Below are 139,581 nucleotides of genomic sequence, written 5' to 3'. Positions count from 1 at the left end.
AAACATCAGCAGCTGCATATCCCCAAATAGAAATCATAACTCGGATTTATCAGCCTGTGCTAATGTTGCAGGAAAAACATTACCTTTAAAGAAGGATTTTGGTCCATTTCGCGGGCTTGCAAACAGTCGCAAATTCCATCAGCAGTCAAGTAGTGATAGTAATTCTGGCTCTTTATAGAGAAGCAGCTTTTTCGACTCGGCTTACTGTGAAGAGCTTTTTCTTTTGAAACACTGTACCCTAAATGAATTTATTTGGAAAATGTTTTATGCTGCTATATTCTAAAAGCCTCAATTGTTTCAAAATACAGTGAACTTGTACCTCATTTAAACTTTCAAATTGTTTTTACTTAGATAACAACAGAGATGGTGCCACTAATATTAACCACAAGTGCTTTCAAATGAGTACAAAAAGAGAGAAAGAGAAGGGAAGCAAGCAAGAGAGAAAGAGAGGAAGACATTGTCAAAGAATGAGGAGACAAAATGAGCATGAGAGCAAGAGAAAGAATGAGAAAGAATGAGAAGGAAAGAAAGCAAAAGGCCAACAAAATAGGGAGATTAAGAAAGAGAAGTGAAAAAAGAAAGAAAAGGAGAGAGAGAAAGAAAGAAATATGAAGGAAAATCAAGGAAGAGCAAGTGAATGAGGGAAAGAAATAGCAAGGATGAGGGAAGAAGAGAAAGAGAAGGAACGATAGAAAGAGGGAGAAAGATGGGAGAGAATGAGAAAATCGAGAAAGACAAAGAGTGAAGAAAAAGAGCAAAATAAAAAGCGATAATGATAGAAAAAGATAAAGTATGAGGGAAAGAGAGTACAGCAGAGTAAAAGAAATAGGGGAAGAGAGATAAGAGAAAGGATGGAGAAAATAGAGTAAGATTGGGAGAGCAAAGAGTACAAATTAAGAAACAAAATGAAGAGGGAAATGGAAATAAAATGGAGGTTTCGAAGGGAGCCAGCTCCCGTCTTTCAGTTAAAAGAGCCGGCTCATATAGCCGTTTTGTTTGCAAACGAACCATCACCATCGTCCTTCTGTCAAGCACGTTTGCATGTATGATGGAGATTAATTCGAAGGTGTTTATAATAACGATAAAAATAAGTATTGATAATAATTCTAGTGAGGATGAGGAGAATACAAGCGATGTAAAGCTCGCATATCCACCACATTCGCCTCTCCCGTGCACGCGCGTTCCAACGTTGCTAGTGCTAACGATGCACTAGCTAGACCGCTAAGGCAGCAACAAAACCCAAACTCTTAACCACTAAAGCACTAGCCAGGAAAGCAAATTACTGTTGATAAAAAAGCTCGTCGTAAAATAGCAGAATAATTTAAAAAATATGCTACCGTGGGGGTTGCATCCAGAAAAAAAAAACACACTGTCAACAAAATGGCGGCGACGTTGAATCAACACAGCGCCCCGAAATGGAAGTCCCGCTTCATTACTTCTCGTATGTTGAAAAAATCCTCGATTTTCACACAAAGTCTCAGCTTGTAATGTTTCCAAAAGGTCCCGATTCGGGTTCTGAGGCCTTCTTATGTCCTTGTTTTGATGGGGTTCGCGCGGACCTCGCTCTTCGCTCGGGCCTCCATGACTGCTCGCTCCCGCTACAGCTCGCTCTCGTGGCAGCAGGCACGCGAGTTAGTGACGTGTCGTTCCTAAACGAAAAGGCTTGAAGAGCCGGCTCTTAGGAGTGAACCACGGGAGCCAGCAGCCTTCGAAACTCTCTCTCTCTCTCTCTCTCTCTCTCTCTCTCTCTCTCTCTCTCTCTCTCTCTGTCCCCCCCCCTCTTTCTCTCTCATTCTCTCCTTTTCTCCCTCTCCCTCTCATTCTCTTTTCCCCCCTCCCTCCTTCTTTCTTTCTTTCTTTCTTTCTTTCTTTCTTTCTTTCTTTCTTTCTTTCTTTCTCTTTCACCAATAATGAGCCGATTCTTTTCTAGCCACTTTTTTGTTATCTTACTTTCATGTTTTATTCAGTTGCCAGAAGTTAATGTTGAAACATTTAAGTCATGTTTATTTATTTGTATAACCCTTAATCACAAAGAGTCTCAAAGGGCTATTTTATCCACGCGTAAGTATATCTCCTGCACCCTCTTATTTTCATGGTTAGGTAGAACTAGTTGGGATTCCAAAACATCCTGTATCCTTTTTCATACATTGTTAAATCCAGTTAGTGTGCCTTCATCATATTTTATGATTTTGTCATCATGGCACTTTTTTTTCTTTGGTCCACATGTGGGAATGGTTCTTGTGTGTTTAACTTTTCATGTTATTTTATGTCAGAGCTGGTTAAAGTAAGAACATTATGGTGTTAAGGTGTTCTAACCACGCGTGCGTATGTTCCCTGCGTCCTCTTATCTTCATGTTTTGTTCAGTTAATGTTGAAACATGATGTCGTTCACACATGATTATGTTCCCTGTGTCCGCTTTATTTGTGTTTTGTTTAGTTAGAGCTAGTTAGTATTATATATTCTGCATTGTTTTATTTTCATGTTTTGTTCAGGTACAGCTAGTTAGTGTTGGAACATTATGTTGTTATTCCATCCACACGTGATTATGTTCCATGCATTCCCTTTCTTTGTATTTTGTTCAGGTAGAACCAGTGAGTATTCCAGTTTCTTCAGAATCGTCCTATTTTCATATTTTGTTCAGCTGGTTGCTTGTTCTGTCCAAGTGTGGGCACGTTCACGTGCTCTGTCCTCTTTTCATGTTTTGTTCCAGTTAAAAACTCTATTTCAACACTCTGTAACGTTTTCTTTCTTGTTTTGTTTAGTTATCACCAGTTAGTGTCCCAACATATCCCAGGTTGTCTCCATGTTTTGTCCAGTAACAGCTGGTTAATGCATGTTCCCTGCGGCTTCTTGACTTTGTGTTTTGTTCAGTTAGAACTAATTATTATTCCAATACATTTTGCATTGTCTTTTTTTCGTGTTTCATTTGTTCAGTTAGAGCTAGTTCATCTCAGAAAATGATGTAGTTCTATTGCGGCCGAACCTCACCCAGACCCAAAGTCCCGCAGCCCCCAAGAAAATCAAGTTTGAGACCCCTGTTCTACGTAGTCTGTCTTGCGTTTGTATACTATAGGACACCAGCTGCTTTCTTACGTTTTTGTCATTTTTCAGTCGTTGATATTACAGGCGTTTTTCAGTGATTTTTCCGTTAAAAAATGTAGCTTTCCACAAATAGTTGTTTGAGAAAGGAGGCTGACATCATCATGTAAACACAATCGTCTTTCTTCTTTTGCATTTTGATTGTTTTTCAGTCGTTTTTTAGTCGTTTTTCAGTGTTTTTTTCTGACCGTTTTTTAGTAGTTTTCAGTGGTTTTTTAGTCTTGTTTTAGGTTGTTTTTCTGTTGTGTTTCAGCTTTTTCAGTCAATTTTCATTTGGGGGGGTTCTTTTTTTGGTCACTTTTTCAGTCGTTTTTCAATCTTTCTTCAGTAGTCCACAAATAGCCCTCTATACTACGAGTTTAAAACCCCTGAAGTAGAGAAAAAAGGTTGACATCTTCACGTAAAAGATCACCTTGCCTTTTGGGAGTTTTTGGTCTTTTTTTGGGCTATTTTTCTGTCACTTTTGGTCGTTTTACAGTTTTTGAAGGTCATTTTCGAGTCATTTTTCAGTCGTTTTTCAGTTTTATTTGGGGTTGTTAGCTGTTGTTTTCAGTCATTTTTCCAGAATGTGTCTGTTGTTTTTCTAATTGGTTTTCAGAACTACGCAAATATCCCTGAAATAGAGAAATGAGGCTGACATCTTCACATAACAAAAATGTCTTCCTTTTTTGCGTTTTTGTCGTTTATGTGTCATAATTCAGACGTATTTCATTGTTATTTTTTATTTTGGTGTCATTTTGTCATGTTTTATACGTTTTTCAATCTTTTTTTGGTTACATGATAGAATACTACTAATCCAATGGTCAAATAATACACACTGTTCCTTTAAAGTAAAAAAAAAAGAAGTCAAGAGGATATGAAGATCACAGTGAATAACTTTAATGGGAACTTCATAGAGGTAAAAACAGCAGCTTGATATTGACAAATACGGGTTAAGTATAGTACGTTAACTCAATCGTCGTCTTCATTTTGCATTTATGATGGAGGCCGAGTCGTCAAGTCCCCACCAATCAAACACTTTGATCCCTGTGTAGCACAGCACCAAGGGTGTCTGGAGTCAGTGCGGCCGACGTGCCCGCCTGCATGCCGGTGTCCTTGCCGTCCAAGCCCTTGCAGCATACCAGACACGTGTTTTGCTATATTGAGCATTGGTGCACTGCATTGAGTGTAAAATGTTAACATGAAGTGTGGCAGACCCTCAAGTTAAACTTTGAAACCAATATTTAAAAGGGATGCGAAAACAGGCAGAGATAAAAGAGACAAACGAAACTCTCCCAAAAGCCAAGACGAGGAAATATAATTAAGCGGGACTATGGACAATGAAAATATCGATGTCTTACTGTGTCTGAAAATTTTGTCAGCGAAGAAAATGGAGCCAAAGAAATTCAGCCGCCATTTAACAACATTACGCCCTAATCACGCTCAGCTGACTGAGTTTTTCAGTTGTTTTAACATGCCAGAGTAATGCCAACATTCGGCAAGGGGAGGTGACACGTCATCATCTTTAGCTTGCTACTTTGAGTCCTGATTTTTCTGAATCAAACCTGTCCTGTTGTTTTTGAGCACCCCTGCCTCCAGTCTTTGCCTCCCCCACATGGGTTTATCATTTCCCTGCAGCAAAACAGAATGACCCAACCAACAAAAACCCAGGGGGCGGGTCCCACATGCCTGTCCAGGCGGTGGTTTTTGGAGCTTAGAGGAGAAATCCCTTTGGCCAAGCCTGGTTATCTGTCTTGGCAGAGTGAAGTAGGGAAGTCTTCTGCGCCTTGTTACCTGTCATGGCGGCAAGGGAGAGACACCTCAGCAGCGCCTGGCTATCTGTAGTGGCGACGAGAAGGCACCTCGGCCGCTCCTGGTTACCTGGCCTGGCTGTGAGGGGAAGGGACATCTTTCGTGCCTGGTTACCTGTCCTTGCAGCAAGGGGAAGGCATCTTGGCCGCGCCTGGTTTCCTTTCTTAGTAGCAAGGCGCAAGGAACCACAGCCATCCTGTTCCCATTGCTGCAGTCTCCGTATTTTTTTTTTTTTAAAGGGGTTGCGGTCCTGTTAGGATCTGACACACCACCTTCTCCAGAAGGCCCCAATTGGCTTTGGAGCGATGCACAGGTGTATCCCATTTCCACACACCTGTGCCTAATCATACAAGCCATTTATATACCGCTGTTTAGACACCTTACTTTGGGTCATTCTCATTTATGCGTTCTTCTGTCGTCCTCCTTGTGTCATTTTATTCCATCACTATACAATTTTTTTGTTAATATGTTCATTGCAATTTCCATTTCCAGTTTCAGTCGTTGTTTCTCGTTTTGTTTTTGTTTCTAAGTTCTTGTCTAGACATTTTGTTAATTACATTGTGGCAACCTCTTTGCTACTTAAATTGAATTGAATGCCTTTATAACATAAATAGGAAAAAGAAAATATGTACAATAAAAAATAAAATAAGGTAAGAAAATTTGTGCAACAAAACCAGTATTGAGCTGCATATTTTAAGTATCTGAAGAGGTGCTAATAAGCCGTCATATGGTAGTGCAAAATGATGAATAATTCCATTCAGTTTTTTGTGCAAAATGGAGTTGAGAATGGTGACAGCTCTTGGGAAAAAGCTGTCTCTGAGTCTATTTGTTTTGGCTGGTATGGCCCTGTAGCGCCTACCAGGGGCAGCAGGTTGAAAAAATGGAAGCCAGGATGTATGTAGCCTGAGCCTCTGATGTTTTTTGCCCTTCCCAGGCACCCGGAGTTGTAGATGGTGGTAGGGGGCAGCCTATGATCCTCTTTGCTGTGTTGGTCACCTTCTGCAGTCTCTTTCTGTCGGCTTCTATACAGCTCGAGTAGGTCAGCAGGCTCTCAAAAGTCACCAGCATGTTGATGTTGAGGTGCTCCTACCTGAGGTTTGGTACCCTTGCTTGAGCACTTCTGCTTGCAGTTCCTGCCACCCTTACACAGGTCCATCATCCACAACCAAACCTTAAAAGACTTTTTTTGTGTGATTTGCCACTAATGCCGGTCTTTGCCTATAATTGCCAACAATAATCCCACACCCCTACTTGAGTTAGCCAGCGAACGTTGTTGGCATCGTGTAATTGAGAAGGAGCTGAGCTTTGCTATATGCTGCTTCAAACCCCGCTCAGAAAAATAGTGTACGTGCTTGTGCTATTGTGACGACCCTCCAATCATGCGCGACACAAGGTTCACAGTCACTCGTTTTATTGCCTGCATTCAGTAAACAAAACAATACAAAAGTCAGGGCATTTGTTCACGACTGCAATTATCTAAAACATTAAAGATACAAAAAACGGGTAATCACTCAACAGGCCGCACCTCGTGGCGTGTTTGCATCAAAACACGTTGCATCATCGTTTCAAGCTGTATTGCTTTACTTCTTATCTAGTGCTTTTTTTAATATACATCATTTAGCACAACTTATATATCTATATACAAAAATAATTTGTGAAAGCAGCTCATATATGTAGCAAAATATGCATTTTTTTATCCAACTGATATTGGGCACATCTTACCTTCAGCGCGATACAAATTAGCTGAAGCTATGGCAAGCGCTTAAGCCCATAAAGTGCCAAACGAAAAAGACAACAATTGAATGAGGTACCGGAATATTAACAGTAACACAACAAACACAGATTTTGTGAGAATTCAAAACAATCAAATTTCAACTCTGTTACACCATTACTCTACATATCATCTTTGATTAAATATAATCTGTACTAAATTTAGAAAGAAGAGTGAGATAAAGGGAGATAAAGAGAGAAAGACAGAATGAGAGATAAATAAAGAGAGCGATCGAAAGAACGAGAAAGAAATAGAAAGAGTGAAAAAAGAGAAAAAGAGTGAGAGAAAGAGCAAGGAAAGAGGAAGAAAAAGAGAACAAATCGGAAAGCAACCAAGCAGGAAAGAAAGAGTGAAAGAAAGAGAAAAGAGGGCGTGAGAAAAGGTTAAGTCATATTTATTTGAATAGTGAGAGAAAGAGCACGAAAAGAAAAAGATCAAGAGAAAGAAAGAGATGGAAAGAAAGAGAGGAGAGGAAAAGAAAAAAAGAGGAGGGGGAGAACTCAAAAGATAGGGAGAAACAGAAAAAGAGGGATAAAAAACAGAGAGAAATAATGCAGTTGCTTTGCGAGTGGTGCCTGTCTTTGACAATATCCGATGGACATATTTAAACCTGTAGCTGATGTTTCTCTCGTGCTGCTCTCAGCATTGTCACGAGGTCTGGATTGAAACCTGTATGGGCCTGATCCTGCCCGCAGGCTGCAGTTCTGACACCTGTGCAGTACTCCTTGGTTTTTTTTTTTGCGGGGAATGTGTTTAAAAATTGTCCCACGATACTCTTTAATTTATGCCAAAGAAAAACCCCAATTTACAAGCTCAAACATTTGTTTAACAAATAAAAGTATTGTAATTTATAAACTTTTTTTTTGTTGTTTTTTTTAAATAACATCTATCCTGTTAAATTATCATTTTAAAATACTCTTGCTGCATGTACTGCACTAAAGGGCGGCAATTATTTTAGAACACTGTTTTTACTTCACATGATACTTTGTCGTGTCGAGTTTATAAAGATATAAACCCATTACTGGCCATTGCAATCAGATAAAAGCATTTAAATAAGTTTTACTACTTCGCGAACGTATTTATTGAAAGGTCACGCATGCGCAGTGACTACAATGGAGTCGCGCATATGTATTACATTACATACAATAGAAAAACATTGAAAACGTATTAAAAACAATGGAATTAGACTGAAAGCATAGATCTTTGAAAATGTGACTATGTGTGTGTGTGTGCTGATTATTTGTATATTAAGAATAGAAAAGCAGGTTAATTTCATAACATAGGAGTCTGAGAAATACACAACTAAAAGTAGCTTACTTTACATTTGCCCCCTGTTGTGAATTTCAAAGAACATCAATAAAAACAATAACAGCGGTTTCAAATTAAAACATCATAAAAAAAAAATCAGATTGGTAATTTCATGGAGAGGCGAAAACCTTCAAAAAGGAAAAAAAATTCTCTCCTCTCAGGAATGTCTTTTTCTGGATAAACGGGAAACATTGGACAACTAAAACGAACAACAACAAAAAAACGCTTATTTTTCAGTGTAGTTCATTCTTCTCAAAAATGAACAATAATCTCTAGTTAAGCAATTGTTAACTATAAGGGTCATTGATGGAGAACGCAAGAATTAAAACAAAAAATAAAAAGAAAAGAACCCCAAAATCCTTTTCGAAACTGTAGCATCGCTAACTAGGCAACAGATTATTCCAGATAGTTCTACCCATTCAGCCCATGACTTTAAGGCCTTCTTAAATAAAAAGATTCAACGCGTACGGGAAGAAATTCCTAAAGACATTGTTAATTCCTCACATATTAAAGGGCTGAAATCTATAGATGGCCGTGTGGAGTCTTGTGGGTCGGGTATTAGTTTGTAATGTTACATATGGGCAACTACATTCTCACACGCCACCATCACCACACCAACTTCCGTGATCTCTTAACAACTCTATAACAACAAGATACTAAAACGGATGAGTTTGTTTGTTGAAGAAGAGTAAAAATAAAAAAGTAGAATCTCGTTCCTGCCATTGCCTAGAAGAGTTTTGGCGTCGTTTCGTTGGCGTCGTAGGTTGAGGAAACTGAAGCAAGCCTCCAGGTTGGAGGTCCGCTTGCTGCCGCCGTTTTGGTTCCGGTCGTTGTTGCCCGTTGTCCAACACCACTTCGGCACCCTCTGCTCGCTCACCTCTTTCCGGGTCGCAATCAGGTGATGAGACCTCGCTACATTCGCTGCGAGGGCCAAGCACGGGCGAGATGAGGCCGAAATTAGACAGGGAGACTGTGGCGGGCAGGTCCAGGCTGCAGGGCCTGCAGAGATGCGAGGACGACGAGGAGCCGCTGGACTGGTTCGGTGACTGACAGGAAGAGGTGAGGGCTGCTGGGTGAAGAACCGAGATGACATCAATTCTTAACACCATCCTGAGACCAGCTGCCAGAGTACAGCCAATCGAGCCATCCCCATTGCACGCCCCCCTCCTGGGCCACAGTGCTCCTGAGGCTCCCCATGGTGGCAAGGGCATCGATGATTGTCTCATTTTCATCCCCCTGCAGTGGCCCTGGTGAATTCAGGCACCCCAACAGCCGTGGGGGGCGACGAGCAGAACCCTGCAAGGGCCGTCCCAGCGTGGACTAGACGAGGCCCCTCGCTCCACCAGCATTAAATCACCAGGGGTCACTGTCTCCTGTGTGGATGAGAGAAACAGAGATAAATAGAGAGAAAAAGAGATAGCGAGATAGATAGAAAGAGATATAGAGAGACCTAAAATTATTTTTAAATTAGGTTACAGTTATCCTAATTAGATATTTATCCCCCCTGTTGAGACATTTCCTTATGGCTCAATTTAACCTGAAAAACAACTAATTCATTTATTTATATATATTCGTATATTTTTTTAAATTGTCTTTATATTTATTATTAGTGAAGGCAAAATTTAAGTTGCAATATCCATTCTGAGCACTATTTCCCAAGACTCCAAATAAAAGATAGACAATTTATTTTTCAAAATTGTTAGCTCTAAATCTCCAATTTGGCTTTTTACTAATTTCAGTCACTGAATTTGTTTAACTGTTATCATCATCAGAATCACTCACCCTGATTTGAGTGACATGGTGTTTTCTTGTTAGTGGATTGGTCATTGTCCAAAAATTCTGTGTGTGTGCCCTTCTTATTTTTATTTTCTTCTCTTGATTTTTATATGCGTTATCTTGCTGTTGGCCATCCCTCTCGAGGTATATGACCAGGATAGATTGTTAAATCATCAACTTAGCCAAGTAAAACGCTTTTTTTACTGTTATGATTCACTCTTTGTTTAGCTTTTTGTAAAAATCATAACCGATACATTATCTTCTCAGTAAGTAAGTTTGTTTGAGATAACAATATTTTACAAAGGAGGCAGGTAATTCACGCTCAAGGTGAATGACTCCACCAAAATGAAAAATGCCACCCAAAAATGTTTTTAATGTGGGCGATACTCTAACGGTGTATGGTCATTCTAATTGATTATTGTTAAGCTGTTTGACAAACATTTGGATTGTTTTATTGTTTTATATTATAACATTCTTTTTGTGTAATATTTTTCTATCCGTCCAAAACTTCATAATTTGAATTTCAAAAAACAGTTTAATGGAGAGCTTATTCAGAATTTTTCATCAATTACGGACAAAACTAGTGTAAGATTTTAACCTTTATTATACTGAAGTCTGACCAAAAACATTTCACGTGTCTCGTTCTGAAGTTAGAATTTACCAGCTTCTTAAAAACTTCCCCCCAACTGAGTTCAAAACTCAGTTCAACTCTTATGAATACAAGTGAAATAAAACAGCGTATATAATTTTGCAGGATAAATTTATCAATTTTCCTCATGTACATATAGACTTTTTATTAACAAGACTCTATGTAACTTCAAGCAGACGTATTCTTGAAGGTTCTTGTGTTCCAGGCCTTGATTTGCGTATTTCACAGTACATTCACCGTTTGAATGTTGCTCTTGGCCCATCAAAAGTACTTTTTCTAAATGTGTCCATCTAAAAAACGAAATGAAATGACTTTATTGTCTTTTGTCAGATTGACTGAGTTCAGGTATCTCCTGTTAGCTGTCCGAAAATCAGCTGGGGTGTGCTCCATCACCCCCGTGACCTCGCAGTTGATAAGCGCAGCTGGGGTGTGCTCCATCACCCCCGTGACCTCGCTGTTGATAAGCGCAGACAATGGATGAATGGATGTCTTTAGTAATTTTTCTCAACTTTGTTCCCCATCACAGCAAACAATATTTTGTTCATCTTCATTCTGATGTGCCCCCTTTTTGACAGTTTGATATGTCCTTTGGAGAGTCCATTGATTTTCAAACGTGTTTTTCTTTTTAGTGGAACTCAGTGGCACTTAGAGTCTTGCTAATTCCATCGTGCCTACGTACTGGGATGTCTTGGTAAATAAGATGGACTATTCAATGGCCTAAATTTTTCCCTAAATTAAATTACCATGTAGACATTATCTTAGTTTAATTAATTTGTATCCATTTATTTCCCGTGCAGTTATAATTTTAGATTATCATGATCTGTCTCGAAATCTATTAATCCGTTGTTTTAAATTCCTATGATCTTTTCCAGGACTGGTCAATCTGTTTCTCATTGTCTTCTAAAAATACTCTTTCCATAGAAACTGTCTCCTTTTAATTTAAACAAACTGTAAGTCAGCATTTGTTACATATTAATTAATCATTTGTTAATCGTAACACGCTCATTCTTAAAAAAAATTAAGTGTGGAATCAGTTGTCCTCCTAGGGGATCTTGTCTTTTGGGCTAAACTCATCAAAATTCCAAACCCTCACACTGCCTAAACATCAAAAATCTCAAAAATGCCAAATGGAACTCAATGTCAAAACTTTGTCATTTCCTCTCTCTATAATCATAATCAATCTTTTCCCATTAATTCAATATAGAACAATGCATACTTGTCACTTACGAATTATCTTGTTGACTTGCATTTATTCTACATTATTATCATAGTCTTTCTCTGTGCAATAGTCTTTGATCTGTGCAGCCCTTCGAGATCCTTTGTGATTAAAGGCTATACAAATAAACATTACTGGGCTGACTATTAATACTTGTGTGTCATTTTTTCTTCTTTTAAAAGGAAAACACATTTCATTCAGTGACTGAAATAGCTTCAGCTACGTTAATGATTTCTAGTCTCAAATTTTCTTTTCTGTGTTAATACGTCATTATTTTCAAACTTATTTCAAAATTTTGATTATTTGAAACGATTCAGATCACCTACTCTTTTGTGTCCAATATTCTATTGAGACTAATCTGTTATTGAATATGGGTAAAAACTAAGGGAATAACATATTTCCGTATTACGCCTCTCTCGAACTGGTCCATTATGGATGTTCCCAGTCGCCGTCTTTGCTTTATTCGTCTTTGCTTTATTCGTCTTTGCTTTATTATTAGGAGTAAAACTACACATCTTAGAGTTTTTACCCTTTCGCTATTCACATGTCAAACGAGAAATGATCAGTCTTGTTATTTACATATTTTTTCTTTTTAAATTATTGCGTATAATTACCTTGTATTATACACTCAGTGTTCTCGTTTGCCCACGTCCCTGCATTCTAGTCACATCTTTTTTTGTTCGGAACGCATAGTCTCAAATCAACGTGTGCCCCCGGGACTTTTTGCCACAAAATTGTCATTATTACCTAATTACTCTTTAACAAAGATTTATTGCACTCCAAACTTTTCATCGTTGTTTTGGTCTCGCGGTTCAAGTTTGTATTTTTCTGCACGCCAATCTTGGCTAACGAGATCTCGTTGCTTCGAGATTACGTCATTGTTGTGGTACTTGTCGTCGAGTGAAGGTTAAGTCAGTCTTTTTTTAGAGAACCGGCTTTTTTTGCTCAATTCATTAAAGGGAACCGGCTCTCAAACGGCTCACTTGCTTTGATGATTGATATTACGAATTATGTTGTACAGAAAGTTTAGGGAAAAAAAGGAAGTATGAAAAGAGAAAATGAAAAAACACAGGCCATCCCCCTGATCGGTACATTACCAATAACAATTCGATGCAGAAAATGAATTAATAATTTGATGATTAAAACGGAATGAATGTATAGATTTCTACTACATATTTGTCACCGATTTACAACCTCAACCTCGATAACACTTAATCTTGGGGGCCCATAGATCTCTGCCGGGACCCACAGACCCGAGCATGCGAGTCCCCTGAGGGGCAAAATGAACACTGTACACTACAATATCTCTATTACTCTATTCTTTTACATCATATATATATATTGAACCTCTCAAGGTAGGAGGCTACCTCTGTACACGGACACTGTTTCAATATATTTCAGAGGTGTGGAGACGAGAGTGTGTCCCGCAACTGTGGAAAGATGCGAATATTGTGACCATCTTTAAGAATAAAGGAGATAAATCCATCTGCTCCAACAGTAGGGGTATCTCTTTGTTGGCCACTGCTGGAAAGGTCCTTGCCAAGGTCATGCTCCGCAGACTCATCTCCAAAATATCGGAACGCGTCATCCCAGAGTCACAGTGTGGTTTTCGAAAGGACAGGGGAACAGTCGACATGATCTTTGTGACACGTCAGCTCCAAGAGAAATGCCGGGAGCAGCACAAGGACTTGTTCATCGCCTTTGTCGATCTTTCAAAGGCATTTGACACAGTGAACAGGGACCTACTGTGGCAAGTCCTGAAGAGATTTGGGTGTCCACCCAAGTTTCTCACCATTCTTGCACAGTTCCATTCAGGGATGACGGCCAGAGTGGTAGTTGGAAGACACAGCTCAGAGCCGTTTGGCGTCGAAACTGGAGTGAGGCAAGGCTGTGTGCTGGCTCCAGTTCTCTTCAACATCTTCCTCGTCTGTGTTACAACACTGCTACGTAGAAGGATGGAGGAGCAGGCTGGAGTTACCATCAACTTCAGGGCTGATGGTAACCTGTTTAACATCAGGAGGCTACAGGCAACTACCAAACTGACTTCAGAGACCATCATTGAGCTACAGTATGCTGATGACTGTGCCCTGGTTGCCCATACACCGGAGGCTCTGCAAAACATTCTCTCGGCAGCTGTAACTGCATACACCAGAATGGGACTGACGATCAACACCCAGAAGACAGAGGTACTCTGTCAGTCCAGTGCTGACCTCTTACCAAACCCAATAACCCTCACAGCAGCAGGGCAACACCTGCTCATGGTGCCCACCTTCAAATATCTGGGGAGCATAGTGTCTGACACCTGCTCATTGGATGATGAGATCCAGAGCCGCCTCAAGCAAGCATCAGCATCTTTCGGTCGACTAAGGATAAGGGTCTTTCAAAACAACAACCTTAGACTCCACACCAAAATGCTGGTCTACAGAGCTGTATGTATCACGACATTACTGTATGGATGTGAGGCATGGACTATCTACAGCCGCCATCTGAAGAGCCTCGAGACCTTCCATGTAAGATGTCTTCAGAAGATCCTTGGCATCACATGGAGGGACAGAGTGCCGCACACAGAGGTGTTGGAGAGGGCAGGCAGCTGCAGCATGGAATCCATTATGGCCCAACGCCAACTTAGGTGGCTGGGGCATGTTGTTCAAATGCCCAGCCACAGACTGCCACGCCGTATCCTCTATGGTCAGTTACATCTAGGCCAACGCAGTGCTGGTGGGCAGAAGAAGCGGTTCAAAGACCAAATGAAGAACATCCTGAAGAGATGTCGGATAAACCCCTCCTCACTGGAGGAATTTGCTTCCTGCCGAGACCTCTGGCGCTCCCACTGCTCACATGGAGTGGATTACATGGAGGAACAGCGCATGCAACACCGTGCAGCAAAGCGTGCAAAGAGACATGCTCGCCAGGCCACCCCTGCTCCCCCCAGCACCCCCTTCACATGCTCTGTCTGTAACCGCATCTGTGGATCCAGGATCGGACTCTTCAAACATCAGCAGACTCACAATTAAAAGAAGATGGTCATCATCGTATCGATGGACAACCCCAAGCATATATATATATATATATATATATATATATATATATATATATATATATATATATATATATATATATATATATATATATATATATATATACATATATATATATATATATATATATATATATATATACATATATATATATATATATATATATATATATATATATATATATATATATATAAATAAAACTTGTTTTGTATAAATGCAAAACAAGTTAACTTACCTATTTGTATTCCACTTGATACATTTTCATTCCCTAATTTTTTTTAGAAGAAAGTATTTATTAACGATTTTTCAATATTTTTGTATAAAAATGCCTTTAAATTACCGTATTTTCCGCACTATAGGGCGCACCGGGTTATAGGGCGCACCCCCAAAAAATACTTTTTATTTTTGTCATTTTTCGTCATTCTTTTGTTACTGTTCTTTTTTTTTTTTTTTTTTTGCAGTCTTCAGTGTTTTTTGGTCATTTATAGTAATTTTTCGGGTCATTTTTAAGTCCTATTGTCAAGAACCAGAACGGAAACAGGACCCACTTGCGTGACGTTTAAAGAGAGAGGAAGGGCTGCGCCACCGATCTGGTGTTCGCTGGGCGCGGGAAGCAAGTCGCTCTCGTACTCGGATTGTGATCCAGATACGGAAGTAGATCTTCCGTAGTGAGCAATGGTGGTGTCAGGGGTGGAAATCTGGTTGATAGCCAGGACTGGGAGAGAAACACATGGTTGGGGTCGGAAACGAATCATAAGCCAGAACGGGAGAGTAGATTTGGTCTGGAACAAAAAGGGGTCATAAGTCGCGACGGGAGAGCAGACGTGGTCGGGATCAAAACGGGTCGTAGCCGGAAACAAACGGGAGAAAAAACAGGACAGGCGGGAGTGAGGGGTCGAAAAAGGCCTTGAAAAACAAAGGTTCGCAGACGGACTGACAACAGGGGATTGACAGGACTGAGTTCAAATAGTGACAGGGAGCCAATCAGAACCCGCGTTGCCAAATGAGCGGGCACAGCTGAGTCACATCAGTAATCATGACAGAACCCCCCCCTCAAGGGACGGCTCCAGAAGTCCCCCCAAAAAAACAAAAAAGTCCAAAACCTCAATATTCCTCAGAACCAACCACTGCCCCATCAACATCTGGGGCGTGGCAGGAGCCGGACCAGGAGGACGCCGAGCGGCGCGTATATACTGGACTGTCTCAGAAAATTAGAATATTGTGATAAAGTTCTTTATTTTCTGTAATGCAATTAAAAAAAACAAAAATGTCATACATTCTGGATTCATTACACATCAACTGAACTATTTCAAGCCTTTTATTATTTGAATATTGCTGATTTTGGCTTACAGCTGAAAAAAACTCCAAAATCCTATCTCAAAATATTAAAATACTTCCTCAGACCAAGTAAAAAAAATAATTTTATAACAGCAAAACTAAATCAAACATTTGAAAATGTCCATTGATGCACTCAGTACTTGGTTGGGAATCCTTTTGCACGGATTACTGCATCAATCCGGCGTGGCATGGAGGCAATCAGCCTGTGGCATTGCTGAGGTGTTATTGATGCCCAGGATGCTTCGATAGCGGCCTTCAGTTCATTTGCATTTGTAGGTCTGGTGTCTTTCATCTTCTTTTTAACTATACCCCACAAATTCTCGATGGGGTTCAGGTCAGGGGAATTAGCAGGCCAATCAAGGACAGTGATGCCATGGTCAGTGCACCAGTTACTGGTGGTTTTGGCACTGTGGGCAGGTGCCAGATCATGCTGGAAAATGAAATCCTCATCTCCATAGAGCTTTTCAGCAGATGGAAGCATGTAGTGCTCTAAAATCTCTTGGTACACAGTTGCATTTACTCTGGACTTGATGAAACACAGTGGACCAACACCAGCAGCTGACATGGCTCCCCAAACCATTGCTGACTGTGGGAACTTCACACTGGATTTCAAGCAACTTGGATTTTGCTCTTCTCCAGCCTTTCTCCAGACTCTGGCGCCTTGACTTCCAAATGAAATGCAAACTTGCTTTCGTCTGAAAAGAGGACTTTGGACCACTCTGCAACTGTCAAGTGCTTCTTTTCCATAGCCCAAGTCAGACGCTTCTTCCGTTGTCTTGAGTTCAGAAGTGGCTTGACCATGGGAATACGGCTATTGTAGCCCATTTCCCGGACACGTCTGTGAACTGTGGCTTTTGATACCTGGACTCCAGCTTCAGCCCACTGTCTTTGAAGCTCCCTCAAATTCTGGAAGTGGCTCTTCTTCACAATTTTGTTAAGGCTGCGGTCATCTCTCTTGGTTGTGCAGCGTTTCCGGCCACATTTTTCCCTTCCAACAGACTTTTGGTGGATATGCTTTGAAACTGCACTCTGTGAACAGCCTGCTCTTTGAGAAATTTCTTTTTGTGTCTTACCCTCATGATGGAGGGTATCAATGATGGTCCTCTGGACAGCAGTCAGATCAGCAGTGATTTAGTTTACTGAACCAAGCTGAGTGTTATTAAGGCTCAGGAAATCCCCCGCAAGGTGTTTCGAGTTAATTAGATGATTCAGGTGATTAGTTGAATAGCCTACTTGTATACTTTTTCATGATATTCTAATATTTTGAGATAGGATTTTTGAGTTTTCTTAAGCTGTAAGCAAAATTCAGCAATATTAAAATAATAAAAGGCTTGAAATAGTTCAGTTGATGTGTAATGAATCCAGAATGTATGACATTTTTGTTTTTTTAATTGCAGTACAGAAAATAAAGAACTTTATCACAATATTCTAATTTTCTGAGACAGTCCAGTATATAAATATATATATATATATATATATATATATATATATATATATATATATATATATATATATATATATATATATATATATATATATATATATGGGACCTCGGTTATCGCCTATCGTGTCTGTCTATAAAAAAATGTATTTTTTTTAAAAACATTTTTTAAAATTATTTTATTCTATTATTTTTTAGATCTGCGAAGCTCTGAACCCACGAACGGGTCTATACATATAATATATATATATATATATATATATGTATATCTCATCTCATCTCATCTCATTAGCCGTACCGCTTATCCTCATTAGGGTCGCGGGGGGGCTGGAGCCCATCCCAGCCATCTCCGGGCAGTGGGCAGGGGACACCCTGAACTGGTTGCCAGCCAATCGCAGGGCACACAGGGACAGACAACTCATTCGCTCATTCACACCTAGGGACAATTTGGACCGGTCAATTCACCTGAAATGCATGTTTTTGGAACATGGGAGGAAACCGGAGTGCCCGGAGGAAACCCACGCAAGCACGGGGAGAACATACAAACTCCGCACAGGATGTCTGGAGCTGGATTTGAACCCACGACAGGTTCCCATGACATGAACTGTGCCGCACAAGCGCTAACCACTGCGCCGCCGTGCTGCCTATATATATATATATATATATATATATATATATATATATATATATATATATATATATATATATATATATATATATATATATATATATATATATATATATATATATATATATATATATATATATATATATATATATATATATATATATATATATATATATATATATATATATAAAAATGCGTTAATTCAAGGAATCAACTCCTTGCCCTGAAGAATTCTCGTGCCGGCGTGATGAAGGGGCCTATCGTGGAAGAAGAGCCGGAGCTAGCTAAGCGGCGTTATAAGTCTTCGGTACCATCCGTAATCATGGTAAATGCGAACTCACAACCAAATAAGATTATCGAGTGCTGGTGGAAAACATCGAAGTGCACAGGGAGCGCAGTTGCTGTGTTTTGCGGAAACGTGGCTCACGTTTAGCATTCCGGACGCTAACGTGTAGCCACCCGGAGCGACCCGGAGCTATCCGGCTTCAACGCCGCTATACAGAGACACGAAAGCCGTGGGGAATCGGAGAGGAGGCGGACTTGCTAACACGAGGTGGTGTATCCCTGGATTTTCATAAAGAAAAGATTTCCATCTGCCGCAGGGATGTCGAAATTTTGGACTAGCGTGACGTCATCCACTCCGCTACAAGCACCCCAAGGGCATCATGTTAATCTGTTAATAAACAACGAGGTAGACTGCTGGAAGTATGAATTTCCCTACGGGGATGAATAAAGTATCCATCCATCCATCTATCTATCTATCTATCTATCTATCTATCTATCTATCTATCTATCTATCTATCTATCTATCTATCTATCTATCTATCTATCTATCTATCTATCTATCTATCTATCTATCTATCTATCTATCTATCTATCTATCTATCTATCTATCTATCTATCTATCTATCTATCTATCTATCTATCTATCGTCCGTCCGTCCGTCCGTCCGTCCGTCCGTCCGTCCGTCCGTCCATCCATCCATCCATCCATCCATCCATATATATATATATATATATATATATATATATATATATATATATATATATATATATATATATATATATATATATATATATATATATATATATATATACAGTATATATCCCAGCCATCTCCCGGCAGTGGGCAGAGGACACCCTGAACTCTTTGCCTTTTTTTTTTTAATTATATTTTTGTTTGTTTTTATTTTAACCATTGTGTGTGTCTGTCTATTGAGGGTTCAGTGTTTGTTGGGTGGGGAAAAGTAGGGGATTTAATTGTCTTATTGTTCACTAAAAAAAATTATAAAGCACTTTGAGTGAGTGAAAAGTGATTTACAAATAAATTCAATTGGATTTACTCTTGTAGGGTACCGCCGATTACAATATCAATGAATTAGAGTATGTTTCATTTCTTTGATAAAATGAAAAAAAAATGCAATAATTTATTAATTTTTGATATAATTTTTATTTTGTGGATTAAAAAAGAAAAAAAACTGGAATGAGCATTGTGCCCTTTATGTGGGCAACAAAAAGAGTGCAATAAAACAGCACCCTTTTGAAAAAGTAAAGGAATTAAAATCAAATTATCATTTTGATTTCTGTGCAAACGTCAAACAAGTCAGCGCATGGGTCAAAAGCAGCAGCCTTCTCTTCTCTCACTCTTTCTCCATCCTTTTTGATACCAAATCGATACAGACTTCCTCAGGCCTTGAGCAACAAACACATAAAATATACTTAAGTGTCATTCCAAATATATACTGAAAAAAAAGAGCTATTTTGTTACCCCAAAAAGTGCCTATGACAGGATTGTATTCTTACCCGTTTTATCTGACATCTGTGTTGGAATTAGTGGTGTAGCGTTACATTGTGACGCTGCCCCTTTAAAAGGGACGGAGTTTGGGAACCGCTCCGCTCAGCTCTACCTCAGGAAACACGGGAGAAAAAGGAAAACATGTAGATATGCGCCAAAGTAGTTCAAATGTTATATTTATTCTACACATTTCTACAGCATTCGAAAATGTGTGTGTCATGTTTACCCTCGTACAGAAACTATAAAAAAATATATTTTCCTCTCTTGATCTTTTTCTATGTGTAAACATTATTTTGGAAAAGCGCCAGGGAGCCACTCCACAGCACTAAAGAGCTGCATGGGTCTCCTGAGCCCCAGGTTGCCCAACCCCCAGCTAGAGGAAGGTTACAGAAGTGCAGTATCACGAGAAAAAGATTCCCATGTTCCCCTGATTAGCAATAGATAGATAAATAGATAGATAGATAGATAGATAGATAGATAGATAGATAGATAGATAGATAGATAGATAGATAGATAGATAGATAGATAGATAGATAGATAGATAGATAGATAGATAGATAGATAGATAGATAGATAGATAGATAGATAGATAGATAGATAGATATAGCCCTTCTTGATGGAACAGAGGCGCAATTAAATTGTCTACAACAGAGTCTTTGAACTCTTCTTGAGAAAGAAATGATGGATTTTGTTATTATACTGCCATTTTATGAGGTTATTATTGATGCTTTCTGTATGTGCTGCAGCTGTAGCTGCAGTAAACGTTTTCATAACTACACGATAATCAGTTGCCTTGCATGTCTGATGCTGCTCTGGATGTGAGAGTGTGTGTAAATGGGCTAATGTTAAGCACATTGTGAAGCGCTTTGGGAGGTCTTCAGTGACTTGAAATGCAGACCATTCATTTACATCTACAATAGTTATTGAAAGTTGGATAAATTCCGATATTGCACTACTGAAGTGTCAGGACCAGAACGGAAACAGGAACCAATTGCGTTACATTTCTCCCAAGTTTATTAAAGGAAAGAGGAAGGACTGCACCCACGATCTGGTGTTCGCTAAGCGCGGGAAGCCGGTCGCTCTGAATGCGGAAGCGGATCTTCCGTGGCGAGCGATGGCGATGTCAGGGACGGAAAACGGGTCAGAAACGGGTCGTAAGCCGGGACGGGAGAGCAGATGTGGTCGGGATCAAAAACGAGTCATAAATCGGGACGGGAGAGCAGACGTGGTTAAAATCAACACGGGTCGTAGCCGGAGTCAGACGGGAGAAAAAAACGGGACAGATGGAAGTCAGTTTCGAAAAGGCTTGCCTTAGTATTCACTGAGGTTCAGACAGACTGACAACAGGTGACAGAAAGGAGTGGGTTCAAATAGGGACAGGGAGCCAATCAGAGTCCGAGGCAGTTGGCCCCAAAGGAGCGGGGACAGGTGATTCACATCAGCAATTATGACACTGAAGACCTAGCTTTGAAATGCACGGTCCGCTACTGTACACTGACCTATGCCTGCCTGGCTACGCCCGTGATGTACAATATAAAAAATGCGCACCTGTCGTCCACAAGTGTGCTTCCGAACAACTACGTTTTTATTTTAGGAAAATGTTGGAGATGCAAAAATCCTGGCTCCCTTTGCGTTCATACTTTGTACAACCTTCTTTTGCTGCGATCAAAGCCACAAATCTTTTTGGGTATGTCTCAAAAAGCAGGGGTGTCAAACTCATTTTAGCTTTGGGGCGACATGATAGAAAAATCTCATGAGGGGCGAACAAGTAGATGAGAGAGAGGAGCAAGAGAGACGGAAACGGAACGGAGAGAGAGAAGAAGAGGAAGGGGCAGAAAGAGGGAGAGAAAAGAGAGAGAGAAAAAGAGACAGTGCTATTGAGAAGAAAAAAGAGAGAGAGAGAGAGGAAAAAAGAAAAAGAGAAAGCAAGGGGGAAAGGAGAGAGAAAGAGACAGTCTGAGTGAGAAAGAGAGAAGAGAGGGAAAGAGAGAGAATAAAGACAATGAATGAAAGAAAGAAAGAAAGAAAGAACAGAAAGCGAGCAAGAGGGACAGAGAGAAGAGAGAGAAAAGAGTGAAAGAGAGGATGAGAGAGGGAGAAAAAAGAGAAGAGAAAAAAAGAGTGAAAAAGATAGAGAAAGCGAGACAGATAGAGAATGAATAGAGAAAAAAGGGGAAAAAGGAAAGGGGGATAGAAAGAGAGACAGGGCCGAATTAAAACCCGGGCGGGATGTTAACACCTGTGCTCTATAGGATGGACACCTTTATATTGTTAGTTTTAAAACATTATAGATTTTGCTTTATGTTTAGGGTCGTCTCCTGTTGGAAGAGGGACCTGTGTCCCATCCTTAGGTCTCTTGGAGACTTCAACAGATTTTCTGCCAGAATGGCCCTGTATTTGATTCCTACCATCTTCGCATCAACTCTGATGATCTTCCCAGTCCCTGCTGAAGAAACTTTTGCGAGGCACTGTCTCTGCCTCTGGTGCTGGGGTAAAACGCTTTAAAAACGCCATAGAAAAAAATTTATTCAAAATTTCATTCATTAGCTACTTTCATGCTCCACAATATACCCACCACTGCAGAAAAGTCCTCTCTGTTCCATTACTTCTTATTGAAATGTTTTCTTTACCGACTTTAGTTTGAAGACATTTAGTTGTGAGTTTGTCAGCCAATGTTTACTTATCTTTGTTCAAATGTGTAACTTTGAAAAAAATACTAAATACCTCTCGCTACTTTGCCCTTTGGTTGTTGCTGGTTCTGAATTAAATCGTCTTTATTGTCATTAATATCAACATATTGTGCAATGTGTCCTGAGCAGACAGCAGACATCAAACCCTATCACAGGGGCAAGTTAACGAGGGCTTTGTTCGCAAGGCGGGCGTGACTATCTCTGTGCTCGACAGTGATAGTCTATTGCAGGGGTGGCGAACACGCGGCCCTCATCATATTTTCTATATACTGTGGCTCTTTGCCTTGTTCCTGTGTAGTTTTTTTTGTGTGTATTGAGGGTGGACACTTTCCTTGAAATCAACACAAGAACAATACTTGTTGTATTGTAAGGAGAGGAGTGTGTTATGGGAAATAATATGTTTTGAATTGTGTGTGTTTGTGTGTGTCTGTCTGTCATGGTAGGTCAGTGCGTGGTGTGGCTCTTTGACTCTCTCAGTTAAAAATTTCGGCTCTTTGTGTCAAACTTGTTAACCACCCCTGGTCTATTTTATGCTATCAGTCAAAAAGCAGGGCTGACGCACTAGTCAATCAGCTATTAGCGGCTCTTTGCTTGAAAAGAAATTCATCAAATTAATCCGACATTGAGGAAAGTCAGAATAGCGCAAAAATGCTGATCACCAGCAGGTGCTCCGTGGATTGTTATTAGGCTAATCTTGGCTAATACTATGTATCTGCTATGTACTGCCTCCGTATGTATCATTTCTTGCCTGTGATTTGACAGTTGCCACATGTGGATGCCTGTGATACCAATGCCTGGAAGATAAACCATTGTGAGAAGTTGCTGCCACCCTGTGGGGGTTTTGTAGAACTATTTTGATTGAATTTTATTGAAATGAAGGGTTATATTCAGGACAGTTGTTCATAAATTATCTCAGAAATGTGGCTCAATTCGAGGTTAACCAATGCTTGCATCTAGCTAGCTAGGCACTCCCTAAATCACTTTCTTGCACTGAAAGGAGACGCCCTCCATTTTTTTTAAACTTTTGAATAATGACAGTAAAGAGCATTCATTCAACTAAAATTCTGTGTTCTGATTAGTAGATCTGTGGTTGTTATTTTGTCACAGACGTATGATCTACTATTGCTACTTCGTGGATTTACACTTTTCACGCGGGGTTCCTGTCCCTATTAACCATGATATCTGAGGGATCACTGTACTGTAAATGTGTGGGTCCTTCACAGCAAGTATCAGACCAATAGTTATTTTTTTTTAGCTTACACTTTTGGTGCAATCTGTACTCAGAAATCCGAAAACAATTTCCTTCTAAAGACAACATAAAAACATTACACACCCTTCAGCTTGAGGCATCGGTTGAATGGAGAGCTTCCTTTCCTTGGGCTGGTACAGGTTCAGGGCCTTGTCCCGGGACTTAGGGACTCGGGCGACCTGGCCCTTGCTGCCGGCTTGGGGCAAAGTCTTGCCGCGGTTTGGGTCCGATTGGGTAGACGGTGGATGTGGAACCTGAGCCGAGCGCTTGTCAAACAGTTGCCGCCATATCTTAGATAAAGTGCCAGTAAATGGAAGGCCCACAGAGGCAAGACCCGACACATGAGGCTTACTTCCATGAAGGGATCTGAATCCGAGTCCAAGTCCGAGTCCTCGCTGGATGAGCTGGTCTCCAAGAGTCTGGAGCAGAACAAAGAGGAGGTTTCCATATAAACTCCAAGCCAATCCCTCAAAATCCTACCTGACTTTGTGGTCCATCTCCTCCAGGAAGTCCGACTTGCACAAGGGACACAAAAAATCCTTGAGAAAAACAAACAATTGTTTATCTCTGATGGTTATTTGCATGGTTTCACGAATAGGGCAGGCGGGCTGGATCAGGGCCACCAAGGGATTAAATCTGTGCCGTGAGTCAATGCAGCACAAGAAAAAAAAATGAATGTGTCAAAAATAAAAGGAATATCAATTTAGATGTTGCAGAAAGTTATTATACTTTCAGTTCACACAGTTTATAGTATTTTTCTACCACGTTTTGTTCACTACTTCTTGGATATTTTCCAACTTTTTGCTACTTTTTAAATGTAGCACATTCAATGTTCGGTCAGGATTCCCTTTTGAAATTTTAGAAAATGATCAAACAATGTCAAAGCATGTGAATACTGTGTTATGATTCATTGATAATGGGTTAATGTCAAGTGCTGGGGCGTTATCTCCCATGTGCACATCAGAGGTCTGTCACGAAACAGGACAGGAAACAGGAATGAGAACCCAATCGCGCAACATTACTAACAATTTATTGGGGAGAAGAGGAATGCGCGCACACTCGATCCAGGATCGATGGTCGCGGTAGTAGATCGAAATCAAACAGATCGGGCCAAAAATAAAACAGGATCGAAACACATGCAAAAACGGAGATTCACAGGACTTGGCATATCACACAGAGTCTAGCAGAAGTTTCGCAGACGCTCTGACACCAGGCAGCTCGCGAGACCGCGTTTAAGTAGTCCGGCAGCAATCTGTCAACGTGTTTCAGCTGGTGTCAGTGGGCGGGGCCAATTGGGCGCTGTGGCAACCGTGACAGAACCTGGCGCCACACAGCGGGACCAATTGGGCGCCATGGCGACCATGACAAGGTCGGCGTGACAACTCTCCCTCATGGGGCCGGCCAGACCGTAGCCAAGAGCCAAGGTGCTGCCACTTCACAAAGTAGTTTGAAAGAAGCCAGCTAGCTGACAGGAGGCCAAAATGAGTACTCTGGAGCCAGCTTAAAAAGCAACCAGAAAACGGAGCTTGGCCAGCACCCACGTCTGATCAAACCAGCGGCTAACTTGGTGGGACAGAGTCAGCGACCTCAAAGAAGCCTCGAACCAACAAGAGCCCACCCCGGATTTAACGAACTGCATCTCATGTTCCTATTCCTGACCGGGCCTCCAGTCCTCCAGTCTCTGCTCTACATTTGAGGACATCAATACTGGGTCGTCACCTTCAAATGGAACCAGAACCACGGTCTTTAAACCACATGTCGTGATGCTAGGTATCGGTATTGCTGTGATGTTAAGGGGGAATTCCATCAAATTGCAATAATGTAAAAATTAAGACGACCATGGCTTTCTATTTAATCAAGCCAGTTAAGGTCTCAACTTCTATATTTCTTTGTTTTATATTTTTTTATTATTGGTTTGTGTTGTGTTCTAGTTCCTTTGTAGATGATTAGTAAAAAAAAACTATTTAAATCCTAGAGTGTGTGTGTCTTGATTAAAGTCGATTGAACTTTACTTTACAATATTTTTGATCATTGATATAATCATATTTAGTATTTAGATTCTATTTAAACCAGGTTACATGTTTACTTTTTTCCATATTTTGCTGACATTCCAGCTCCCACAAAAATATTTTATATAGCTTATCTTATATTTAACAATTATTTTGTTTTCTTCTGTTACAGCCTTAATTGTTTTTCATTTCAGTTTGTATACATACTTTTAAGTATTTTAGCATACTATTTAGTACGTTAGGTGTATTTTAAGACTTTTCAGTACTTTTTCATTTGATGTAATCTTTTTTTTGTGTATTTCAGTACTTTTGAATATATTTTAATACTTTGAGAACCTTTCAGTAATTCGCTTTTTTATGTTTACAGTTTTTATACATACTTTTACCAGCTCGGTGGCCTTGGGGGTAGGGCGCCCGCCCCGAGACTGGGAGGCTGTGGTTCAAGCCTCGGCCGAGTCATACTTAAGACTTAAACATTGGTACCCGTTGCCTTCCTGCTTGGCGTTCACTATTAGGGGTTGGAATTGGGGGGTTTGGTCACCTAATGACTCCCAACACCTCAGTTGGGTTAAGCGAGGGGGCTGGGAATCCCCTCCTCTGAATCAATCTCCCAAAAAGAGTCAGACATGACTCTAGCCACCTCCCACTAGGGCAGGGGTGTCAAACTCATTTTAACTCGGGGGCCACACGATAGAACAAACATTCTGTCAGGGGCCGGACTAGTAGATTAAAGAAAAAGAGAGATAAAGAAAAAAGAGAAAGAGGGAGGGAAAATGAGAGAGGGTGGGACAAAGAAAGAAAAAGAGAGAGAGGGAGAGAACGTGAGAAACAAAAGATAAAAAGTCGTGAGAGAGGGGGAAAAGAAAGGGAGAGGAAGAAAGAAATCCAAAGAGAATGAGAAAGACAGAAGGAGAGAAAAGAGAAAAGAAAGCGCAAAGGGTATGAAGAGAGAAAGAGAAAAGGAAAAAAGGAAGTTAGAGCAAAAGAGGTTAAAGACCCAGAGAGAGAAAGAGACAAAGAGCAACAAAGGATGAGAAAAATAGAGACAGAGAGTGAGAGAGACAGAGTGGGAGAAAGGTGGTGGAAAAAAGAGAGAGAGAGAGAGAGAGAAAGAGAGAGAAATACAAGTACAGTGTCTTTGTTCGAGGCACCTGGCTTTGGCAACATCAAGTTGACATATTTCAACCTGCAGCTCGTTTTTCTCTTGCGCTTCTTTGAGTGTTGTCTCGCGGGCCGGATTGAATCCCTTAGCGGGCCTGATCTGCCCGCGGGCCGCCTGTTTGACACCTGTGCACTAGGGGGATATGGCTGTGATATATATATATATATAACATATAATACACACTTTTGAATACTTTAAAAAAATATATTTATATTTTGAAATTTAGATTTGAATTTTGTATCCTATTTGGTCTAGTTTGTGTATTTCAGTAATTTTTAATATGTTTTAATACTTGAACTTTTTATAGCTTTCAGTTTATTTTTCCCTTTTTTACTATTCAGTTTTTATACATACTTTTCAGTAGTTTTTGAATCCATCTAGTATTTTTCCCTATATTTTCATACTACTGTTGTCATGGTCGCCGTGGCGACCGGTCTGCCCCACCCCCTGGTCAACAGCTGAAGCAGATCAGCTAATTGCGTGGCTGCTATTTAAGGTTGGGTGGTGGGTATTGTGGGTGTTGGCTCATTACACATTGTCTGTTCTGTTATGCCTTGTCCTGTTTAGTTGAGTTGGAAGAAACCTGTGTTTGCACGTTTTTGTTAAAGCCCGTTTGTTCTGTCTTGTCCCTGAGTTTTGGACAACTTTTATTTTGGTAAATAAAAGTTTTGATCGTCACGCAATTGAGTTCTCCCTTCCTGCCTCCGTTCCGGTCACCCCTTCCACTCCGTGACAGAATGAGCCAACCAGAAATGAACTCAGCGAACGATCCCAGCGCGATTTGGGGAGAGCTGGAGGACGCCGTTTGGCAAGCACCCATTGAGGTAACCTTCCCTGCCCGTTCGAACCACAGCCCCGCCCGTCGTGGCCAATGCTGTGCCTCGAATGGGGTCCCGGGAGGATTTGACGCCTGCCAGTCCGACTCCGCGGCCTGCCAGTCCGACTCTGACTCCGCGGCCTGCCAGTCCGACTCCGACTCCGCGGCCTGCCAGTCCGACTCCGCGACCTGCCAGTCCGACTCTGCAGCCTGTTTGTTCTGTCTTGTCCCTGAGTTTTGGACAACTTTTATTTTGGTAAATAAAAGTTTTGATCGTCACGCAATTGAGTTCTCCCTTCCTGCCTCCGTTACGGTCCGGTCACCCCTTCCACTCCGTGACAACTGTACTAAGTACTTGTTGTATATTTTCATACTTTTCATGACTTTTTCATACTATTTAGTACTCTTTGTGTATTTTCATAATTGTTGGTACTTTTTCATACTATTTAGTTGACACTGTTCATTTTAGTATGTCTAGTACGTTTTAATTATTTAAAAACTTTTTTCATGATTTTCAGCTGATTCTTCCCTTTTTTTACACATTTGTTTACTACTTTTCATACTTTCTCATACCTTACAGCACATTTTATCATTTCAAAAATGTCAGTACGTTTTCCATACCATTTAATATTTTATATACGCTCCAGTACTTCTAAATGTATTTTACTTATCAGTACGTTTCAGTTTTTATTTGTACTTTGCAGTAACTCTTTTCATATTATTTCGTTCTTTTGTAGAAATCTATATTATTTAGTATTTTTGAATATGTATTTTTAGAGTTTTTTTTTGGTAATCTTTTATAATTAATCTTTTTAATAGAATTTTGTTTTACTTTCATACTTTTCAGTAGTTTATTCATGCAGTTTGGTCCTTTTTTTCCTTCTATTTAGCTTACTATTAAGTACTTTTTCATCTTAAGTATTTTTTGTAGTTAATCAGTACTTATACTAATACGTTTTTGTCATGATTGCTATATAAAGCTATTTCTATAGCTTTATTCTGAAGCGAGACAAATTGCATTTTTGGTAAACATCGCCACTTCTGATTTCAAACGGCACAATGAGTTTTTTTTTATTTTAATATTCTGGAGACGTAATTGTGCTTCGAGCATAAAATAGAGCGCACGATCAAATCTGCCGCTTTTTAATGTTAAAAAGGTTGAAACGTAAGATTTAAAGAAGATTGGGTAATTAATAGGTCTCTGGAATGCGCGTCTTTAGAACTCCCAAAACAGACTTTTGCGCGTGCGCGTCAGAAAGGCACAGAAAAATAAACGGGATTCAAGTCATCTCACCGGTTGTTTAGGTTGAACCTGTTGCTTGCACAAGTGACAAAAATAACCTCGTTTAATATAAGTGGTCCCACAAGTTTCAGGGGCGCTCTCCGCCATTTTAGGATTTAAGGTGCACCGTGCACTAAACCCGCCCCAATACTAGCAAAAAATCCCCAATGACGAAATAAAAACGCAATAAAAGCAATTGCTGCAGCGATAAAGGGTATGTCCTTGTGACAAGGGATAACAGATAGTTTTGATGTCATTTCTGGCTCATTTTACAGAAGCGGCTCCTTTGATTCGCTTGCAAACTGAATCAGATTGTTTTTCTTTCAAATTAAATCCTGTTAGTTGTAAAGCACATTCCATAATGTCAGAAATAACGAAATTGTGAATATGCTTAATTGCTGTTTAAATTGTCGAGAAAAATTGTTCAAACCTCACATTGTTTATTTGCTGTTAATAGTGTCACATTGTTTATTTGCTGTTAACAGTGTCAATAAAATTGTTCAAACAAAAAAAAAAACATTTCATTTCAATATTTTTTTTCAATGAATTGAATGTTTATTTCAAGGACTTTTTCAATTAAATGTTGGTTTTAAGGACGTTTTTATTAATGCATTTTTCATTTTAGGGACGTTTTTTAGTCGAGGTTGGTCTTGAGAACGTTTTTATTAATTCTTTTTTTTAGGGACATATTTAAATTATTGTTTGTCTTGAGGACGTTTTCATTAATTTCATTTTCATTTTAAGGTCGTTTTTTAACTGAATGTAGGTCTTAAGGACGTTTTTATTAGTTTCGTCTTCATTTTCAAAATCAAAGAAAAGGGGAAAAAAGAGAAAAAGATAAAAAAAGGAGAAAACAAATCAAAGAGAAATATTGACAAGATACGGAAAAAGAATCAAAGTTACAAGCAATTTTTAGTTTTTAAAATCAAATACCTTTCAAATCAAAGACTAGGAACAGAAAAGGAAAAAGCTTCCATATTGGCCAGTCATATTATTGGGGGCTTTATTATGAAAGTAATTTTGTGCATTTGCACAAGTCATATAATCATTGGTCTAAATATAATGGAATCTAGAGCTCTTGTTGGTGATAGGAATGAGTGGAGAGGTCATGTGAAGGGATAGTGGGATTGTGGACGCGTTCTTAAGGATGGGATGGGCACCCGTATGATGCGGCAGGGGTAAACCAGTGACAGCTGTCTGGCCCTGCTGTTGTTGTTGTTGTTGAGTCACTCGAGGCGCCTAAGGATAATCCTTAGTAGCGCTAGACTCGCTTGTGGGAGGCTTCGTAGTACTCCGAAGGAGAATCCCAGCTGGCGGTGGTATTGGGCAGACTGGAGTGCAGGGCACCGTAGCCAGAGATGCTCGCCCGATTCTTCGTCCTCACCGCAGAGACGGCACCGATCGTCTTCGTATTTCCCCGTCAGATGTTGCCATCTTCGGAGGGAGGGGTGATGACCGGACCGGAATCGTATAAGATCGACAAGATCTTTCTTTGAGAGCTGGGATTCTTCCTCCGGGTTGTGGTGGGAAGAGGTAAGAGAAATGAGACGTGGGTGGGTAGATGGGGGTGGGGGGGGGGTGGGGGGGGGATTGCAGCTCCTGCGAATAATGGCGAGCCGAGTTTGTGGGTCTAGCGGGGCGGTAGGCTGAGGGAGGGCCGAGCCTAATTTAGCCTGCTTGTCTGCAAGGTCGTTACCCGGGAGGTTGCAGTGATCCGGGACCCAGATAAGCCGGATGCTCTTGGATGGGGAGAAGGCCACAATTGAGGAGTTAAGGGACAGGAGGGAGGGGTCTGTTATGTTAGGGTTGGAGAGAGCTTGGAGGAGGGACTTGCAATCCGTGATGATGGAGGCTGAGGACCAGTCGTTATTGTGGTCTAGCCAGGCGATTGCAGCGATCATGGCAGACTTTTCGGCCAGAAAAGAACTGCTAAAGGCCCTGGTTGGCGCATGCCAGGAGTGGATTAGTGTGTTGCCTTTAAAGATGACCACTTCGGCTCCTCCATTCTCCGTACCGTTGAGGGTGGAACCATCGGTGAAAATATACAAGTCGGTTGGGCCCAGATCCGCAAGTGTTTCCTCTGCAGTGGCAAGTTGTTGGGCAGGGGATGCGGACTTTGGGACGGGGGTGAAATGGATGGGTGGTGGGGGCGCCAGAGGACACGGAATATTAGGGTCATGTACAGACTCCGAGTCCACTGGCGTGAGGTTGAGAGAGGATAAAATGGGGGTTGTGGAATTACGCCAGTCTTCTCTCTTGAGGCGTTTATGACCGTGCTTTTGGAGGAGTACTCTTCTGTGATCGTTGGGAGGGAGGTGGAACCATTCATCAGCTTTCCTAAGGCTGGTAAGCTGAAGTCGGGAGGAGAGCGGTGGGAGCTGGGCTTCATGGAGGACAGCGTCGATGGGAGTAGATCGAAGTTGGCCCGTAATTGCTCGAGCCGCGTCTGTTTGTGCCCTCTCCAGTTTCTGGTTTTTGGTGTTGGAGGCCCAGGCAGGAGCTGCATATTCAGCGAGCGATCTGACGGTGGCAATGTAGATCGTCCGCATCTCCAAGGGCCACCATCCCCAAGACGTGCCGGTCAGTTGTCGCAGGAGATTGGATCGTTGCTTCATGACTTGGCTCAAGTGCCGGACATGCTCATTGAAGGTCAGTCGGCGATCGTATCGAACCCCCAGGAAAGTAGGAGTAGGATTCATCTTGAGTCTCGAACCCCCTACAGTGATGTTTGGGCACCAAGAGGATTCCGCAGCGTCCATGGAAAAGAAGGCCCTGCTGTTGAACAAAAGAGTGTGTTGTGTCACCCTGACCCGAGTGACATGGTGTCCCAATTCATCTGGAGGGACGAAAGCATGACCAACTTAGGTGCCGAGGTTCCTAACTTGTGTGGGTGTTTGGACAATTGGGTTGGCCATGGTCCAAAAATGTTTGTGTGTGTGTTTTTTTTTCTTGTTATTGTATGTGTTTGTCTTGCTGTCGGTCACCCCTCTTGAGGGATATGACCAAGGTAGATAGACAGATAGAAATAATCATTGCTAATTCGCAGATTAAATCAGGGGTGGCAAGCATGCGGCCCACCGAGGGTTTTGACCGGGCCGGGGGGTCATGCGACTGAAAAGCGAGCAGCAGCTCAAAATATGTCCACATGATGTCGACTGAGACAGGCCCCACTCGCAAAGCAACTGGAGCTAAATTTCTTTCTCTCTTTTTCTTTCACTATACTCTTTTTCACACTCTTGTCTTTTTTTCTGTCACTCTCTTTTTGAGCTCTTTTTCCTCTATCTTCCTTCCTATCTTTTGATTCCTCTTCTATCCCTTTCGTCTTCCCAATTCTTCTTTTTTTTCTCTCCATCTCTTTATTTCTATTTCTGTCACCTTTTTTCCTTCTCTCTCTCTCTCTCTCTCTCTCTCTCTCTCTCTCTACAAATATAGCTTCACTTGACTATTTCTTACTCCCTCACTCTTTCTTTCTTTGGGTCTTTCCTCAACTGTATGCCAAGAGAAGCACAGGAGAAAAATTATATGTGGTTTAAAAAAAGTTCACTTGATGTCATTAATCAGGTGCACTTGCAAAGCAACTGGAGCTGTATTACTTTCTCACTCACATTCTCTCCATCTTTTTTTTCTCAGTATCTTTCTTTTCTCTCCTTCTTACCTTTTCTTTACTCTCTTCTTTATAATAATAATAATAATAATTTCCTTTGTATTGTCAATCTTTGTAACAATCCCATAATACCTGGGGCGGCAGTAGCTCAGGAGGTAGAGCGATCGTTTTAGGATTAAGGGATCCCAGTTCAAATCCCGGCTTGTCCGTGTTACATGCCGAAGTGTCCTTGGGTAAGACACTAAAACCCCAATACCCCCAATAAGCAGGTTAGCGCCTTACATGGCTGCACAGATCACGGCCGCTATTGGGAAATGTGAAGCACAATGTAAAGCGCTTTGGGAAGTCATTGACTTGAAAAGCGCTATATAAATGCAGATCATTTCATTTCATTACCTTTATTTTATCTCTCCCATTTTCCCTCTTATTCTCCTTTCAATTTTTCACACTCTTTCCCTATCTCCCTGTCTCTTTTTCTTCCTTTTCCCTGTTTTTTTCCTTATCCCTTCTTGTCTTTCAATTTATTTTTTATTTTCAATCTTCTTGTCTCATTCTCTTTCTCCATTGTAATCCCTCTTTCTTTCTCTATCCCTACACTCTCTTTCTCTCATGACTCTTCTCGTCCGGTGTTATGCCGAAAAATGCATCTTATGCCGAGAAATGCATCCCCTAGCTACTATAACCACATTTACGTCGTTTGATCTCACTTTTATATCACTTTTCGGGAATGCAATGGCGAACATATAACCAAAACCACTTAGTCCTGCATTTGTTGGGAATGTGATACAACTTGAACCGTAGCCTAGATGGTAGTGTGCTCGCTTTGAGACTGGGAGGTCGCTGGTTCGCGCCTCGGCCGAGTCATACCTAATTGGTATAATGGCGGCGCCCCCTGTTGGCTGCGGCTGCATCGACTCGCTACAACGGGTCAGGTGTATCGACATTTCGTTCTGTGTACATTGTTACAAAGAATGACAATACAAAGGAAATTATTATTATTATTATTTGTATTTGTTGTGAATGTAATTGAAAAGTAATGCACACTGTATACAAATCACTTTTTTCTTCGAGGGCGGCAGTAGCTCAGGAGGTAGAGCGATCGTTTTAGGATTAAGGGATCCCAGTTCGAATCCCGGCTTGTTACTGTTGGAGAAATTGGAGGTTCGATAATCGAGAGAAAAGTCTTCTTATATGTGGATAAGGAAAACAGGAGCCAGCCTCGTGGAGGGAGATACAACTTTATTGATGCGTCAATGAAGATCTCAGAGAGCTGGGAACATGACAATGTATTTAAAGCTGGTAGTGACGATTAGGCTTCGATTGAGTACACCCCAAAAGGCGGTCCTGTATCACGTATCAAGTACAGAGCGTCCCGTCCCTTGCACGCTATCTTCAAGGAAACTTAATGTCTGCCACGAGTATCTTCAAGGATGTCTACCCGACCTTTTCCCACTACTGTAAGCAAGTCTTTCTAAATTTCTACATGTATGCAAATCTATTCTACAAATGCAAGTGTATTTACCACAACATATCCCCCCCTTTTCTTTTTCTTTTTTTTTTCTTTTCTGCTACCTGAACAGAAATTAAAATCAAAAATGAATACAGAGTAGTGGTAAAGTATTACAAATCATAGACATCAATACACGGACAGAGTTTACGCAAATCGAAAATAAAATAAAATTCTGGCGGTCAGCCTGCTGTGATCATTCTAACTTTCATTGTTCATGTCTCATTTACAAAAACCCCCAACACTCCAAACATCTGACCCATGCACTAACCCCCCCTTCATTTATCTTTATCCGTACATACTGGATTATACACGTGGACCGTCGACGGTTGATCGGTACGTGATAAAGGTAAATGAATAATTGAACTGATAAGTGACAACAAATTTTGGTAACAGTCGTCGATACATTTCAAGATGAGTGCATGACTGGATAGCGATACAGTGTACACATTGGCCTTTGGCCTGACCCCCGTGAACAATTTGAAGACCATGCACTGTCGTATTCGTCAACGGGTGTCGTGAAGTCAGATGTTGGAGTGAGTGTTCATCCCAGCAGGCATCACGCTCAGTTTCCATGCAGCCAAAAACCCGGAAGCGACGATGCATCCTGACCATCCCAGACAGCAGCTTGCTCCCCGGCAGTGTGACATACCAACAAAAGAATCACAATCAGAAACCAATATATTTGTTGCTGTTATTCCTAGTGCTATAACCAGCTCAGTAGCCTAGATGGTAAGGCGCCCGCTTTGAGACTGGGAGGTCGGTGGTTCGCGCCCCGGCCGAGTCATTCCTAAGACTTAAAAAGTGGTCGGCGGCGCCCTCTGTTGGCTGCGGCTGCATCGGCTCGCTACAACGGGTCAGGTGCAATCGACATTTCGTTCTGTGTACATTGTTACACAGAATGACAATACAAGGAAATTATTATTATTATTATTATAGTGTGTTGCGTGTTTAACAATAGTGCTAATTGATATTGTTATTAGTGCAGATCATCATTTGTGTCTCTTTCCGCAGACGCTCCATTATTTAATGTAATGTAGACTGACTGTTAATGTTGCCAGATAAAATTCAAGGCGTTGAATTTAGTTGAGTCATCTGTTCTTCCTCACTAAGGAATAGGCTTGGATATTTAATCACTAACTGTGCTCATTGAGCTTCTGCCACCCAAGTATTAGCCACTACTGTCATTTGTTCTCCAAAAGTCTTAAGCATTCCTCTTTTAAGAATAGGTATGGCACAGAAACACAACAAACACATAATTATTACGACAGTTAGTACAAGAATCCCCCCTTTCGCTAACAGACCACCCCAGTACCCAAATGTAGACGAGAACCAATCAAAAGAGATACTGTTCTTTTCAGTATTTACTGTCACTTCATTGCTCAACTCACGAATCTTCGACAGTGCTTTCGTGAAGCTTCCTGCTTCGGCTGTGTTTAAAGGTATATAAGTACAGCATTCCTCCTTTATCATATGACACACGCCTCCTTTACTGGCTAAGAGAAAATCGAGGGCCTGACGATTCTGCCAGGCCATCCTAGATGTCTCATGTAATTGTTCTCCTATTGCACTAAAGGCCTCGATAATGTAATTAATAAACGTTGTTGGTTGTAATAAATGTAATTAATCCATTCTGCGTTCTTATTCGGAGTTATCCAGATAAATATCGATTCTAATCCAGACTTAATTTCATTCCTAGCTTTAAATTCTTCTGGAATTCCTCTCGGTTGTCCGATGGCATCTAGATATACTCGTCCATCCGGAAGATATGCTCTCTTAACTCCGGCCAATTGTCAACAAGAATATTTCATTCAATTACCTTTTCCCCTTTTTACCTTCTTTTCTTTTCTCACTTGTATGTCCCTCTCTTCTCTTTTCCTCAACGCCTACTTTCTTTCCCCCTTTTTACTTTCTTTTACCAACTTTTATCTTTCTGTATTTGTAACTTCCTTACTTGCTCTGCCAACAATTCATCTCCTACATAACTTTCCCTTCTTCTACGCCTTCTAACACTTTAGCCCATGGGAAATTGACATATAACCATCTCACTTATTTATTTATTTTTTATTTATTTTTTATTTTTCTTTCCAAACCAATTCAATCTACTATCTCAGCCTCACCTATTTAATGTGAAAATGACGTGCATTGATCTACAACGATTCTTCTTACTCATTTGTATTCCACTCAATGAATATTTCCTCCATATTCAATGAAAAGAAAGAATTTACTCACGCTATTCCACTACTTTCGTATAACAATGCTTTTCATTCTCAAATTACTCCATTCCAATTCACTCAATTGGATTTTTCCTCGTCTTCACATTCCTTAATTTTCCCAATTTTGAACTGAAAACCGGAATAGGTTAACTTTTTTCTTTTTGTTATTATTCTATCCTTTCCTGGTGTTATTCTGGCATTAACATAATCTAAAGCACCTAAAATAACCAAACATAATTTTTCTAGACTTTTCACCCCTAAATTCATCGTTTTCCAACTGAAAAAACATTTATTTATCTGGGAACTCCATAGGCTCTCGGACGTTATGTTGCACACCCTTAGCGTCAAAACGATTTCTAAAAAAAAACCGAACGATTTCGATTCCTAACGAGACGTGTTATCGGTTCCATCTAAAACAATACATTTTAAACCGTCTTCCTCTTTAAAAACGTTTTTCCCGTCTCAATGAGTACTGTATTGTTCCCTTTTTCCTTTTCCTTCGATATTTTTCTGTTAATCCTTTCAGTTACGTGGGCCGATTAAACGCTGGACAACCATATAGACAAGAAAGATAAGAATACAGGAAAGAATACAAACACTTACAACATTGAACAAACATAAAACATAAAACAAGACAGATGGCCCACAAAAATTTAAGTTAATTAGTCAAATCAAAGTCAGTGCACATTGAGACCTTGCGCCTACACAACTACCGAGTTAGGGTTATGGTTTTCCTCTTCTACACAATTTCCCGAATTTTACGTACTGGCCGTGCACTCATTTTTGGCCGTCGGCGTTGTAACCTCACTCTTCAGTGCTGTCGCCGTGGGTGTAGGTTTCTCTGGACTTTGGTGTGTCGGTACCCTTCTCGCCTGTATCGTCACATTAAGGTTTAGCATATTATCCGTCACTTTAGTCTGTACTGTCGTTAACACATCCGGTTTCTGGTAGTGCATCGGCACTCCGACTGGTTGCACGTCCCTCTTTCGTCTGACCCATCCCATAATACTCGGAATTTCAGTAATTCAAACTTCTCTTCTATCGCAATTGCACTATTCACACACGTCCTTCTACTCAATCAAGGAAGCAAGGTTTAGGGCGCCCTGAGGAGAGGGATGACTGAGTATGGGCGCCAAGAGCGGACTGAGAGTGTGATCGTGGCCACTGTGTTGTGCGGTGCAGAGACGATTCAGTTTTATTAAGACGACAGCAGTGTGCGTGTGTGTGTGTTGTCGTATCGATACTAATAACTAAATGGAGTGGAATGGAACTATGATGACTATAACATGAAACCAAACGAGACGTCACGCTCTATAGAGAATTTATCGACCTATTTCATCATCGCCTACAATCAGCTCAAAAATTTTTTTTTTTTTTTTTTTTTCCCCAACATTCTGCTTCTTAGAAAGAACCTAAAAAGAAATCCGTCATTAAAAGCGCAATTAACCACCAATCCATCCATCGTCCCAAAAACAATGGTTCTAAGTCAAGGGTGGGCAACTTTTGGCGTCACGAGCCTGGGGACACATCCAGTTTTTCTCATTTACAGTTATGATGTTATATTTCATTATATTTATTTCATGTTTATCTATTTTGTGTATATGTATGAACCCCTACTGAACACCAGCATACCTTCAGGGCAATTGCAGTTGATTCAACAAGGTTCGTTTGCTTTCGGAACGGACTAATCCCGTTTCAATCCAACTGATTCAAATTGATAATGTGTTTCGATTTACAATAGTTTCCTCATTCCATATTTACTGCTAGAACCAATTAAACGTATAAGTAGAGGTACAACTGTGTTATTGTAGTTGTGCACGTATGTAGTATTTCTGTCATGTCCAGCATGGTCGCCGAGGCGACCGTCTAATTCGCGTGTGTCCTTCTTAAGGGCTTGCCCGTTCTGAGTAAAAGCCTGTTTTGTGAGAATTCCTAGTCTGAGTTCCTGTTTGCCTGTAAGCCAGTTTCTGTTTTGTTTTGTCCCTAAGCGTTGGACAATTTTGCTAAATAAAAGTAACTGGTCGTTAAGCGATTGAGTGTGGTCTGGTCTGCACTTAACTCAACCATTCCTGCAGTAGTATCTTATAATATTCACAAAATAAGATTCTGTAATATTTTCGAAGTCTGTTGTAGTACACCTGAGGCTATATTTTTGCAGGATTTCTTTAGTAGCGCTAGTATTAATGCTGTTGTAGTTTTGTAGCGGTATTCTAGCAGAATTTCTGTAGTTGGTCTTTTTAGAGTTATAGCAGTACCATATACTATGTCCCGGTTTTCAAGCTCTATATTCCGTTTTCTAGTAATTTCATAGAATTTCTGTAGTAGGATTTACATTATTGTAATACTTTACCAGCCCATTTCTTGTTCTCCTTTGGTTTACTGCACATGAATGGCTGGATTAAACCCTAGAGGTTCAATTCTGACCCAATTGTGGAAAAATGTATTTGATAATGTTACTTCCGGCGCCGTCACGAATGGCAGCCACTCCAGCAGCTCCCGTGTTATTTTCGCTACTTTTGTGATTTATTTATTTGTTTATTTATTTTTGCTTACTTCATCAGTGCCTTGCAACACTTGGATTACTTTCTATCCTATGGATATGGGTTTCAACTCGCAAAAATACGTACATTAAACAACACCACCTACATTGGACATTACCGAATCTTACTGCAATATGTATTCTGTGTAGCACTACTTAGTTACTCTATATAACATGCTAAAGTGGGCATTTGCACGTCACACTGGGTATTTGTATATTGTATTCTTTTGGCTTTATTATTGTATTGTTCTCAGCTCAGGGATGCTGCTGGAAATGTGAATTTCCCTCAGGGGATAAGTAAAGTATCTATCTATCTATCTATCTGATTAATTCGTTCACCCCTGTGCTCAGCATCTTTTTCTATAATAAAATTTTATGTATTGCGTGGTACGTATCTTCTTATTCCAAAGCAAAACAACATGTTATGTCTATGTTTATTTGCCTTCAATTAGATATTGATCCTTTTAATAATTTCCTTTTATTTTTATAGCTTATCTATAAAAATACTGTTATATGTTTTGCACAATGCTGACAACTTTTTTTTTTTGCACTACAATGACTATTTTTCACCAAATGCATATTTACACAAACCTCAACTGTATGTAACATCTTAAATGCACATTCTTGTGTAAATATTGTATTAATTATAACTATAACCTTATCTTTTCCGATCCTTTACCTAACTCTGAAGATGGAGTGTCATGCCAAATTTAATTGTCAGTTACAATATGTGAACCCGTTTTGTAACTATGTCCGTAAAGGTATATTCCATTCCATCATAAATGGTCTGGATTTATATAGTGCTTTTCAAGACCCTGGGGAACTCCAAAAACACTACCTAATGTGTTGTTTTTCATACTTTTGTCTCAAGTTTTTCATACCCAATTTTCAGCAAATTATCCTTATTTAAATAACTTATGTTGTATGTTTGTCTTAGTGTTTCTTTTTCCTTTTCTTTCAGAATTAAAGCAAAACAATATACTAGGTTAACTTGTTTGTGGAATTCAGGGGCACTTAGAGTCTCGTTAAGTTTTATCGTGATTACGTACTGAGATGTTTTAGTGCACAGGTGTCAAACAGGCGGCCCGCGACAACACTCAGTGAAGCGCAAGAGAAAAACAAGCTGCTGGTTGAAATATGTCAACTTGATGTTGGCAAAGCCAGGTGGCTCTCACAAACGCTGTACTTGTATATTCTTTCTCTCTCTTCCTCCCTTTTTCTCTCAACCATTATCTCTCTTTCACTCCCCTCGTCTCTCTTTTTCTCTCAGTCTTTTTACTTTATTTTGCTCTCTCTTCATTTTCTCTTTTTTTTCTCTTTCTCTCTATTTTGCTTTCCTTCTCTCTTTCTATTTTTCTCAGTTTCTTGTTTTCCTTCTCTCTTTCTATTTCTCCATTTCTCCCTCTTTCGTCCCACCCTCTCTCTTTTTCTCGCACTCTCTTTTGCACTTTCTCATTTTCTTTCTCTCTAATGTACTAGTCCGGCCCCCGAGAGAATGTTTGTTCTTTAGTTTGGCCCCCGAGTCAAAATGAGTTTGACACCCCTGTTTTAGTGAATTAGCCAGGTTATTCAATTTCTAAATTTTTCTCTAAAGTTAAGTACTAGTAGACATTATCTTAGTTTAATTAATTTCCATTCATTTCCCATGTCTCGAAATCCATTAACCCGTTATTTTTAATTCCTTTAATCCTTTCCAGGATTGATCAATCTTTTTCTCATTGTCTTCCAAAAAAAAATGCTCTTCTCCATAGACAATGTTTCATTTTAACTTAACCAAACCATAAGTCAGTTATTGTTTCACCCTTATTAATCATTTGTCGAACGTAACACTCACTCTAAAAAATTCAGTGTGGAATCAACTGTCCTAAAAAAAAAACTGCCAACTCGAACTCAATGTCAAAAATTTCTAATTGTCCTTTCATCCCTCTGTAATCATAATCTCTTATTGTTGATTCAATATAAAGCAATACATACTTGTCACTTATGAATTATCTTTTTGACTCGTATTTATTTTATATTATTATCATAATCTTTTATTCCGCCCAACAATCTTTGTTTTTACGCAATTGTCTTAGTTCCCTTTGTTTTTCTTTTTCTTTTCTTTTTAAAAGAAATATTTCATTCAGTGACTGAAATAGCTTCAGCCACGTTATTAATGATTTCTAGTCTCGAATTTTCTTCCCTGTGATAATATGTCGTCATTTTCAAACTTCTTTCAATTTTTGATAATTCGAAATCATTCATACCACTAGTAATCTATTATTGAATATGAGAAAAACTAAGGAAACAATCCTTTTACGTATTACGCCTCTTTTGAATTTGTCCATTTATAACCAACGAAAAGATGGACACTGAAATTATGGACGGTTTCCAGTCGTCTTCTTTGTTTAACTCGCCCTTGCTTTATTAGGAGCATAACTACACGTCTTAAAAATTCTTACCCTTTTGCCATTCGCATATTTAACGAGAGATGATTAGTTTTGTTATTTAAACATTCTTTCTTTTTAAACTATTCTGTATAATTATCTTGTATTATACACTCAGTGTTCTCGTTTCACCATGTTCCTGTGTCCCAGATGCATCATCCATGCTGGGGACGCAACCTTTTCCTTTAAATTGTCATTATCATTTAATTCCTCGTTAACAAAGATTCAACGCATTACATCGTTACTTTGGTTTTGCTGTATGAGTTTTTATTCTTCTGCATGCCGATCTTAGCTAATGAGATCTCGTCGCTTCGAGATTACATCATTGCTGTTGGTAATTGGTTAAGTCAGTCTTTTTCATTGGACAAAACGGCTTTTTTCTCAATTTATTGAAGAGAGCCAGCTCATAAATGCCCTTCTTGCACTTAACTTGGTATTTAGTTCTGTAGTTATTTATTTTTTTATTTATTTTTAATTGATGTAGTGTACTATGTCTTTGTTTTAAAGTACCATATTGAATCGTTAGTTTTGTGATATTGTTTAGTATACCTCTAGGGGCATTTCTCTATTACCGCATTACTGTCGTAGTATTTCTACGGTACTTTCATCCAGCGATTTTAATTTTCACTGTGTGACGTTTTGAGTGTTGAGTGACTTAAAATTCGACTCCCTCCCGCCGTCACTTATGAGTGCTGAGGCTCATTTTGTCTGTCATTTTGTCTCAAATTATTGATTCAAAACCTGATGCAAGCCAAGTTATTTTGTGAAAATGTCAAAAATTCCTACAACTGAAGATACTTACGTATTTACTTTTAGCACAGGCGCTGGGCAATGGAGTAAAAGTGCGCATGTCCTGTTTATAGTTCCTAACACTTACCCAATCAAAACGTTTGAGTTTCTTTGCTACAGCTTCTGGATAAAACGTTCGTTCTCGGTTAAGGTTTTTTCCTGCGAGTTTTTATTAGAAATGTCTTGATAGTGAACCTAAATAGTTTAATTAGCTGTCTTATAAAGTATTTTTAGCAATTTGCATCCAAAACAGGGACTGCTGGTGTGACTACGTGACTGTAAACTAGAGTTACTGGAGTTTTCCATAACATGAGCATCACCTAGAGGCAGTGAAAAATAGTGCTTATGTGGGCACTGTGACTCTTCTATTCATCCTGTTAAGCACTTTTATTTCGGTTGCACTCCACAGTGCAAAGACATCTTGGGGTCAATTTATACACACTGTCCCTTTAAAAGATTTCGAGTGCATGTTTCTTATGAAACCATATTCTAAAAATTATATTTTACACATTTTTGTCATATCTCACATTTTTCTTTTTTCCTGTAATATTTTTGATTTTGGTACTTTCGAGCTTCCATACCTCAGGGCCATTGAGCCCTTCATGAGGTAAAATGTACTTGTACTTTCCAAATCCTCAACCGTTTTGGCATGTTATACAGTAGTGTCACACTTAACCGGGCCGCTGTCTCTAGGATGCGTCATGGTCTGCAACTGCAGCGTCGCTCTTTGGATCTCCGGTTGCACTTTCGGACCCGCAATTTCCATTCGCCGCTGCGATTTCTCGAGCTCTGCTCCTAGTAACAATCATATCAGACAATTTATTATCACACACAGCTTTGTCACCCACATCTTGTTTTCGTAATTTAACGTTACTGCCCTGTTGATCTTGCTTGGTCTCGTTGACGGTGGCAGCGTGAGCCGTGGTACCGTGGTTCAGATGGTACCATGTTGAGCTACCCTCGACCTGGACTGCGGCCGGCGTTGCCCTCACGACGGTGTACGGTCCCTCACGCCTCGGATGGTTCCACTTTCGGTGAAACCTTGATGTAGACGAGATCCCCTGGGACGTCTTTTCAAATGGTTGTTCGACCTTGGGCTCTTGTCTCTTAACCAGCCGGTAGATGACAGCCGTCAATTGTCTCATTCAGTCTCTCAGTTCAGTTTGTAGTTGCTCAAGTGGCGGCCCCTTATAGGGACCTCCCAGATGCGGCGCTGGTCTGCCTGTTAGCATTTCATGCGGTGTTAAATGCGTGATCCAATGAGTTTGCATGCGATAACTCATCAGCGCTAACTGTAGCGCATCCCCTCAGTTGAGCCTAGTACTCACAAAGATCTTGTTTATCTTTGATATTAATATTCCATTTACTCTTTTCCACCATCCCTTGACTTTGTTGATAAACCTCACCGAACCGTTGTTTAATGTGTAGTTTTTGTAAGATGCCCTTCACGACCTTTTGAACAAATGCCGCACCGTTATCCGAGCTCATTTCTGACGGTATGCCAAATCGCGGAATAACTTCTCTAATCAAAAACCTAATTACTGTTTCCGCACCTAGATCTTTTGATGGCACTGCTCCTATTACTCCTTCCTATTATTATTCTCTCCGTCTACCGTGGCCTGTAAATACGGAGACCTACACCCTTATTTCTCCAGCTATTCCACACCCCCCCTTGCATAATATTATTAAATTGTGCACTTGTATCTGATATAAAGTCAAAGGTATTCCCCTGTTACCTATTCTCCTTAATAATCCTCCTGATGCTCCTGCATCTGGAGACACATCACCGTTTTCCTGGAAAGCAGATTCAAAATACAATTTTAGCAGTATTTCTGTGTTAAAAATAAAATAATTCACAATCCAAACGTATCAATATTCCTCAGATTTGTAAACACTACGTCAATCAACAAGATTCTAGCGTGATTCAATGCAGACTCGTGTTGTTCGTTATCACCGCCCCGTCGACGGCCTTGGCCGTCTGGCTCAGTCCATCGTGACGTTCCCTCGTAATCCGCTGTAGGAATGCGCCCATGAGCTTTATCAGTGCCACACTGACCTTGGTGCCCAGTTGTCTACCTCATTCTCCTCGAAACTGGCTGCAATCAGTTCAGATTGCCCCCTGCTCACTGTTTGAGGACAGCCTGGATGTGCTCCAGTGTCCCCACGACCCTGCTGTAGGCAAGCGGCGCAGACAACGGATGAGTGAACGTCTTTGTTTGTTCTTTGCTTGTTTTTCTGTCCATCTTCAGCCCTTTTCAACAGTCCGTCTGACTTTTGAATCCTGTTAAATCGGTCATGTTTACAAACTCGGATGTTTAGTCTAGGTTAAATGACCATGAAGACATCACCTTAGCAATTAAATTCTTAAATTTTCCATGGTCTTCCTCAAGATCGAGTAATCCGCTCCTCATTGTCTTTTGAAAATGCTTGCCAAATTGTTTCCTCAATTTATCCAAACTATACTTATCACGTTTATCGGAACAAGATCTCACAAATCAAAAGGCCACACGCAAACGGAGCACTTGACGAATTAAGTAATCCCTCCACTTTTATTTATTTTCCATACAGTAAAGGAGCGAAAGACGGGGGAAAGACGGGGGTGGGGGGGAGGGTGATCGGGGGGGAATACACACGGTTGAGCTCAACTCACACAGGGAAAGACGGAGAGTGGTGGGGGTAAGCGGTGGGGGCGAGAATAACCCACAAAAAAGCAAGACACTTTAACGCACATACAAGACCGTAAAATGTAGAATAAGCAGTCACTCCATCATTCATCCATGCGTCCTTAACTCCTCTCCCAACGCCAAACAAAACACAAAAAAAACAAAAAACAGTTAAGTATAAATCACCCGCGCACTCTCACTCAGGCGGGCGGGGGAGAAACCGAACCGAACAGAACACACATCCACAGACAGAGAGACACACGCACAATTATCGCCAGCTGGCACACACACCAACATTTCCGAATGAGACATCTCCCAGACTGAAAACATGTCAGCAATTCTCACACATTCTTTGTATCGCTTGTTTCTATGCGAATATATCTTAATAATACAACATCTGATTACTGCTCATTTTTCTAACGTCGGTATAACCTTTCAGATTGTAGAAAATGGCGAGGTTCCATGCACCACACTTTTTCTTAAGTGCAAGGTTACATGTCCGACTACCAATCATCAATCGACTAGGGAAACACATAAAACATGCCCCGTATTAACCATATATAGATCGTCTACTCTCGAACTGTCACTTCAGCAAATGATGACGTCTTATCACAGCTTCACACAGATCTCAAGACAATCATAAATATACAAATACCGACGCCGCTGCACCTCTTATCCAGGTAAAATAGCCTTTTTCCTTTTTCAAGCAGCCTATGTCCCAAAACAGACAGGAATCTCTGAGCTCATAATCCCGTCGGACATAAAAATCTCAACTCAGTCTATATATCTCATCCGTCCGAACTTGGGCCTGACTATAGACGGAAAATCCCACGTGCACGCATTTTCATAATTTAGCTCCGACGCCACAGGCTCCCGTCCTCCCACGAATCTCGACAAGCAAACCGAAATAAGGAGAGAAAAAGCTTTCCTTACCTCACTCGCTCATTTGAGACCGTTCCACTGAGAAGTCTTTTCCCTTTTCTGTTTATTTAAGTGCCAAATCCACGTTGGGCGCCAGTTAAATGTTGGAGAAATTGGAGGTTCGATAATCGAGAGAAAAGTCTTCTCATATGTGGATAAGGAAAACAGGAGCCAGCCTCGTGGAGGGAGATACAACTTTATTGATGCGTCAATGAAGATCTCAGAGAGCTGGGAACATGACAATGTATTTAAAGCTGGTAGTGACGATTAGGCTTCGATTGAGTACACCCCAAAAGGCGGTCCTGTATCACGTATCAAGTACAGAGCGTCCCGTCCCTTGCACGCTATCTTCAAGGAAACTTAATGTCTGCCACGAGTATCTTCAAGGATGTCTACCCGACCTTTTCCCACTACTGTAAGCAAGTCTTTCTAAATTTCTACATGTATGCAAATCTATTCTACAAATGCAAGTGTATTTACCACAACATTACATGTCGAAGTGTCCTTGGGTAAGACACTGAACCCCCAATACCCCCAATAAGCAGGTTAGCGCCTTACATGGCTGCACAGATCACGGCCGCTATTGGGAAATGTGAAGCACAATGTAAAGCGCTTTGGGATGTCATTGACTTGAAAAGCGCTATATAAATGCAGATCATTTCATTTCATTTTGAGCTGGTAATATGTTTATTTTGCCTTTTTCTATTCAAATCGCTCGAAACTGGAACCAGCAAAAACAACACACAAACGTCACATTTGTTTGGTATTTAGTGTGACTTGCGACAACGACAAAATGGCATTTGAAACAGACAATGGAATTTTACACAACCAAAAGAAAAATAAGTATTAATTGCTCCAGAAAGACAAAATCTGACATTACGCGCAAAAGTTTTAGGTCAGAGATGTCAAACATTGCTAGAACACTGATTCAATCAGGGGTGGCAAGCATGCAGAACGCGAGCTGGATCGGGCGTGAGAAGACGGTGATAGAAGCACATGAAAAAAACGAGCTACGGTTAAAAATATGTCCACTTAATGTCGACAGAGCCTGGAAAAGCAACTGGAGCTAGTTTTCTCTTGCTTTTTCTCCTCTCTTCCGAAGTAGTTTTTTTTCTTTCTCTCACACCTCTCTATTTCTCATTTGTCTTTTTTTTCCTGTCTCCTTTCACTCTCTGTCATTCTCTTTGCTCTCATTTGCTCTTTTCCTTCTTCTCTTTGTTAATCAACTATTTCCCTCTTTTCCCCTCTCCTTTTCAATGTCTCATCTTCTTTTTCCATCCATTCATTTCACTCTTTCCCCTTCACTCTCCGTCTCTCGTTCTCACTCTTTTCTTTCCTCCTCTCTTTTTCTATCTCTTCTTTTGACTCTCCTTTTTTGTCTTTGTCACTCCTATTCTCTATCGCTCCGTATTTCTTTCTTTCTTCCATTCTCGCTTTATTTCTTCTTTCTCGCTGTCGAAGTTTATAGAGGTATAAACTCGTTGCTGGCGAAAATATTCGGGTCGAGGCATTTATACAGTTTTAATCTACTCCGCGAATGCAGACAGCGCAGCCCGGTCGCCATCTTGCCTGGCTGCCCGGGCCGAACTGATAACATCCGGTCAGTAGGCGTGGTTTATTGAAAAGTCGCATATGCGCACTGAGTGGATGGAAATACAATACAAATCATAGAAAAACCGTGAATAAAACCGTAGATCTTTGAAATGTGACTGTGTGTGAATGATTACTTCTGTATTAAAAATAGAAAAACAGGTTAAACAAGTTAATTTCATAGCATGGGAGTCTGAGAAATACACAACTAAAAATAACTAACTTGACACTCGCTCTCTCTCGCCTTTTCTTTCTCTTTCTATAAAGTATCTATCTATCTATCTTTTCTTTCTCTCTCTCTTGTCACATTTATTCCTTCTAGTGTGATATTTTTGGCAAAAACACGATATATTTTAAACAGTAATTGTTCTTTTTACACAAGCAAAAAAAAAAAAAAAAAAAGATTTTGCTGTCTTAATAATTTAAGAAAGACATTCCTCCGGGCACTCCGGTTTCCTCCCACGTTCCAAAAACATGCATTTCAGGTGAATTGGCCGGTCCAAATTGTCCCTAGGTGTGAATGAGCGAATGAGTTGTCTGTCCCTGTGTGCCCTGCGATTGGCTGGCAACCAGTTCAGGGTGTCCCCTGCCCACTGCCCGGAGATGGCTGGGATGGGCTCCAGCCCCCCCGCGACCCTGATGAGGATAAGCGGTACGGCTGATGAGATGAAAAATTTGGCATTACACCGGGCCCCGAGAGAACGTCCTCGGGTACCGGGACATCGAGGCCCCAAAAACAAATGCCCCCTTTATTGGTATTGCAACGCAACCTCCGAGTCAGCGGGGGGCGGCGAAGGATTCCCGAGCAGCGTTGGCGGCAGCCTCTCGGACGACCTGATTGGACAAGACGCCGGTGGCAAATTCCGACTGCGCTTTTTGGAAACTGGCGTCCGTTTGTCTGTAGAGGGCGTGCACCTGAACCAGCAAAAACAAAATAGCGTTAAAAATGATCTATGTACTCGTATTCTTTATCTTCTTCTACTTTCGTTCTTGCTTTTGTACAGCGTTGCTGCTAATGTGATCGCACTGCTAATTATCGTACTGGTTTTCGGATGCGCCTTGGCAGACTTTTTGATTGTCAGGCTGCATTTGGGTTAGGGGTTCCCAACTTTTTCAATTTTCCAGTATTTCCATTTTAGTATTTCAGTAGTGTTTTTTTGTATCAGTTCTGTAGTAGTATTTTGTAGTACTATTGTAGCGAGCGGCTGCCTTTTCCAGCAGCTGCCCTGTTATCTTTCACTTTTTGTGATTTATTGTTTTATTGTCTGCTCCTATCTTCCTTGTTTTTCTTCCCGTTTGACAACTACACTTTGGATGACTTTCTATCCTATGGACATGGGTTTTAGTGCACAAAAATGCGTTTATTCGAGCAATCAACTGCCGGCGTGATGAGGGGGCCTATGGTGGAAGAAGAGCCGGAGCTAGCTAAGCGGCTAGCGGCGTTATATGTCTTCGGTACCATCCGTAATCATGGTAAATGTGATCTCACTACCAAATAAGACCAACAAGTGCTGGTGGGAAACATCGAAGCGCACAGGGAGCGCAGTTTCTGTGTTTTGCAGAAACGTGGCTCACGTTTAACATTCCGGACGCTAACGTGTAGCGACCCGGAGCAATCCAGCTTCAGCGCCGCTACACAGAGACACGAAAGCCTGGGGGAATCGGAGAGGTGGTGGACTCGCTAACACGAGGTGGTCTATCCCTGGAGACAGGAAAAGATTTCCATCTGCCGCAGGGATGTCGAACTTTTGGACTAGCGTGTGACGTCATCCACTCCGCAACAAGCACCCCTAGGGCATCATGTTAATAAACAACGGGGTAGACTGCTGGATGTGTGAGTTTCCCTACGGGGATGAATAAAGTATCTAGCCATCTATCTAGTATTATTTATGCAATATTATTTTTGTAGTAGTAGTTTTTTCAAATATGTATCACTTTTGTTGAATACGTTTGAAAAAAATCAAGAGAAATAATAAATCAGGTCTTTGTTGGAGCACTAAATTTGATATTCAGTTTTGTCATACTTTCGTAGTATTTATCTGGTTGTATTTTTGTATAATTTCAGAAGTAGTATTTTTCTATCAATCCTGTAGTTTTTAGTCCTGTAGTATTCTGTAGTACTACTGAAGTATTAATTTTGTTATAGTATTACTGATATAGTATTTTTTAAATATGGTATTATTGTAGTAGTATTTTTGTAGTATGTGTTTTCTTCAAAAATAAAGAAAAACAATAATTTGGGTATTTGTTTTTAAGCACTGAATTTGATATAGTTTTTTCCATAATTTGTAGTATTTCTGAAGTTGAGTTTTTTGTCGTATTTTCATAGTATTTGTCCAGTTGTATTTTTCTATAGTTGTATATATGTAGAATTTCAGCAGTAGTATTTTTGTATCTGTTCTATAGTAGTATTTTTGTAGTTCTATTGTAGTATTATTTCTTTAGAAGTATTTCTTAAGTAGTTTTTTTTTAAAATATAGTATTACTGTCGTAGTATTTTCGTGTTTTTTTTTTTTTTCAAAAATAACAAAAAAGATAATAAATTGGGTCTTTGTTTTAAAGCACTAAATTTAATATTGAGTTTTGTCATATTTTAGTACAGTATTTCTGTAGTTGTATTTTTGTAGAATTTCAGTAGTAGTATTTTGTTGTAGTATTACTGTAGTTGGCCTGGAGAAGAATGGCCGCCAGGCTGTACTTGCCCCGACGACCCAAGTGGTTAAGGGATCCTTGAACCGTGATTACTGTAGTAGCATTTTTGCAGGTTTTCTGTAGTATTTTTTTCCCTCCCAAATTAAAATAAATAAATATAAATGTCTTTCTTTATAAGCACAAAATTTGATATTTAGTTTTGTCACAATTTTGTAGAATTTCCGTGGTATTTCCCTAGTCGTATTTTTGTAAGTTTTCTTTAGTCTGTTTTTTTTAAAGTTAAAAATGAAAAAAGGTCTTTATTTATAATAATTGAATGTGATATTTAGTTTTGTCAATATTTTGTACAATTTCTGTAGTTTTTTGTAGTATTTCCATAGTTACATTTAGTATTTTTGTAGTATTACTCTAGTAGTATTTCTGTAATAATATTTTACTATTTTTGAACCATACTGTTACTGTAGTAGCATTTTTGAAGTATTTATTTTTTCAAATTAAAGCAAAATTATAAATTAGGTCTTGTTTTCACGCACTAAATTTGATTTTTAGTTGTGTAGTATTTTGGCAGTATTTTTATAGTTTAACTGTAGTAGTATTTCTGTAGTACTATTTCTGTATTATTGTGTTAGTGTATTAAGTCAAGTCATTTTTATTTGTATAGCGCTTAGTATGCCTTTTTTAAAAACTAAAGCAAATTGATAAATAAGTTCCAAATTGAATACTTTGTTATGTTTTGTAGTACTCTAGTAGTAGTAATAGTGTGCTACATTTAATCGTGAACACATAATTATAGTTAAGGCCAAAAACACCATATCTCAATTTTGTTTTCAAAACATAAAAGTCGAAATCTCTTTTCAGTCTTTCTTTGTGCAGGCTAGCAAAAATATCCCCCTTCCTAAGCTCCTCAACACTTTTTAGGATTTTTATATATAATTCTACGAGTCACGTTGTTTCTTGGGCCATAAATTAGCGGATAAACTGGAACTGAATGGAAATTGTCCATCTTGAGGTGTTTTTTGTACAGGCCTTTTCTCTTCTCCTTGCAAGCTCAAAAGTCATTGATGTGTATTTTTTTTATTTTGGGGGTTTACTAAACTATACACTTGACAACTCGGTCATTCAAGCCTGATATTGGACATCTTGAGGGTTTGTACAGACCTCTCCTGTTCTCTCATTTTTTTTACCTTCTTAAGCATGAAGATCCCAACAGCAGCCAGAGCGGTGAAGAGGATGGCGTTTATCATGGTGATGACACCCACCGCAATATTTTTTTTCAGAGCCGTCATGCTAACAATCCAGCCGCTGCAAGACACGATATGGCATCACGCGTCAATGTTACTAACAGAGAGGAACCTTTACCTGAAGGCACAAAATGGTGTTGCACGTCCACATAACGAACGGAGAGGAAACCACTACCAGAAGACAAAATGGCATTGTGCGTCCTTGTTACCAACGGAAAGGAACCGTTACTAGAAGACATAAAATGGCGTCACACGTTCACACTTTGAACTGACATGACCTGTTAGCCAAAGACACAAAATGGCGTTGTGCACATTTTTTACAGACAGAGAAGAACTGTTACCCAAAGACACAAAATCGCAACACTGTTGTGTTACCCAAACACAAAAGGCCGTCACGTGTCCATGTTGTAAAAGAGTTACCCGAAGACATAAAATTGAATAGCGCGGCCACATTCCGAACAGAGAGAAACTGTTACCTAAAGTCACAACATATGTTGCACGGGCACGTTTCAGACAGAGAACTGTTACCCTCAGACACGAAACGGCGTCCACATTTTAGTAACATTACTTGACACCAAAGTTTCCAAGTTTCTGAAGTATTATCCGAAGACACAAAATGGTGTCGCACATCCATGTTTCGGGAGCGTTACTCAAAGCCACAAAATGTTGTCGCCATTACCTGAAGCCCCATCCCGGGATTCCGATGGTCATGATGATATAAGCTACTACTTGGGCAAAAAAAATGAAGAAGAAGACGAAAAAGTTGAAGGAACTGTCGCTTCTAAAGGGAACACAAAAAAATCAAGAGTTGGTAAAGGCAGCAAAGACACATTGGGCAGGGCTATGACGTTAGCTATCCGGCCTTATGTAGATATAGAGACAAATATATGGCAGAGAAACAAATACACACACAAATAAATCATCCATATGATATAAATGCAATTTTCTTTATGCATTTATGCCATTTAACATTTATTTCAGTATAGATTTTGCAAATGTATCGCATTATTATAATGTGTTTATTTTGGCTTGTATTTTGGTGCTTAGTTTGACATTTTTGTTGTTTATTTTGTCATTTGTAGTGTATTTGTCTTCTATTTGGTTGCTTATTTTGCTGTATGTCGTTTATTTTGTAGTGTAGTTTTTGTGTATTTTGGTGCTTATTTTGTTGTTTATTTTGCTTTATCTTAATTTATTTGGAGTTAGAGTGGGAATGTGGGAAGGTAACGTCTGTTAGCAGTTATCAAATTAACCAACAGAGGACGCTGGAGGTCCTTTACAATAATTAGGTTTCCGATTAAAATGCTGTATCAAATTCTTGACTAAGTATGTTATGTTATATCAGTTTCTTATGTATTGTCCCAAATAAATATATTTTTCCTGAAAGTATAAACCCAACATATACACTTTCATTTCTGTTTTGTTATCAAATTATCATTTATTTTGACAAGAATTATTCATCCGAAGGGTGTGGTTCTGTCCATCGCGGACATAGTTTAGTTACTAGGTGGGTTGTGTAGTCCAATAATCCGAGAAAAAGGGTGTCTTGGTGGACGAGTGGTGAGTTTTGCGAGGTTGTTTTTTGTAAGCTGAAAAAAGGGGGGGGTATGAATTTGAAGCAAAGGGTATCACCCTACAATTTTGTCATTTGACATGTATTTTGGATTTAATTTTGTTGAGTATTTTGTATTCTGTTTTGTCATTTACTTTCTTTTGTATTTTGTCATTTGTCATGTATTTTGTTGTGTATTTTGTCATTTATTTTGTCATTTCTTTATTTTGCCATTTTTTGGGGTGAAAACATGTAATTTAAATGAGGGAGCTGGTCAAACTGGCTGATTTTTTTACTTATTGGTTAATCGACAGTGCACAGATCAACTGCAATTCCTTTCTTCCCTCAGAATGAGAAAAGCAAGACATCAGTAGCCGATTCGTCCATCACTGATCAACCAATAGGTGAAAAGTCAAGTCAAGTCATGTTTATTTGTATAGCCCTTAATAATAAGGAGTCTCAAAGGACTGCACAGACAGGCACTATCGCAAACTAAGTATTATTATTACACCATCCGTTGATCTAAAACCTACATGAGGCCAAAGAAAAACTAAATACAGTGGGACCTCACTACTTCGCGCTTCGACGTTCGCGCATCCAGAGCTTCGCGGGCCTAAAAAAAAAAAAATTTTAAAAATATATATATTTTTTAATTTATTTTTTTAAGCATTTTTGAAGGGGCGTCGCTACTTCGTGGTTCCATGTTCGCGGGTTAAGAGCTACGCAGGTCTAAAAAATAATAATAATAGAATAAAAAAAAAAAAAAGTTTTTTTTGTAAGCATTTTTGAAGGGGCGTAGCTACTTCGCAGATTTTCACTTTTGGCGGGTGGTTTGTGTCCCCATTAACTGAGTCTAAAAAATAATAATAATAAAAAAAAAATATATATATATATTATTTTTTAAGGTGCGCCGCTATTTCGCGGATTTTCACTTATAGCGGCTGGTTTTGGTCCCCGTTAACCGCGATAACCGAGGTCCCACTGTATATGACAAAATGTGTAAGTGAATTAATAAATTGTATTTAAATCAAAATGTATTTAGGTATTACGTGGCGTATTGATGTGTTGATTTGTTTCTGTATTTGTAGCTATTTATGTATTTCGAAATATTGCAGGATGGCTCCTCCGAAGTCTGTCAACAAAACCTAGTTGGATGATAAGCAGTCATTAAATCATGTCACCTGAAGGCTTTGTAGGCGGGCCGATACCAGCAGACGAATGAGCACGGAGTAAAAAGCAGTGCCCACAAAATGGCAAGCCCAAAGCCGACGCCCACCGAAGCATCCACGCAGAAAACGGCCAATGAGGACGCCACGTTCAACAGCAGCGTCCCGGAGCCCACTAAACACATTGTAGTGGGCGGAGTCAAGCGGAATCAGATTGTCTGGTGAAAAGGCGGGACTTACATAACCAGAAGTAATACATGATAGTGACGATGAACTGGAAACGCTGACTTATTTCCACTTGGATGTCCTGGTAAAAGCAAGGCCCTACTGGGCAGAAGGACGGCAGGGGGGGCCAGTTGTTCTGACGGTCTGAAGGGACGGGGCGGGGTGGGGGTTGTGGGGGGTAACGTTAGCGTCAAATAACGAGCTTGCAACGACAATGAGTTATAGTGTCAAATATTGTCACCAGACAACTTTCCAACGGCGTGAAGCATCTCTACTTAAATATAATTTCTGCAGAAAATCACACTTGCCCAATAGCATTTCTGTCCATAGCGCTAACATACAGAAATAACAGTGTCAACATAAAGTACCAAAGTTTTTCAAGTTTGGAAGCATTTTAGACTGCGCACAGCCAATAAAAAGACGACGGTACTTTCAAAGATTGCAGAGCAGACTTTGCGTATCATGGCAGTATCGCGGTGATGCACCGACATGTAAAGAGAGTTAAACAAAACGGAGTCTACCTCGCCAATATGGTTCCGATGCTATGCATTATACACGTATATTTCACTATAAAAGAGAGCGCTTGAGCATTATGCCAGACTGTGTTCGACAAACATATAAGAAATCAAATGCATGCAATCCGACTAACAAATGTCAGTTGTAAAACGTCAAACGGCAGTTGTTGAAAATGTCAGCCGACAAACACCAGTTGCTGGAATATTGAAAATGACAGCATCAGTTGTTAAAACATTAAAAACGACAAGGAGAAATGAATATAAGTATTTTTCGACTAATCGTTTCAGTAATAGGTAACCAGTTGACTATAATAACAGTTGTTACTTGCAGCCAGTGGTGATTGTGACCCTGCCCCTTTATCCTTCTTACTGGCTGCAGAGCCCAAGCTATGTGCCTGAAGCTGCCGTTCCCTCTTTTCCAGTTCTTGAGCTTTTCTTTCCAGTTCTTCTTGTTTCTTCTTTAGCTCCGCTGTGCTGGCGTTCACCTGAAAGAAAATACAATAAAAATAAAATAATTCACTTTGTTTTACTAGACGAAATTTGTCAATCGTAGTTTTTCTCAACCTTTTCTGTACTTAAGATGGATTTATTGAATTGTCTTTATTGTCATTGAAAGCACCATATTGCAGTGATTCTCAATAATTTCTTTATGTCTTCTTTTATAGGGTCACCTGACGGCCTGCTACACTTCGTGTCTACACTACATACTTAACGTTTACACGCTGTGCTTAATGCACTGTGTGGAGGCTAAATGTACAGTAAACAAAACATATTGCCACTGAGAATGACACTCCCCCAGTGTAGTGGAGGTGCAATTTCAATGTATTCTGGGAAATTTACAAAAGAAAAAGTTTCGCGATATCAAACGCGCCTTGCCAAACCCCCGATCCTCCCCTTGACGGAGCTATCTGCCCACCAGATGGTCCAACTCCAGCATTTGAGAACCACGGCCATAGTGAAAAAAATGCATGCAACGATATTAGACGTGGCACTCCAGGGTAAACACGTAACAACAAACTAACCCTTATGTTGTGTGGGGAGTGGTTCTCAAAAAGTGGGGTGTGCATGAGACCTTAGGGATTTTTAAAAAAATGTCCAAGAATAAAGTGCAATTGTGCCCCCACTACTCTAGGGGGCAGTAGCGCTCTCATTGGACAATGTGCGATCGTGGTGATGAAGTTTTGCTTGCATTAAGAATTAATGCCCTGCACTAAGTGTGAAGTGTTGCCACGAAATGTAGCAGACCCTCAAGTTAAACTTTGAAAACAATATACTGGTATAACAGGGATGAAAAAACAGGTAGACAGAAACGAGGATTAAGAGACAAACGAAAGTCTCCTCTCTAAAGCAAGATGAGGAAATATGATGAAGTGTAACTATGGATAGGGGAAAAGATCGTCGTCTTACGATGTCTAAAATTGTTGGCAGCAAAGAGAATGGAGCGGAATAAATTTGGCCGTCATCTAAAAACATTAGGCCCCAATCACGCTGAGCCGCTCTAGTTTTTTCTTTTTTCTTTTCTACGTAACAAACTAATGCGTAAATAAGGCACAAACAGGGGTGACATGTTCGTGCAGTAGCTCAGGAGGTAGAGTGCTCGTCTTGGGATCAAGGGATCCCAGTTCGAATCCCGGCTCGTCCGTGTTACATGTCGAAGTGTCCTTGGGTAAGACACTGAACCCCTAATACCCCCAATAAGCAGGTTAGCGCCTTAAATGGCTGCAAGGCCGCTATTGGGAAATGTAGAGCACATTGTAAAGCGCTTTGGAAAGTCAGTGACTTGAAAAGCGCTATATAAAATGCAGATAATTTCATTTCATTTCATTATCGAGCTATCATTGTTTTGTCCCCACCAATATTATGCAATCACTTAAAATAAATGATCGGTTAAAGCAGCGCGAAAAGGATTAAAACACGTTCTCTCCTCAAGCACTGACACATAGGACAAATGTATCGGGGGTGCCTTTGCCTTTTTCAAATGAGACTTGTTTTCTTTGTGATTTGGTTTCCACCAATGCCAAAGTCTTTGCCTATGATTGACAACAATCATCTCGAATCTCTACTTTAGTATACCTGAGAACTTTCTTAGCATCATATAATTAAGAAGGAACTTAGATTTGCTATATGCTGCTACAAACCCCACTTCAAAAAGTGGTGTACATACTGAAAAACCTGTTCATTGAAGCCATTAATCCAGAGATTATCTCTGATTAAAAAACAATTTAACCTTATTTATTACATATTTTTGTTTTATAGGTTAACATTTTTATGATTGCGCTCCAGTTAATGTTGGCGATCCGTTGGAATTATTATTCATTGTTTTTATCTCATTTTATGTTTAAGGTTTGACATGGTCAGTCAAAAATGTTTATGGTTTAGGGATTTATATTTCGGGGGGCACAGCGGCTGGGTGGTTAGCGCGCAGCCCAACGGCGTTTCTATGTTCTCTCAGTGCCTGCATGAGTTTTCTCGGTACACTCCAGTTTCCTCCCACATTCCAAAAACATGCATGTCAGCTTAATTGACCAATTCAAGGTGTCCCTAGGTGTGAATGAACGAGTGAGTTTTCCGTCTCTGTGTGCCCTGCGACTGGCTGGCAACCAGCTCAGGGTGTACCCTGCTCACTGCCCAGAGACAGCGGAGACGGGCTCCAGCGACCCTAGTGAGGATAAGCGTACAGAAAATGGATGGATGGATTTGTATTTCATTTTTGAATTTCAGAGGCATTTTAAATCTTTTCTGTTACATTTAATAAAGCTTCTCTGTTGTAAGTTGCTCCATATTTCATTTTTATTTTTTATTTTCTTACATATTAATAATGGTAATGTAATGCAGAGGGGTACCTAAAACAATTTAACAAATTATACTATTTTTAGTCCTGGGGCAGGCTCGGGCTTGGGTGGCACGAAAGGTTGTTATTCCGAGGGGGGCATGACAGAAAATAATTGAAAAGCACTGTGTTAGGGTCTGTTGTGACCGGTTTCAAGGTTAGAAAACGTTATCACTGATGTGTTTCAGGGGCCGTTAAATCAAATTACAATGGGGATACAGTAAGACCTCGGTTATCGCGGTTAATTGGGACCAAAACCACCCGCGATAAGTGAAAATCTGCGAAGTAGCGACGCCCCTTCAAAAAGAAAAAAATAAATAAATCTCATCATCTCATCTCATTATCTGCACCGCTAATCCTTATGATTCGCGAGCGAGCCCCTAACCCGCGGTGCGGGAAGTTTCGGGCGCGATACGCACGACACCGCGACGGCCTGTCGGAAGCGCAGCAGAATGCGCGTTCACGCGAGGGGGGGAGGATTTTGTACGGGAGTCGGATTTGGGCACAACACCGGCGCGCGGTTATGGTGCGGCTTCTGCTTCACCGCCGTAATGCATAATAGTCTTTGAGATCCCGTCAGCAAACATGAGCTTTAACGTGCGCCACGAGCACCATGCTAAGCCGGGAAGGCTCTCGACTTACTCTGGCCGTACTGAGTGTACTGGTAGCCCACGGCTGCCACTGCTGGGTCCACGCGGCTTCTGCTTCACCGCCCCCTAACCCCCACAGGTCCCCCCTACCCCTTTCCCCCCATCGAGGGCCGTGTAGCGCCATGTAGAGCCATCGCGGCCCGAGCGGGAGACGTGACGTTGGTGACTTTTTAATCCGCGTTAACAAACGCATTTTGTAGAATATGAGCGCGCTTTATTGTTTAAATAAACGCATTATATATACTACGATCACCCAATTATTTTAATTAGCTCGCTTTATGGTTTCAATAAGCGTATTATATAGAATACGATCGCTTTTGTCGGAAGCGCAGCAGAATGCGCGTTCACGCGAGGGGGGGAGGATTCTGTACGGGAGTCGGATTTGGGCACGGGAAACGAGAACGGCGCGCCGTGCTAGGGTCGTCGGCCGAGGGGGATTCCCGCAAAAAGTAGCGACGACCCTAAAAAAAAAAAAAAAATTACCGTTACAGACTGCGAAGCTCTGAATCTGCGAACGTCGAACCGAGAAGTAGCGAAGTCCCACTGTATATAATTATGGGCTGATATGTTAGGATGTATTATTAACTACAGTATATTGAGCGATACTCCTTTGGTTTTGGAGGTCAGGACTGAGTTAGACCCCGGGTCCAAATTGACCCGTGAACAACAGTTAGAGGTGCCAATTCCTAACAAAACATGAGATTTAAATGAGAAAAATAAGATATAAGACAATCAGGATAAATAGGCAAACATATTTAAGAGGTAGTGCTCAGTGACTGGCCCTAGTTATAATAATAGTGCAATTAAAAAAATAGTGGATTGTAACAATAGTGCAATAGAAAGTAGCGCACTAACATTTAGCAGCAACAAATATTGAAAATATGCAACTTCTTTGAGACAGTCTTGCATGGTTGTTTAGGGTGGTGATGTCCCTGGGGAAGAAAATGTCTTAGAGAAGGTGGGAGTGGAGGATGCTATAATCTACATGCTACACCGATCCCTCTCTCACCTGGACAGGGCTAAGGGGGCCGTGAGGATTACATTTTTGGACTTCTCCAGTGCCTTCAATACCATACAGCCTCTGCTACTGAGTAGGAAACTGACAGAGATGGGAGTTAGCTCACACCTTGTAGAATGGATTACGGACTACCTGACAGGCAGACCCCAGTATGTGAAACAGGGGGGCTGTACAGCGGACACTGTGGTTAGCAGCACAGGATCTCCACAGGGGGCCGTGCTCTCTCCGTTCCTATTCACTCTGTATACATCGGACTTTCAGTACAACTCTGAGTCCTGCCACGTGCAAAAGTTTGCTGATGACACTGCGATTGTGGGATGTATCAGAAGTGGGCAGGAGGAGGAGTACAGGAAACTGATTCAGGACTTTGTCCAATGGAGCGACGCAAACCACCTGCACCTGAACACCACCAAGACCAGGGAGATGGTGGTGGACTTCAGGAGAACTAAAACTCACCCGGTTCCTGTAACCATCAAAGGAGAAGGTGTAGAATTTGTCCAGACCTACAAATACCTGGGTGTGCAGCTGGACAATGAACTGGACAGGACTGCCAACACAGAAGCTCTATGTAGGAAAGGTCAAAGCCGACTTTACTTCCTCAGAAGGCTGGCGTCCTTCAACATCTGCAAAAAGCTCCTGAAAATATTCTATGAGACAGTTGTGGCAAGCGCCCTCTTCTATGCGGCAGCGTGTTGGGGAGGCAGCGTCAAGAAGAATGATGGCTCTCGTCTTAATAAACTGGCGAGGAAAGCGAGCTCTGTTGTGGGCACAGAGCTTGACAGCCTGACAACAGTAGCTGAGAGACGGGCACTGAAAAAGCTGCGGTCAATCATGGACAATTCATCACATCCACTACACAGCATAATATCCAGACAGAAGAGCAGCTTCAGCGACAGACTGCTGTCACTGTCTTGTACCACGGACAGACTGAAGAGATCTTTTCTTCCTTATGCCATGAGGCTCTTTAACTCCACCCGGCGGAGTAAAGGCCCACATTAAACCACACCCCCTACATTGCATATTATCGTACTTTTATTGCAGTGTGTATTTTATGTAGCACTATTTAAATACTCTATACAACACGCTATAGTGGGTATTAGCACGTCACATTGGGTATTTGTATATTGTATTCCTTTTGCCTTATTATTGTATTGTTCTCAGCGAAGGGATGCTGCTGGAAATGTGAATTTCCCTGCGGGGATGAATAAAGTATCTATCTATCTGTAGCGCTCAGTCCTTTTTAATGTGTTTTAGGCTTTGCAAGCCAGCAATGTCCTCCAGACGGGGGAGAGAGCAGCCAATGATCTTCTGAGCTGTGCTGATTATCCTCTTTATGTTCTTCATGTCTGCTGCTCGGCTCCCAGCATTTATAGTGCGACAATATTCTCCGGGCCTAAGAATAACAATAATAATAACAATAGAACCATTTTTTTCTATAGATTGCACCTAAAACCCCCAATGTGGCTATTGATTTAAAAGTGCACTTTGTAATCTGGTGTGCCTTATACACCACAGAATATGGTGGATACAATTTAGTAATGCACACAGTAATCAAAAGGTATGTGAATACTGCAATATTTGTGGAATGATTGATAGACATCGCTGATCAAATTTGCAAAACATTGTATGCATTGGAAATCAGAACTGAGTGCTTTCACTTCTACTTTACCACCAGGCCACCAGTGGTACAGGTGACATATGGTAAGCAGAGTTCTTCAAATTCAAGCATTTGCAGGGCAATATTTTTAAAATTTCCAGTACATTTATAGGAAGAAATCCAAGTTTTTTGTTGTTGACCTGGATGACTAAAATAAAGCCGCGATCTTGCTGCTAGCACATATTTTGTACTATTTTGAGCTGTTCCCATCTATGATCTACAATCTTTTTGCCATTCTGCTTCAACAATGCACACGGCAGCTTGGCTACGATATGTCGGACAAACAAGGAAAGGTCTCTCTAAACGTTGGGTAATAACGGAGTTCAATACGGAAGACAAAAAAGAAAGTACTCTAATTTTAAAAATCAGAAATACGAGCCAAATTTAAATAGTATTCATGGCTCCAAAGCAGAGTGCATTCAATCTTTTAATCTTAGAGACTGCTGATGTTTTGCTTTTTGTTAAACTTATTTTGATTTATATTTGTTGCGTGTTTTTCAGAGGATCTTGGTGGAAATTGGTTAAAATAGAATTTTAAATAGATAATTTTCTCTTGCATTTGATCAGTTATCTATAGCAAAGAAAGGTTCATAATTTTAATTTGTATTTTATTCTTCTATATTTTCAGGGATTTTGTGTAGTTGTTCGACTGTAAATCTGTTCAGTGTTTTAAAGCTAAGATTGCCTTGTATTTTAAAATTTTTTTGTATATATGTGAATATTCTATTCTAAATTTCATGTGTTTTTAAGGGATCCTTTGCAAAACATGTGAAATGACTAATTATCAAATAATTTGGTGGATAATGTTTGATTAATATTGATAATATATCATTAAAAAAGACAAACATCTGGGGAGGTATTTGGATCCGACTCTTCTCAGTGAGCCGAGCCAAAAGAGACTGTTTCCTAAATAGTGCTGTCCTCATGGGTGCGACCAGTATTGGGTGGAATAAAACGCTTCACATAACAAAGCAATAATGACAAGCTACCAGAGCAGGCATGTTGGCATTATTTTTACGCAATTTTTAGAGATCTTCTAAAGTCAGTGTACGGGAAATTATGATTTAAATGTGCCTTTTAGACTCTTGTATTTTTATATACTCTTATACTTTTGTACTCTTATATCTTTGATTTCATGGTATACTTAAGTGTGTGATTTTACATTTTTCACTTGGTGTTCAGAGGCAAGCGCCTTCAAAGTCAAAAGATGGCCTTGCCTCCCACATTCCTTTCTTCTTACAGAGACGCATTGTGTTTACAACATTTCGTTTTTGGTGCGGGAAGTGTGCTCGAAGGCCTGCCTCCCACATTCCAAGTCATCCTTATAGCTCATTTATTATACTCACATGACATCTAGCTACTAACATTATACATTGCATTTAAATATGTGATTCCTGTCTGAACCAATCATAAAACTCTTGAGTGCACGTGATTTATTTCATCCTCCAATCAGAACCCATGTAACGGAATAAGAAAGGTCACTCTTCAATCCATGGGATTTATTCCAGGGTAATCTAAGAGTGCGGTCGCCTCGTGCGTTGTGCTTGCTTTTCTTAAATAAATACATTTGTTTGTAACTCAAAAAGAGTCTCTTGTTTCATCCTGACATTGCTTTGATCCTGACAGTCAGACTGTCAAGAAACATGGCAATGGCAACAATTTCAAACATTTTCAAGCACTTTAATTAAAATTCAAGCATTTTCCCGACCTTGAAAACACAACATTGAATTCAAGGATTTGAACCACCCCTTCCAAAACCTGGACAAGGCATTTGAGCTTATCCCATTTTCCCACTATTCTTACTCACGGTGCCAAAAACACTCATTTGCATAGTGCATTCTAATAGATTAAACAATCACTAACGAATGTTAGAGAATGGAGAAAACAAAAAGTCTTTCAACAAAAAAAACTATTGAAGTTCTTTACATACGTATATTAAACCGCAACATTATTGACGCACAGGTCATCAATTGATCATTTATCTCTAAGGCATACATTTGTAGATGTTTATTCATAAATGTAAATAAATAATTATGGCAGGATTGGTGCCCTATAATGTCAAGCCTGTAGCAAGTAATCCAAAATACAAGTTCAAGAGATAAACCAGGCAAAAAGTGTGTTGTTGTTGTGTGGTCAACCATCAGTCTTTGTCAAAAGTTTTGATGACAACTATTTTGTTTACAGTTTATTGTGTACAGCAGAATCATAATCTGATTGGTCATAGGCACAGAATTTTGGTCTTGCTGTATATTGTGTGGTCCAAGATCCTGGATTCCAAAATGACAGTTGCACTGCCAGATTGCATCTGTGCCCATCTGGGCAAACCACAATGATTTTAATTAGCTTTAAACCAATCGGTCGCAGGTCGGATTCCCAGCTCCCTAGATAATTGTCAAAGTGTCCTAATGCCCACGATAAGCAGGTAGGCGCCTTGCATGGCTGACGCCGCTATCGGTAAGTGAGTGATTGTGAGTGTGAATGGGCTAGTGTGAAAAACATTGTGAAGGGTTTTCGGAAGCCTTCAGTGATTTTATAAGTGCTGTAGAAATGCAGGATGAAACCTGAAACTGCGTCGGAATCGTCCATAGCAAAAACGCAGGGCTGGACAGAATTAGATGCCGTAGCCCCGATGCTAATGGAAAGCAAGCCAAACAAGAAACACCAGAGCTGTAAGCAGGAAAACCAGGGCATAATCAGAAACATCGTCGGTATCGGCCGTAGCGGCAATGAAGGGGCCAGTCAAAACCAGACGAGATAGCCCCGAAACGTAAACTAACTGAACAAAAATTACTCGGCTGGCCAGCAATCAGGCAAACCGGGGAATATCAGAAGCAATATTGGCTGTGGTGACAACGCGGGGCCATTCAAAATCAGACCCGGTAGCACCGATGCCAACTGAAGGCTATGCAAAATCAAAACAACCGCTGCACGCGGCAAAAACAAAACAAAGGAAAGGCCACGCTAGCCAACCTGAAGAGGTGAAGGCGAGCTAGAAAGCAACCCGCTACAACTGCAGGCATACAAACCATACGCAGCCTTCTAGGAGTGCGAAGAAACATGAAGCTCAGGCGAAAACAGTCACGAGCCTAATAGCAGTAGGGATGGCAAAAACGCCACTTCCTTTAAGCGGAACACAGAGGTATGCACCCGCCACGCGAAAAGATAAAAGGTGGCGTACCTGTGATGAGACTGGAATTTATAGACTTTCCAGACAACACAGATGCGATGGAGTGACTCTTTTTGATATGCATTTCTCGAACAACGCATGCGCTAACGCAACATTCAGTGCTTGAAGCACCACCTCTGGCACTCGGTAGGGACGAAATAGTCAAGTCATGTCACATTTATTTGTACAGCCCTTAATCACAAGATGTCTCAAATGACTGCACAGAATTAAGATTACACCATTCCCTGATCTTACACCAACATGCGGGCAAAGAAAAACTCAAAACCTCAGCACAAAGAAAATAAGAAACCTTAAGAAGGGGCCTCACAAGTGGTAATCCCCCTTCCAGGATGACCAGCGGGAAATAGATTTAGCATTGGGTAACAGTACACAAACATAGTGAACATCAATAAAAGACAACAATAGGTAAAATGTTGAAATTTGTTCAGATAGTTAATGACAGCAACGACGCCTCAAGCCTTTAAAATAGTCCAAAAGAGTCCCTGACAGCAACAACGCTATATATAAGAAAAATAATATGCAGAAAATATATGAAATGTGTTTTTATTTCTGTGCTGCCAGGTACCAGATGATGCATGTCTCGGTACCAGTCCAATCTTTTATCGTACCTGGCTGTTATAGGAGCCATAATTGCGAGGTTCAGTGCGCGTGGTCCCTGTGGGCGGGGCCTGTGCAGGTGCATGTACAGGTGAGGGCGACGTGGCTTCATAAGGAGGTGGAGGCTGCACCAAAAAGATCATATTTACCATTTAAAATCAGCTCCTGAAGTCGATTTGAAGGACGTTGCATCAGAAGATGCAAATAACAATTCATCTTACCTCAACTGTGACCTCAAATGGGTTGTAAAGGTCCAAAGTGGCATAAGCGCCGGTACCGTTTTGTTGGGTCACTGCTAGGTTCTGAAAAAAACAAAACAAAATCACATTGCTGTAAACCAAGGTTCCATGTGCGCTTCCATCTGAGCAACCACAGAGTCTGTGAGTATCGCATGAAACAAGTGTGGCAACCAAATCATTAGCAAACATGTCCAAAACCTGAATCAAGATACACTTGCTGAGTTTCTAGTAATGCTTAATTATTTTTCACATTTAATGAATTGACCAATGTAGCATTTTTTCTGCATTATAATGCAGACCCAATTATATCTTTGGTCATATATTTTCCATACATAAGGCGCACCGAACTATAAGGCACTAGAGTAGGAAGGTCAACAAAACAGTCAGACAGTTCATTTAAACTTTATTAACCCCTTAACGGTGTGACTGTTGAGAAGCAAATACGTGTCGTAGAGACGGTGTCTGTAGGATGTCACCTGGCACTGACATATGTTGTGCCACATATCATTGGAAGGCTTAAACTCTTGGGATTCAAGATATGCTGATCATGTTAAATGTACTCTTTGCAGAAACATCATGATCAATCTGAAAAAAAGATGCCCTAAAAATATAAAGCAGGGGTAGCTCAACAAAGACGTCCTCTTGCAGCCATCCCATTCAATGATAACATGCAACCATGGACCCCTTACATCTGTGAGTCTAGTGAATCCAACCGTGTAAAATGTTTACGTACTACAAAACAGCCAAAATTGCTGACCAAAAAAAAAAAAAAAAAGTCGAAAAGCATCTCTGCATCGATGGATGTTGCTTGCGGTCTTTTTAGCCCTATAAAATAACTTTCTCTCGGCCACTCGGCAATAATCAGGCTTTGTCTTACCCCACTTTAGTCTATACAAGCCTGTAAATGCTACATCATTTTTGCCGTTCCATGTGTTCCGTTACTCCCTAAGCCTGCACAAAATGTAGTCATTTTATTCATATTTAGTTTCTTTTGTCTTTTATTAGCATATTTGGTATTGGAGTAATCTAAAAGTAATTGAAAGTAATCCAGTTAAAGTAACCCTACCCAACCCTGCATATATATATATATACATATATACATATATATATATATATATCAGCATGCACAGTACTTCTTCTACGGGGGAAAATCGAGTCAGTGGCTGTATATGTGTTAAGACCTGATGCGAATCAATATTGATCCATATTTAAAGCCCCGCATTATAAGGTGCATAGTCCCCGGTTAAAAAAATGAAGGCTTTTAAATGCGCCTATCCGTTTTTATTAAAGCCTCTTTTGTCACACAACACTAACATTTTGTGGCTTTATTTAGTTGGTTGCAAAATACAGAATTCTATTTAATCACACTTTTTAGTTGAAGTTCAATGTTAGCATAAAGATTGACTTGATGTAAAATGATTGCAAATTATTTGAATCTAACACAAAAGCAATCAAGACCCCAAAGAATGTGGCTTTTCTCTGATTTTACCCAGTTTTCTTTAATATTGTCTTTGTTTTTTCCCCCCTAGCTTTTCTTTTCTTGTCCATTTTTCTTTTTTTGCTTTATTTTCCCCCTTTTTCTGTCATTTTGTGATTAATGTTAGATGGATAAAAGCAACAGCACGACAGCGCTGTGGTTAGCGCATGTGCGGCACAGTTCTGAGGTCATGAGATTGAGCCTTCCTGTGTGGAGTATGCATGCTCTCACTCTGCTTGCGTGGGTTTTATCCGGGCATTCCGGTTTCCTCCCGCATTCCAAAAACATGCATTTCAGGTTAACTGGCTGGTCCAACTTGACCATAGGTGTGAATGAGCTAGTGAGTTGTCCGTCTCTGTGTGCCCTGAGACTGGCTGGCAACCAGTTTAGGGTGTCCCCTGCCCACTGCCCGGAGATAGCTGGGATGGGCTCCAGCACCCTCCCAACCCTAATGAGGATAAGCGGTGCAGATAATGGATGGATGGATGGAAAACTCATGCAGACTGAAAAGCAATAAAAATAGCACACACACATGAATTTAAATTATTTATTTCATAATTCAAAAGTATTTTTTCCTTTTATTTTATTATGAAAATGTTTACCTGAATTTAGGAACTATGATGTTAAATTTCATGTTTGTTATTAAAACCAAGCTAAAGCTAAAGCACCCAGATGCTATTATTGTGCCTTAAAAGCACACCCGTGACTTTTCTTTCAAGTAAAATAACCTTGAAATTCCCTGAATGTTTTCTGGTGAAATGATTGTCGTCAGCATATACAACTTTGGGGGTGGCTTAGCTTTGGTGACATCTAGTGGACACATATTTCAAACTGCAAGTCATTGTTTCACACTCATTTTTCTCTTGAGTCTCAGCATTGACTCGTGGGCAACATAAAATGCTGTGGCGGGCAACATTTGGCCTGCGTTTTTTTGCTGTCAAAAATTATTATTATAGTCATATTTTTCATCACCAAGACATTAAAATGTAGATACAAGTGTGGTTCACTTTATCGTACATTTCTTACCTACGTATCTACGCGCCTACGTAAATGTTGCCGCAGAAGTTTCTGTCTCTTTATAAAGAAGGGGCTCTTTTGGCTCTGCTCACTACAAATAGCCTGATCCTTCATATTGTTTCTGTTGCTTTTATCCATCCATCCATCCATCTATCCATACACTGCACCACTTATCCTCAGTAGGGCTGCGGGGGTGCTGGATTTTGACTTGTAAGTTTTTTGTTTATTTACCACATCATAAAAATGGTTGTAATAAGAGAATTTACTGTATTGTTTATATACACACACACACACACACAAACATATCTGGCCCAAAACTCTCAACTATGAACAATTAACAGAATTATGCAAATAAATCAATTATTGATCGAACTTTTTTGGGAGGTTCGAGGCACAAAATGGCACCCCTGCAGTGAAAGCGGTTCCACATCAGGACGAAAGAGCACTCCTCCTGGACTCAACTGACTTGAGGAAGACCCTGAGAAGGGTCAACACACGGAAGGCTCCAGGCCCTGACAACATTCCAGGGCGGGTCCTTAGGGAGTGCGCCGATCAGCTGGCTTGTGTCCTAACAGACATTTTCAACACCTCGCTAGACCAAGCTACGGTACCATCATGTTTCAAGATTGCCACCATCATCCCAGTGCCAAAGAATCCCCAAATCTCATCATTGAACGACTACCGGCCCGTTGCACTGACTCCCATCATAATGAAGTGCTTTGAGAGACTGGTTAAAGAGCACATCACCTCCAGTCTCCCCTCCTCACTCGACCCCTTTCAGTTTGCCTACCGGACAAACCGCTCCACCAGGGATGCCATCTCCTCTGCTCTTCACCTGAGCCTGACACACCTAGAGGAGAAGAACACTCATGTGCGGGTGCTGTTCCTGGACTTCAGTTCAGCATTCAACACCATCATCCCACAACACCTGGTAGACAAACTGAGACTCCTGGGCTTCAACACCCCCCTGCGGAACTGGCTGCTGGACTTCCTCACTGACAGACCCAAGTCAGTGCGGCTTGGTCAGAACATCACCGAGGTCATCACCCTCAGCACGGGCTCCCCCCAAGGCTGTGTCCTGAGCCCCCTGCTGTTCACCCTGATGACACACAAATGCGTCCCTAGGTCAGCCACAAACCACATCGTGAAGTTTGCAGACGACACAACAGTGGTGGGCCTCATCATGGACGACAACGATCTGGCCTACAGAGAGGAGGTGGAGCAGTTGGTGGACTGGTGCAGAGTCAACAGCCTGGTCCTGAATGTTGACAAAACTAAAGAGATCATTATTGACTTCAGGAAAAACCAGCCCAACCATGCCCCACTTCTCATCAACAACAAGGCTGTGGAGGTTGTCAGCAGCACCAAGTTCCTAGGGGTGCACATCACAGACAAACTCACCTGGTCCGGGCACAGCAGCGCCTGTACTTCCTGCGGAGGGTGAGGAGAGCCCACCTGCCCCCACCCATTCTACAGGGGCACCATAGAGAGCATCCTGACCAGCTGTATCTCTGTGTGGTGTGGAGGCTGCAGTGCCTCCGACTGGGGTAGTGTGAGGAGGGTGATGAGGACAGTAGAGAAAATCATCGGGACTTCTCTCCCCTCCATTCAGGACATTGGCCAGAAGCGCTGCCTATCCGAGGCTAAGAACATCATTAGGGACCCCTCTCACCCCCATCATGGACTGTTCACTCTGCTAGCCTCTGGGAAAAGGTACTGCAGTGTGCGGTGCAGGACCACCAGGTTCTGCAACAGCTTTGTCCCCCTGGCCATTAGACTGTTAAATGGTCAATCACACACACAGTACGCCTACACAGCTGCTAATCTGTACATCTGTTTGTTTTTTTTGTTTTTGCATAACTGGCAGTTCTCTTATATCTAGCCACTCCTTTGCACATCTGTTCTCCTCTGCACTATCGTACTCCAGTGTTATTGTTATTGAATAATGACTTGTTTACCTGACTGCCCATTTTGCACATCTGGTTAGCTGCTCCTCTTGCACATCTGTTCTCCTCTGCACTATTGTACTCCAGTGTTATTGTTATTGAATAATGACTTGTTTACCTGACTGCCCATTTTGCACATCTGGTTTAGCTGCTCCTCTTGCACTCTTTGCACTACTGTGTAATACTATATATAGCTATAAATTATTTAGCATATTATCAGTACTTCAATACTCAAAGATTGTCGCCTTCTCCTTCCTTCATTCTCTTGTGCAGCAGTTGCCAGCTAACTTGCAGTAGCTGCCTGTTCGGCTGACTTTTCACTTTGCTCCAGCCTCTGATGCTGTCTTCAGTAGATTTTAGGTGAACCAAGGGCCTTTGCCAATTCTGTCTTAACCTTAAAGCGGACTTAGTTGCAGCAAACGTCGGACGACCTAGTTCCTTGTCCCACAGGCTTTGTCGACTCGCCTTTGGACTTGTACATGCGAGCTAAAATGAGAAGCCCTAGGTATGCTCTGTGTTGCTGTGCAGTGATTGTGTTCCAGCGCATTATTGTTCTCTCTTCTTGTAAATTAGTCATTGCGACTATGTGGTCAATCATTTCCTCGATAGAAAATAAACTGAATGCGGTGACAGCGCTACTGATGCGGGCAATGGCATACAAAGTTTGCCTGGGATCCAGCATTGTCGGAGGCACAAAGTGGCCAGCCCCTTCGTGTGATGGAGACCACATGATTCTTTTGTTTTTTGATCACCAAATGTTTTCTTTCACATAATCTTGCATATTCTCATCACCCAGATCTTGATCCATGTCCCCTTCCTCCACATCGTCACCCGGTTCACCGTCGTTAGAAACCTCTTCCGTTTGTCCTACTTCTGCCGAGGTAACAGGTTTAAAATACTCATCTGAACCGTCCAGGTGTCGTAGGAAAAAATAAATACTCCGGTTCAGATTCTCCCTCCTTGATCAAATGCAGTGCTTCATCGGCTGAGTATTTCCTTTCCATCCTGCCCAAGTCAGTGATGATAGGTAATGGCAATGGATTGAGTCTGCCCCCTTTATAAATGTGCCCAAAGAGGTCACAAGCCATCCATCCATCCATCATCTGCACCGCTTATCCTCAGTAGGGTCGTGGGGGTGCTGGAGCCCATCTCAGCTGTCCTCGGGCAGTGGGCAGGGGACCCCCTGAACTGATTGCCAGCCAGTCACAGCACAGGTCACGATCCAATAATAGATGAGAGTAGAACAAATTATTATTTGAATTGTTTACCATTTCCATGGGAATCAATTAGGTGTTTGCCCTTTGAAGCAGGTCACAAGTGCTTTGGCTGTGCCAAGTGGCACACAAGCAAATCAAGTTCATGACACTGTATTTTGCAACAACAAGGTAAAAAGCACAAAATTATTTTGCCCTGCTTTGAAGAGACTTCTGAAAAGCAAGGTAAAATAATTGTCTTGCGCGGGATGCGCCAAGGTGTCCAATACCGGCGTCATTGAGGCTGCAGTCAGTTGTTTGCAAGCAAAATCATTATTAATATATTTGGGCTTTGGCGACACTCAGCATTTTTTTTCTTTGCATACAAGTTACTGGACGGCACTAAAGAAAAACTTTCAAAAATCCCGGGAAATGCAATAAAATACACCAACCAGGTTTATGACAAGTCAAAGATTATGAATTACAATAAATATCTATATGCCCCAATAGTGTGCATATCACACTTTATGTATAATATTAGGGTGGCTCCTAAATGTAATAACAAATAAATCACGGCAAGATGCCATTTTTAAACATCTACATGTTGTGTTTACTTTTCAGAGCTTTCTCTTTGATTGAAAATACAAAAAGAATAAAATGTACATCATTGGTACCTGCACGCCACGAGGGTTAAGGGGAGCAATTGGCTGAGGTAAACAGGTATGGACACTTGAGCTTTTGTCAGTGAAAAAAATGAAAGAGGCGACAAAACACGAGAAAAGAAGCGCATGACGTAGTCACATGATGAGCCGAGCCCAACCAACCGCACGGTAACCCCACCCGATAAAAGGTTGGACGTTTCCTTATTATAAATACACTTTAAAATAAATATTATTCTTTCAGGTCACTCACCTGAAAAGGATTATTGACGTCCACAGGTTCGGCAAAAATGGACGTGGACATGTTGATGACGTCACGACACAGTTACAACAGCTTCCGAGCAAATTAAGGAAGATGTCATTTGCTAACTTTTCATCAGCATTGTACTTTCGGAACAAATACAGGGGAAAAACAGCTTTAAGAGGATGGTTTTTTTTTGTTGTTTTGAGGAGGAGGGCGACTACATCCGTTATTTCTGTGGACCGGAAAACGCCTTGAAAAACAGGAAGTAACGTCTAACAGCGACCAAATTATTCTCCTTCTACGGCGGTTGTGATCCATCACGAGGGCATGGAACCGCCCTCTACCAATCATTATGGAAATCCGTCACTTGTTCAAGTCAGGTTCCATTTACAGTATAGTATTTGTATAGGCCAGTGGTTTCAAACTCAGTTGAGCTCGGGGGCCACATGGTAGAAAAAAAACTCTCTTACGGGGGCCAGACTATTAAATTACAAAGAAAGCGAGATGAGAAAGAGGAGAGAGAAAGCGACAGTAAGAAAGGGGAATATAGATAGAAAGAAATAGAGAGAGAGAGAGAGAAAGTGAGAAAGAGACAAAGACAAAGAAAGACAAATCGAAAGACAGGGAAAGAGCAAGAGAAGGAAAGAGAAACAGGCAGAGAAAGAGACAGATAACGCGACACAGAGAAAAAGAGATATAATGTAGGGGCAATAGAGAAAGGATGAAAGAGAGAGAGAGGGACACACAAAAGAGACAGAGTGAAAGGGGAGATTAGAGAGAGGGAGAGAGAGAGGGAAAGAGAAGGAGAGAGAGGGAAAGAAAAAGAGAGAAAGCGAGACAGAGAAAAGGAGATAGGCTGAACGTAAAATAGAGAGAAAGAGAGACGGAGTGAGAGCAAGAAAAAAAGAGAGAATGATGGGAAAAGAAAGAAAAGAGAGAGGGAGAGAAGGACAGAGAGAGAGAAAGTAAGAAAAGGAAACAGACACCAAAGAGGAGAAAAGGGGAAAGAGATGAGAGAAAGATAATGGGTCTTTTTCAGAATTTCCGTGTAAAGGGTCAGCCTAATAAGGGACGATTGTAGGGTGATTGGACACACCTGTTGCAATTACAAACCGATTAAGCGTCCTCTGGTGGAAGGAGGAACGCAGGACTCTAACACATTTTATATTTTGTTCTTTCCTTTTTGCCATTTCATTTTTATCATTTTCTTTACTTTTTATTTTTAATTTTTTCATTTTTTATATGTTTCTTTTTTTCATCTTTTTGAAAGGTTCTTTTCTTTTTTCCCCTTTTTCCTTTTTCATATTTGTCTTTCTTTTTTGCATTCATTTTTCATTTAGTTTTTTTTCCATTTTTCTGGATTTTTCTTTTTTCTTTTTATTTCTCTTATTTTCCTTGAACATCTTTTATTTTTATATTTTCTTTTTTTCTCCTTTTTCTATTTCTTATTTTTTTCGCTTTTTCCTTTTGTGTTTTTTTTTCTTTCTCGATTTACTTTTTCTTTTCATTTTTTTCATAATTCTTCTCTTTTGTTTGCTCTTTTTCCTTTTTTCTTTTTTCATACTTTTCTTTTGTTTTTCATCCTTTTCCTGCTTTCTCTCTCTCATTTTTTCCTTTTCTTTTTTGCAAAATTTTTCTTTTTTCTTCACTTTTTTTTCCTTTATTTTTTTTTCATTTTCCTGACCCTTCCCCCTTTTACTTTTACTTTTGTTCTTGTATTTCTTTCTTTTATTTCCCTTTTCCTAGTTTTCTTCTTTTTTATTTTTCCCTTATTTTCTGCACTTTTGTCTTTCGCTTTTTTCTTCCTTTTTCTTGTTTTCTCTTTTTCCTAAAAGGTTTTCCTTTTTTCATCTTTTATCTGTTTTTCTTCTTTACTTGCTTTTCCTTTACCATTGTTTCTCTTTCTTCCCTTTGTCTTTTTTTAATTTTCTTACTTTTTATTACATTTTATATTCCTTTTTTCTTTCATTTTTTCTTCTATCTTCTCCTCTTTCATTTTTCCTTCCTTCTTAAAAGGCTTGGGAAATAATCAGAAGCGAAATATTTCTGGTCACTTTGATCTCTGTAGTTTGTATTTTTCCTTGCGCTTCGTAGTAATAGTTTTCGCTTTCTTAACACAATACAGTGACATCTTGTGGTCAAATCATACACACTGTCTCTTTAAGCCGATGTAGCCTTGTCCAAATTGTTCAGGGTGTTAAAATCAAAGGGGCCAAACTGGGTCGCACGGGGCCCCGTTTTCGAGGGCGTCACGTAACTCGGTCATATGGAGCTCATATCCTGTATGTGGTACTTCCTTCAGGAATGTCTTTTCCGTTTTATTGCAATTTCATCTGGAACGAGGACTTTCCTTTCCAGCCATCTGCAAACAATTTGTGCAGAAGATCGGATGACGGCCGTTTCCAGTGCTGGCAGTTTAACCGAGGTGTATTGTGTTTTTCTTTTTCTTTTTGGTGATCGGAGATTCGACGACACAAAAAAATTGAATGAAACCGGACCGCGGTTCTGTACCTCATCGGTTCCGCCCGATGCTGTTTTTACTCTCAGAATTTTAGAGAGACAATGTGTATTATTGGGGGCTTTTTTAGAAGTAAAAAACCTGCCTTCATTCGAACAAAACAGTACTGGAAAAAAGAAGACTTGAACTATAATATTAACAAAGAAAGAGAGTCAAGTTGGAGTGTAAACTGAGGAAAAAAATCTAATCAAACCAAGCAACTTGTCATTATCAATATTACATTATACATACCAGAGCCATGTCCCCCTAGTGGGAGGTGGTTAGTCTTTTTTTGACTCTTTCTGGGAAATCAATACAGAGGAGGGGATTCCCAGCCCCCTCGCCCAACCCATGTGTTGGGAGTCATTAGGTGACCAAACCCCCCAATTCCAACCCCTAATGCCGAGCGCCAATCAGGGAGGCAATGAATACCAATGTTGTAAGTCTTAGGCATGACCCGGCCGAGGCTTAAACCAGCGACCTCCCAGTCTCAGGGCGGGCGCTGTCTTTAAAATTATCATTATTATTATTATTATTATTATTATTATTATTTTTGTGCAAAATTAACAAGCAAGAGCACGTGAGCTACTAAAATGAAGTATTTTTTTGTACCAGCACTACTATCTATCTATCTATCTATCTACCCTGTTCATATCCCTCGGTGGGGGGGGCCAAAAGCTTTTTGAATGACTCACTGGCCCGCGTTCGAACTGCTGCTTTAAGCAAACAGCGTTAGCAGGGTCTTTGTTTTAATTGAACTAGCAGCTCATGAATTCTCATGCTAGCTGTATATCTTTGATGTTGAAAATAAAAGATGGACAACGGTTTTGAAGATAACTTTTTGATATAACAGATTTAGATATACAAAAGCAAGTAATGCACAGAAACAGTGTGGGAATATCTTTGCAGGATGTGCAGAGATTTTGCAAGAAACTTTTAGCGGCTTGAGTTCGTAGAAACCCTAATTCGGAAATGATTTGGAAGACTGGAGAATTGAACGACATTTCCCTTGACTCCCGATATCTTGACGACATCTTGCGGGGCAAAAAGGCCAGCCAAGATGGTGGCCCGACACTTCCTTATTCCCGTTCGTACACTCGTGTGCACACCACGTCCCCTGCGGTCATCGTCTAAAGGAAAAGACAGCAAAAATAATGTTGCCAAAAGAGAGGGGAGGTTATGCTCTTGTTGGCGACACGTTTGTTTACCAGGACTAGCTGCTGGTCTTCGGTCAGTTCTCGTGTCCACGTTGTCTTTGGTCCATTGCCTTTGGCCAAAGTCTGCTGGCAGCTGATTTTGCGCTCTGATTCCCAGGTTGGAAAACTCTTCACAAACACAGGGAATCGCTTTCCATGAGGACATGGAAAAATAAATATAGTACAGCAATCCCTCTGTTATCGCAGCCCCACAGAGACGAGGTCCTGAACCTGGAAGGTTGGTGTGTACATAACAATTTAGCACTAAACATCTCAAAGACAAAGGAACTCATCCTGGACTTCATTGAAAGAGCATCACATTGCTTCACCAGCTGTTAGTTTTCCTTATAACATAGAGAAAAAAAGACAAAGTAAGAAGAGAAAAAGTTAGCAAGCAGTGAAAGGAGAGAGAGAGAAGAGAAAGAAAGAAAATAGAGGAAGAGAAAGACAAAAGAAAAGAAGCGAAAAGTAATCGAGAAAGAGAAAAAAGAGAGATAGAAAAATGAGACCAAAATCGAAGAAAAGGGAGAGAGAAAGAGAGAGAAACACACACAGAGAGAAAAAGAGTGATAAAGAGAGAAAGAGAGAAAAGAAAATGGAGAGAGAGAGAGAGAGAGAGAGAGAGAGAGAGAGAGAGAGAGAGAGAGAGAGAAGAAAGAGGACCTCACCCTGGACTTCCAGAGAAGCAGCTCTACGCTTGCCCCATGTACGTCAAAGGTGAATGGGTGGAGCAAATACCATCATTGAAATTCCTGGGGGTCCAAAACTCTACGGACTTATCCTGGACAACCAACATGACAGTCGTGGTCAAGTAGGCCCAGCAGCGTCTGAGAACAACTGAGCACAAGCCTGCTGGTCAACCTCAACCGCTCCACCATAGAAAGCCTGCTGACCTACGCTGTGTCAGTGTGGCACTCAAGCTGCTCATTAGCAGACAAAAAGAGGAGGCTAGGGTGACTAACACTGCACAAAAGATCGTTGGCAACCCACTGCCTTCCTTGACTGACATTTATATTTACAGACGTCTAAACAGAACAAAAGGCATCATAAAGGACATTACTCACCCCTGCTTCCATTTGTTCATTCTGCTACCCTCTGGCAGACAGATACAGATCAATTTAAGCAAGAACAAACACTAAGAGACAGCTTCTTAACTAAAGCTGTCACGATACTTAACTTAAATCTGCACTGAACTAATATACAGACGCTGCCCTCCTTACGAACGAGATAGGTTCCGGACGATCGTTCGTAAGTTGAATTTGTTCGTAAGTTGCTTCAGTGCTATATTTTGTATGTTTAAGGTTTGTATAAGTATGTTTAAGGCTTTTATAAGTAACCTGTATTGTTTCATACGAAAAAAATAAACATTTCATAAAATAATATGTTCTTTAAAGATGAATAAAGTTGAGTTTAACTTACTTTTGGAAGATGCACTTCAAGAGACCCCCCTCCTTGGTAAAAAGTGGCTGAAAAAAGCGTTCCGACCATTTTCTCAACCGCATCAAGCTCCCATATTCCACTTCCATTTCAAAAGAAACGGCTCGCCTCTTTTTGACACTTTACACCAACCATATTGAATGGATGCATGAGATATTAGACAATAGAAACGCCATGTTCACACGCCGGTAGCAGTGGAAAGAAAAACTACAGTAATGTCCTGTACTTGGAAAAATGTGCACACAATACAAAATCTAACTTACAGCAATGTCGGGATATTTTTCGACATCCCCAAAAAATGTTTGTATCTACCGTTTTACATAAGTCGAATGGTCGTGAGTAGTGAAGTGTCATCTGCACGTTTTAATCATATCAGGTCATCTGTGTTTGCACTGTAAATAACCAATAATCTGTTATTAACTAATATTAATCATTGATAGCTGCTGTCACAGTTGCTGCCTACTGGGTTTTTATATTGTGTCCTGTCTTGTGTTGTGTAAATTTAGATATATTTGTCTTTGTGTATTGGTTATTGCGCTACTTTTGAATGCTATGTTACTGATTCATTCTACGTTACTTTAAAATTCTACGTGTATACTGTATGTGCACTATATGGGGTAGCTATGAATATTATGACACTGCCTTATGACAATAGAGGCTTTCTATTCTATTCTATTCTATTCTATTCTTTTAATAGGGACTAGCATCACACCTTCATAAAAGCCCCAAGGGAAAACGTATCTTGTGAAAAATGAGGGACATGGTCATTTCATACCATGCAGGGACGTCCGTCCACAGTGGTCTCATCGAAAGCTTGTCCCACGGTAAAAAAGATGTGTGTGGTCCGCAAGCTGGTGGAGGTTTTGATGGACAGGTTGTCTTCCTGTTGGCTGATTTCCACACCGGGATTGGAGGCCGCCACCGCCGCCATTTTCCTCACCAGCATGTTCACGCCTGCAGCACATTAAAAGAGTATCACATTGCTTCCCTGCAGTTAGTTTTCCTTACAACTGGGGCCAGAGGCCCCTTCACGACCTCTCTGTTTCCAATTTTTGGTCCTGCAGTGAGATGGAAAGAACATTTGCTCATACCTGATCCTTTTTGAAACACACAAAGAAAAATGGGGGAAAAAAAAGAGTGAGGAAGGAAAAAAGGGGAAGAATAGAAAGAAGACAGAGATTAAAAGGAGAGAGAGCAATTGACAAGAAAGAGAGAGACAGAGAGAGAAAAAATGGAAAGTGAAAGATAGGAAAAAGAAGATTAAAAAGAGAGAGAGACAAACACAAAAAGACAGAGGAAGTGAGAGAAAGTGAGAGTGATTGAGGGAATGACAGAGAGCAAATGAGTGAGAAAGATAAAAAGAGAGAAAGTGAGAGAATGAGAGAGAGAAAGCCAAATAAAATAGAGCAAAAGAGAGAGAGAGAGAAAGAGAGAGAGAGAGAGAGAGACAAAGAAAGCAGAGAAGAGCGCCTAGTTTTGGCGAAGTATGGTGGACATTATTTAAATTGCAGCTCATTTTTCTGTTGCGCTTCTTAGGCCTGATCCAAACTCAAGGGCCGCATGTTTGACACTCTTTGACTAACCTTAAACATGTTTTTTGGAAAACCCTAAACCTATTTCTAACCCCTTGCCCTAAATAATGAATAAAAAAACACAACATGAACTCCTAAAACACTGAATGCAATGAATCAAGTCAGATATGTAACCAAATGGACTTCCAAATTCTGTTCTTACTCACCCAACGCTTTCAAAAGCTCCTCGAAACCTTCTGAAGACTTCATCTTCCATTTGCCAGAGAAATCGGTGATTTTCTTCTCCATTTTTACTAATCTTCTCCGATTGCTCCCTTCTTTCTTTCCTTTTTTCTTTGTGTGTGCTGCAAAAAATCTGCGGTGTGCTTGTGAGTGGCGCTCCTGTCTTCCTCTTTCCTATTGGCTGAGAGTCCAGGGGCCATTTTAGGTTCAGAGCTTTGGGGGTACTGAGCACCCAGAGCAAGGATGTGCAAACTACGGCCTGCCTCACAAAAATGGTCAAGTTAAGTCAAGTCATGTTTATTTGTATAGCCCTTTACCACAAGGGCTGCACAGACCACAGATTATATATATATATATACTGTATATATATATATATATATATATATATATATATATATATATATATATATACATACACAGTTGCTTGCAAAAGTATTTAGCCCCCTTGAACTTTTTACCACATTTCAGACTTCAAACATCAAGGTATAAATTTTCCTAGAACAGTTTTTTTTCGGATGCGAAATTCATGAGTTTGTTAACTCCCATGTCAGAACCCGGACAGACAGTGGACCCATTCACATTACGTTTTCACACAAGCTTTATTTTACGGAAATGCGGAAGTCATGAGTGGGAACACAAACGCCAGCGATTCCGCAATCGCTGGGCAGAGGAAGTGAGACGGAGAAGTCAGGCGCGGGAAAACCGGATACACGAGCAGATACCGGACAGGACGGGACAGAAGGGATCGATACCTGACACTGGACACATGAGCAAGATACCGGACAGGACGAGACAGACGGGATCGATACCGGATACTGGATACTTGAGCAAGATACCGGACAGGACGGGACAAACGGGATCGATACCGGATACTGGATACACCAGCAAGATACCGGACGGGACAGGACAGATGGTATCGATACCGGATACTCGATACACGAGCAATATACTGGACGGAACAGGACAGACGGGGTCAATACCGGATACTGGATAAACAAGCAAGATACCGGACAGAGTCAAAGTAAACGTCTTGCAAGTGCAGAGGTTCGTTGACGGACTGACAAGGGGTGAACGGGAGCACCGAGTTTAAAAAGGAGGGGAGCCAATCAGGCGAAGAGTAGCAGCTGGTGCCAAACAAGCGGGCCCAGGTGAGGGCAATGGGCAATCGTGACATTTCGTCTCGATTACTATAATGCACTACTCGTCGGTCTCCCGAAGGCCAAAAGCAGCTGGTACAAAATGCTGCAGCGAGGCTTTTATCTAAGACAAGATAATTTGATCACGTAACCCCGATTTTAGCTAACTTGCATTGGCTCCCCATTAGCTTTAGATGTGATTGTAAGGTTCGGTTGGTATTATACAAAATAATTCATGGACTTGCTCCCTCATATCTTTCAGATTTACTTCCCCCTATGTTCCGGTCCGGAGCCTTCGCTCTGAAAATGCTGGTCTACGAGTGATCCCAACCAAGAGCCAAGAAGAGATCTGCAGGTTTGAGAGCGCTCTCCATTCGGGCCCCACTGCTGTGTAATGCTCTTTCCCTTGAGATTCGATCTGCAACATCAGTGGAAAGGTTTAAATCTAGGCTTAAAACACACTTCTATTTTATAGCTCATAAATGACTTATATTTCATGTTAACATTGTCTGTGTATTATTTGTTATTGCAACATCCGTTGCAGCCTGGTCATCCTGGTAGGGGGATTACCTCATGTTCGGTCCCTTCTCAAGGTTTCTTCATTTGCCCTCATGTACGTTTTAGATCAGGGGATGGTGTAATAATAGTCTGTAGTTTGCAATAATCTGTGGCCTGTGCAGCCCTTTGAGACTCCTTGTGACAAATGGCTGTACAAATAAACATGACTTGACTATTTATTTCATTTTATATATATATATATATATATATATATATATATATATATATATATATATATATATATATATATATATACTGGACTGTCTCAGAAAATGTGCACATGCGCAGTCCATCCTTCTTTTTCATCTGCTGTCAAACATGAGGGCTAAGAGGGGACTATGTGTATTATTTAGTGCCTCGAGTGTTGGGAAATATTTGAAGCTATTATAGATTTATTGTTACAGATGGCAGGATCAATTCATAGAAGCCTTTGTTGAAATGAAATAGACATGAGAGAAAGAATAACTATAGAAAAGAGACATCAATACACGCTGCAAAACAAGCTAGCTGGCGCGTAGAAGGTAAAAAGATAGATAGATAGATAGATAGATACTTTATTCATCCCCGGAGGGAAATTCACATTTCCAGCAGCATCCCTGAGCTGAGAACAATACAATAATAAAGCAAGAAGAATACAATATACAAATACCCAGTGTGACGTGCAAATACCCACTGTAGCGTGTTATATAGAATAACTAAATAGTGCTGCACAGAATACATATTGCAATAAGATTCGGTAATATGCAATGTAGGTGGTGTGGTTTACTGTGGGCTTTTACTCTGCCGGGTAGAGTTAAAGAGGCTCATGGCATGAGGAAGAAAAGATCTCTTCAGTCTGTCCGTAGTACAAGACAGTGACAGCAGTCTGTCGCTGAAACTGCTCTTCTGTCTGGAGATAATGCTGTGTAGTGGATGCGATGGATTGTCCATGATTGACCGCAGCTTTTTCAGTGCCCGTCTCTCAGCTACTGTTGTTAGGCTGTCCAGCTCTTTGCCCACAACAGAGCTCGCTTTCTTAGCCAGTTTATCGAGACGAGAGGCATCCTTCTTCTTGACGCTGCCTCCCCAACACGCTGCCGCATAGAAGAGGGCGCTTGCCACTACTGTCTCATAGAATATTTTCAGGAGCTTTTTGCAGATTTTGAAGGAGGCCAGCCTTCTGAGGAAGTAAAGTCAGCTTTGCCCTTTCCTACATACAGGACTGTCTCAGAAAATTAGAATATTGTGATAAAGTTCTTTATTTTCTGTAATGCAATTAAAAAAACAAAAATGTCATACATTCTGGATTCATTACACATCAACTGAACTATTTCAAGCCTTTTATTATTTGAATATTGCTGATTTTGGCTTACAGCTGAAAAAAACTCAAAAATCCTATCTCAAAATATTAGAATACTTCCTCAGACCAAGTAAAAAAATAATTTTATAACAGCAAAACTAAATCAAACATTTGAAAATGTCCATTGATGCACTCAGTACTTGGTTGGGAATCCTTTTGCACGGATTACTGCATCAATCCGGCGTGGCATGGAGGCAATCAGCCTGTGGCATTGCTGAGGTGTTATTGATGCCCAGGATGCTTCGATAGCGGCCTTCAGCTCATTTGCATTTGTAGGTCTGGTGTCTTTCATCTTCTTCTTAACTATACCCCACAAATTCTCGATGGGGTTCAGGTCAGGGGAATTAGCAGGCCTATCAAGGACAGTGATGCCATGGTCAGTGCACCAGTTACTGGTGGTTTTGGCACTGTGGGCAGGTGCCAGATCATGCTGGAAAATGAAATCCTCATCTCCATAGAGCTTTTCAGCAGATGGAAGCATGTAGTGCTCTAAAATCTCTTGGTACACAGTTGCATTTACTCTGGACTTGATGAAACACAGTGGACCAACACCAGCAGCTGACATGGCTCCCCAAACCATTGCTGACTGTGGGAACTTCACACTGGATTTCAAGCAACTTGGATTTTGCTCCTCTTCAGCCTTTCTCCAGACTCTGGCGCCTTGACTTCCAAATGAAATTCAAAACTTGCTTTCGTCTGAAAAGAGGACTTTGGACCACTCTGCAACTGTCCAGTGCTTCTTCTCCATAGCCCAAGTCAGACGCTTCTTCCGTTGTCTTGAGTTCAGAAGTGGCTTGACCATGGGAATACGGCTATTGTAGCCCATTTCCCGGACACGTCTGTGAACTGTGGCTTTTAATACCTGGACTCCAGCTTCAGCCCACTGTCTTTGAAGCTCCCCCAAATTCTGGAAGCGGCTCTTCGTCACAATTTTGTTAAGGCTGCGGTCATCTCTCTTGGTTGTGCAGCGTTTCCGGCCACATTTTTCCCTTCCAACAGACTTTTTGTGGATATGCTTTGAAACTGCACTCTGTGAACAGCCTGCTCTTTGAGAATTTTCCTTTTGTGTCTTACCCTCCTGATGGAGGGTATCAATGATGGTCCTCTGGACAGCAGTCTTCCCCATACTTGTGATTTAGTTTACTGAACCAAGCTGAGTGTTTTTAGGCTCAGGAAACCCTCGCAAGGTGTTTCGAGTTAATTAGATGATTCAGGTGATTAGTTGAATAGCCTACTTGTATACTTTTTCATGATATTCTAATATTTTGAGATAGGATTTTTGAGTTTTCTTAAGCTGTAAGCCAAATTCAGCAATATTCAAATAATAAAAGGCTTGAAATAGTTCAGTTGATGTGTAATTAATCCAGAATGTATGACATTTTTGTTTTTTTAATTGCATTACAGAAAATAAAGAACTTTATCACAATATTCTAATTTTCTGAGACAGTCCAGTATATATATATATATACTATATACTATATATACAAGTATGGGGAAGACTGCTGATCTGTCTGCTGTCCAGAGGACCATCATTGATACCCTCCATCAGGAGGGTAAGACACAAAAAGAAATTTCTCAAAGAGCAGGCTGTTCACAGAGTGCAGTTTCAAAGCATATCCACAAAAAGTCTGTTGGAAGGGAAAAATGTGGCCGGAAACGCTGCACAACCAAGAGAGATGACCGCAGCCTTAACAAAATTGTGAAGAAGAGCCGCTTCCAGAATTTGGGGGAGCTTCAAAGACAGTGGGCTGAAGCTGGAGTCCAGGTATCAAAAGCCACAGTTCACAGACGTGTCCGGGAAATGGGCTACAAAAGCCGTATTCCCATGGTCAAGCCACTTCTGAACTCAAGACAACGGAAGAAGCGTCTGACTTGGGCTATGGAGAAGAAGCACTGGACAGTTGCAGAGTGGTCCAAAGTCCTCTTTTCAGACGAAAGCAAGTTTTGCATTTCATTTGGAAGTCAAGGCGCCAGAGTCTGGAGAAAGGCTGGAGAGGAGCAAAATCCAAGTTGCTTGAAATCCAGTGTGAAGTTCCCACAGTCAGCAATGGTTTGGGGAGCCATGTCAGCTGCTGGTGTTGGTCCACTGTGTTTCATCAAGTCCAGAGTAAATGCAACTGTGTACCAAGAGATTTTAGAGCACTACATCTGCTGAAAAGCTCTATGGAGATGAGGATTTCATTTTCCAGCATGATCTGGCACCTGCCCACAGTGCCAAAACCACCAGTAACTGGTGCACTGACCATGGCATCACTGTCCTTGATTGGCCTGCTAATTCCCCTGACCTGAACCCCATTGAGAATTTGTGGGGTATAGTTAAGAAGAAGATGAAAGACACCAGACTTACAAATGCAAATGAGCTGAAGGCCGCTATCGAAGCATCCTGGGCATCAATAACACCTCAGCAATGCCACAGGCTGATTGCCTCCATGCCACGCCGGATTGATGCAGTAATCCGTGCAAAAGGATTCCCAACCAAGTACTGAGTGCATCAATGGACATTTTCAAATGTTTGATTTAGTTTTGCTCTTATAAAATTATTTTTTTACTTGGTCTGAGGAAGTATTCTAATATTTTGAGATCTATTGCATCAGAAATACTACAAAAGATAACTTCAATAATACTAGAAAAATACCACAGATGTACTTCAAAAAATATAATATAAAAATACTCCAAAATACTCCAAAATAAAAGTAAAATAATACTATGAAAATACAATTGAAATACTAACAAAAATACAACTCAAGTAATACTACAAAAATACTACAGACACACTACCAATATTCTATATGTCTATCTATCTATCTATCTATCTATCTATCTATCTATCTATCTATCTATCTATCTATCTATCTATCTATCTATCTATCTGTCTATCTGTCTATCTGTCTGTCTGTCTGTCTGTCTGTCTGTCTGTCTGTCTGTCTGTCTGTCTATCTATCTATCTATCTATCTATCTATCTATCTATCTATCTATCTATCTATCTATCTATCTATCTATCTATCTATCTATCTATCTATCTATCTATCTATCTATCTATCTATCTATCTATCTATCTATCTATCTATCTATCTATCTATCTATCTACCCTGTTCATATCCCTCGAGAGGGGCGACCGACAGCAAGACAAATACAGACAAAAACAAAGAAAATAAAAAAACAAAAAAGAGCAAAATTCACACAAAAAAAATTGGAACATGGTCAACCCAAATGCCCAAACACCCAAACAAGTTAAGCACCTCGGCACTCAAGTTGGTCATGCTTTCGTCCCTCCAGATGAAAAGGGACACAAGAAAGCGGCAATGTCACTCGGGTCAGGGTGACACAACACACCCCTGTCTCACACCAGTCAACACAGGGAACCACTCACTTGTCTCACTCCCTACTCTTACACATGCTCTGCTGTTCACATAAAACATCTTTAATGCTTCCAACAACTTTCCACCCACTCCATACATTACCATCATTTGCAACAACACCTCCCTATCAACTCTGTCATAGGCCTTTTCCAAGTCATGAAAGCCATATAAACATCCTTACCTTTTGTAAAATATTTCTCACACACCTGTCTTACTCCAAACACCTGGTCCACACATCCTTTCCTTTCCTGAAACCACTCTATTCCTCCATCACTATCTCATCTGTTCTTCCTCTCACTCTTTTAATCAAGACTTTACCACACAGCTTACCCGGCACAGACAACAAACTGATACCTCTTGAACTGCTACATTCATACTTATCACCTTTACCGTTATACAATGGCACCACACATGCACGACACCAATCAAGAGTAACCACACCACTCAAAACGTATACATTCAACAAGCGTACTAACCAGTCAATCATAGCCGTGCCACCTTTCTTCAAGCATTCAGCAGTATAACTATCCAACCCAGACGCCTTACCCCCTTTCATATCTTTCAATTGCCTCTTTCACCTCCCATGTTTCCACAGGCTTCACATTTAAATCACCCAACACGGGCATTTTTATTTATTATTGTTTAGCCTATATCAACCATCAACATGATATCTACCGGAAATCATTTTGTCATGCGAAGCTATCGACGTGATACCACCAATCGACTTGACTTCTCTCCCATCCTCCACATTTAGCAACTCCTCAAAATACTCTGCCCATCTCGTCCTGACTGCACTACCGCTAACCAGCAATCTACCGTCCTTATCTTTCACTTTCTCTTCCTTTCCAGACTCGCTCTTTCTTACTCTTTTCACTTCTTTCCAGAATACTTTTCTCCTTTCCTTAAAGTTCACTCCTATCTTCCGACACCATTTTTTTTGGTTTGAACAAATTTATTGACACTAATAACAGCAAACAAACAATCTGAGGTTTGAACAACCCTTCTCGACAATCTTAACAGCAATCAAGCATATTCACAATTTCGTTATATAACATCTTTTTTAGTTTCAATAGATCCGTCCAGTCCAAAATCGATTGTTTTTTTGGTCTGAACAAATCCACCGACACCAACAGCAGCAAACAAACACGACAATCTCAACATCAAACAAGCATATTCACAATTTTGTTATATCTGACAATATGACGTGACAATATGACGTTTTAACATTTTTTCCTGACATTTTCAACATCAATTAAACAATTTCAGAGTTATTATCTTTTAACAGTAGTTAACCAAAGTGTAAAGGGCAATACTATTGTGCAAGGGCATAGCTCTGCCATCCCACCCTCCCTAGCAGCATCCTCCAGTCCTCAGTGTGGGTCCTCTCCCTTCTCACTTCTATTTTCTACAACCAGTCCGTTGCTGCCGGGGCCCCCACAAAGTAGCTCCGGTTCCCCCCTCCGGGTGGGCGCAGACGATTCTTCTTTATCGCTGATTGTATGGTATCTGCAGCCATTTGGAGCACAGCCACGGGGGGGATCTGCCTGCACCTCCATACCAGCAGGTTTCTGGAGGTCCAGATGGCGTCCTTGATGGCGGCGAGAGTGAGCCAGTCCCTGGCAAAGTCGTTCTGTGACCTCCTCGACCGACTCAACCCGTAAAGCACGTACTGTGCGTCAGGGACCTCCCCTGCTGGCAAGTCCAGGAATTTTCCTAGTTGGTCGGCCATTGTCCACAGGTCCTCGGCCGGTCAAGGAGGTGAACATGGATCCCCGTCAGCGTAGTGACCTCGTCTTAATCCATTTTTATTTCTTGACATTTCTTTTCAAGATAATAAAATAAAAATGATGCCATAGCTTGAAATCTTGATCTTCACAGGACTGTGTCTTGAGTTGTTATGATTTCTACAGCCCGGTGTTATCCGAGAAATGCATCCCTGCCGAGATCTGCATCCCCTCGCTACTACAACCACTTTTACCTCGTTTTATCTCACTTTTAGGGAATGTAATGGCGAACATATAACCAAAACCACTTCGTCTTGCATTTGTTGGGAATGTAATACAACTTAAACCATTCCGTCTTTGTTTTTGTTGTGAACGTAATCGAACGGTAAATCCTCCCCCCCTCGCGTGAACACGCATTCTGCTGCGCTTCCAACAAAAACGATCGTATTCTATATAAAACGCTTATTAAAACAATAAAGCGAGCTAATTATAACAATTGGGAGATCTTAGTCTATATAACGCGTTTATTTAAACAATAAAGTGCGATCGTATTCTACAAAATGCGTTTGTTAACACGGATGAAAAAGTCAAAAGCAATCGCAGCAGAATGCGCGTTCACGCGAGGGGGTTGGGGGTGGGGGTGTTGCGTAGGAGTCGGATTTGGGCACAACACCGGCTCGGGAGCTTTTATACCCGTGGTCCACACGAGAAAATGACGCAGAAATGACGCGATGAGGAAGCGAAGCAGTCGCCGGCGTCTGTTTTGCGGGCATACCACCGATTAACAGCGGGTTGGCCAATTTTACGCATTTTCCATCACGAGCAACCACGGGCAAAAAAAACCCCGCAAAATTTTAGCCGTGATTCAGCCGCAAACGGCTGTGTGACCGGCCCCTAAGTTTCTTGTTTTTCCCTGCATTTTTAAAAAAGGTCTGTGTTCGTTTCTTTGTCATCTCCCACCATTGTGCTCGTGAATCTTGAAGGGTCTGCCAGTCTTTGTACAGCTCCCTGTATTGTGCGGCTAGAGCCTCATCCTTACAGCAGGGAGCAGTTTAACTTCCACAAACCCTTCCCAACAGTCATACCTGAAGGGAATGAGAGAGAGCAGGACAGTAGCAAGTGATCCGAAAAAAAAACAGGAATTAAACTTGCATCACTCAGTCCTAAACCCCTTGTAAATATGTAGTCTATTCGAGAGGCTCTGGCATTGTCACTACTGAACCAGGTGAAGCCCTCCTCTCTTGGATGTATGGATTTGAAACAGTCCTCCAGTTTAAATGTTCGGCACGTGTCTTGTAATAAAGTTGATGTTTTATCTACTTTAAACTCCTCATCGGTCCTCTTTCTATCCTTCCTACTTAGAATACAATTAAAATTTCCTCCCAGGATTAGTGGTTGATGGCCTAGCATATGCACTGAATGTCCTCTAAGAGTTCGTACCTGAGTTGTATGTCGGGATGGCCGTATATGTTAATGAGGTTAAAATCGTTCCCTATATAGGAAAGTCTTGCTAAGATTGCGCGTCCGTCTCTCATCACAGTACTCCCCTTTATGATGAGTTGAGGGTTGTTTATTAAAATGGCTACCCCATCGTTACGGTTTTCATTCGAGCCACTCCACAGTGACGGATATGGCCAAATCTCTTCCCACTGTTTATAATTTTTTAGAAAGGGGATGCAGCATTCTTGTAGTAAAAACACATCCGTTCTGATAGTTTTTAAGAACGATAAAACGCTGTGAGCCTTAACCTTTGATCTCACACTTCTCACATTGAGAGTAGAGAATGTAATGTTCATAAGTGTTGTTAAAGTATTTAAACTACTAAGACAAAACCGGGGGATCCGAGTCCATTCTTTGGTGATCATCGAGAGTGTCACCTGTGTCAGACTCACCACTTAAGAGCAGTACCTCATTTGGAGACTCACCGGGGAAAACTCTGGAATCCTCTGACTCTCTGTCTGTGGTTCCAGGTCTTCCCTTTTTTTCTGGGTTAGGGGGTGAGCCAGAGGACCTATCGAGGGGTCTCTTACATCCCTGCCCACAAAGGGTCAGATTTTTTCCCTCCCCGACTTCCTCCGGCTCAACTTCATACAGTTCCCTTGTGGGCTTTTTCATCGGCGATCGGCTTTCTTCTAAATGCCTTCTCTTTGTTTCCGGTGTTTTCACCACCCCCAATTTTGTCTTACTTTTACCCCTCTTTCCAGTGCCCGTATGGGTTTTTGGAGAGTCGTTCGCCTTTTCGATTTGTTTGTCTTTTCCAAATCCCGGTAGTGGCATAGCAAACAATTTTGCTATTTTGGACTCTCTTCCAGGCCCTTCCTGATTAATATGTGTTTTTGGAGTGGCAGTTGCCTTTTCTATTTGTTTGTCTTGTCCAAATTCAGGTATTGTATGAAAAATCAAATTACAATTTCCAGGTCCTTCCTGACTCAAATTTGATTCTTTGGTCTCTCCTCCAGGGGTTTTGGGAGGGACATCTGTATTTTCAATTTGTTTGTCTTGTCCATTTTCTTTGTGCATTTCTTGTTCATCTTCATTGGGTATTTCCATAACTTTATTCATTTCCTGTTCATTCTCAATGGTTATTTCCACAACTTTATTCATTTATTGTTCATTTTCATTTGGTATTTCCATAACTGTATTCATTTCATTGTCTTTGTTATCTTTATTCATTTCATTGTCTTTGTTACATTTATTCATTTCATTATCTATGTTGTCTGACATCATTTTATTGTCTTCCTAGCTTTCAACTTGTTAGCAAACGATTTCGGGCAGTTCCTATGGAGGTGGTTCGTTTCTCCACAGAGATTGCATTTTCTGCTATTGGTACATTCCTCAAAGGAATGTCCAATTGTCCTGCACTTTCCACCAAAAATTCGATCACATACCTCAGCCAGATGCCCATGCTCACCACATTTGCGACAGAGTTTCGGTTGTCCTTGATAGTGGATAAAGCCACGGTTTTCCCCCAGGACTATCATCGACAGGAGGTGTTTCAGTTCCTGAAAGCCCTGAGGATCTTGCCATTGCTGGATGGGTATCCTCCAGGCACAAGTCCAAACGTTTTTCCCATCCCTCACCTTCATAGCCTAGCCTTTTATCGAGCAATATCTACTCATCCAATAACAGATGTCATCAGCATTCACCACTTCATTAAACATTCTGACAATAACTATCTTGCTAGCATTATCAGTCAGCTTCTCCACTGTAAATCCAGAAAGCGATTCCAAAACTCTTGATAAAGAGCCGCCATTACAAAACTTACATCAAAGCCTTTGCCAGAAGGCAACCTTATGACGGAATTTAACTCCTCCGGTTTAAACTTCAGAATTTTTTTAAATAAACTTGTTCATAAAATCAAGTCTTGACATTCCTACATCTTTGAACAAGAATCGTACGCAGTTATGTCTCCGCCCGCCGGCAGGACTCGGCTGCTTTACTTCTAGCTCTGTCAAAATGGTTCGAATTGTAAAATTAATAGTTAACAACACACTCAAAGCCGACGCAAAAGAGAGTATAAACGCAGAGAACGAGCAGTGCTAACCTGATCCTTCCGCCACCATTCATCATTTGCTTTCCTATTCGCTGCTTCCACTACCGCTTTTACCAACCTTTTCTTCACTTTATACCTTTCATACGCATCACCACCCTTATTTTACAGTCACTCCTCAAAGGCAGGTCTCTGTCACAGCTTCATCATTCCACCATTCATTTCTGTCAGAGTTTATAAAGATATAAACTCATTGCAGGCGGAATTATTCAGGTCCAAGCATTTAAGGAAAAAGGGGGGAAAGGAGTGCCTGACCTCCAGCTTTTCCTGGGAAGCAAATATGTCTCTCTCGACTTCCAAAACGCTGTGGGCCCACCCAACAACCCGAAAAGTCAAGCGATGACCTGGTTCTGGATTGGCTCATTTTTGCGGAAGCTAAAGCTTGAACCAAACAATCGTTTGATTCCAGTTTCATCTAACTTGCCACCAACACATCTCTTTATTCGGGATTTTTTTAAAGAAGTTTGATTTAGAAACACAAGAATGTCCCACTTTACAAAACCACAGGGCCCTTATTGCTATTGTGCAAGGGCGAGCAACAGTAAGACCTGTGCGGGGGCTTGCGCGGTATATTGAGAAGTCGCACATAAACAGGAAATGGAGTCACACATCAGTGTCATATTACATTACAATGAAATCAGACTGAAAACGTAGAAATAGACTGATCTTTGTAACGTGACTATGTGTGTGTGTGTGAGATGATTATTTGTATACTAGGAATATAAAGACAGGTTAAACAAGTCAATTTCATAGCATGGGAGTCTGAGAAATACACACTTAAAATAGCTAACTTTACAATTTCTTTTTGTAATACCTCGACCAACTTTTCTCATTCCACACACTTTTTTCGCACTCCTCAACACTGCCTCTTTAACCACTTCCATTCCATTTCCACACTCTCAACTTCTCTTCTACTAATGTGTTTATACTCTTCCCCTATCTTCTCTTTCTGACTTATTCAACTCTGACATTTTCATCTCTTCCCTCAGACTCTTTTTATAACAAGCCCTCCACGATCATCTATTCTCATTTTTCCTTCCACATAAAAATGATCAGATATACCACTCATTTCACCTCTGTCAACATGCACACCCAACAATCTACTTAACATCTCTTTCATAACCACTACATAATCCATCAGTGCTCTGTCCACCATCTCACCACCATCCACTCTGACAAAGGTATACTTATTCACGTCCTTCTTTTTAAACAATGTATTTGCAATCACCAACTCATTTTCCACACACAATGGCGGCGCAGTGGTTAGCGCATGTGCGGCACAGTTCATGTCATGGGAACCTCCTGCGCGGGTTCGAATCCAGCTCCAGACTTCCTGTGCGGAGTTTGTATGTTCTCCCCGTGCTTGCGTGGGTTTCCTCCTGGCACTCCAGTTTCCTCCCACACTCCAAAAACATGCCATTCAGGTGAATTGGTCGGTCCAAATTGTCCCTAGGTGTGAATGTGCGAGTGAGTTGTCTGTCCCCGTGTGCCCTGCGATTGGCTGGCAACCAGTTCAGGGTGTCCCCTGCTCACTGCCCGATGATTGCTGGGATGGGCTCCAGCACCCCCGCGACCCTACTGATGATAAGCGGTGCAGCTGATGAGATGAGATGAGATGAGAACTCAATCAATTTCTTCCCACTCTCATTTCTTCCTGGTATTCCATATCTACCTACCACATTTTCAACCATTCCATCACACACTCTAGCATTTAGGTCACCTAGTATTACCGCTTTCCAACCTTCTTTTGCACTTGCTACACAATCGGAAAAATCCTTCCAGAGCTCCTCTCTCTCTTCAGCACTTCTTTCTGAACCAGTTCCATATGCACATATAAACATCCATACTTCTATACCCCCCTCTAATCGCACCCACATCAATCTCGAAGATATCTCTTTCCACTCTACCAGTTTTTCCTTTGCTTTCTCACTCACAAGCACAGCCACTCCTTCTCGAGCATGTCCACCCGTAACTCCAGACTTTCTACCATACATACCTCCAAGCTGTAATTCACCCTTTCCTTTCATCTTTGTTTCTCTCAAGGCTAACACATCAAATATTCTACTAGAGAAATACTACAAAAAAAACAACTGCAGAAATACTAAGAAAAATATGACAAAAATACAACTAAAATAATAATACAGATATACTACACAGATACTACTGTAGATACACAGTGTTAGGCACTAAATGTACTGAACCATTTCAAGGCAATGGTGTATTTATGGCGCTGGGTTATTAACATTTTGGTTTTGTTTTTCTTTTTTTCATCTAGCGTTTTTAATAATATTTTACACTATCCTGTTCCTTATAAAGGAAAATGGAGTTTTCAAAATGGGGTTTTGGGGTTTTTAAGGGTTATTGATCTATCTCCGTTATTCATTATCCATTATCCGTTATCGGTCAGTTCATAATACGCTACAAAGCCTAGGAGTCGGGACACTTACTCTCAGCCAAAAGGCCAAGCTAAGGTCCTAGCCCTAAAGCCTTGCTGCGATCATTGCGAATGCACCGTTCCCGGAGGTACTGCAATACCGGGCCGATGCATGGAGTGGACAGAGCAAGCTCATATTCCATCTCCGAAATGCAAAAATCAAAGATTGTAACTAAATAAATAGTAGACAATCTCTTTGCTACCACATAGATAGTACACAATTCTAGAACCATAGTTTTCAAAATGGTAAATGTTCTAGGGGTGCTTGGATTGAATTTGGGGATGACCATATGTGAGGCCCCGGTCAATATTAGGGGAAGGCGCGGTTTTAATTGACGGAGCCATGCTCGTCTTAGTGGTCGCCAGCAGATGGCGGTAACGTCTGATCATCATCATTCGGAACTTTCTTAATTAAACAAGTGCGTATGGGCTGGTGTACAAAAGAGAGAGATAGAGAGAGAGAGAGGATGAGAAATATCGAAAGAGCTAGGAAGGGAGAGAGAGAGAGGGAGAAATAAATATAGTGAGAGAAACAGTTAGTGTGTGATAAATATAGAGACAGTGATAGAGGAAGAAAGAAAAAAAAAGAAAGAAAGAAAGACGGATAGAGAGAGAGAGAGAGAGATGGAGAGAGAGAGAAAGAGAAACAGAAAGAAAGAGAGAGAATGAAATACAGCTACAAAGTCTATGTGAGTGACGCCTGCCTTTGGTGACATCAGGTGGACAGATTTAAGACTACAGCTCGCGGGCTGCACGTTGAAATCCCTCGTCTGTTGTTTTCTGTAATGTGTGCAGTACCCGTTCTGCGCTACTTTTGTGACGTTGTTCACATTTGAAGCCGTAATATTACATTTTTTAAATTTCTTTTTTCCTTCTATTTCAAAATTTGAAACAGTATTCAAAGCAACATTTTAGGCAAACAAACCACAGGAAATATTTTGGCCTCCACCACATTCCTTAAAAACATCAACCGATAAGTCGGTCAAGTATTTGTCTTAAGCCGCGCCCATCACGCATGACGTCATGTCGCATGTGACAGACCAGGAAGGGCAGCACAATTTTCTTTCGGGACTCAAGAGGAAAACATTCCCCTTTTGTATTGTTGCGCACCCCAAAAAGCAAGTATTTATCTTAAAAATATAACACTTTTACACTCCTTTATTGTTTTGTGGGACGTAACATTACAACTGTAGCATTTTACATTTTTCATTATTTAAAGTGACAGAAAAAGGTTTAGAAATGCTTGTAGCGCTATTTTGTTTGATTTTTAATTTAAGTTTCCGCCATTTGAAATTATGAATTAAAACCTTGACTCGTTGACTTTGGAAATTCTGAGTTACAACGTTGAATTGTTGGCTTTCTCTTACGTTCTGTTACAATGTCATAGAGCATTGAATCGCGTTTGTTTGTTTCGAGCGTCTTCGTTTAGCTGCTCGCATCCTGCTAACTAGCCACTAAGCTAGCGATGCTGAGATAGCTGAGCACAATAAGTATGACAGAATCTTTTTTTATTCTTTACTCTTTTATGCAATTTGAATGTGTGTGCAGGCCTAAATTAGAATCAAAACGTTCTACAGAGGAGACAAGATGTCGTTCGCCCAAGGAGACGGTTACCGCTCAGTCCTTCGGGACTTTGGCGGCCTCATCCAGACCTGCTCGTCCAATATACAAAAGATTACGCAAAATAGTAAGTTCTAATGATTGCAAATGCGTCTTTCAACGTACCAGGAATTCTGGCACATATTCTAGGTCATCTTTGCACCATCTATATGTTTCTGCAGCATTTTAACGCTTAAAAAAGGTTTTCTTGTGGTAACAAACATTTATTGACAGTTAATGGTTTTTATGAATGGTGTTGTTGTATGGTTTACAAGCATAATGGCTCTAGGAGCCAGTTCCCTTTGGGATAGTGATTTTCGATACTGAACTTAATTGCTCATTGAAGAATTAATGGCGGGAGCCAATTTCCCACCAATCAGCAGCTAGCTCTCATTCGAGATCTGTCTTTCCAGGAACGTAATGGCTCTGTGAGACAGCTTTTTGAAGTGAACATACTAGCCGAGTCCTCTCAATCAGGGCAGGAATGTGTCGATTAAGAACAAAATTGCTCTATAAGCCGACTCCCCACCAATCAGGAAATGGTGATGTGCCGATGGCAAACTTAATGGCTCTATGAGCTGGCCTTTGTTTTATGGTACCAAACTGGGCAGAGAGCAGCCCATGATATTTTTATTCTCTGAGGTAGTGGTCAGGTTGAAATGAGTCAATTATATTGCTGTTGGCTCTGTAAGCCTGCAGTGGCCTTCAGACTGCGCTGAGAGCATCCAATGATGCTTTGCATAGAATAATTTAAAAAGAGGCCTGAATATGAGTTTGGAGTCCCTTAGAATGCGATCCGATCAGACAGAGAGTGCCTTTGTTTTTTTGCAGCCATGTGATGTGACGGTCACATGCTGCCTTTTAAGCCACTCACTCGCAAACCGTCCTAGATTAATCCATTCGCTCCTTTTGCCAAGCTCTTCAGGGAAAAAAGCATTACAAGAGTTTTGCACTTTCTGCAATGACATTTCTGTATTCAAGACTCAATACGATGGCAGTTTCGAATCTTTTCACGTTTGTTTGGATTGACAATAAAGACTACTTATAATTTATGTTTCCGTGGCATGAAAAGGGGTGAATGATGAGTAAATTATTTAATGTTAGTTTAGATTTGTTATCGTTCTGTTTTTACTGTTGGACTCCTGTAAAGGAGATTGCTTAGGATGCCAGGGTTGTTCCTTTTTTGACTATTGTGGCACTGTTTACATGAATGTCATTATTGGCTTATCTTGTTGCGATTCCTTGATGTGTCGCAAAGGAGATTTAATTGATAGAAAGGGCTCTATAGGGCATATGAAGTTATTTTTCTAGAGTCCTTGCAAGCTCAAATAACATTGCTGTCTTCTCGACTTATTTTGAGTTTCAATCAAACTACAAACTTAACAATTGGTCCTTTGAGCCGGATATTGGACATCTTCAGGGTTTTTGTACAGTCCTCCCCTGTCCTCCTTGCAAGCTCAAAATCCATTAATGTATTCTCTACTTATTTTAAATGTCTGTTAAACTATAAGCATAGCATTTTGTCCTTTGAGCAGGATATAGCAAAAAAATGTCCACTACATGTCCAGCTGGTTTTGGATGATGAATATTCCTTCTTTTGTCCTTAAGGATGATTTTGGTTGTAAATGTTCACAGTTGTTGGTTAAAGAAAATAAGGAAGCTCTTAAAATACTTTTTGGGGTTTTGATTTTCTTTCTTTTCCTTGCCTAGCTACTCAAATCAAGAACATGGTGAGCCAGTTGGGGACCAGACAAGACAACAGTGAGCTTCAGGATCGACTGTACGTATCCCATAAACTGTTCGCTCGTCTGGCTCGCATGAAAGGCGCATTATTTTATAAGATGCACCCCCACCCAAAAAAAAAAAAAATCGTCTTTTTTCTATTGTTTTTCATATATAAGGCACACTGGACTTGGTGTTAGAACTACAATAGGAGCTACTGTTTTTATTTGTGTATGGAAAGTGCTATATAGATCTATGATATGATTTAATTGTAAGATGCATTAGAACCCCTTTTGTACTTAAAAAAACAACATACCATATTTTTATGAACATGGGGCACACATAGGGTCTTACATTGTGCATGTGCGACCTGTGTGTGTTGTAAGGAGGACTCAATAGACGACACCATGCAAACGTGAAAGGGTAATGGGTGTTACTTCATGCGCTGGACATCAGTGTGAACTGGCCGTTCAAGGTGGGGCTGCGAGTGGCGTTAAAGCGATGGAGACCACAGTTTAAGTATGAGTGGAAGGCAGCGCAGAGGGGGTTACGCCACTATTTGCAAATGTAGATGCTTGGCCTAACGAAGGGTTATATATATATATGGCTCGGAGATAAGAAACTTGACTACAGCTCTTTTCTCCGTGGCGTTTCAAAGTCATGATCAGGCCGCGGTTAAGATACCTGTATAGGCAAAACTGCACTGAGGTTCAGTCAAGTATAGATAGTGCACATTTTTAACCACAGTTTAGTCAGGGTTTTACACCAACATACCCTGTTTTTGCGAAGAAATCCTTTAAAGGGAAGCTCATTAAACTATGTATGTTGAGATACTTTATGATGAAAACCCACAGAAAAAACTCAAACACTCAACACCAGCAAATCACTCTGACCAAATTGTTTTGGGTGAGCAGAAGAGGTGGGCGTAAAGCATTCTTTGCTCTTTCGCTCAGTGCAATCTGCACCAAATACGACAATATCCTTATTGTTTGCAGTATTTTGTGACATTATTACAAAAGATCTTTGAAGAGCGGGTTTGGTGGTTTTGTTGTTTTTTTTTTTTTTTTTTCTTAAAATATAATGTTGGGCTCTTGCAAAAATTTTAATTCAAAAGTTTTGCTTTTATGGCTCTTTGGGCAGAAAAAGATTGCCGACCCCTGGGCTAACATTGTTGGGTTTGTTACTGTTGTTGGAGCTTTCGCAAAAGCCAACATCATTTCTGAGGAGCTGCGTGGCATGCAAAGTGACTCTGATGGTGAGGAAAGTGAACCTGGCATGTTTAGCAGAAAGTTAGCGCAGAAACAGAGGATGAGAACTTCAATGGGTTTTATTGATAACGAAAATGTTAATAATTTGAAATGAATACTTAGGCCCTCAACGTACTGCAGGCTAACCGGCGGGCCATAAGACTGTTGAGAAGCAAATATGTGTCTTCACGATGTCACCTGTCACATATAATTGGAAAGCTCAAACTCAAGATATGATGACCATTTCAAAATGTCTGGAACAAGGTACCCAAAAACTATAAAGCCTGCATAACTCACCCAAAAAGTTATGAGTATTCCACTCATGAAGCAATTCTTCCCCCCCCCCCCAAAAAACGGCCTAAAAGCATTCCGGCATCGTTTGACGATCCTTGTCGTAATTCATTTGTTTTACCTCATAATTCCCTTAAAAAGTATCAGATTTTTAAAAATGATTTCCAATATGGCCCTTAGCATGTGACCTATCGCTTGACGCTACTCTTTCCCCAAAAAAATAAAAAATAAATAAAATAATTACACTCATCGCATTGACTCTAATTATCAGTCAGTAGTGACAGATTAAAATATTGATTGATACATTGGTTAGCCAACGAAATTCTCAACATAAATTTATGCATATTTACGACGTGTATTCAAATCAGAGACAAAAATAAACGTGCGTATTGGAACTTAGGATCAATTTTTGCTCGCGATTATTACGTGCAAGTGTGCACAATCAGTAAATGACTTCTGGAGTGAGAAGTCAAAGATTTACAACTCTTTCACAACGTTTAAAAATCTGCTTAAGTAAAACACAAGGTTGCAGAGGTTTTAGAGCTGTAAACTGGTCACCTTCAAATGGCCACTTTTGTAAACGCTTTGACATATAGTCTTTCAGATTGTGATCAAATTTGACCCGAACTCGTAAGGGCTCATGCTATTGTCTCAACTCTTTCTCTAAGATGCCTATGCTACACCCATCTGCAGGCATGTGATTGCAAAAATACAAATACAGGCGAGAATACAAACCTCCTATTTCTGTCTGTTCCAAGTTAGATTACTCAATATTAGCAGTGATTATTTCAATATTGAACCAAACTTCAGGGTGAAACCTTTCAAAAGAGACCAAAACGGTCCATAATCTCCAGACTGTTTAATTACAGCATTCAGTTTACTTTGGGTATGTCTTGGATTAGGATTTGACAGGATTGTTAAAAAAACTGTTTTGCTCCCACTGAATTATTAAATACTCACAATTGTCTGTGTTATTGTCAGGCGGACATAGTATATGCGGAGAAAATGAGGCGTAATCGAATGACGTGAGCGGGGCGAGGAGTGTCACAAGAGATTGAAGGGAGTTGAAGTTCAGTGTTGCGTTTTCAATAAATGGGTGCTGACTTTGTCGCTCTCAAGGGTTTTATGTGTAATTTTTTTTAACGAGTATTGATTCCAAATCTCCCCAAAATGACATGTACAGTAGCAGAAGACCCCTGTTATCAATAATCAGGTGCGTCGTATGTATGTGTACAGAAATAGAACCAGCTAGAGACTGTGCCTTATAACACTGTGTGCCCTATGGGCCTGAAAATATGGTGTGTATGGATATAATATACTGTCATACCTCTACCGTTAGTAGGCTTGTAACCTGAAACATTTGTACGTAGAGGCGCCTTTTCAATGTAAATTCGCTAATGCGTTCCAAGAAATGAACAATTATATATTTTTTTTGAATAAATGATAAAAAAAAAAAAGTATCAGAACATGAAACAAGTTACAAAAAAAATTCCAATACCAAACAAAAAACTTAAAACAAGAGGCGCACAATGTAAAAAAAATCAAAGAAAGGAAGTAACAAAAATGTTCTCTTACTTTTTGACTGGCCTCTTTGTTTACTGGTCCTCAGCAGTGTTTTTTTGCATCCTGTAATTTTGGTCATTTATTTTCCATTAATCCACAGAAGTAACAACCTCTCCATCTCATCGTTTTCAGGCGATCTTTTCTTCGAAATGACCGAGAGGCCTTTGGAAGGAGCCGTACATTTTAGCGCTTCCTTCCGTTTAATAATTGTGACGATCGTGGATGTATTACGGCCATATATTTTGCCGACATTACAAATGCGCATCCCCTTTTCATACTGTTCAATTATTTCCTGCTTTGTTGCAATGTCCAGAAAAACTATTTTCCGTTTCTTTTCTCCTTGCTGCTCACTTTTCTGAATGTCGTTCTTGTGGTCCATCGTTGATGTTTCGCATCGCTACCATGTACGGTGGCTTGCGAAACTATTTGCCCCCCTTGAACTTTGTGACCTTTTGCCACATTTCAGACTTCAAACATCAAGATATAAAAAACTGTAATTTATTGTGAAGCATCAACAATAAGTGGGACACAAGCGTGAAGTGGAACACACTTTATTGGATATTTTAGACTTTTTTAACAAATAAAAAACGAAAAAGAGGGTGTGCAAAATTATTCAGCCCCTTTACTCTCAGTGCAGCGCAAACTGTCCAGAAGTTCAATGAGGATCTCTGAGTGATTCAATGTTGATCTAAATGACTAATGATGATAAATGGAATCCACCTGTGTGTAATCAAGTCTCTGTATAAATACACTTGCACTGTGATAGTCTCAGAGGTCTGTTTGAAGCGCATAGAGCATCATGAAGAACGAGGAACACACCAAGCAGCTCCGAGATACTGTTGTGGAGAAGTTTAAAGCTGGATTTGGATACAAAAAGATTTCCCAAGCTTTTAATATCCCAAGGAGGACTGTGCAAGCAATAATATTGAAATGGAAGGAGTATCAGATCACTGCAAATCTACCAAGATCGTGCTGTCCCCCTAAACTTTCAGCTCGTACAAGGAGAAAACTGACCAGAGATGCAGCCCAGAGGCCCATGATCACTCTGGATGAACTGCAGAGGTCTACAGCTATCAGTCGTATACTGTACAAATCTGTCCTTTATGAAAGAGTGTCAAGAAGGAAGCCATTTCTTAAAGATAGCCATAAAAGGTGTTGTTTGAAGTTTGCCATAAGCCACCTGGGAGACGCACCAAACATGTGGAAGAAGGTGCTCTGGTCAGATGAGACCAAAATCGAACTTTTTGTCAACAATGCAAGACGTTATGTTTGGTGTAAAAGCAGCACAGCTCATCACCCTCAACACACCATCCCCACATTCAAACATGGTGGTGGCAGCATCATGGTTTGGGCCTTCTTTTCTTCAGCTGGGACAGGGAAGATTGTTAAAATTGATGGGAAGATGGATGGAGCCAAATACAGGACCATTCTGGAAGAAAACCTGATGGAGTCCGCAAGAGACCTTAGACTGGGACGGAGATTTGTCTTCCAACACGACAATGATACAAAACATAAAGCAAAAAGCTACAATGTAATGGTTCACCAAAAAAACATCAAGGTGTTAAAATGCCTAAGTCAAAGTCCAGACCTCAGTCAAATTGAGGATCTGTGGAAATGACTGAAAACTGCTGTTCACAAACGTTCTCCATCCAACCTCACTGAGCTCAATCTGTTTTGCAAGGAGGGATGGGCAAAAATATCAGTTTCTCGTTGTGCGAAACCGATAGAAATACCCCAAGCGACTTGCAGCTGTAATTGCAGCAAAAGGTGGCGCTACAAAGTATTAACTCAATGGGGCTGAATAATTTTGCGCACCCACTTTTTCGTTTTTTAAAGTTTAAAATATCCAATGAGCAGCACGGCGGTGCAGTGGTTAGCGCGTGTGCAGCACAGTTCTAAGGTCTTGGGAACCTCCTGGGTGGGTTCAAATCCAGCTACCGGACTTCCTGTGCGGAGTTTGTATGTTCTCCCCGTGCTTGCGTGGGCACTCCGGTTTCCTCCGACATTCCAAAGACATGCATTTCAGGTGGATTGGCCGGTCCAAATTGTCCCTAGGTGTGAATGAGTGAGCAAGTTGTCTCCCTGTGTGCCCTGCGATTGGCTGGCAACCAGTTCAGGGTGTCCCCTGCCCACTGCCCGATGACTGCTGGGATGGGCTCCAGCACCCCCGCGACCCTACTGAGGATAAGCGGTACAGCTAATGAGAGCTAATGAGAAAATATCCAATAAAGTATGTTCCACTTCATGATTGTGTCCCACTTATTGTTGATGCTTCACAAGAAATTACAGTTTTATATCTTGATGTTTGAAGTGATATGTGGCAAAAGGTCACAAAGTTCAAGTGGGCCAAAAAGTTTCACAAGCTACTCTAGTAGAGTAAAGTACTGTTTACAGAGCGGAAATTGGGCCGGAAGTGGAAACAAAGAGAAAGTGGGCACAAAGAATAAGTGGTAGACACGAGCGTGCCAATGCTCACGTATACGTATCGGGTTTCCAAGTACAGTTATGCGGAGCACCGAAAAGGAGCGCGCACTATACTGGTCTGTTAATTCGTATCCTGAAAAAAAATTCGTACCGTGAGGTAATTTTTTTACACTCAGTCTGCTCGTAACCTGAAAAAATTGTATGTAGAGACATTCGTAAGTAGAGGTATTACTGTATGTGTGTGTGTGTGTTTGTATACATGTGTGTATGTATTTGCCTTTGTGTGTGTTCTACATGTTCATGAAAATACGATGTTTACCTTTTGCACACAAACAAATTCAGTATATCTTTCTGTAGTTTTAATTCTATGTGCTTTATAAACCAGTGTGCCTTATATATGAAAAATATATGGCAAAAGTACACTTTTGGGGGTCCGCCTTATTCTCTGGTGCACCTTTATACTGCGCAAAATATGTTTTCCTGTGTTATTTATTTCCTGTGTTGTTGTTTTTTTGTCCCACAGGCAGCAAATCCAACACTACACCAACCAGCTAGCTAAGGAAACCAACAGGCACCTGAAGGAGTTGGGCTCAGTCCCTTTGCCCACATCACCATCAGAGCAGGTCAGTAAGCTCACCTGGGCCACAATCTTTTCCACCGTGCCAAGTCTATTTGCACAAAAAAATCAGACTAGCTTGATCAGTGATCCTTCTAAGGAGGAAGTAACCCTTTTTTTAAAAAAAAGGTATAATTTTTAAAAAAGGTTCTTTTTTCGTCGTTAAGACATTAAAATATATAGACAAGTGTGGTTTACTTTAAATATCGCCTGCACAGTAGATTATATAGCTAGCTATGTGGCCTTTCTTACCTACATGACTACGTCAGTGTTGCCGTGAAAGTGTCAACCTCTTTTCAGATAGGCTGCTCTTTCAGCTCGGCTCACTAAAAAAAGGAAGCTCTTTCGGCATACCAAACGGGTCTTGGATTGTTTTTGTGCTTTCATCTTTATATTACCAATTAGTATGCAACATTATGCACAAAATGATGTAAAATGGGCAAAAAAAAAAGGCTAAAGAAAAGAAAGAAAAAAAGAGACAAAAAGAAATAAACAGAAAAAGAAGAAAAAGGATAAAAGGAAGTAACACATTAGATAGATAGATAGATAGATAGATACTTTATTCATCCCCAGAGAGAAATTCACATTTCCAGCAGCATCCCTGAGGTGAGAACAATACAATAATAAACCAAAAAGAATACAATATACAAATACCCAGTGTGACGTGCAAATGCCCAATGTAGCGTGTTATATAGAATATCTAAATAGTGATACACAGAATACATACTGCAATAAAATTCGGTAATATGCAATGTAGGATCTTGTGTCAAAGTCAAATAATTTGCAGATGTATCAAGTTAATTATTTTTTTGCCAACATTGTACTTCCACTTAAAAGTTCTGTATTGTGCAACCAACTAAATAAATCCACAAAAGGTTGGTATCATGTAACCAAAGATACTTTAGTTAAAAAAAGGCAACTCTCATGTAATAGTTGTTGTAAAAACAACTGAGGTGTGTGTGCTGTGCAATATTCTCCTTGTATTAGTCAATTCATTCAAATTTGTTTAAATAATTTAGCATTGCCAATAACTCAGCAAAATGTGACTTAATATCAATTAAAATATCCACAGATCTAGAAGAAAAATGTAAAATACAAAAGAATTTTAGATTTTTACACACTTAACAGATTGAAAGTCGGACAACAACACAAAATCCCTGAAAATCAAAAAAATAAAATAAAACAATAAACATTAGGTTTTCAGTGCTGTAAATAAATGATAAAATGCAAAAAAAATGGCGTAGGGATCGTAAACAAAAGCGGGGCTGTCGCTCGGGCAAGTGTGCTAAGCTAAGGTAGCTACTTCGGCGAAACGGCAGTGAAGGACACGATGGAATTGTGCCTAATTCCACCAACATTTCTTCATCGATCTTGCCTGTCAACCAACGTCTGAGACTCAACATGCTCAAACGGCGACATCTTGTGACGATCTCTAGAAAGTTCAAGCTAAGTTCAAAGATTCAGCAAAGCTAAAATTTGGTCTTTTAAATATTAGATCGCTCTACTTTTGACAATATTATTTGTGATTACAAACTTAACCTGATTGGTCTGTGTGAAACTTGGTTGAGACCGGATGAGTTTTTACCATTAAATGAGGCTTCTCCGTAAGACTATGTGAGCTGTCATGTAGCACGCTCTTGGAAGAAGGGTGGCGGTGTTGCGCTAATTTCTGAAAAAATACTCAAACTTACTCCCTGTACCTCTAATAATTACAAGGCGTTCGAGGCTCGGTCCTCTTTAATGTCAATTTATGTAGTAACTATTTACCGTGCACCCGGACCATACAGTTTTTTTAGATGAATTCTCTGAACTGTTATCTGACCTAGTAACCTATGCAGACAAAATAATAATTATGGGGTACTTTAACATTCATATGAACTCCCCACTCAGTTCACTTACTGTTGCGTTTCGGTCTCTAATTGATACATTTGGTTTTAATCAACTGGTTGATTTGCCAACTCATAAAGATGGAAACACGCTGGACTTGGTTCTGACTTGAGGAGTTTCAACCTCAAACGTGACGATGTTACAGTGTACTACCGTTATTTCTTATCATTATTTAGTTACATTTGAGGTGCTAGCTAAATGTTGTATTAATAAAACTGAAGGATTTAGCGGACGCAATACAAGCACTGGCATTGTTTCAAAGCTCTCTGATCTTCTTTCAGGTGTAGTTGCGACGTTTCCTTTATATAAAGGGTCTATTGACACACTTGTGAATGAGTTTAATGCTACCCTGGCTAGTGTCCTGGATTCAGTAGCGCCCATACAGCTTAAATCACGACCTAAAAGACGCACGCCTTGGTTTACTGATGAAACTAGATCGCTTAAACAAGAACGCAGGAAATCTGAAAGAAAATGCTACCAAGCTTGAGGTTTTCCGTCAATCCTGGTGTGACAAATTGTTACAAAGTAGCCCTTGCCTCTGCAAAATCAGCCTATGTTTCGAAGGTGATTGCGGCACAAAAGAATAACCCCAAAATCCTTTTCGACACTGTAGCATCGCTAACGAGGCAACATATTATCCCAGATAGTTCTACTCATTCAGCCCATGACTTTATGGTCTTCTTTAATAAGAAGATTCAACGCATACGGGAAGAAATTTCTAAAGACAGTGTTAATACATCACATATTAAAGAGCTGAAATCTGTAAATGCGCGACATGGTGGCTGTCCAGGGAATTTGTCCCGATTTAGTGATCTGTCACTCGATAATCTTAAACAGATGGTGAATACGGCCAAACCGACGTTTTGCCAGTTCGACCCGCTTCCAGGTTCACTTATTAAAGGTCTTTTTGGCGTCCTTCCACTTTCAGTCCTAAATATTATACACGTATCACTCTCCTCAGGTGTAGTTCCAGTGGCTTTTAAGTTCACTATCATTAAACCTACACTGAAACGACCCAACCTTGATCTAGAAAGCTTATGTAATTATAGAGGTTTCAAACCTACCGTTTCTATCTAAAGTTCTTTAAAAAGTTGTGGCACAGCAGCTGAATAATTTTATATCTAAGAACAATCTTTTTGAATCAATGCATTCAGGATTCAGGGCTAACCACTCTACTGAGACAGCCCTGATTAAGGTCACCAATGATCTTTTACTGGCAAAGGACTCCGGCGCTTCATCGCTCTTGCTGCTGCTGGACCTTAGTGCTGCTTTTGACACTGTGGACCATAATATCTTACTGATAAAGTTAAAACTTATATGAACTCTATGTTGGCAAAATTAAACAAATAAAAACAAGCATTAAGGTAAATAAAATTTATTAGCATTGGTGATGGCCCAAACACCACTCCCCTGGCTGGGCTCCCGGCTACACTGCGCGCCCCCGTGTGTCTAGTTAACTTAAGTCACACAGGAAACGGATAAATACACCGGAAATGCAACTTCAATATAAGGGTACGAAACTGATTAACGTAAAAGAGATGCAATTAGACTGATTATTGAACCGTTACTTCATGTGTGTGCGTGTGTGTGTGTGTGTGTGAAAGATTGATTTTATATTTACGAATATAAAAACAAGTTATATTCACACAGTGAATTCTGAGAAATGTTACAACCAAAATTACCAACCTATCATTCCCCCTGTTGTTAATTTCGAAGAAAACAATAGCAGAGGTTTCAAGTTTATACATCATTAAGAAATCCAACAGGTTGGTAGCTTCGTGGAGGGGCGAAAAACCTTCGTAAAGGAAAAAAATCCCCTCCTCCCACCTCGTTTCCATGAGGTCGAGAGTGTTTCTTATACTAGAAAACGTAGTAGTAATGAGCGACTATAAGAATCACAGATAAAACGAACAAAAACAAAAAACACAAAACAAAGAACCCTGCCTGCGCGTTTGTCTCCACAGGGCCTGGATGACTTTGTGAACAGGGGGATCGATTAGCCTTACCCGCTCGGATCTTCGCGTGTGCAATGGGGGGGTTTTCCCTTTAGCCGGTAGGGATAAGTCCTTTTAGACAACGCTGTCTAAGTCCATGTAAATTGAGTAATGTATGGGAACTGATACCAATGTAACAAAGCAGTCCGCAAAGTCCAAAGTTTTCAACAAAATAATAGCAGAAATTGAACCAGAATTCCTTTCTCCCCACTGTTTTTTAGGAGTCTTATTTTGGTACTTTTACGACCACCAGTTTTCTAGATATCATTGTTGAGTGCGATACCTATTCTTTGGGCAGAATAGATTAGGACATCATTGGCGGCTTTTGATGCTGTTTTTCATGAGCATGGCCACCGTTATGCACCCCCATGCCTCCTGGCGTGATGATGTGTTGCTTGTAGATGAGGTGACACCATCCAGTTGTCCACACTGGACTGCACCTCTTTTCGGATGTGGCAAGCTAACTTCTTCCCTGAGATAACAGCCTCCTGCCTCGTGGCGGACGTGTGTAGGGTACACAGCTGATGGCAAGAGTGCTGGCACACTCCCCAAAACCCTGACCGCTGCCCCTGGGAAGAAAAGTTAAGTTTGAAGCTCCCTGGGCTGACAGAACTCCGTCATCTGTTCAACAGGGGTCACCATCTCCTGTATGGATGAGAAAAGCTGAATGAATACCATAGAACTGAATATTCAGGGAAAGCTATAGATGGAAAAAAGGATAGACTTAAAAATAAAAAATAAAAAAATAGTTTATGCTATCCCTATTTCTTCCCCCCCGTTGAGACATTTTGTGGCTCAAAAAAAAACTAATTCATTTATAGATTTGTATATTTTCTTAAGTTATGTTTATTTTTATCATAAGTGAAAGCAAAAATCCCCACTACATGTTGCCATATCCATTTTGAGCATTCTATCCCAAAATTTCAACTCGAAAATTGTTAATTCTAAATCTCAAATTTTGCTTTTTCACTAAATCCAGTCACTGAATCAGTTTAACCATTATCCCTGTCAGAATCATTTACCCTGATTTGAGTGATTGAGTGTTTTCTCTTTTGTGGATTGATCATATTAAAAAAAATTTGTATGCACTTTTTATTTGCATTTTCTTTTGATTTTCAATGCGTTATCTTGCTGTTGGCCATTCCCCTCGAGGCAGATGACCAGGGTAGCTTGTTAAATTATCAATTTAGCCCAAGAAAACACGTTTTTATTGTTATGATTCACTCTTTGTTTTGCCTTTTATAAAAATCATAACCGATGTATTATCTTATCAGTAAGTAAATTTGTTCAAAATAACAGTATTTTGCAAAGAAAGCAGGTAATTCACGCTCAAAGTGAATGATTTTGCCAAAAATGAAAAATACCATCCAAAAATGTTCTCGATGTTGGTGATAATCTAATTGATTATTGTTAATCAATTTGACAAACATTGTAATTTTGTTATATTACAACATTTCTTTTGTGTAATATTTTTCTATCCATCCAAATTTCGTAATTTGAATTTCAAAGAACAGTTATATGGAGAGCTTATTCAGAAGACAATTTTTCATCAATTGCGGACAAAACTAGGTTTTAACTTTAATTTTACTGAATGTCTCAAAACTTCCCCCCTGAGTTAAAACCTAAGTTCACTATCTATGAATAGGAGTGAAATCAGACACATTTATAAATTTGCAAGATGAATTTATCAATCTTCCTCGCGTACATTTACACTTTGTATTAACAAGACTCTATATAACTTCAAGCAGACGTATTCTTGAATGTTGTTGTCTTTCAGTCTTTGATTTGCGTATTCCACATTACATTCACCATTTGAATGTTGCTTTTGGCCCATCAAAAATACTTTTTCAAAATGTGTCCATGTCAAACACGAAATGACTTTATTGTCTTTGGTCAGTTCCACTGACAACGAGTCCAGGAATCTCCTGTTAGCTGTCTGAAAAGCAGCTGGGATGTGCTCCATCACCCCCCTTGATCTCGTTGTTGATGAGCGCAGCTGGGATGTGCTCCATCACCCCATTGGCCTCGCTGTTGATAAGCGGCGCAGATAATGGATGACTGATGTCTTTGTTCTCAACTGTTTTTCTCCCTTTCAGCAAATAATTTTTGTCCATGACCTCTTTTTGACAGATTGATATGTCCTTTGGAAAGTGCATTGACTTTCAAAAAGAAAAAGTCTTTTGTGGAATTCACCGGCACTTAAGAGTCTCATTAATTTTATTGTGCTTACGTACTGGGATTTTTAGTAAATTAGCCGGATTATTCAATGTCTTAAATTTTTCTCTAAACTTAAGTACTAGTAGACATTATCTTAGTTTAATCAATTTCTATCCATTTATTTCCCGTGCAATTATTTTTAAATTAGCATGATATGTCTCGAAATCAACTAATCCGTTATTTTTATTTCCTATGACACTCTTCAAGATTGATCAATTTGTTTCTCATTGTCTTCTAAAAATGCTCTTCCATAGACACCGTTTCCTTTTAACTTAACCAAACCATAAGTCAGTATTTGTTACACATTTGTTTATCATTTGTCATAGTAACACTCATTCTAGAAAAAATTCTGTGTGTAATCAATTGTCCTCCCAATTGCTCTTTAGGCTAAACTTGTCAAAATTCCAAACCCTCACACTATCTAAACATCAAAAATCTCAAAAGATCTAAAAAAAATCTCAAAAAATGCCAAATCGAACTTAATGTCAAAACTTTCTAATTGTATTTTCCTTTCTCTGTAATCATAATAAATCTTTTGTTATTGATTCAATTAAGAGCAATACATACTTGTCACTTATGAATTATCTTGTTTAGTCGTATTTGTTATTATCATAATCTTTATTCCGCGCAACAATCTTTGTTTTTACGCATTAGTCTTTGTTCTATGCAGCCCTTCGAGATCCCTTGTGATTAAGGCTATACAAATTAACATGATCTGGCCCGACTATTAATACTTGTTTCTTTTTTCTTTTCTGTTTAAAAGAAACATTTCATTCAGTGACTGAAATAGCTTCAGCTACGTTATTAATGATTTCTAGTCTCGAATGTTCTTTTCTGTGTTAATTTGTCGTCATTTTCAAATTTCTTTCAAAATTTTGATCATTTGAAATGGTTCAAATGACCCGCATTATTTTATTGAGAGTAATCTATTATTGAATACGAGAACAACTAAGGAAATAATCTTTTTACCTAGTACGCCTCTTTTGAATTTGTTCATTTACGAACGAGAAGATGGACACTAAAATTATGAACGGTTTCCAGTCGTCTTTGCTTTACTCGTCCTTGCTTTATCAGGAGCAAAACTACACGTCTTAAAGTTATTACCCTTTTGCTATGCGCATATTCAACGAGAAATGATTAGTTCGGTTTCCCTTTAAGTTGTCATTATCATTTAGTTACTCTTTAACAAAGATTTAATACATTACAAGCCTTATCGTTATTTTGGTTTTGCTGTATAAGTTTTTATTTTTTGCACGCCGATCTTAGCTAACAAGATCTCGTCATTGTTGTCGAGCGAAGGTTAAGTCAATCTTTTTATTAGACAAGCGGCTTTTTTTCCTTGTTCAATTCATCAAAGAGAGCTTGCTTTTAAACGGCTCTTGCTTTGATGATTGACATCACGAATTATGTTGTACTAAGATGTTAAGGAAAGAAGGAAGTACATAAAGTAGAAAAATGGAAAAAAATAAGCCTGTTATTCGCCATTACCATCAACAAATGCAGAAAATAAATTAATAATTCGATGATCACAACTGAATGAATACGCAGATATCTACTATATTTGTCACCGATTCATAACTTCGATCTTCGTATCACTAAATTTTAGGGGTTTATAGATCTCTGCCTCGATCTATAAATTTTTTAGCAAACTAGTACACTGAATTCAAAATCCCTTAGGGGCAAAATATACTCCGTACACTACAATATCTATTAATCTATTCTCTTACATCTATCATATTATCATTATTGATAGTTCAGATTTAAAATTCTTTCATATATATAATATATATATATATACATGTACCGTATTTTCCGCACTATAAGGCGCACCTAAAAGTCCTAATTTTTCTCAAAAGCTGACCATGCGCCTTATAATACAGTGCGCCTTATTTATGGATCAATATTAAATCGCAAAGTTTTCCAACTAACTTGCACCCGCCGTCTAGATTTTCCCCCGAACGCCAAGTAGTACGCGGTGTATGCTGGGATTTATTTACCGGCATTTCATTGGCTAACCAATGTGTCAATCATCATTTGAATCGATCACTATTGGCTTAAGTTATTCGGAGGTCAAGGGGCGGATCCTTTTTATCATTTACAGGCTGGCATTGGCTTAAACGGCAAAACAAAGCCTGCAATTGGCCGAAAAAGATGAATGTGTATAGCACGTGGCTGACGGCATAGAGAAAGCATTTTTTTTTCGATTCTGTATTTGTAAATATTTATTGTCCCTGTATCTTGTTTCAGACTGAACTCGATGTTTCTGTGATAAGCGGTGCAGATAATGGATGGAATGGAGTCTATTTTTAAATTAAACTCAATTCCAAGTGTTTATTGTCCTATGCACAGTAAAGTTGCGAGCGAAAAAGAAAATACAAACTAAGGAATGGTTGGAATTTCTTGAATCCCAAGACTTTAACCTTCCGAATGATGGAACGATGCATTTGAGTGACATCGTACGGACACCGCATCCGCACGTGTTCTCGACACGTATTTGCGTCTTTGCAAACTTGGAAATGTTAAGGGGGTAATAAGTTTGACTGAACTATCTGACTGTTTTGTCGACGTTCCCATTGTAGCGCCTTATAATCCGGTGCGTCTTATGTATGTCAAAAATAGGACCAAAAACTATTTTTTCGGGGTGCGCCCTATAACCCGGTGCGCCTTATAGTGCGGAAAATACGGTATATATATATGTTATATGTGTGTGCAGCACGGTGGCGCAGTGGCCAGCACGTGTGCGGCATAATACTAAGGACCTGGGAACAGGTGTGTGTGTTTGAAACCAGCCACCGGGCTCCTCTGTGAAGCCTGCATGCTCTCATTGTTTACGTTAGTTTCCTCCGGCTATCCGGTTTACTTACCTGTTTCAAAAACATGCATTTCAGGTGGACTGGCCGGTCCTAATTGTCCCTACGTGTGAATTAGAGGTAAGATCGGGCCCAAAAAAAGCACCCGAGCCCGACGCAGGCCCGAGGGGTATTAAACCCGACCCGGACCGAGCCCGACTAATTAACTGGATTTGCTGGCCCGGCCCGAGGGGGCCCGAAATTACATATTTTATTTATAAGGAGGGGTGATTTATGATAACAAATTAAACTCTGCCTTTTGTTACAACATCTAGGCCTAAGTTAAATAAAACTGTATAAACATTTACATCTTTTATATTTCTGTGTCTGCACTGCAGATGTTACATTAAGCGACAATCTGTCATTGACGTTTTTTTTTTTTTTTTGAGGTAGCGAAAACATTTAAGGGCGTCCGTCATTTTGACGACTTGATCATTGGGCCATAATCCACAGCAGCAGTAGTAGTACGTCCTTAAGATTTTAGCGCGGCACTATCATTGAGGGGGTGTTGACGTGTTGTGCCCTTTTCCGACTCCTATGCAAATCCCCCCCCCCCCTGATCGTATTCTATATAAAACGCTTATTAAAACAATAAAGCGAGCTAATTATAATAATTGGGAGATCTTAGTTTATATAACGCATTTATTTAAACAATAAAGCGTGATTTTATTCTGCAAATTGCGTTTTTTAACGCGGATGAAAATGTCACCAACGTCAATGTACACTTCCGACAAAAGCGATCGTATTCTATATAAAACGCTTATTAAAACTCTTACCAGAGTGCGTTTTCCTCGTCAGTTCTCCTCTCTTGAGTTTATCCTTAACTTCTTGTTGGTCCGACTCCATATCGGGGATACCAGGCCAAAATCACGCGAATTTGCGGAGGGGAAGATTATTAAGAGGACAGCATTCACGTCACGTCACGTGCACAGAGCATGCTCTGGCTCCGTTAAAAGCAATTACAGCTCCTTCTCCGTTTTATCCAAATTATTTATTTTATAACAAGTATTCCTTGGTCTAGTATCCATACATAGTTTAAGTATATATTTTTAATGAACATATATTTATAATTATTAATTAATTAAAAAAAAAAAAAAAAAAAAAAAAAAAAAAAAAGCAGGACCGAACCTGACCCGACCCGACCGTATGACTGACATTTCAGGCCCGACCCGGCCCGAAATTGCCTCGGGTTCGGGTTCGGGCTCGGGCCATGAATCTTAGCTCTAGTGTGAATGAGCTGGTGAATTGTCTATCTTTGTGTGCCCTGCAATTGGCTGTTAACCATTTCAGGGTGTCCTCCAAACGCTGCTCGATGATCGCTGTGATGGACTCCAGCATTCCTGCTACCCCACTGAGGACAAGTGGTGCAGCTGATGAGATTTACCTATCATGCTTATGATTCATACCGGCCGCATATGAACACAAAACATTTTCTGGTTCTCACCTGTAACGCCCTTAGTATTGACACATTCCTTAATATCATCAAAATTGATTTTTCACTTACCATTGTTCATAGCATGTAATATCTTCATCATCGTTATTAGTGCTACCTTTTCCTCATCGTTCTTTCTCCCATTTTCTCCTCAGCGGGTTGTTGAGTCCAAATGAGACAAGAACCAAAATTCTAAAACTCAAAAACATCGTTAGTGCAACACTTCAACTGTAAAATCAAACTTTACCTTAGTTCCTTTGTAGTGTTTTCACGATAGTTCCCTAACAATATTTCTGTAGTCATAACATTTCCTATTATGCCAACGAAATAGTGTAGTGTTTGTATAGTATTACTATCGTATTTTTGTAGTCGAATTTATATAGTTGTAATAATTTGCCATCTCATTTCTTGTTCTAAACCAAAACAATATGTTATGTCTATGTTCATTTGCCTTCAATGAGATTTTCATCCTTTAAATAATTTCCGTTAATTTTTATAGCTTATCTATAAAGATACTGTCACATGTTTTGCACAATGCTGCGGCTTTTTTTTCACTACGATGACTATTCACCAAATGCATATTACACAAACCTCAACTGTATGTAACATATTACATGCAAATAATTTTATGTAAATATTGTATTAATTATAACTATAACCTTATCTTCTTTATCTCACTTTGAAGATGGATTGTCATGCCAAATTTAATTGTCAGTCACAATATGTTAACCCATTTTGTAACTATGTTGGTAAAGGTATATTCTATTCTATCATAAATGGTTTGCATTTATATAGTGCTTTTCAAGACCATGAGGAACTCCAAAACCACTAATGTGTTGTTTTTCATACTTTTGCCGCAAGTTTTTCATATCCAATTTTCAGCGAATTATTTTTTCTTTATATAACTTTTCCCTTTTACATTTCTTCCTTATTTGTATTCTCCTTGCTCTTCTCCTTAATGATTTACTTTCTTTTCCCCTTTTTACTTTCTTCTACCAACTCCCATCTTTCTGTATTTGTAACTTCCTACCTGCTTTGCAATTCATTCTCAACATAACATTTTTTCCTTCTGCACCTTCTAACACTAGCTTTTTAGCTTACCAGTTTAAATGTAAAAATGACGTGTATTGATCTACAACGAGTCATTCTATCATTTTTATTCCACTCAATGAATTTTCCCTCCATATTCATTCAAAACGCTTTTATCTCAAATTAATCTATTCCAATTCACTCAATTTGATTTTTTTCCCCCCGTCTTTACAGTCCTTAATTTTCAAATTTTGAACTGAAAACCGGAATAATGAATGAATGAATGAAAATGGATGAAAACTTTTATTTCGAACATAAAAATAAAAACAGGACAAAAACAATGAGTCAACAACAAACAATATTCTATCTTTATTTTTGTTATTGTATCTTTTCCAAGAGTTATTCTGGCATTAACTTAATTTAACGCATCTAAAATAGCTCAAACATAAGTTTTCTAAACTTTCCACTCCTGAATTTATCGTTTTCCAATTGAAAAAACAGAAAAAATTTATACCGTAAAAAAAATATTTTTTGGGAACCCCGTAGGCCCTCGGCCGTTATTTTTCACACCCTTTCGCATCAAATGCCGATTTTCCAAAAAACGAACGTTTTCGATTCCTAACGAGATGTGCCATCTGTTCCACACAATTCAACATATTTTAAACGGTTTTACTCTTAAAAAAAACAACGTTTTTCTCTATTCAAAGAGCACTTCAAATGCGATGTTCCTTTTTTTTCTTTTCTAAGTTCAGGAGCGCTCTCCCGTTTGACGATTTTCCTTCGTATTTTTCTATTTTTTTTCCTTTTCTGTTACTTTGAAGTTAGATTTAAGTTACGTGGGCTGATTAAATCCAGCGCGAGACAAGAAGGAGGATATACGACAGATGCACAGACATTTCACAACATTGAACATATACAGACAGAGAGCCCACAAAATTTGCTTCATTTATTCTAATTTAGTTAGTGTACACTATCTGAAGCCGTGTAGTTTATTTAATTAACTTTTGGTAAGTTTTCCTGTACAGAAAGGGTCGTATTTTTTCCTTTTTTATACGACCCATTGTTTGAGGGCGAGTCTTCCTCTTACCCTCCCCCCGCGCGGGCTCTTCCATTTCATCCGAATCGTCACAAACTTTTTTTTAGTTTTGAGTATTTACAATTATTATTGTCTTCAATATAATTGTCTTGGGTGCCCCTTTATTATATGCCCCCGAACCGTCTCAAACTAGTTTGCGTGGTAAAATAGTATCCTCTTAGATACTCTGTTCTCACAAAGTTTATCTGAATCCGTCACAAGCTATTTAGTCTGAGTTTTTCCCAAACTAATTTCGCCTGAGTATTTAAGATACTTATTTTCTTGGATGATGTGTCGACACTATTTCCTTCTGTGGAAAAACTTAATTTTTATCTAATTGTAAAAATGGCTTCATCCTAAAATTATTCCAAATTTATACATTGATGCATGTTCTTACCTTAATAAATGCCAGTCTGGTTCTTCTGGAGCCTCCTTGAGTCTGTCCAAGACTCCAGAATGCTAACATCATGTTGCTAAACGCCATTTTAGCTTCCCCATGTGCTTCTTTGTTCTCTCAACCGGCCTTCATCGGACAACAAAAGGAGGTCCAAGCGGGTTTCGGCACCAAATTGATAAAGTTAAAACTTATATGAACCCTATGTTGGCAGAATTAAACAAATAAAAACAAGCATTAAGGTAAATAAAATTTATTAGCATTGGTGATGGCCCAAACACCACTCGCCCCGGCTGGGCTCCCGGCCACACTGCGTGCCCCCGTGTGTCTAGTTACCTTTAGTCACACAGGAAACTGATAAATACACCGGAAATGCAACTTCAAAATAAGAGTACAAAACTGATAAACGTACAAGAGATGCAATTAGACTGATTATTGAACCGTTACTTCATGTGTGTGTGTGATTGTTTTTATATTTAGGAATATAAAAACGAGTTATATTCACACAGTGAATTCTGAGAAATGTTACGACCAAAACGACCAACCTATCACTTACTAGGACGGTTGGAAAAATGGATTGGTCTCTCAGCAACCGACCTCTTATGGTTCAGATCCTACCTCTAAAATGGAAGTACTGTGTTAAATATGGTGAAATGACACCTGAGCCCTTTAGTGTTATCTTTGGTGTTCCCAAGGGTTCAGTACTTGGCCCCTTTCTTTTCAGCACTTACATGCTTCCATTAGGTGATATTATTTGCAAGTATAATACAATGGGACCTCGCTACTTCGCGGTTCGACGTTCGCGGCTTCAGAGCTTCGCGGTCTGTAATGGTTAAAGATTTTTTTTTTTTTGGGGGGGGGGGCGTCGCTACTTTGCAGATTATCACTTTTTGCGGGAATCCCCCTCGGCCGACGACCCTAGCACGGCGGGCTGTTCTCGTTTCCCGGTGCGCGGTTTTGGGCGGCTTCCGCTTCACCGCCCCCCCTAACCCCACAGGTCCCCCCTACCCCTTTCCCCCGCGGCCGCCCGCCCGTCCGTCGGCCGGAGCCATCGAGGGCCGTATAGCGCCATGTAGAGCCATCGCGGCCCGAGCGGGAGACGCCGGGCGCCGGTGTTGTGCCCAAATCCGACTCCCGTACAAAATCCTACCCCTCCTCGCGTGAGCGCGCATTCTGCTGCGCTTCCGACAGGCCGGCCTCCGCGCCGAGCGCCCGACCCGCTCGGCTTGTTGCGGTGTCGTGTGTATCGCGCCCGTAAGTTCCCGCGCCGCGGGTTAGGGGCTCGCTCACAACCTTAACAAGGATAAGCGGTGCAAATAATGAGATGAGATGACATTTTTTTTTTTTTTTTTTTTTTAAGGGGCGTCGCTACTTCGCAGATTTTTACTTTTTGCGGTTTGTTTTGCTCCCCATTAGCCGGGTCTAAAAAAATAATAATAAAAAAAAAAATATATATATATATATATTTTTTTTTTTTTTTTGAAGATGCGCCGCTACTTGGGGGAGTTTTACTTATTGCGGGTGGGTTTGCTCCCCATTAACCGCGATAACCAAGGTCTTACTGTATACGTTTTCATTGCTATGCAGATGACACTCAACTATATCTTCCGAGGGAGGAATCTGCCACACTAAAATGTGGAAATTTGGAGGCCTGCCTCACTGAGATAAAAGAGTGGATGTCACTCAACTTATTACGCCTTAACTATGAATAGACCGAAATGTTAGTTATTGGTCTATCGAAATGCCGTGACTTGTTCTCAAAAACAGTTCTGAACATTAACAAATGTAATATCACCCAGAGTGACTCAGTTAAAAATTTAGGTGTCATATTTGACCCCGATCTGTCCTTTCAAACACACGTGAAGAATATTAATAGAACAGCTTTCTTCCATCTTCGCAACATTGCTAAAATTCGTCCTATGCTGTCTCAGTCGGATGCGAAGATTATAATTCACGCGTTTGTTACTTCCCGTCTCGATTACTGTAATGCACTACTTTCCGGTTCCCGAAGTCATCAAAGTTTTGATGGCGCACAAAGTCGGCTCGAACTGCAGATTAAGTTACGATCGCAGTTTTTTTTGCTGGATATGCGATCATCCAGACATCAAGCGCTGATGTGTATTAGCCACGGACTGCTATGTCGACAAGACCCAGCAGCCTACAAGGCAGCGAAGCAGAGTGGCAAGACGGCGGCGTTACCGCCGAACGAGGACATCAAGCGCTCGGTGCTACGACCACTCGACATCAAGCGCTCGGTGCTACGACCACTCGGGAGTGTTTATTAGCCACGGACTGCTATGTCAACAAGACCTACAAGACCAGCGGCCTACAAAGCAGCGAAGCAGAGTGGCAAGACAGCGGCGCGACGAAGAAGCGGGCCGGGCTAACAGCTAGGCTAAAGGCTAACCCCTCGACGAAGCGGGCCGGGCTAACAGCTAGGCTAAAGGCTAACCCCTCTAACATTCGCTCTCTGGACAATAAACTGGACCATTTAACAACTGGAAGAGGCATCGAACCGCGAGATGACGAACTGCTGCGCTAAAATTCTGACGAAGACATGGTTAATCTTATCTATCCCGGCTGACGTTCAAAGAAACTGTGCGGGTCAGATGTATCGACATTTCGTTCTGTATACACGTGTACACGAATGACAATAAAGTAAATCTGAATCTGAATCTCTGAATCTGAATCAAGAGCCTTCAGCTGGTACAAAATGCTGCAGCGAGGCTTTTAACTAAGACAAGAAAGTTTGATCACATTACCCCGATTTTAGCTAACCTGCATTGGCTCCCTGTTGGCTTAAGATGTGATTTTAAGGTTGCGTTGGCATTATACAGAATCATGCATGGACTTGCTCCCTCATATCTTTGGATTAATTCCCCCCTATGTTCCGGTCCGGAGCCCTTGTTCTGAAAACGCTGGTCTACTAGTGATTCCATGAGCCAAGAAGAGATCTGCAGGTTCGAGAGCGTTCTCCATCCAGGCCCCGGTGCTGTGGAATGCTCTTCCCTCTGAGATTCGATCTGCAACTTCAGTGGAAATGTTTAAATCTAAGTTTAAACACACTTCTACTCCATAGCATATTAATAATATATATTTTATGATGATAATATGTGTATTATTTTCCCTCATTTAGGTTTAGATTTGGGGAGGTTGTCATAATAGTCTGTAATAAAAGTTTGCAATAGTCTTTGACCTGTGCAGCCCTTTGAGACTCTTTGTGATTAAGGACTATACAAATAAACATGACTTGACTTGACCATTCTTTTTTACCCACTTTAGGCACAAATCTTCTGAAAAACACGCAAAAAATGAAAAATAAGTAAAACAAACAGGAAAATTCTCTAAGATTGAAAGGTTCAATGCACTCTGCCTCAGAGCAATTGATATCAATAAAAGGAGTCAAAATTTAACTCAAGATTCTCCTTTTTATCCAAACAGTACTTTTTTTGTTTTCTGTATTTAACTCTATATTTTACCCAACACCTACAGATCCCTTTTCCGTGTTTGTAAAGAAGTGTGAATTGGCCAAAGCTGTGCGTGCATTGTTGAATCAGAATTGCAGAATTTATGTCAGTTAGCAGCCTATAGATGGGAACCCCTCGCTCAAAATAGCACAAAGTATGTGCTAGCAGCAACATAGCCACTTTAATTTAGTCATCTAAGCCAAGCAAAAAAAAAAAACGTTCTTTTTATCAGGGCTGGATTTCTACATCTTAAGGTACTGAAAAAAGTGAAAATTTGACCTTGAAAGTGCTTGAGTTTGGCCATGAAAAAGGTATACAAACCCTGAATTGCTGAGGCCCGTCGAAGTTTAGAGGGATTATTGACCTTGAGTGTGACACGCATGCAAAAAATGTAAGGCCGTGTTTTTTTTTTCTTCTCCAGAGGCAGCAGAAGATTCAGAAAGAACGTTTGATGAACGATTTCTCGGCCGCTCTCAACAATTTTCAAGCCGTGCAACGGCGAGCCGCAGAGAAGGAAAAAGAATCTGTGGCACGAGCCCGAGCCGGCTCTCGTCTCTCTGTACGTTACGCAACTTTTGCTTTCCACACTATTCTTAAATTGCAAATGTGCCACTCGAATCCAGTGGCTTACTTTGTCATTTTTTTCCTTCTCTTTCAGGCCGAAGACACTTCTCGAGATGAAAAGTTGGTGTCGTTTGAAAAGTATGTATACACGTATTTTTTTAGGAGGGTACCTGATTGATTTGAAAAAAAAAAAAAAAAAAAAAATCTAAGTTTGTAATTGTAAAAACCTCAAATGAGCCCAAAAAAACTCATAAAAAATGGGAAGTCAGGCTCATTCGACTTGACTCACTAAAACAGATATATTACCAGTCTTGTAACATTATGCACAAAATAAATTCATAATTAAAAACATATACGTCTAAATAGTCAGGTCATGTTTATTTGTATAGCCCTTAATTACAAGAAGTCTCAAAGGGCTGTACAGACCACAGATCATCGCAAACCACAGACTATTATTACACAGATTATTATTATAACCCTGATCTAAAACCTACATGAGGGCAAGGAAAAAACTCAAAAACCTCGACATGGGGAAAATTAAGAAACCTTGAGAAGGGACAGTACATCAGGTAATTCCCCTTCCAGGAGGACCTGGCTGCAATGGATGTTGCAATAACAAATAATACACAGCTATTGTCAACATGAAATATAGGTCATTCATAAGCTATAGAATAAATGTGTGTTTTAAGCCTAGATTTAAACAGTTCCACTGAGGTTGCAGATCGAATCTCAGAGGGAAGAGCATTCCACAGCACCGGGGACAGAATGGAGAATGCTCTTGAACCTGCGGTTCTCTTTTTGGCTCTTGGGATCAATAGTAGACCAGCATTTTTCTGAGCGAAGGTTCCGGACCAGAACACAGGGGGAAATTATATAAGGGAGCAAGTCAATGCATGATTTTGTATAATACCAACAGAACCTTTAAAATCACATCTTATGCTAACCAGGAGCCTTTGCAGGTTAGCTAAAATCGAGGTAATGTGATAAAATTTTATTATCTTGGTTAAAAGCCTCGCTGCAGCATTTTATTAGCGTTTTTCCACTTTACAGTGAACTTTTACTTTTGTTTATCCGTTTTTATACGAAGCAACTTTAAATTCAAACGACACAGATTCCCTGAAAAACACATGACACAACAAAATGTAAATTAAAAATTTGCACTGTTTAGTGCAGCAACAAAAAATAGCATACACATTACGCTTTTTTTATACCAGGGATGTGATTTTTCCGCTAATTCGCGGAATTCCTCTTTTTTTATCTCCAAAAATAAAATTTTAAAATTTCCGATTTTTTTAAGTGGTAAAAAATCCGATTTCGTCTCTACAGCATTCCATTTTAGTGTTTCCGTAACTGAAATGAAAACGGATCTTGCGATTGGTTGAAGTCTCCGTGTTGACCAATAAACGCGCTTGTTATAAAGGCATAGGAGTATGCCATTGTTCATTTCTCACACGTTTTTTTTTTTGCCGGGTGTTTAAACAGGGATGTGATTTTTCCGCTAATTCGCGGAATTCCGCTTTTTTTATCTCCAAAAATAAAATTTTAAAATTTCCGATTTTTTAAGTGGTAAAAAATCCGTTTTCGTCTCTACAGCATTCCATTTTAGTGTTTCCGTAACTGAAATGAAACGTACTTGCGATTGGTTGAAGTCTCCGTGTTGACCAATAAACGCGCTTGTTATAAAGGCATAGGAGTATGCCATTGTTCATTTCTCACACGTTTTTGCCGGGTGTTTAAAGAAAGATGTCCGTGATCGAACGCAAAGATGCTCCGCGAGTTAAAGAAATTGATAAGATCGTAAAAAACAAGTTTTGATGGGAATGGTTAGAGAAGGAATTATCTACAAATGTTGGAAAGAAGACTGTGACGAATTTGTTCAGTGACTTTTTTCGGAAGATCGATCGTGCCGGGAAAGCGCTTTGCATTTGGTGCCATGATACCATTGACTATGGTGGGAGAGGTTTCAAAGCTCTTGAAAGTCACGCAAAGAGCAAAAAACACGTGAAAGAACTCCAGTCAAGAACAACAAATTATTCCATCGCTGGAAGTTTCGGTGCCCAAACGAAAACTCCAAAACTTTACGGCCTCCATCCCTTATTGACATCACAATCGGAAGCGGTAATAGAGAGACGTGATCCACCCCAACAACCTGTACCAGTTGCTGATAGAGTCGTGAATTTTGAGGTAGGTGGTAAACTTTTGAAATTTGACAGTTTTCCCCTTTTTTTCGAAAATATTATAACGTAATAAAAATGGCCATAAATATTTAACAATTACAATAATAGATTTTCATGTGTACATTACACCAACACTTTACTGTAGGGCCTATAATTATTGAACACTTGTATATTCCTGTAAATATGTTGAATGTTTTAATGAGTAGAAAATACAAAACAATATTTGTGATATTAAGTGATGTTATAATTCATCTAGAATGTGACAGAAAATATAAATTTCAGAACTTTGAATGAATTTCATGTTTCTGCATGGCCAGTTATTTAGTAGTTCATTGTGTATGCACATGACTCCGACAGATAACATCTTCTGCTATAACAAAGACATTTGTGGTATGTTTTAATATGAGTTACTTTTCATTTGGTCATGATACAATTATTTGTTCATGAAATTTGAACTCTTCAACATGATTTATGTGTTAACTTAGTAATCACATTAGTTAGATATGATGATATTCTCAGTGATAGTTTTTATAAGCAAAGGCAGTCCAATGTTTTTTAATGTGACTGATTTTTGAGTTGACTTAAACTGTAATTTTATATGGGATAGTTCAATATACATTGAAAATTTATGCTGTTGTTTTGTCTATTTCTTTGTCATCTGAGTGCATTGAGAGTACTTAAAAACACGGAAAACCCATGAGCTCCGGGGGGCTTCGCCCCACTTGTCCCCCCACCAGGGCACTGCCCTGGACCTAGCTGGGTGCCCGCGGCCCCCAGACCCCCGGCTAATTTTCAGATAATTTCACTTTGGTCAAATCACATCCCTGTTATACATAACAAACATAAAGTAAGACATGGAATGGCTAAAAAAATACAACTGCCCCATGTCATTCACTTCAAATGGTCATTTGACACATCGTTATCTTTATCTAGAATAGAATTGTCTTTATTGTCATTGATATCAACATTTTGATGCAACAATGTAAGAAATAGCACTCCTGGGGAGCTGACTCCTGATTGTTGAGGAACAAGCCCATGTTGTCCACTTCAGAGAGCCGTTTCATAGAGCTGTTACGTTCGCCAACTACACATTACTATCTCAGAGGGGGGCCCCATCGATTGGTGGGGAGCCGGCTCCTGTCATTCACTTCAAAGACATTACCTTCGCCAACAAAACATCAGTATGTCAAAGGGAGCTGGCTCTGGATTTATGGCGAGGTGACCTCTGTCGTTTACTTCAAGGAGTTGCCTCATAGAGCCGTTACGTTCACCAACTACACGTTATTTTCTCATAGTGAGCAAGCTCCTGAATGGTGGGAAGCCAGTTCCTGTCGTTCATTCCAAGGAACCAGCCCATAAAACTGCGACTTTCCTGAACATCACATCATCTGCATAATTTCAAATCGAAGACCATCCAGATTTTTCATCGGCCAAATGTTTCTGGGGCAACCAAAGCTCATGTCAGTTATTTGATTTTTCAATTTTGCTCAGCCAGGACGAGTGGGGCCAGATGAACGCCCAGACGGAGGAGGTGACCATTACGGAGGAGGACTTGGAGCTCATCAAAGAGAGAGAAACCAACATTAGACAACTAGAGGTCAGCATCAGCCATGGTGGCACCGCCCTAGAGCTGCAATGATTAGTCTATTGTTTTTCATTTAATGTGCCAGGACACACTAGTGAGACCCTGTCTAGTGTATTGCAGGAAATTGACCAACGTTATCTTTGCAAATAATCATGCCATTGTTCAATATCTTTGATTTCTTCCAGTCATCAGCCGTGTAACTAACATTCATCCATATCAGTAGGTGGCAGCAGATTTTATTTTTTTTAATATACTAATACTAATGAGGTAGTGAAAGGAAATATATTTAATGATTTCTAACTAGTAAACACTCAAAATAGGGATAGAAGAGATCATTGGATTTTGAACATGCAAGGAAGACAATATTTGGACAACTCCACGAATGGTTTCAATAATCAGTGACTAGTCGACTATTAAAATCGTGGTCTGTTGCAGCCAAGACCCGCCCCAAATTTGTTTTCACCCAATGGTCTGCTTCCCCACAGTCGGACATCATGGACGTCAACCAGATATTCAAGGACCTGGCCGTCATGATCCACGATCAAGGAGAGATGATTGGTGAGGAAGAGTGTTTTTCTTTTCTTTTTTCCTCCATTTTTTTCTTCTTTTGTAAAATGTATTTTTTCGATTTTTAATCTATATTTACTTCCTAGCTTTTTACATTTTATCTTTTTTTTTTTTACTTTTTCCATTTTTTATCCTCTTGTTTTTCCTTGGTTTTCTCTTTTCTCTTTTCCTTTCAGTTTTTGTACATTTTCCCATGTTTTTTCTTTTTGCTTTATTTCTTATTTTATACAGGGATCAGAATTTTCCGCGGATCCGCGGATTTCCGCTGTTTTTGAACCCCAAAGGCATTCCGACCTTTTCACTTTTTCTCTTGCGTAGCAAACAAATTCAAAATCCGACTGTCTCACTCCGCCCTGGTTTATTCCTGGACGCTGGCTATTTCAGCTGAAAATGAAAATCTCCATTCTGATCCCTGTTTATAACCTTTTTTATGTTCCACTTTGCATTTTTAATATTGCTTCATTTTTTTCTTCTCCTACCATTTTTTCCATCTTATTTTGGTTAATATTTCAGTTTTTCCTTTTTTTTCTTTTTCTGTTTTTTTCATCTTTTCTTTTTTTATCGTGTATTTATTTTTCCTATTTTTTCTTCTATTCTTTTATTTCTTTTTTCTTTGTTTTTCATTCCTATTCTTTCCCCCATTTTTCTCATATTTTTGTTGCAAATCCATTTTTAATTTTTATTAATTTTTATAAGCATTTTTCCTAGCATTTTTTTCATTCCCTTCCTTTTATTTCTATTTTCTGTTTTTTTTATCATTTTTCAAATTTTTATTTTCTACTTTTTCTTTCCTTATTTTCGTTTTCTTTGTTATCTTTTCTGTTTTTATCTTTTCTTTCTCTTTTGCCTTTTTTGTCCTCTTTTTCCTTCTTTTTCATTTTATTTTTCCTCTTTTTGTTTTTCCTGCTTTTCCCCATTTTTAATCTTTTATTTTCTAGCATTTTCATTTTTCTCATTTTTCTTTTACCTGTATTTTGTTTTTATTCTTTCTTTACTTCTTTCTGCTAGCCTTTTCCTCTTTTTGTCTCTGCTTTTTTTTCCTTTTTCATATATATATATATATATATATATATATATATATATATATATATATATACTGGACTGTCTCAGAAAATTAGAATATTGTGATAAAGTTCTTTATTTTCTGTAATGCAATTAAAAAACAAAAATGTCATACATTCTGGATTCATTACACATCAACTGAACTATTTCAAGCCTTTTATTATTTTAATATTGCTGAATTTGGCTTACAGCTTAAGAAAACTCAAAAATCCTATCTCAAAATATTAGAATATCATGAAAAAGTATACAAGTAGGCTATTCAACTAATCACCTGAATCATCTAATTAACTCGAAACACCTTGCGGGGGATTTCCTGAGCCTTAATAACACTCAGCTTGGTTCAGTAAACTAAATCACAAGTATGGGGAAGACTGCTGATCTGACTGCTGTCCAGAGGACCATCATTGATACCCTCCATCAGAAGGGTAAGACACAAAAAGAAATTTCTCAAAGAGCAGGCTGTTCACAGAGTGCAGTTTCAAAGCATATCCACAAAAAGTCTGTTGGAAGGGAAAAATGTGGCCGGAAACGCTGCACAACCAAGAGAGATGACCGCAGCCTTAACAAAATTGTGAAGAAGAGCCGCTTCCAGAATTTGAGGGAGCTTCAAAGACAGTGGGCTGAAGCTGGAGTCCAGGTATCAAAAGCCACAGTTCACAGACGTGTCCGGGAAATGGGCTACAATAGCCGTATTCCCATGGTCAAGCCACTTCTGAACTCAAGACAACGGAAGAAGCGTCTGACTTGGGCTTTGGAGAAGAAGCACTGGACAGTTGCAGAGTGGTCCAAAGTCCTCTTTTCAGACGAAAGCAAGTTTTGCATTTCATTTGGAAGTCAAGGCGCCAGAGTCTGGAGAAAGGCTGGAGAGGAGCAAAATCCAAGTTGCTTGAAATCCAGTGTGAAGTTCCCACAGTCAGCAATGGTTTGGGGAGCCATGTCAGCTGCTGGTGTTGGTCCACTGTGTTTCATCAAGTCCAGAGTAAATGCAACTGTGTACCAAGAGATTTTAGAGCACTACATGCTTCCATCTGCTGAAAAGCTCTATGGAGATGAGGATTTCATTTTCCAGCATGATCTGGCACCTGCCCACAGTGCCAAAACCACCAGTAACTGGTGCACTGACCATGGCATCACTGTCCTTGATTGGCCTGCTAATTCCCCTGACCTGAACCCCATCAAGAATTTGTGGGTTATAGTTAAGAAGAAGATGAAAGACACCAGACCTACAAATGCAAATGAGCTGAAGGCCGCTATCGAAGCATCCTGGGCATCAATAACACCTCAGCAATGCCACAGGCTGATTGCCTCCATGCCACGCCGGATTGATGCAGTAATCCGTGCAAAAGGATTCCCAACCAAGTACTGAGTGCATCAATGGACATTTTCAAATGTTTGATTTAGTTTTGCTGTTATAAAATTATTTTTTTTACTTGGTCTGAGGAAGTATTCTAATATTTTGAGATAGGATTTTTGAGTTTTTTTCAGCTGTAAGCCAAATTCAGCAATATTCAGATAATCAAAGGCTTGAAATAGTTCAGTTGATGTGTAATGAATCCAGAATGTATGACATTTTTGTTTTTTTAATTGCATTACAGAAAATAAAGAACTTTATCACAATATTCTAATTTTCTGAGACAGTCCAGTATATTTCTAGCTTCTTTTTCTTGATAATTTCTTTTTACCTTTTTCTTTGCTTTTTTCAAATTTTAATCTTTTTTCCCATTTTTATTTTTTGTTTTTATTGTTTTCCCATCTCATTCTTTCTTTACTTCTTTCTCCTAGCCTTTTCCTCTTTTTTGTCTCTGTTTTTTTTTCTTATATATATATATTTTTTTTTTTTCTAGCTTTTTATTGATAATTTCTTTTTTCTTTTTTCTTTGCTTTTTTCAAATTTTAATCTTTTTTCCCATTTTTCTTTTTTTTGTTTTTATTGTTTTCCCATCTCATTGGTCTTCTTTCTTTTTTCTTGCATCATTTCTCTTCGGCCATGTTTTAAATGTTTTTTTTTGTTTTTTTTTTTTCAACTTTTTTCAAATGCGCCACAGACAGCATCGAGGCCAACGTAGAGAACGCGGAAGTCCACGTGGAGCGAGGGGCCGAGCAACTCCAGAGGGCCGCCTACTACCAAGTCAGTCGGCGCATTTGAAATTCTATTTTTGGCGCTTTGAGATGGCTTCTAACCCCCCTTTTTCCCACCCACAGCAAAAGTCCAGAAAGAAGATGTGCATCCTGGCCATGGTTTGCACCTTGGCACTTTTGATCCTGGGCATTATCATCTGGCAGGTCTCCAAGTGACACCTACATTTTGCACCCCAATTATGGAGAAGCCCACCTGCCATAGGTAGAACTCAATGTAGAAATGAAAATCTAAATACAAATACATGCCAGAGAAATAAACACATCAGTTATTCATGTCATACCTAAATATTTGACGGAAGTAGAATTTATTCATTTGTCATTTATTTATTTCTGTATTTATTGTGTCGAGTATTCCTACGTGCATTTTGTCGCAACAAGATGTTGTTTTAATATGGGGGCGGGTCAAAGTGGCTGAGCTTTTTTCTTTCCTATTGGTGGATCTAAAATACATCACAAAACACACAACAAAGTGCTAAACCAAAAACATGACGACACGTGTAACATAATAAATGACAAAATACACCAGAGAATAAATAGCAGAATATATGAATAACAAAGTAAACGACCAAATGCATGACATATCACAGAAAACTCATGACTGAACACGACCAAAAATTACGGTACACCCACCAAACACACGACAAAAGAAATGCTAAAACACTTGAAAATTTGCTTGACAAAAATATAAAAAAAGGAGAAAAAAAGACTAATAATGGCAAATGACATGATAAATTAGAAGAAAAGGGTAACTATCCGAGGAAATGCGTAAGGAAATGCTTGACAAAATACCTGAAAAAATCGAAATGACAAAACAAAGAAATGAACTGACTGCATTAATGTCACGTATTTAGGTATGATATGTTTTATTCGTGTATATTACCGTATTTGTCGCACTATAAGGCGCACCGGGTTATAGGGCGCACCCCCAAAAAATAGTTTTTGGTCCTATATCTTCCATACATAAGGCGCACCGGATTATAAGGCGCTACAATGGGAACGTCGACAAAACAGTCAGATAGTTCAGTCAAACTTATTACCCCCTTAACATTCCGAAAGCTTGCAAACAAGCAAATACGTGTCTCAGACATGTACGGAAACAGTGTCTTTACGATGTCACCAATCACTCAAATTCATCGTTCCAAATATAATTTCTTAGTTTCCATTTTATTTTTTGCTGGCAACTGTGTGGACAGCAAAGTAAGAATTTTATTGTGCAGGGAAACTGGGTTCTTCACTCTGCATATGACAATAAACACTTTGAATTGAATTTAGTCTAAAAATAGACTCATTACAGAAACATCAAGTTCATTCTAAAACAAGATACCGGGGAAATATAAAGCCGCATAGCTCACCTAAGTTCTCTTGCAGCCATCACGTTCAATAATGATACGTAACCATGGTCTTCTTACAACCGTGAGTGTAGTAAATCCAGGAGAGTCAAATATTTACAAATACAGAATAGTAAAAAATGTTTTCTCTATGCCGCGTAGTACAACCCAACGTGTGATTCACATTCATCTTTTTCGCCAATTGCAGGCTTTGTTTCGCCCCTTTAGCCTATGCGAGCCTGTAAATGATAAAAAGGATCCGCCCCCTTTACCCTCGAATAACTTTAGCCAATAGTGACTGATTCAAATGATGATTGACACATTGGTTAGGAAATGAAACACCGGTATATAAATCCCAGCATATACCGCTGACTACTTCGCCTTCGAGGGAAAATCTAGTCGGCGGCCGCTTGCCTTAGTTGCAAGAATTTGCGACTTAATATTGATCCATATATAAGGCGCACTGTATTATAAGGCGCATGGTCAGCTTTTGAAAAAAATAAAGGCTTTTAGGTGCGCCTTATAGTGCGGAAAATACAATACATCAAATTGTAGTTATTTTTTAAATTTCTACATTTATTTTGAAATGTGTCTAATGGCGTCTCCTACACTTTGGTAAAACACTTGTTTATGGTTGGGGGCAGAGGGGAAGTATTTTTGTTTCTTTCTTTTCCCTGGTACTACCACTGTCACTACTTAAGATATCGAGCACACAAAACAGGAACGGATAAATGGTAAAGAGACTTTGTTTTTTTGTACTTTTTTTTTTTAAGCTTTTTCTTTTTTTTAATCCTTTGTTTTCTGCTTTTTCATCTTTTCTGCTTTTTCATCTTTTTTTCTTGCCTCTTTTCTAATTTTCTCTTTTGTTTTTTTTCTAGTGTTTTTTTCTTTTACCATTTTTTAATTTTCTCTTTTTTCCTTGCTTTTTTCTTCTTTATATTCCTTTTCTACTTTACAATCTTTTTTCTTTTTTTACTGACTTTAACCCCCCATTTTTAATCCTTTTGCCTTTTTTTCCTAGCTTTTTCTTCATTTTTCTTCTCTTTTTTGCCAGTTGCTTTCTTTTTTCTTGTTTGATTACTTTTTCTTATTTCCTTTTCACTTTTTCATCATTTTTTGTGCCTCTTCTTTTTCTCTTTTTTCTTTTTCCTTCTTCATATTCTTTACGCCCCTCTTTCTTTTCTTTTTGCTTACGTTACCCAATTTTGTCTTTACTTTTTTTCTTTCTTTTTCTTTAACAATTTTTATTATCTTTTTTGTCATTGTCTTCTCTGCTCTTTATTTCCTACTTTTTATCTTTTATTTCCTCTTTACTTTATTTTTCTCTTTTATCTACTACTTCCTTCTCTCCCATATTCTTTCCTTTTTCTTGGCGTTTTTTACATTTTTATTTCTTTTTCATCATACAAATCCAAAACTTTAATACTTTTCCTTGCCCTTTTTGATCATACATCTTGAGGTAATTTAACATTTGCGATTTTTTTATATTGTGCAGTAAAATTGTTGTAAGAATGTTTCGATGGGAAGGAGATTGATTGTAATGTCTTGAAAATAAATATTTGTAATTAATTCAATATTTGCATGATAGGCTGCCGTATACGCTATATCGCAAACGCTTTTCAATACATTTGTATGACTCTTTTCAGTACATTAAATAAATGGGATTTTTAAGGGTTATTGTTCTATCTTCTTTATTCAATATCCATTATCCGTTATCGGTCAGTTCATAATACGCTACAAAGCCTAGGAGCCGGGACTCTTACTCTCAGCCAAAAGGCCAAGCTAAGGTCCTAGCCTTAAAGCCTTGCTCCGATCATTACGAATGCACCAGTATACAAATTCAGAACCACAGATGACAATAAATGTCTTTAGTTACTGTTATTGGCACTCCTTTCAAGTCAAGTCATGTTTATTTGTATAGCCCTTAATCACAAGAGTCTCAAAGGGCTGCACAGATCAAAGACAATTGCAAACTACCGACTATTATGACACCATCCCCTTATTTCACCATCTTTTTTTCAAATGGACAGTGTGTGTTTGTTTCAGGCACTAGATGTAGCTGTGTTGTGTCGTGCAACTGAAAATGAGTATAAAGCTATAAAGCACGAGGAGGAATACAATCTGTGGAGACTCAGTGACCAAAATGCTCAACTTTTTTTTTTTTTTTGCCAAGCCTTTTCTGGATATAAATTAAATGATCTTAAATGGTCAGTATGTAATATTAGACCTCTAGATATCGCTGTTTGGTGTCATGTAACTGAAAATGAGTGCTAAAAAGCACAAGAAAGAAGACAAACTAAAAGTGACTAAAAAGAAACATTTTCTCTGCTCATTTTTTTACCAAGCCTTTTTGGGGGATAAATTAATCTTAAAGGGACAGTGTATAATATTTGACCAAAAGATGTCGCTGTATTATGTAATGAAATTCAAACGATGCTAAAAGTTGAATCCAAAGTATCTGGAGACGCAAAGTGCCTATGCAGCTTAATTTTTCTTATTTTTCACTAAGCCTTTTTTGGGGTAGAACTATTTTAAGCTTAGAGGGACAGTTTTATAATTTGACCACTAGATGTCGCTGTATTTCTTTGTGTGACCAAAAAGAAGTGCTAAAAATCACAAGGGAAAATACAAACTTCAAGTAGGTAAAGTGACCGAAATGCAACATTTTTCTTCCCCCCAAAAAGTTTATAACACAATTATTATTACCAGTTAGTTTTCGAGTCATTAAAAATCATATATAGTCCTATCAAAATATTATCTTTAAAATAAGATGACTGTAATTTTGGGGGGGACTTGTGATTTTTAGATGCACCTTATATTTTAGAAAATGTAGTTTTCTTATTTTACTTTGAATATCTTACTGCATTTTAAAGGGATGTTGCCCGTCTTGTAAAGAAAACCCCTAAAAACGTTTTTTCCTTTTTTTTACACTTTCTCCATGCCTTTTTTTCTTTTTTCCCCATTCCTTCTTTTTTTCCCTTTTTTACGTTTTCCATTTTTAATTTTTATACTTTTTTTCTTTCCCCCTTTTTCTTTTCATTTTTTTATCTTCTCATTTTTCTTGCTGCTTTGCTTTTTTCCTTTTTTGCTTTTTCATATTTCTTCTTTGTTCTTCCTGTTTTCCTTTTTCTTTTTTTACCCTTTTCCTGTTTTAAATACTTCTTTTAATCTTTAATCTTTTTACTTTTTTTCTCTTGTCCTTTTTCTTTTTTCTATTGGTCAAATATTACACACTCCCTTTGAGGTGAAACACATCCTTTCCCCAACAAGACATTTTTGCCCATTTCATGCTTTTAACTTGGAAGTAGCTTTTATTTTGAAGGCGTTTCCGGTGTTGATGCACTCACGTTGCCGCTTGACACATTGTGGAAGGCGATGCTCCTGTGTGGCATTTCCCGCATTAGAACCACGCAAAAAAAAAACAAACAACCTATAAAATTGTAACCAAAAGAGGAATAAGGACAAGATTGATGCTGCAACAACAGGGTGGCAGGTAAATTGACTGCATGAGCACCTGCAATATTCTTACTTTTATTTTCAAATTTGCTGTTTGCTTAGTCATCAAAGCCATACACTATAGATTTATTGAAAAATTTTACAATAATTTTAATTTATTTAATCCAGTATCAGTGTAGAACTTCAAAAGGTGGCCAATCAAAAAACATTTTTAAAAATCCAGTAAGTCTGTGTTCATACCTGCTAAGCTCAGCCAATTACTTCCCCTATTGATTGCAATTCCCTTCTTTTTAGCTATCATAAACCTTAAGAGCACAACGCGGCACCTATATACTCACAGTAAGGCAGAATATTTAGAATCTTTACGACAGAAATTCTACTGCAGTAAGACTTCAAAAATACTACAGAACTCCTACCACACATATACTATGAGAATACTACAGAAATACTTCAACAAATCGACTTCAGAAATAGTACAAAAATACTACAAACATCCTCCTACAAAAATAATTTTAGAAAAAAATACTACTTTTATTTAAATGCTCTTTATTCCACACGTTATATTGGGTATTTTTGTATTCTATAACTCTTATTTTGTTTTTTTTTAACACAAGGATACTGCTGGAAATGTGAATATCCATACGGGGATGAATAAAGTATCTATCTACCTACCTACTACACTACAGAAATACTTCAAAAATTCTACTTTAGAAATTGTCCAAAAAATACTGCGAAGATGCTACAGTAGAAATACTACAAGGATCCACTATATCCATTATTAATGATTACAATTGCCCTTATTTGGTCATAATAAATCTTACAAGCAGAGCGTGAGACCTTTTTACTCACAGCAAGGCAAACTATTTAAAATAAGAACAAAGATCATTTGTGTAAACAAGTCTATTTACCTGGTAAACCACACCGACAATTTTTCAGCATCTTCTTTTAGTAAGTTTACAACATAAACCTAGGGTTGCTTATGAGTAGTTAAATCTCGTACGAAAATTGTTATACAGCGTACTCAACTTGAAATGATAAAAAAAACGTGTAAAATATGTAGGTATCGAAAAGGGGATGAAGTACTTGCACTTCGTAATTGAATTCAAGGTAAAGAACGCATCGGGAAATAAATTGTATTTTATTGCAGTGTTGTAGAAAAACTCAACGCGTTTTGAAAAATAAGCAATATAATACGAGGATGTTAAGTTTTGGGTGTGATGGGCTTCTGTGGGGGAAGCAGGAACTAACGCAGGGGTCTTAATGATGGTTTAGAATAACAAAAGCATGTACAAAGTGCCAAACAAGAGTTCACAAAACAATGTCCAAACAAAACCAAACATGACATAGTCCAAACCAGGAACAAAGACTGCAACTGGAAATGGAAAAATGCAAGTAACAATCTAACAAGTGGTTACTAACAACCCCCAAAATAGATGTCCAAACAAAAACCCTGATACAAACAAAAACAAACCTGGCATGGCAGTAGAATGAAAATGACCCGAACATGTTCTTTCCAAAATACCCTTGTAAAAGGGTGAGGATAATTAGGGACTGGTGTGTGGATATTGGACACAGCTGTGCCCGGTTCCAAATCCGCTCGGTACCCCATGGTGAAAGGGGACGCAGTAGACCCGAACATACCAGATTGTCCGAAAGTAAATACAATTTATGGAGTCTCTAGCTACAGGACGGCTGAAGGTGCTTGCCCCTCATCGCCGAGACCGAAAACCAGGCGTGGCTGAGGGGCATTCCTCTTGCCATCAAGTCAATGAAGACTTCCCAAAGCGCTCTATAATGTGCTTCACACTTACTGTCGGAGTTTATAAAGATATAAACTCATTGCTGACCATAGTATTCAGATAAAAGGATTTAAATAGAGTTTAACTACAGCACATGTAGTGAGCCCGGCCTGCCAGCCATCTTGCTTGGCTGCCCAGGCCGTTCTGACCACATCCGGTTCAGCAGACGTATTTATTGAAAGGTCACACAATGGCGGTGAATACAATGGAGTCGCGCATGCGTATTACATTACATACAATGGAAAAACATTGAAAACGTATTCCAAACAATGGAATTAGACTGAAAACATGGATCTTTGATGTGTGTGTGTGTGTGTGTGTTACTTGTGTATTAAAAATAGAATAACGGGTTAACAAGTTAATTTCAGAGCATAGGAGTGTTGACTGTTTCAAATTAAAACATCATTAAAAAAAAACAGATTGATAATTTCATGGAGAGGCGAAAACCCTCAAAAAGGAAAAAAAAATTATCCTCCCAGGAATGTCTTTTTCTGGAAAAACAAGGGATTAAAAAAAAAAAAAAAAATTGGACACCTAAAACGAACAACAAACAAAACCCGCTTATTTTGCAGTGTATTTCATTCCTCTCAAAAATAAAAACAAATCTCCTCGAACACAAAGCAGTAAGCCATCGTTAACTGTAAGGGTCATTGATAGAGACCGCGAGAATTAAAACAAACAAAACAAAACTACAAAAATGAACTTAGTGTGTCAGTGGTGTGTACAGTGAGGGGTTTTCCCTTTAGCTTGTAGGGATAAGTCCTTTAGACAACGCTGTCTGGGTCAGTATTGTCATCAGAGTCTTGTGGGTCGGGAATCAATTTGTAATGGTACATATGAGCAACAAACATTCTTGACATCATCCTTTTAGTTGCGGCACGACGCAGCAGGAACATACGCCACACAGGAGAAGGAAGATTACCAAAACTCCGCCAAATGGCGACAGGATCTTCATCAGCACCTGAGACCAGTTTCCAGAGTAGAGCCAATCGAGCCATTCCTGTTGAACGTCTTTTTCTTTGGCCATTGTGTTCCTGAAGTTCTTCATAGTGGCTAGGGCATCGATGATTGTTCCATTTTCATCCCCCTGCAGTGGCCCTGATGAATCCAGGCACCCCAACAGCCGTGGGGGGCGATGAGCAGAACCATGTAAGGGCCGTCCTAGCGTGGACTGGACCAGGTATTTCGTTTTACCAGGATCAGATCACCAGGGGTCACAGTCTCCTGTGTGGATGAGAGAAAAAGAGATAGAGAGAAATAGAGATAGAGACCTAAAAATTTTTTTTAAATTGGGTTATCCTAATTAGATGTTTATCTCCCCTGTTGAGACATTTCGTTATGGCTCAATTTAACCTGAAAAACAACTAATTTATTTATATATTCGTATATTTTCTTAAATTATCTTTATATTTATTATTAGTGAAGGCAAAATCCCCGCTTTAAATTGCCATATCCATTCTGAGCACTATATCCCAAAACTCCAAATCAAAAATAAACTATTTATTTTTCAAAATTGTTAGCTCTACATCTCAAATTTAGTTTTTTACTCATTTCAGTCACTGAATCCGTTTATGAAATGAAATGAAATGATCTGCATTTATATAGTGCTTTTCAAGTCAATGACTTCCCAAAGTGCTTTACAATGTGCTCCACATTTCCCATTATCATCATCAGAATCACTCACCCTGATTTGAGTGACATGGTGTTTTCTTGTTTGTGGATTGATCATTGTCCAAAAATTCTGTGTGTGTATTTTTCTATTTTCCCTTCTCATTATTTTTTTTTTTGATTTTTTTTTTATATGTGTTATCTTTCTGTTGGCCATCCCTCTCGAGGTAAATGACCAGGGAAGATAGTTAAATCATCAACTTATAAAAAAAAAAAAAAACGCTTTTACTGTTATGATTCACTCTTTGTTTAGCTTTTTGTAAAAATCATAACCGATGCATTATCTTCTCAGTAAGGAAGTTTGTTTGAGATGACAATATTTTATAAAGGAGGCAGGTAATTCACGCTCAAGGTGAATGACTCCGCCAAAATGAAAAATGCCACCCAAAAATGTTTTCAATGTGGGCGATACTCTAACGGTGTATGGTCATTCTAATTGATTATTGTTAAGCTATTTTACAAACATTTAGATTGTTTTATTGTTTTTTATTATAGCATATTCGCTTTGTGTAATATTTTTCTATCTGTCCAAAACTTCATAGTTAGAATTTCAAAAAACAATCCTATGGAGAGCTTATTCCGAAGACAATTTTTTTATCAATTGCGGACAAAACTAGAGTAAGATTTTGACCCTTATTATACTGAATTCTGACCAAAAACATTTCACGTGTCTCGTTCTGAATTTAGAATTTACCAGCCTCTTAAAAACTTCCCCCCAACTGAGTTCAAAACTCAGTTCAACTTTTATGAATACAAGTGAAATAAAACAGCATACAGTATATAATTTTGAAAGATAAATTTATCAATCTTCCTCAAGTACATATACACTTTTTATTAACAAGACTCTGTTACTTCAAGCAGACGAATTGTTGAATGTTCTTGTGTTCCAGGCTTTGATTTGCGTATTCCACAGTACATTCACCGTTTGAATGTTGCTCTTGGCCCATCAAAAGTCCATCCATCCATCCATCCATCCATCTATTGTCTTCCGCTTATCCGAGGTCTGGTCGCGGGGGCAGCAGCGTTAAAAGGGAAGCCCAGACGTCCCTATCCCCAGCCACCTCCTCCAGCTCATCCGACGGGACCCCGAGGCGTTCCAAGCCAGCCAAGAGACTCTCTCTAACGTGTCCTGGGTCGCCCCCGGGGCCTGCCGGTGGGACATCTCCCGAGGCAGGCGCCCTAGCCACATCAACTGGCTCCTCTCAACGCGGAAGAGCAGTGGCTCTACACCGAGTCCCTCCAGGATGACTGAGCTTCTCACCTTATCTCTAAGGGAGAACCCAGACACCCTGCGCAGGAAACTCATTTCGGCCACTTGTATCCGGGATCGTGTTCTTTCGGTCATGACCCAAAGTTCATGACCATAGGTGAGGGTAGGAACGTAGATTGACCGGTAGATCGAGAGCTTTGCCTTTCGGCTCAGCTCCCTCTTCACCACGACGGACCGTGCAGGGTCCGAATGACGGCAGACGCTGCACCGACCCGTCTGTCGATCTCCCGTTCCATCCTACCTTCACTCGTGAACAAGACCCCAAGATACTTGAACTCCTCCACTTGGGGCAAGACCTCCTCCCTGACCCGGAGGGAGCATACCACCCTCTTCCGACTGAGTACCATGGCCTCGGACTTGGAGGTGCTGATCCCCATCCCGGCCGCTTCACACTCGGCTGCGAATCGCTCCAGCGAGAGCTGAAGATCACGGCCTAAGGAAAAAAGCAGTGATGCAATGCTGAGGCCCCCAAACCGGACTCCATCCCCGCCAAGGCTGCGCCTAGAAATTCTGTCCATAAAAGTTATGAACAGAATCGGTGACAAAGGGCTGCCCTGGTGGAGCCCAACCCTCACCGGGAACGATTCCGACTTACTGCCGGCAATGCGGACCAGACTCTGGCACCGGGCATACAGGGACCGCACAGCCTAGATAAGACTGTGCGGTACCCCATACTCCCAAAGCACCCCCCACAGGGCCTCCCGAGGAACACGGTCGAATGCCTTCTCCAAGTCCACAAAACACATGTAGACCGGACAGGCAAACTCCCATGCACCCTCAAAGACCCTGCAGAGTGTATGACAAAGTGTTCCACGGCCAGGACGAAAACCACACTGTTCCTCCTGAATCCGAGATTCGACTTCCTGGCGGACCCTCCTCTCCAGTACCCCTGAATAGACCTTACCCAGGGAGGCTGAGAAGTGTGATTCCCCTGTAGTTGGAACACACTCTCCGGCCCCCCTTCTTAAAGAGGGGAACCACCACCCCAGTCTGCCAGTCCAGAGGCACTGTCCCCAATGTCCACGCGATGTTGCAGAGGCGTATCATGGTTGACACGTCCACAACATCCAGAGCCTTAATGAATTCCGGGCGGATCTCATTGACCCCCGGGGCCCTGCCACCGAGGAGCTTTTTGACCACCTCGGTGACTTCAACGCCAGAGATGTTAGAGCCCAAGTCTGAGTCCTCTGACTCTGCTTCCCCGCAGGAAAACGTGTCGGTGGGATTGAGGAGGTCTTCGAAGTATTCCGCCCACCGATTCACAACGTCTCAGGTCGAGGTCATCAGCGCCCCAACGGCACTATACACAGTGTCGATGGCACGCCGCTTCCCCCTCCTAAAACGCCGGATGGTTGACCAGAATTTCCTCGAAGCTGTTCGGAAGTCTGCTTCCATGTCCTCGCCAAACTCCTCCCATGCCTGAGTTTTTGCCTCGGCAACCGCCGAAGCCGCATTCCGCTTGGCCAGCCGATACCGGCCAAGTCAAGTCAAATTTATTTATATAGCCCTTAATCACAAAAATGTCTCAAAGGACTGCACAGGATTACAATGATACAATTACCTGATCTTAAACCAACATGCGGGCAAGGAACAACTCAAAACCTCAGCGTGAGGAAAAGGAGATACCTTGAGAAGGGACCTCACAAGTGGTATCCCCTTCCAGGATGACCAAGGTGAATTACATTTAGCATTACAGTACACAAACATAGTAAACACTTGGTAATATGTTGAAAATTTGTCCAGAAAGAGCATGACAGCAGCGACGCCCCCAGGCTGTAAACTAGTCCAGAAAGTCTATGACGGCCACGACGCAGCTTCCCATCTCTGCCAGCTGGTCAATGCAGGCGTTGACATGCTTCAGGTCAAAGGCTGGTCCGCTGACTCATCTCAAATCGTCCTTCTCCTTCGTATCACCACCAGGCAGGCAGTCGGAAAAAGACAGGACAATACAGAATATGAGGTGGGCATCAATCATAAACTTTGGAATAGAAGTGTGTCTTAAGCCTTGATTTAAAAACTTCCATTGAGGTTGCAGATCATATCTCCTTAGGCAGGGCATTCCATAGCACCGGGGCCCGGATGGAGAAGGCTCTCAAGCCTGCAGACTTTTGGCTCTCGGAGTCGCAAGTAGACCAGCATTTTCCGAGCGCAGACTCCGTGCAGGAACATAGGGGGAAATCTAATCAGAGAGATAAGAGGGTGCAATTCCATGCAAACATTTATATGTTAATAAGAGAACCTTAAAGTCACATCTTAAGTGGACTGGGAGCCAGTGCAAGTTGGCCAATACAGGAGTAATATGCTCAAACTTTTTGGTCTTAGTCAAAAGTCTAGCTGCTGCATTCTGAACCAGCTGCAAACTTTGCCAGCTGCTTCCAGAGTCCCAGAGGCCAAAAAGGCCCGATCAGACTTTCTTCAGCTTGACAGCATCCCTCACTGCCGGTGACCACCAACGGGTCTGAGGGTCACCGCCGCGGCAGGCACCGACTACCTTACGTCCTCAGCTCCGATCAGCCGCTTCGACAATGGAGGCGCGGAACATGGTCCATTCCGACTCAATGTCCCCCGTCTCCCTCGGGACATGGGCAAAGTTCTGCCGGAGGTGTGAATCGGAACTTCTTCTGACAGGAGATTCTGCTAGCCGTTCCCAACAGACCATCACAACACGCTTGGGTCTGCCGGGTCGGACCGGCATCTTCCCCCACTATCGGAGCCAACTCACCACCAGGTGGTGATCAGTTGACAGCTCCGCCCCTCTCTTCACCCGAGTGTCCAGAACATGCGGCCGCAGGTCCGACGAAACGACGACGAAGTTGATCATCGAACTACGGCCTAGGGTATCCTGGTGCCAAGTGCACATATGGACACCCTTATGTCTGAACATGGTATTCGTTATGGACAAACCATGACGGGCACAGATGTCCAATAACGAAACACCACTCGGGTTCAGATCAGGGGGCCGTTCTTCCCAATCACACCCCTACAGGTCTCACTGTTAGCGCACATGTGTGCGTTGAAGTCTCCCAGCAGTACGAGGGAGTCCCCAGGGGGCGCGCTCTCAAGCACACCCTCTAAGGACTCCAAGAAAGGTGGGTACTCTGAACTGCTATTTGGTGCATAAGCACAAATAACAGTCTGGACCCGTCCCCCCACTCGAAGGCGGAGAGAGGCTACCCTCTTGTCTACCGGGGTGAACCCCAACGTACAGGCGCTGAGCCGTGGAGCAACTAATATGCCCACACCGGCTCTGCGCCTCTCACCACGGGCAACTCCAGAGTGGAAGAGAGTCCAATCCCTCTCGAGAGGACTGGTACTAGAGCCCAAGCCGTGTGTGGAAGTGAGTCGGAACTTCTCAACCTCACACCCCAACTCTGGCTCCTTACCTGCCAGAGAGGTAACATTCCATGTCCCAAAAGCCAGTTTCTGGAGCCGGGATCGTCGCGCCAAGGACCCCTCCCTTGGCCGCTACCCAGTTCTCTGCGCACCCGACCCCTTTGGCCCCTCCTACAGTTGGTGAGCCCATGGGAAGAGGGTCCCACGTCGTCCCTTTGGGCTGTGCCCGGCCGAATCCCGTGGGCAAAGGTACGGCCACCAGGTGCTCGCCAGCGGACCCCACCTCCAGGCCTGGCTCCAGAAGGGGGCCCCGGTAACCCGCGTCCGGGCGAGGGAAATTGAGGACCAATTTTCTTTCGCGTCATAAGGGGTCTTCTGATCTGCGTTTTGTCTGGCCACTCACCTAGAACCTGTTTGCCATGGGTGACCCTACCAGGGGCTTAAAGCCCCCGACAACATAGCT

The 139,581-nt window shown here is 40.2% G+C and overlaps 5 protein-coding genes and 1 pseudogene across 10 annotated transcripts in view; 1 reads left to right on the top strand and 5 right to left on the bottom strand.

Moving 5' to 3' along the window:
• ash1l (ASH1 like histone lysine methyltransferase) overlaps window positions 1–1,609 on the bottom strand; it is a 63,752-nt gene extending 62,143 nt beyond the window's left edge. For both annotated transcript variants that reach the window (XM_088328295.1, XM_088328296.1), the window contains exon 1: window positions 1,338–1,609. The gene's annotated coding sequence lies outside the window, so the exon portion shown is untranslated. The remainder of the gene's footprint in view (window positions 1–1,337) is intronic.
• A 17,872-nt stretch (window positions 1,610–19,481) lies between these two features.
• Window positions 19,482–29,192, bottom strand: rnf115b (ring finger protein 115b). Of its 3 annotated transcripts, none has more exons than XM_088328297.1 (6): window positions 29,072–29,192; window positions 24,270–24,328; window positions 24,142–24,208; window positions 23,874–24,079; window positions 19,859–19,958; window positions 19,482–19,747 (listed from the first exon to the last, which is right to left on the bottom strand). In XM_088328297.1, the coding sequence occupies exons 1-5, from the start codon at window positions 29,165–29,167 to the stop codon at window positions 19,886–19,888; spliced, it is 501 nt and encodes a 166-aa protein (XP_088184423.1). In that variant the 5' UTR covers window positions 29,168–29,192; the 3' UTR covers window positions 19,482–19,747; window positions 19,859–19,885. The 3 variants fall into 3 exon arrangements, with proteins under 3 accessions (XP_088184423.1, XP_088184424.1, XP_088184425.1); XM_088328298.1 differs by having other exon boundaries at window positions 23,874–24,055; XM_088328299.1 differs by having other exon boundaries at window positions 23,874–24,043.
• Window positions 29,193–45,903: 16,711 nt separating this feature from the next.
• Window positions 45,904–71,649, bottom strand: scamp3 (secretory carrier membrane protein 3). The gene is made up of 9 exons (XM_088328293.1): window positions 71,389–71,649; window positions 64,826–64,906; window positions 64,616–64,729; window positions 55,036–55,150; window positions 54,166–54,294; window positions 53,941–54,100; window positions 51,887–51,988; window positions 51,151–51,268; window positions 45,904–48,229 (listed from the first exon to the last, which is right to left on the bottom strand). Exons 1-9 carry the CDS (start codon window positions 71,437–71,439, stop codon window positions 48,092–48,094), a joined length of 1,008 nt encoding a protein of 335 aa, XP_088184419.1. The 5' UTR covers window positions 71,440–71,649; the 3' UTR covers window positions 45,904–48,091.
• A 2,967-nt stretch (window positions 71,650–74,616) lies between these two features.
• Window positions 74,617–78,410, bottom strand: LOC148370605 (cellular retinoic acid-binding protein 2-like). Its single transcript, XM_088327735.1, has 4 exons — window positions 78,248–78,410; window positions 77,285–77,463; window positions 75,085–75,201; window positions 74,617–75,006 (listed from the first exon to the last, which is right to left on the bottom strand). The coding sequence occupies exons 1-4, from the start codon at window positions 78,327–78,329 to the stop codon at window positions 74,956–74,958; spliced, it is 429 nt and encodes a 142-aa protein (XP_088183861.1). The 5' UTR covers window positions 78,330–78,410; the 3' UTR covers window positions 74,617–74,955.
• A 14,021-nt stretch (window positions 78,411–92,431) lies between these two features.
• Window positions 92,432–92,581, bottom strand: LOC148370604 (U2 spliceosomal RNA; annotated as a pseudogene).
• A 753-nt stretch (window positions 92,582–93,334) lies between these two features.
• Window positions 93,335–134,326, top strand: LOC148370603 (syntaxin-12-like). 3 transcript variants are annotated; one of them, XM_088328291.1, is made up of 11 exons: window positions 93,335–93,482; window positions 93,913–94,051; window positions 95,674–95,743; window positions 101,734–101,833; window positions 118,592–118,729; window positions 118,829–118,872; window positions 122,403–122,508; window positions 122,982–123,054; window positions 126,171–126,253; window positions 126,328–126,466; window positions 133,719–134,326. In XM_088328291.1, exons 2-10 carry the CDS (start codon window positions 93,952–93,954, stop codon window positions 126,418–126,420), a joined length of 807 nt encoding a protein of 268 aa, XP_088184417.1. In that variant the 5' UTR covers window positions 93,335–93,482; window positions 93,913–93,951; the 3' UTR covers window positions 126,421–126,466; window positions 133,719–134,326. The 3 variants fall into 3 exon arrangements, with proteins under 3 accessions (XP_088184417.1, XP_088184418.1, XP_088184416.1); XM_088328292.1 differs by lacking the exon at window positions 133,719–134,326 and adding an exon at window positions 126,479–129,269 and having other exon boundaries at window positions 126,328–126,442; XM_088328290.1 differs by lacking the exon at window positions 133,719–134,326 and having other exon boundaries at window positions 126,328–129,269.
• The last annotated feature ends 5,255 nt before the right edge of the window (window positions 134,327–139,581 follow it).

This window comes from Urocampus carinirostris, chromosome 2, assembly GCF_059441175.1.
Source record: "Urocampus carinirostris isolate Australia breed hairy pipefish chromosome 2, RoL_Ucar_1.0, whole genome shotgun sequence".
Taxonomy (NCBI): Eukaryota; Metazoa; Chordata; class Actinopteri; order Syngnathiformes; family Syngnathidae; genus Urocampus; species Urocampus carinirostris.
The sequence above is the reverse complement of the archived record's forward strand: the minus strand, read 5'-3'. Positions and strand labels throughout refer to the sequence as shown.

Excerpts from the sequence above, each read along its gene's own strand:
- rnf115b (XM_088328297.1), bottom strand. The coding sequence starts at position 29,167 with ATGGCGGAGAGCGCCCCTGAAACTTGTGGGACCACTTATATTAAACGA. Across the intron at positions 24,209-24,269 it reads GAGATGGACCACAAAGTCAG|ACTCTTGGAGACCAGCTCAT; the intron begins GTAGGATTTTGA and ends GTTCTGCTCCAG. Across the intron at positions 19,959-23,873 it reads CCGATGCCTCAAGCTGAAGG|AGCTGAGCGGAGCGGTTCCC; the intron begins GTGTGTAATGTT and ends TTCCTGAGGTAG.
- scamp3 (XM_088328293.1), bottom strand. The coding sequence starts at position 71,439 with ATGTCCACGTCCATTTTTGCCGAACCTGTGGACGTCAATAATCCTTTT. Across the intron at positions 55,151-64,615 it reads ATGGCTCCTATAACAGCCAG|GTGAACGCCAGCACAGCGGA; the intron begins GTACGATAAAAG and ends ATTTTCTTTCAG. Across the intron at positions 51,269-51,886 it reads ATCCCGGGATGGGGCTTCAG|CGGCTGGATTGTTAGCATGA; the intron begins GTAATGGCGACA and ends CGTGTCTTGCAG.
- LOC148370605 (XM_088327735.1), bottom strand. The coding sequence starts at position 78,329 with ATGGAGAAGAAAATCACCGATTTCTCTGGCAAATGGAAGATGAAGTCT. Across the intron at positions 77,464-78,247 it reads GGAGCTTTTGAAAGCGTTGG|GCGTGAACATGCTGGTGAGG; the intron begins GTGAGTAAGAAC and ends AATGTGCTGCAG. Across the intron at positions 75,202-77,284 it reads TGGACGGACGTCCCTGCATG|AGTTTTCCAACCTGGGAATC; the intron begins GTATGAAATGAC and ends GTGTTTGTGAAG.
- LOC148370603 (XM_088328291.1), top strand. The coding sequence starts at position 93,952 with ATGTCGTTCGCCCAAGGAGACGGTTACCGCTCAGTCCTTCGGGACTTT. Across the intron at positions 118,730-118,828 it reads GAGCCGGCTCTCGTCTCTCT|GCCGAAGACACTTCTCGAGA; the intron begins GTACGTTACGCA and ends CTTCTCTTTCAG. Across the intron at positions 118,873-122,402 it reads AAGTTGGTGTCGTTTGAAAA|CCAGGACGAGTGGGGCCAGA; the intron begins GTATGTATACAC and ends AATTTTGCTCAG.